The sequence below is a fragment of the Elephas maximus genome, chromosome 13 (assembly GCF_024166365.1).
Source record: "Elephas maximus indicus isolate mEleMax1 chromosome 13, mEleMax1 primary haplotype, whole genome shotgun sequence".
In the NCBI taxonomy this organism is placed as follows: domain Eukaryota; kingdom Metazoa; phylum Chordata; class Mammalia; order Proboscidea; family Elephantidae; genus Elephas; species Elephas maximus.
Window position 1 is genome coordinate 75272415 of NC_064831.1, and position 139023 is coordinate 75411437.

General features: G+C 46.4%; 7 protein-coding genes and 1 pseudogene across 31 annotated transcripts; 5 read left to right on the plus strand and 3 right to left on the minus strand.

Annotated features, from left to right (window-relative positions):
• Window positions 1-13058: 13058 nt before the first annotated feature.
• MAN2A2 (mannosidase alpha class 2A member 2) lies at window positions 13059-34395 on the plus strand. 6 transcript variants are annotated; one of them, XM_049905609.1, is made up of 23 exons: window positions 13059-13222; window positions 14865-15033; window positions 15587-15844; window positions 15915-16059; window positions 16179-16350; window positions 17352-17479; window positions 17721-17894; window positions 19053-19239; window positions 22370-22547; window positions 22842-23044; window positions 23425-23607; window positions 23804-23918; window positions 24142-24209; window positions 24312-24477; window positions 24952-25188; window positions 25462-25584; window positions 26386-26500; window positions 26822-26955; window positions 27158-27299; window positions 28946-29079; window positions 31276-31470; window positions 31627-31737; window positions 32370-34395. In XM_049905609.1, the coding sequence occupies exons 2-23, from the start codon at window positions 14902-14904 to the stop codon at window positions 32520-32522; spliced, it is 3453 nt and encodes a 1150-aa protein (XP_049761566.1). In that variant the 5' UTR covers window positions 13059-13222; window positions 14865-14901; the 3' UTR covers window positions 32523-34395. The 6 variants fall into 6 exon arrangements, with proteins under 6 accessions (XP_049761566.1, XP_049761567.1, XP_049761568.1 ...); XM_049905610.1 differs by having other exon boundaries at window positions 14884-15033; XM_049905611.1 differs by having other exon boundaries at window positions 13079-13160; window positions 14884-15033.
• On the minus strand, window positions 26909-40107 carry HDDC3 (HD domain containing 3). Of its 6 annotated transcripts, none has more exons than XM_049905637.1 (4): window positions 39945-40106; window positions 39598-39653; window positions 39248-39488; window positions 26909-27046 (listed from the first exon to the last, which is right to left on the minus strand). In XM_049905637.1, exons 1-4 carry the CDS (start codon window positions 40054-40056, stop codon window positions 27030-27032), a joined length of 426 nt encoding a protein of 141 aa, XP_049761594.1. In that variant the 5' UTR covers window positions 40057-40106; the 3' UTR covers window positions 26909-27029. The 6 variants fall into 6 exon arrangements, with proteins under 6 accessions (XP_049761594.1, XP_049761591.1, XP_049761592.1 ...); XM_049905634.1 differs by lacking the exon at window positions 26909-27046 and adding an exon at window positions 35182-36505 and having other exon boundaries at window positions 39945-40107; XM_049905635.1 differs by lacking the exon at window positions 26909-27046 and adding an exon at window positions 35184-35799.
• Window positions 40108-41918: 1811 nt separating this feature from the next.
• Window positions 41919-43662, plus strand: LOC126087947 (protein shisa-like-1a). Its single transcript, XM_049905866.1, has 3 exons — window positions 41919-42215; window positions 42432-42642; window positions 43497-43662. Exons 1-3 carry the CDS (start codon window positions 42113-42115, stop codon window positions 43660-43662), a joined length of 480 nt encoding a protein of 159 aa, XP_049761823.1. The 5' UTR covers window positions 41919-42112.
• Window positions 43663-43783: 121 nt separating this feature from the next.
• UNC45A (unc-45 myosin chaperone A) lies at window positions 43784-57669 on the plus strand. 3 transcript variants are annotated; one of them, XM_049905855.1, is made up of 20 exons: window positions 43784-43875; window positions 44081-44242; window positions 44483-44519; window positions 44816-44991; window positions 46659-46751; window positions 47215-47382; window positions 49014-49182; window positions 49459-49629; window positions 50401-50572; window positions 51982-52282; window positions 53056-53150; window positions 53411-53552; window positions 54139-54279; window positions 54488-54615; window positions 54789-54855; window positions 55289-55402; window positions 55617-55732; window positions 56572-56689; window positions 56776-56931; window positions 57027-57669. In XM_049905855.1, the coding sequence occupies exons 1-20, from the start codon at window positions 43870-43872 to the stop codon at window positions 57282-57284; spliced, it is 2790 nt and encodes a 929-aa protein (XP_049761812.1). In that variant the 5' UTR covers window positions 43784-43869; the 3' UTR covers window positions 57285-57669. The 3 variants fall into 3 exon arrangements, with proteins under 3 accessions (XP_049761812.1, XP_049761811.1, XP_049761813.1); XM_049905854.1 differs by having other exon boundaries at window positions 43786-43920; XM_049905856.1 differs by lacking the exons at window positions 56776-56931; window positions 57027-57669 and having other exon boundaries at window positions 43786-43920; window positions 55289-55404; window positions 56572-56661.
• A 99-nt stretch (window positions 57670-57768) lies between these two features.
• Window positions 57769-73998, plus strand: RCCD1 (RCC1 domain containing 1). Of its 8 annotated transcripts, none has more exons than XM_049905865.1 (9): window positions 57769-58564; window positions 58716-58836; window positions 60336-60658; window positions 60797-61187; window positions 61354-61475; window positions 63473-63571; window positions 63919-64089; window positions 70282-70311; window positions 70917-73998. In XM_049905865.1, the coding sequence occupies exons 3-9, from the start codon at window positions 60484-60486 to the stop codon at window positions 71066-71068; spliced, it is 1140 nt and encodes a 379-aa protein (XP_049761822.1). In that variant the 5' UTR covers window positions 57769-58564; window positions 58716-58836; window positions 60336-60483; the 3' UTR covers window positions 71069-73998. The 8 variants fall into 8 exon arrangements, with proteins under 8 accessions (XP_049761822.1, XP_049761817.1, XP_049761818.1 ...); XM_049905860.1 differs by having other exon boundaries at window positions 60336-61187; window positions 70917-71084; window positions 71821-73997; XM_049905861.1 differs by adding an exon at window positions 66990-67134 and having other exon boundaries at window positions 60336-61187; window positions 70917-71005.
• A 519-nt stretch (window positions 73999-74517) lies between these two features.
• Window positions 74518-111936, minus strand: PRC1 (protein regulator of cytokinesis 1). Of its 4 annotated transcripts, XM_049852550.1 has the most exons (15): window positions 111636-111936; window positions 100349-100481; window positions 99975-100097; window positions 97163-97396; window positions 96914-97084; window positions 96313-96462; window positions 95866-96013; window positions 91463-91599; window positions 88617-88712; window positions 87743-87889; window positions 87411-87521; window positions 78317-78427; window positions 77545-77721; window positions 77177-77218; window positions 74518-75656 (listed from the first exon to the last, which is right to left on the minus strand). In XM_049852550.1, exons 1-15 carry the CDS (start codon window positions 111644-111646, stop codon window positions 75585-75587), a joined length of 1863 nt encoding a protein of 620 aa, XP_049708507.1. In that variant the 5' UTR covers window positions 111647-111936; the 3' UTR covers window positions 74518-75584. The 4 variants fall into 4 exon arrangements, with proteins under 4 accessions (XP_049708507.1, XP_049708509.1, XP_049708508.1 ...); XM_049852552.1 differs by lacking the exon at window positions 77177-77218 and having other exon boundaries at window positions 77622-77721; XM_049852551.1 differs by lacking the exon at window positions 77177-77218.
• Window positions 106779-107137, plus strand: LOC126057273 (60S ribosomal protein L35-like; annotated as a pseudogene).
• Window positions 111937-118075: 6139 nt separating the features above from the next.
• On the minus strand, window positions 118076-137535 carry VPS33B (VPS33B late endosome and lysosome associated). Of its 3 annotated transcripts, XR_007519931.1 has the most exons (24): window positions 137080-137535; window positions 133731-133811; window positions 133314-133375; window positions 131691-131740; window positions 131343-131410; window positions 127367-127412; window positions 126448-126542; window positions 126043-126147; window positions 125582-125678; window positions 125283-125360; window positions 125021-125094; window positions 124613-124699; window positions 124363-124453; window positions 124040-124114; window positions 123717-123781; window positions 123532-123586; window positions 122198-122244; window positions 121474-121606; window positions 120769-120842; window positions 120171-120272; window positions 119899-119974; window positions 119675-119791; window positions 119052-119372; window positions 118076-118661 (listed from the first exon to the last, which is right to left on the minus strand). XR_007519931.1 is itself a non-coding variant. In XM_049906113.1 (23 exons), the coding sequence occupies exons 1-23, from the start codon at window positions 137173-137175 to the stop codon at window positions 119293-119295; spliced, it is 1854 nt and encodes a 617-aa protein (XP_049762070.1). In that variant the 5' UTR covers window positions 137176-137535; the 3' UTR covers window positions 118742-119292. The 3 variants fall into 3 exon arrangements, 2 of the variants coding, with proteins under 2 accessions (XP_049762070.1, XP_049762071.1); XM_049906113.1 differs by lacking the exon at window positions 118076-118661 and having other exon boundaries at window positions 118742-119372; XM_049906114.1 differs by lacking the exons at window positions 118076-118661; window positions 119052-119372 and having other exon boundaries at window positions 119729-119817.
• Window positions 137536-139023: the final 1488 nt, after the last annotated feature.

Sequence of the window (139023 nt, forward strand, 5' to 3'; positions counted from 1 at the left end):
GGTGTCTTTGAGGGGCCTGTGGAGATGTAAATGTGGACGTTTAAGTGTGGAAGCCCAGGCGGAGGTAAAGGCTGGTGTTAGAGGTTTGAAGGTCATTAGCTTATAAATGTTCCACCATGTGGACATGTATGATCTCATCACATAGAATTCAGGAAGAGAGGAGAAGAGAGTCAGGGAAAGAGTTCCACTCAAAGGAGGCTAAAGTGGCTGAAGAGGAAGAAAACGCTTCTCAGGAAGTTTATCTACTGAGTCTACTGCGCAGTGGGGTGGCCTAGCAGGGAGTCCTCACCTCCTCTCGAACTCCCACTGAAATCTATAAAATCGTCTGAGACATTTCCAGTAGCAACAGCGAAGGTCAAAAAGGTAAGGAAGTGTGTACAGACTGAAGAAACAGAAACTGGAGAAAAGCTACAGACAAAAGAACAAAAGCAGTAAGAACTTTAAGGTGAAATGGTTACCCCTTGAGAAAGTTTAGGAAATAGTTGGCATCTATTTTCAGAGATAAAAGACAGCCCTATAGCTTGTTTAGGTCCTGGGTAGTGCAAATGATTTTCACTTGACTACTAACCCAAAAAGGAGCCATGGTGGTGTAGTGGTTAAGCACTCAGCTGCTAACCCAGAGGTCGATGATTCAAACCTCCCAGCGGCCCCACAGGAGAAAGATGTGTCAATCTGCTTCTGTAAAGATTTACAGCCCTAGAAACCCATTGGGGCTGTTCTGCTCTGTACTACAGGGTTGCTATGAGTTGGAATCGACTTGATGGCAACAGGTTTGGTTTTGGTTTTACTAACCTAAAGGTTGTCTGTTCAAACCCACCCAGGAGCACTGCAGAAGAAGGGCCTGGAGGTCTGCTTCAGTAAAGATTACAGCCAGGAAAACCTATGGAGCAGTTCTACTGTGTAACACATGGGGTCACCATGAGTCAGAATCAACTCTATGACAGTGGGTTTGGTTTCCTGGTTTATAACTGTTTAAACAGGAGGAAATCCAGTTAGAGTATGATTAGAAGAAAATATTACAAAGTCAAATCATATCTCCATGGAAGTGGTAAAAAGTAAAGTGAAGAACTGCTTCTGGGTGTGATGTGGTAACAACTAGGAAAAATATAAAATGAAAATAATCGTATTTTTAAAGATAATGGAGGGTGATGGAAGAAATGGCTAGATGAACTAAAACTGCAAGGAGGAAAGCCTTCCTGAGGTGAGCTGGTGGTGGATGGCTGTTTTCTTCCCTGTGGCATTTGCTAATTTGAGACATCACTGAGGATCAGGCTTGACCTAAGCAGAGAGTCTCTACTGGGGAAAAGACAAACAAACAACTTTTGGCAGTTTCAGGGACTATGCTATGGATTAAAAAGCCCCAAATGCCAATCCTGTTTTTCCCATGAAACATTTGCTGAGTTCTGAGGCAAAGTGGGGGACTGGGAAGGAGCTGGGCTGGAAAAGACGGTCCCATGGTCTTGCAATGTTTGGGGGGAAGGGGCCTAAAACAAACAAATTAGTCTCCCCCTCAAGATACTTGCCAGATTTTGAACCTATGTGAGCTGGGAGGCTAAAGAACTGGCCGCTAAATCTCTGAAGAGCAGAACTTTTATTTATTTATTTTTTATTGTGCTTTGAGTGAAAGTTTACAAATCAAGTCAGTCTCTCATACAAAAATTTATATACACCTTGCTATATTTTTTATATACTCCTAGTTGCTCTCCCCCTAATGAAACAGCACACTCCTTTTCTCCACTGTATTTTCATGTCCATTCAGGCAGCCTCTGACCTGCTCTGCCCTCTCATCTCCTCTACAGGCAGGGGCTGCCCACATAGTCTCATGTGCCTACTTGATCCAAGAAGCTCACTCCTTACCAGTATCATTTTCTATCCCATAGTCCAGTCTTATCCCTGTCTGAAGAGTTGGCTTTGGGAATGGTTCCTGTCTTGGGCTAACAGAAGGTTTAGGGACCGTGACCTGCGGGGTCCTTCTGGTCTCAGTTAGACCATTAAGTCTGGTCTTTTTATGAGAATTTGAGGTCTGCAACCCACTACTCTCCTGCTCCCTCAGGGATTCTCTGTTGTTTTTCCTGTCAGGGCAGTCATCGGTTGTAGCCTGGCACCATCTAGTTCTTCTGGTCTCAGGCTGATGTAGTCTCTGGTTTATGTGGCCCTTTCTGTCTCTCGTGTCTTTGGTGTTCTTCGTTCTCCTTTGGTTCGGGTAGGTTGAGACCAATTGATGCATCTTAGATGGCCTCTTGCTAGCATTTAAGACCCCAGACACCACTCTCCAAAGCCGGATGCAGAATGTTTTCTTAATAGATTTTATTATGCCAGTTGACCTAGATGTCCCCTGAAGCCATGGTCCCCATACCCCACCCCTACTATGCTGGCCTTCAAAGTGCTCAGTTTATTCAGGAAACCTCTTTGCTTTTGGTTTAGTCCAGTTGTGCTGATCTCTCCTGTATTGTGTGTTGTCTTTCCCTTCACCTAAAATAGCTCTTGTCTACTATCTTATTAGTGAATATCCCTCTCCCTCCCTCCCTCCCTTCCACCCCACTCTCGTAACCATTGAAGAATATTTTCTTCTCTGTTTAAACTATTTCCTGAGTTCTTACAATTGTGGTCTCATACGATATTTGTCCTTTTGCAACTGACTAATTTCACTCAGCATAATGCCTTCCAGATTCCTCCATGTTATGAAATGTTTCATGGATTCATCACTGTTTGAAAGCAGAACTTTAAGGGCTGAGGGAGGCTGACTGGCCAGGCTTTCATTCTAAAACCTAAGAGAAGCACTTCTGAGTGACAGGGCAATCCAGAGGAGGACAGAATTTCACCAGAACTATAACTCTGCCCCAACCAACCTTGCTCAATACTTGATTACACTGAAGTGACCCGTGCCTCAGGGAACCCTCTTTGAGGGGAGGGGATAGGAATAACATAATCCAAACTTTCTGCCCTTCTTTTATACCTCATATGTGACATACAATAAAAAATTACAAAACATACACGCATACATAAAAAGAGATAAATGGGACCAATACACGAGAAAAACTGATAGAAGCAGACCCACAGATGATCCAGATATTGGAGTAGGCAGGAAAGGATTTAAAAATAACCAATTGGATACGCACACCCATGTTTATTGCAGCTCTGTTTACAATAACAAAAAGCTGGAAGCAACCAAGGTGTCCATCAACAGATGAATGGTTAAATAAATTATGGTATATTCACACAATGGAATACTACGCATTGATAAAGAACAGTGACGAATCTGTGAAACATTTCATAACATGGAGGAACCTGGAAGGCATTATGCTGAGCGAAATTAGAGGCAAAAGGACAAATATTGTGTAAGACCACTATTATAAGATCTCGAGAAATAGTATAAACTGAGAAGAACACATACTTTTGTGGTTACGAGGGGGGGAGGGAGGGAGGGTGGGAGAGGGTTATTTACTGATTAGTTAGTAGATAAGAACTGCTTTAGGTGAAGGGAAGGACAATACTCAATACAGGGAAGGTCAGCTCAACTGGACTGGACCAAAAGCAAAGAAGTCTCTGGGATAAACTGAATGCTCAAAGGTCAGCGGAGCAAGGGCGGGGGTTTGGGGACCATGGCTTAAGGGGACTTCTAAGTCAATTGGCAAAATAATACTATTATGAAAACATTCTGCATCCCACTTTGAAATGTGGCGTCTGGGGTCTTAAATGCTAACAAGCGGCCATCTAAGATGCATCATCAATTGGTCTCAACCCGCCTGAATCAAAGGAGAATGAAGAACACCAAGGTCACACGATAACTGTGAGCCCGAGTGACAGAAAGGGCCACATAAACCAGCGACTTACATCATCCTGAGACCAGAAGAACTAGATGGTGCCCGGCCACAACTGATGACTGCCCTGACAGGGAGCACAACGGAGAACCCCTGAGGGAGCAGGAGATCAGTGGGATGCAGACCCCAAATTCTCATAAAAAGACCATACTTAATGGTCTGACTGAGACTAGAGGAATCCCGGCGGCCATGCTCCCCAGACCTTCTGTTGGCCCAGGACAGGAACCATTCCCGAAGACAACTCATCAGACATGGAAGGGACTGGACAATGGGTAGGAGAGAGATGCTGATGAAGAGTGAGCTACTTTTATCAGGTGGACACTTGAGACTGTGTTGGCATCTCCTGTCTGGAGGGGAGATGGGAGGGTAGAGGGGGTTAGAAACTGGCAAAATTGTCACGAAAGGAGAGACTGGAAGGGCTGACTCATTAGGGGGAGAGCAAGTGGGAGCATGGAGTAAGGTGTATATAAGCTTATATGTGACAGACTGACTTGATTTGTAAATGTTCACTTAAAGCTCAATAAAAATTATTAAAAATAAAAATAACCAATTGGTATGTTAAATAGAAAAAAGATGGGCAAAAATAGATGCAAATACAGAGAATTTCAACAAAGTTGGAATCTATTAAAAAAGAATTAGAGTGTATAGAATTGAAAAATAACGTCTGAAATTAAAAACTCATTGGATGGGTTTATTAAAAATTGATGAAACTAAAGGATACATCCAGAATCATAGACACAACAGAAGATAGGATTAGTGAACTTGAGGAACTTTAATGAGTGTCTGACTGAAGCACAGAGAGAAAAAAAAATGGAAAGAACAGAGCAAAAGAAACATACAGGACTCCAATATATGAGTAATCGAACTTCCAAAAGAGGAGAAATTGGGAACAGAATAAACTGGACATGACCCAAATGTCTGTTAACAGGAGAATGGATAAAGTGTAGTATATTCACACGGTGGAATACTATACAGCAGGAAAAAACAAACCACTGATACAGGCACCAACATTGATGAACCTCAAAGACATATGGAATAAAGCAGCCAGACATGGCAGAGCACATACTGTATGGTTCCATTTACATGAAGTTCAAGAACTGATGAAACTAAGCTTTAGAGAGAGAAGTCAAAATAGTGGTTATGTCTGGGAAGTACTGAGAACAGGTACTGAGGGTGTAAAGGAAGAGCTCAGACCCTTAAAACCTTGGAAGTCTGCACATAGGCCGTGTAGGCAGGGCTTGGCAGCTGGCTTGAGTCTTAGCAGAAGGCCCTGCAATTCCTCCTTGAGCAAGCGAAGATAAGCCACCTAGAGAGGAGCCACCAAGAGGCGGTTTCTCATTTGCCTCCCTATCTTGTGGGAGACTGCCAGAAAGCCGTTTCTCATTCATCTTCCTAGTTTCAGTTGAACACAGGGCTTTCCAACTCACCTCACCCCTGCCTTAGTGTGAAGGGGCAGGTCATAAAACTGCTTGATTGTATTTTAGATTTGGATGCTCAGCTGCAGAGTGGCCCACTGCCATACCTTCTGTCATTTGACCCCTCCGGTTCAATGTCATCCTGTGAGACTAGGCATGTGGGGAGCTGACACCATGCTGATCTTGCTTTTTTTTTTAATAATATTGTGTTTTTGGTGAGAATTTACACAGCAAGTTAGGTTCCTCTTTGACCATTTCCACACAAATTGGTCAATGACATTCATTATATTTTTTACGTCATGCCAGCATTCTCATTAATTGTGTTCCTGTTGCTTCTGCCCCCTTATCGTCTCATCTTTGCTTTGGATTCAATGTCGACCTTTTGGACTCATACAGATGGTTTTTTAGGACAGCACTGATGTAACAGCTAGTATCTGTTATTTTGTGTGACACTTTCCTTTTCTGCAAAGATGATCAATCTCAGGGAGTAGTTTTGGTTTAAGATTTGAAGAGCATCTTAGGGTGATAATCTCAAGGAGTCCTCTGATCTCAGTGGTCCAGTTAACCTGGCCATTTTTATGAGTTTTCTGTATTTTTCTCCCATTCTAACCAGGATCATCTATTGTGGCCCCAGTCAGACCGGTCAGTGGTAGCCAGGCACCATCTAGTTCTTCTGGTCTCAGGGTAGTTGAGGTTGTGGCTGGTGTCAGCTATCAGCCTTGTAGACTTGTTTCTTCTCTATGATTTTGGTTACTTTTTACTCTTTTGCTACTGACAAGTAGAGACCAGTAGTTGTATCTTAGATAGCCACTTGTAAGCCTTTAAGACCCCAAATGCTACTCACTTCACTTCACCAGGATGTGGAACATGAACTCTGTGAACTATATTATGCTAATTGACTGAGTTGTCCCATGAGAATAAGTGCCTAAGCCTTCAACCCAGAAAACCAATTTTGCGAGGTATTTGGGTATATCTGAGAAGTATCTGTAATTTTGTTTTCTATCAGTATATGGAGTCCTGGTGGCTCAATGGTTAAGCTGAGCTGCTAGTCAAAAGGCCAGCAGTTCAAATCCACCAACTGCTTCTAGGAAACCCTATGGAGCAATTCTATTCTGTCCTATAGGGTCACTGAGTTGGAGTTGACTGGACGACAAAAGGTTTTTTTTTTTTTTGGTATGAATATATGTGCCTGCACACACAATTCTGTACTTATGTGTACATGTGATACTTCTTTCTGTGCACACTTATGTATACACATGTACCTACCAGTATATCTATATGCCTGTACACATACAGGAGTCCTGGTGGCCCAGTGGTTAAGCATTTGCCTGTTAACCAAAAGGTTGGCAGTTTGAATTCACCAGCTGCTCCTTGGAAACCCTATGGGGCAGCTCTACTCTGTCCTGTAGGGTCATTATAAGTCAGAATCAACTCCACGGCAATAGTTTTTGTTGTTCTTTTTATTCACATACATATGTGACCATACACTCATTTCTTGGTAATTGTTGATGTTGTTGCCAAATTATGTCTGTTTATTTAGTACAAACCTCCTTTTCTCTTGACCACTTCTTAATGACATCATTACTTTGGTCAAACTGTGCTCACTACACCCATGTTCTGCGGTAATTTCCCCATCACCAAAAATAACAAACATTTACCATCTAGAGCACACTTCCCCATCTCACCTCCCCTCCTCCTGGTAACCACCACTGAACATTTGTACCTTATATGTCTATTCTTGTCTTCTTCTAAAAGAGAGATCATACAGTATTTGTCCTTATGTGCTTGACTTATTTCACTTAGCATTATGCCCTCCAGGTCCACCCATGTTATAATATGTTTTGTGGACTCATTATTCTTTATGGTTGTATAGTATTCCATTGTATGTATGCACCACATTTTGCTTCTCCATTCATCTGCTGATAGGCACTCGATTTTTTTCTTTTGCTATTGTTTCCATTTTTTTGCTATTGTGTTTCCATTTGTTTGCTACTGTAGATAAAGCTGCAATCTGATCTTGGTTTTGCTGTCTAAGTACATAATAAGCTGTCTGGATCCATGTGGCTCATTGTCCCCTTACTGTCTGAATCTGTGGTTGTGTGGCAAGCCCATCTAACAGTGGCAGTAGTACCCTTGTGGTCCCATGAGTCGCCACACTGCACTTATGGACATCGTGACCAACTTGGCACCTAATGTGGAGCTGATACGGTCACAGTCCCTTTCTGGTGTGGGATAGAACTCCGGCAGACAGTGGATTTAGTTTCTGAGGTGTTTGGTGACAGTGGAGACAAGTGGCCTTTGACCATTGTCCCTGAGCTCCACAACAAGCTCCACAGGTGTTAGAAATCAAAGGAAGAAGGTCTTACAGAGCTAAAGAAAGCATACTGTGGCTATTACTCACCCTCCTAGGTCACTTAAAAAATGAGACTGCTTTCCTACAGCTGGTGGCTGTGACTACAGATAGACCACAACCTCGTGATCCAGGGCAGTCAGTCTCTCAGAAATTTACTGACATCCACTCTCACAATGATCAAGAAAGGAGGGAAGTTAGAGATGTTGTTATGTACCATTGAGTCAATTCTGGCTCACAGTGACCAATGTGACAGTAGAATTGCCCCATAGGATTTCCTAGGCTGTAATCTTTACAGGAAGGAGCCCTGATGGCACAATGGTTAAGCACTTGGTCAATGCTTTGAACCCACCCAGTGGCTCCTTGGGAGATAAGACCTGACGATCTGCTCTAGTAAAGATTTTAGCCTAGGAAATCCTATGGGGCAGTTCTGCTCTGTCATATAGGGTTGCTATGAGTCAGAATCATCGTGATAACACACAACAATCTTTACAGGAGCATATTGCCAGGTCTTTTCACCTATAGAGTAGCTGGTGGTTTCGAATCACCTACCTTTCAATTAGCAGCCAAATGCTTAACCACTGTGCCACCAGGGCTCCTTAAGTTAGAGATAGATTTGGGCAAAAGTCCAATGAAACCATGGAAGCATGGCTCATTCCAACCAGCAGATGAAGGTGTTATGCAAGTTTTGATGGATGAGATGGAATGGAGTTTGTTCAGTTACTTAACCATTGACCCCCATGCCTCAAGCCATTTTGGCCCTGACCACTCTGGCCAATGACATGGATATGAAAGAGGGAAATATAAAGATAAATCAGGGCTTGTTGCAGTGGGTCTTTACAACTGAGACAGTGACCTATCCAAGATGAATTCCTGTCATCTGATAAGCATCCTTGAAAGGTGTTGAGGGAGACTATAACTTCCTTTTAGTCCACTCTGACCTCAGGCTGAGTTCATAATGGAGATCATAAGCACCCAGATGATGAAACAGTCACCCAAGGTCAGAATGACTGATTCATTTGATCTACACCACAAGACTATGGAGAAAAACGGAATCTTTTCCTGCACTCTGGGGATAATCTCTGGGAAACTATTCAGCTACTGGGCAAAAATCTTCCCAGAATGGAAGCATTGGCAAAGGCCAAGATAATGCACTACAGGCCAAGGTAGGGGTGGAGAAGCCAGGCATAAGGCCATGTGAACATAACTATTATACCAAGAGGTCCTAAAAGAAGAAACTGATCGTCTGCCCACAGAGAAAATTCTCTCTTGTTACTGGGTTATGGAGGCCCATGGGACTTCAAAGATTTGGGCTGTAACTAGGCCAGCTTTGGTGTGTCCTGTGTGCAAAAAAAAAGAAATTTTTTTTTTTTTTTTTTGTGCAGACGGGGGGAAATCAAGAAAGCCTTAACCACCCAGTTGAGGATTGTGCTATTTGGACTGGCATTGACAAACCACTGTCAGCATTATCCCTGTACTCAGACTTTACCCTCTCCATAAACAGGACTAGGTTGGAGGCTCAGGTCTCTCCGTTCTTATAGGCCCAGCGGCCCTATTCAGTGGTCAAGGTGTGTTGAGGAACTGACAGAAACCAAGGCTGCCTACCTTCTTGGCCCTCTTGGACACGGTGGCATTGGGCAGTGTCACTGGAATGGCTGAAACTGACTGAATTTGGAAATAACTCTCAAATTGGACTGATGTAACTTTGTGGGTGGGCCCCTTTAAGTCAATACACACCAAAGTGGTGTATAGCTAATACTGTCAAATGTGCTGTGAAAATAAAAGTTTTTAAGTATGTGTAACACTTCTCTTGATTGTCATGAATGAACTGTCATGATTAGGATAGTGGTAGGGGGATAAGTGCACAACTGGGAGCCCACTTAGCTCTTCTAACTTAGCCAAGTGGTTACCGTGAAACAGTGTAGGATACGGGAGGCCAGGGAGGGAGAAGGTAGGGGTGCTCAAGGAAACAATATATCCTTACAATAAAAAACCCAAACCCATTGATTCCAACTCATAGCTACCATATAGGACGGGGTAGAACTACCCCACAGGGTTTCCAAGGAGCACCTGGCAGATTCGAACTGCCAACCTTTTGGTTTGCAGCTGAGCTCTTAATTGCTTCACCACCAGGGCTCCATCTTTATAATAGCCCAGGAAAAACAGTCAATGGCCCATGGTACCTCATGGATTATTGCAAGTGACAGAGCTCATTGCTCAGACTGGAGGCACCTAGTATATGGTGGGCATTGCTAATACCTTATTTTTAGCATTCCACTAGACCAAAAGGATGGAAATCAGTTTGCCTTCATTTGGCTTGGGTTACAATACACCCTTACAGTGCTGCCATGGGGCTACCTAATCCCTCTGTGATTTGCCACTAGTAGATAGACCAAGACCTAAAGAAGCTTAGGGTCCTGTCATAAGTGTCTTGGTATCGTGATACTGATGACGTAATTCTAACTGGAAAAACTAACTAGTGCAAAGCATCTTAGATGGGATGGCCCATCACCTGACCAAGGCTGGTAAATTAACAGAGGCCAGCCACCCAAGCAAAGTTCTAAGGGACCATGTGGGCCAATGCCCAGAAGACAGTCCCTGAGCCTATGAAAAGAAACTTCTGGCCTTAAAATCTCTAGCAAACCAAGAGGAGGTAAAACATCTGATAGGCCTGTTGGGTATGGAGATAGTTCATATCTCAGGTTTTCTGCTCAGCCCATTGCATAAGATTACTTGAAAGGCTGACACGTTTGAGTGGGGCCCTGAACAACAACAGGGCTTAGAAATTGCCCACTTCTCAGTCAGGCCAGTTAGTCCTACAGAGCCTTCTGAATTAAAAGTGTCAGTGACTGACCATCATACAGCCTGGAGCCTACAGAAGAAGGATATTGCCCTGAGACAAAGGCTCCCCCTGGATATTTGAACATAGCACTTGCCTGACGCCTCCGCCCAGTAGACCCCATCTGAGTGGCAACTGCTGGATTGTTATTGGGTGCTGATGGTCACTGAGATACTAAGGGGAACCAGGTGTTTTTAATCATCCCACCTACCTCCTTATTTTGGGGTGTAGCTGAAGTGAAACCACCAATAAAATAGGTATTGGCCCCGGATGGGAAGCCTGGCTGCAGTCTGTCTTCTAAGTGGGCCTGACCATCCTGCTGGATGTCATCATTGTGGTCACTCTCATTTGATGTTATTTAAAACAAATAGAATTTAGTCCAAGCCCTATCAGTAGAGTTTTTTGAGACATCTGATGGGGTGGAGTCTTAGTTATCTAGTACAGCTTTAACAGAAATACCACACGTGGATGGCTTTAATAAACAGACCTTTATTGTCTCACAATCTTGTAGGCTAGAAGTCCAAATTCAAGGCATCCGCTCCAGGGGAAGACTTTCTCTGTCGGCTCTGGAGGAAGGTCCTTGCCATCAATCTTCCCCTGGTCTAGGAGCTTCTCAGAGCAGGAAACCCAGGTCCAAAGGACAGGCTCTGCTCCCGGTGCTTCCTTTCTTGGTGGTATGAGGTACCCCACTCTCTGCTTGTGTCCCTTTCCTTTTACCTCTTGTAAGATAAAAGGCAGTGCAGGCCACACCCCAGGGAAAACTCCCTTTACGTTGTATCAGGGATGTGACCTTAGTAAGGGTGTTACAATCCCACCCTAATCCTCTTTAACACAAAATTACAATCACAAATAGAGGACAACCACACAATACTGGGAATCATGGCCTAACCAAGTTGACACATATTTTTGGTGGGCAAAATTCAATCCATGACAGGTGGCTTATGCTCCTGAATATAATTCTTAGCTGAATACACGAAAGGTCAGGGTGGGAGGGGCGTGGAGTTGTAGGGGAATGGTTCAGTCCTGACACAGCACTGTGATGACCTTGCGCGGCTCCCTAGAGGCCACCTAGGCAAGGTGAGGAGCTGCCACGAGGCAGTTTCTCATCTGCCTCCCCATCTTGTGGAAGACTGCTAAAAAGCCATTTATTTCTCATCTATCTTCCTGGTTTCAGGTGAACACCCAGCTTTCCATCTTCCCCTCGCCTTTACCCAGGGCACAGCTGCAGGTCATAAAATTGTTTGATTGCAGTTTAGATTTGGCTTTTCAGCCTCAGCCCTACCTACTGCCATGGCTCCTGTCTAGTGTCGTCCTGTGAGACTAGGGATGTGGGGAGTTGACACCATGCTGATTTTGCTGCCTAAGGTATAAGCTGTCGGGATCCTTTTGGGCTCATTGTTTCCTTACCTGCTGAATCTACCAAGTGTGACAAGCCCACCTGGTGACTGCAGTAGTGATCCTTGTGACCTTGTTAGTGACCGCACTGCTGCTCAGGGGTTGTTTGACCACTTGTCAGAGGGAACCTTTTGGGGTGATGGGAATACTCTGTTTTTATCTGGGTGGTGTGATATTTGTGTATCCATTTATCAAAACTCATCAAGCTGTACACTTAAGATTTGTGTCACACACTGTTAAGTCATACCTCAATTTTTTTAAAAAAGGAACCACCAGAGAACAAACTGGGAAATTAAGATTATGATTGCCAAAATGAAAAAATTCAATAGAAGGGTCAAAAGGTAAACTGGAGGAAATCTCTCGGAACACAGGGCAAAACACAAAGAGGGCAACGAATCCAGTAGGTCTAACATCTTAGTAACAGGCAATCTACTTAGTAAGCAAACCTGGAACGATGTTCTTGATAGTGGTCAAAGAAATGGGAGTTAAACAATATGGCATTTTATATCTGATTAATCAACTAAAACATTGTTTAAGCACTATTCAACAGTTTGCTAGTGACAAAGGAAACTGGCAAAATCCTTTCGAGGGACAAGAGAATACCAAGTATCATCGGCCATATCAGTCCTTACCTTTAGCCCAGGTGACCTCGCTGTTGAAATTTATCCTAAGGTAATAATTTACAAAGAAATTCGTGGAGATATTCATTACAGTATGGTTTATTCTGCAAATTTATAAACAATCTAGATGTCCAGTAAAAGAAGAACCAAGAAAATTAGGTATGATCTTATTCACTGGATATCAGGGGTCTGATGAGTGCAGCGTACCAACAGGAGGCAGCACGCTTTTGCCTTAGAAGCGAGAACTACCTAAAACTCGGGCTACCTAGACCAGAACAGGGCGGGACCGCGGAGAACGTACTCCGCCGCTTCCACCATTCCACTACTCTTTGACGATGTGGTTTATCCCAACCTCGGACAGAAAAAATAAAGTTGCGCGCCCCTCCGCACGGTTCCGCAGCGCGCCGAGGCCCGGGCTGCGGCTGCGCACTGCGGCCGCGGGGGTCGACGCCGGGTCCACGCCGCGGGGAGCGCGGGCGGCGGGTCGGAGCGGCCAGGGAGGCGGCCCGCGGCCCCAGCGAGGCGCACAGCGGCCGGTGGCGGGGCCGGGGCGGGCAGGCGGGGCTGGGCGCGCGGCTGTCCCCGCCCCGCACGCTGCTGGGCCCGGCGGCCGCAAGAGGCGGGGCGCAGCGGAGCGCGCTGCTGCGGAGCCGGGGCGACGGGTGGGCTGGCGCCCGCCTCGGCCTGCATCGCTGCCTGCGCGCAGGCGGCCGCCCCCGGGTATGTGAGGGCGGCGGAGCGGCCAACGGGGCCCGGAGCGGCGCGGAGGCCGGCCGCACACGGTAACGCGCCAGGCTGGCGCGGGGAGGGCTCCGGCGGGCGCGGCCGGGCCGGGGCGGCAGGAGCGCGAGCGGCGCCGCGGGGTCGGAGGCTCCGGGGTTCCGGGCCTCCGGGCCGGGCAGCTGTCGTTGCGGTCCGAGGGGCTGGCAGAGTGGGGGAGGGCCGCGGCCCAGGGGAGCCAGAGGAAGCCGGGTGGGCGGCAGGTGCCCGCTCTCGTGTGCTCAACCCTCTTTGGCCTGGACCCAGCCTCCAAGGGCTAAAAATACTGCCCGGAGGCTTCTAAGCGGAATCAGATCGCGCTAAGTAGGGCACAAGGCAGAGGCGACAGAGCTCCTCGGCCCCAGGGCCCACAGAGCAGACTCCGAAGCGGCGGCGTCGCCTACGCTCGGCCCAGCAGCTAGCGTCCTCCCCTGAGCAGGCAAGTGGGGGCCGTGGGCCATGCGGTCCTCTGAAGTTGCCCATAACCAAGCAGCTGTGCCCAGCCATTCATTGTCCAGGGGACCTTAAGCTTCAGTGCTGGCTGCCACGGACCTTCCCAGGGGTCCCCTAAGTGCTCTCTAAGCCTCGGCAAGTTACCAAGCGCAAGAATCAGAACTAACTGGGAGAAGACAGGACTTGCCTTATGTTAGAAACAAACATCTTTCTTGTTTTTATTCAGTCTGTATCCTTAATGAGGGAGGAGCTGTTTCTGATGAGTGTCTGTCGAGAGGGCAGGTAGGAAGGCTTACCTGCCAGTCTCTTACCCTTTCTGCTACACAAAGTAGATACCAGCTTGTTTCTCTAGAACTGGAAGCACATGGCCAAAGAGAATGGACACACTTTCTTTGGCTGGCCTCTGCTATTCTTGTAGACAAACAAGCTCAACTGGGAAGCTGGTTATATCAGGAGATGGTGTGGTGAACTCCTGGAGTCAGAGAGTGGGAAGTTTGTTATCCGAAAAATTTTTATTTATTTTTTATTGTGCTTTAAGTGAAAGTTTACAATTAAAGTCAGTTTCTCATACAAAATCTTATACACACATTGTTATGTGACAGCACACTCCTCCTCTCCACCGTGTATCTCCCGTGTCCATTCAGCCAGCTCCTGTCCCCCTCTGCCTTCTCATCTCACCTCCAGACAGGAGCTGCCCACATAGTCTCATGTGTCCACTTGAGCTAAGAAGCACACTCCTCACCAATACCATTTCATGTTTTATAGTCCAGTCTAATCTTTGTCTGAAGAGTTGGCTTCGGGAATGGTTTTAGGTTTGGGCTAACAGAGAGTCTGGGGGGCCATGACTTCTGGGGTCCTTCCAGTCTCAGACCATTAAGTCTGGTCTCTCCTAGAATATGAGGTCTGCATCCTTCCCCCGTTTTTCTAAAGAATTTTTTTTTAATGGCATCAGCCTGAGAGAGGAAGGGAGAGCACCATCTCCACTCTATGGCAGAACTGCTACCAGGACCAGGCAGGACCAGCCCCAGATGTGCTACAATGGCTGATTTTTGGTCAAGAGAATAAAATCAAGTTCATAGCCAGTGTTGGGATTTGGGGCTGAGAAGCTTGCTGTCTTTGGAGTTAGGCAACTAGGTGTTCCTGGGGAACGGCTCTTAGGATGTCATTGGGGCATTTGGTGAAAGATGGAGATTTTGTGTGCTCCTGCCACAGGTGGTGTTCATTCCGCCAGGTGTGTGTGGAGGCCAGAATGAAGCTGAAAAAGCAGGTGACAGTGTGTGGGGCTGCGATCTTCTGCGTGGCGGTCTTCTCACTCTACCTCATGCTGGATCGAGTGCAGCACGATCCCACCCGGCACCAGAACGGTGGCAACTTCCCCCGGGTGAGTCACGCCTGGTTGCTGACCTCTTCAAATTTAAGTCACCTGGACTCAGGGTATCCCACGAGCAGGAGGGTCACATCAGCCCAGGACAGGAGCATTCCTTCCCAATAGGCAGGTTTTCTAGAAACCCAAGTGAAAAATAGCAATGACAGAAAGAAGGGAAATGGCAGTATGTATCACTACTCTGTCCTGAATTCTTGGCAGGCGTTGTTAATTGATTGCAGCATTCTTTCCCACTGAGCCCCAGTGCAATCCTTCTCAGCATAGTACTCCAGACAGCCGACACCGATGGTTCAGAATAGGCACGTGAGAGGAGATCTCTGCCATCCCTTAGCTAGAGGCTAATGGTAACTCCCAACCCGTGTGGATGGTGGTCCTCAGTACTGATTTACACATCTTCCTTATCTGACCAGACCCATCAGTCCTTGTAGGCTCCTGGTCCTGCCTTCTTTCGAGAAGGGAAGGATTGTAGTCGGGCCTCAGGTGGTGCACCCTGAGCAGAGATCCCGTCTGGCCTAAGGGGCTGTGGGTGATTGCTCTGGTTTTTTGGCAGAGCCAAATTTCTGTGCTGCAGAACCGCATCGAGCAGCTGGAACAGCTGTTGGAAGAGAACCATGAGATCATCAGCCACATCAAGGACTCCGTACTGGAGCTGACGGCCAACGCAGAGGGCCCGCCGGCCCTGCTGCCCTACTACACGGCCAACGGCTCCTGGGTGGTGCCACCAGAGCCCCGGCCCAGCTTCTTCTCCATCTCCCCTCAGGACTGCCAGTTTGCCTTGGGGGGCCAGGGGCAGAAGCCAGACCTCCAGGTAAGAGTCACAGTGGCAGGGACCCATGGTAGCCACGGATGGGGCCCTGAGCTCCTCTCCTGCCTGGCAGGTGCTGACTGTATCAGAGGAGTTGCCATTTGACAACGTGGATGGTGGCGTGTGGAAGCAAGGCTTCGACATCTCCTACAGCCCCCACGACTGGGATGCTGAAGACCTGCAGGTCTTTGTGGTGCCCCACTCTCATAATGACCCAGGTGAGGGCCCACAGGCCCCTGGGGGCTGGGGTGCATAGCAGGCTTTCTGACAGCTAGGGTGTGGGAGGGACAGTTGAAGAAGCTGGTGGAGTCCTCAGGGGACTGTGTCGGCCCTCCAGGCTGGATCAAGACCTTTGACAAGTATTACACAGAGCAGACCCAGCACATCCTCAACAGCATGGTGGCCAAGCTGCAAGAGGACCCTCGGCGGCGCTTCCTCTGGGCAGAGGTCTCCTTCTTTGCCAAGTGGTGGGACAACATCAATGCCCAAAAGAGAGCAGCAGTCCGAAGGCCAGTGCCAGTCGGGGAGTCATAGGAGGGCTGTTTAGGAGCTAAAAGAATGGAGGAAGGTCATCTGGGCCCCACATCTGGCTGTGTAGGTCTCGCCTTAAGCTGTGGGTGCCAAGGTGGCAGGGCGAGGCAAGGGGAACTGTGGTGGGGTGATGGTAGACAGGATGGGAATGAGAAGGCAAGGACTGGTTTGAGAGTCGCTAGCATTAGGAGAGAGGGTAGTGGTGGTTCAGTGGTAGAATTTTTGCCTTCCATGTAGGAGACCTGGGTTCAATTCCCAGCCAGTGCACCTCATGAGCAGCTACCACCCATCTGTCAGTGGAGGCTTGCGTGTTGCTGTGATGCTGAACAGGTTTCAGTAGAGCTTCCAGACTAAGACTAGGAAGGATGGCCTGGGGATTTACTTCTGAAAATCAGCCAGTGAAAACTGTATAGATCATAATAGCCTGATCCTGTTGTGCATGGCATTACCATAAGTTGGGGGCTGACTTGACGGCACCTAACAACAACAACATTGGTATAGAGAGTCCCTGGGTGGTACAAACAGCACACTCAGCTGCCAGCTGAAAGGATGGAGGTTTGAGTCTGCTCAGGTGCCTCGGGAGAGAGGCCTCGTAATCTACTTCTGAAAAATCAGCCATTGAAAACCCTACGGAGCACAGTTCTATTCTGACACACATGGAGTTCCCATTAGTCAATTGACTCAACAACAACTGGTGGTTTAGTAGGAGAGATCCAAGTCTGTATGAGCATAAGTGAAGAGAGAGCTTGGGGCCTTGGCACTGGAAGCGTGGATAGAGGTTCAGAGATAAACAGGACCTAGGGCAACATGGAGGGTGGCTGGAGGGAAAGGGGGGGCCTGTGTGTGTTCTCTTGGTCCTGGGTTTGGTGCATTGGCTTCCCAAGGCTGCACACAGCCCCACCATCTTCTGGTTGGTAGTTCTAGAGCAGGCCTGGGAAAGAGTCTCCACCCCATGCTGAGCGTGAGTCCCTAACTATAGGCTGGTGGGAAACGGGCAGCTGGAGATTGCAACAGGAGGCTGGGTCATGCCTGATGAAGCCAACTCCCACTACTTTGCATTGATTGACCAGCTCATCGAGGGCCACCAGTGGCTGGAAAAAAACCTCGGTAAGTCCAGACTTAGGGAAAGAAGCCTGTGCCCGTAGATGGGGTCCAGAGGACGTCAGAGTGCTATAAGGCACAGGGACGTCGGGGTGGTTCCTTTCTAGGCGAATTCCACTGGTGTGGGCCTGGTGAGATGGCATTTGACCACTGCTTGTCAAGGCAGGAACTGAGGTCCCAGCATCTGGGAGGCCGAGAGGCCAGGCCTAACGTGTTCAGGGCCTTTGACTTCCGTGCCCTTGCCCAGGTGCAACCCCACGCTCTGGCTGGGCAGTGGACCCCTTTGGACACAGCTCCACCATGCCTTACCTGCTGCGTCGTGCCAACCTGACTAGCATGCTGATTCAGAGGGTACACTATGCCATCAAGAAGCACTTTGCTGCCACCCACAGCCTGGAGTTCATGTGGAGGCAGACATGGGGTAAGGCCAGGTGGGGTGGAGGGGCCACCAGGACATATTTCTCCCTGGGAAGAGCAGGGGTATCAGAATTATGGCCCTGTTGCTCTTCAGACCAAAGGTCTCTGGGTGGCACAGATGGTTTATGCTCAACTCTTAGTCTAAAGGTTGGTGGTTCAAACCCACCTAGCGGCACTGTGGAAGAAAGGCCTGGTGATCTGTTTCCATAAAGATTCCCATTGCTGTTGAGTCGATTCTGACTCAGTGACCCTATAGGACAGGGTAGAACTGCCTCATAGGGTTTCCTAGGCCGTAATCTTTATGGAAGTAGACTGCCCAGTCTCTCTCCCTCAGCAGCAGTTAAGCTAACTGCAGGGTTGGCGGTTTGAACCCACCAGCCACTTTGGAGAAAGATGTGGCAGTCTGTTTTTATAAAGATGATAGCCTCAGAAACCCCATAGGGCAGTTCTTCTCTGTCCTTCAGCGTTGTTGTGAGTCAGAATTGATCACATCAGCAGGTCAGCCGTAACGATTACAGCCGTGAAAACCGGATGGAACAGTTCTACTCTGTCACACCTGGGGTCCACACGAGTTGTAATCACCTCAGCAGCAGCAGGCTCTCCGGACCGGACCACAAGCACCGGACAGGCTGCCAGGAGCGGTCACTCCCTCACATTGGGCAGGGTCCCGTTGACCTACAGGGCCTGATGTCTGTCCCTGGGGGCCTGAGCCAGGAGCGGTCACTCCCTCACGTTGGGCAGGGTCCCGCTGACCTACAGGGCCTGATGTCTGTCCCTGGGGGCCTGAGCCAGGAGCGGTCACTCCCTCACGTTAGGCAGGGTCCCGTTGACCTACAGGGCCTGATGTCTGTTCCTGGGGGCCTGAGCCAGGAGCGGTCACTCCTTCACTTTGGGCAGGGTCCCATTGACCTACAGGGCCTGATGTCTGTTCCTGGGGGCCTGAGCCTACCGTGGGTCACCTCCCTGGAGGATCCACAGGGCTCTGGGCCCTCCCTGTGTCCTGACCCCTGACTTGCATGTCTTCCGTATCCTTAAGCCCAGTTGGAGCCTCACCTTTGTCAGGGCTGCCTTTAACCAGCTCAGACCCTCACCTTTTGGTGTCCCTGTGCCCAGCTCCAGAGGCTTTCTGCTGGTGGCTGACGACATGGTGTGTCTTCTACAGACTCAGACTCCAGCACAGACATCTTCTGCCACATGATGCCCTTCTACAGCTATGACGTCCCCCACACCTGTGGCCCAGATCCCAAGATCTGCTGCCAGTTTGATTTCAAACGCTTGCCTGGAGGCCGCATCAATTGCCCTTGGAAGGTGCCACCCCGGGCTATCACGGAGGCCAACGTGGCTGAGAGGTATTTGCTTCCAGCTCTGGGCTGCATGTGGGTTGCTGTCTACAGCCCACAGAGGAGTCAGGAGACCTGGCTTCTGGGCTGGGCTCTCTCAGTAGGGGGCTGCCTGCCTCAGCCTGGCCATGGCTGAGCTTCCATAAAATGGGGGAGTTGGGCTTGGGCGATGGGTTTGGGCCCATGGCAGTCATAGTGGTGGCCCCATACTTCGTCTCCTTGGAAAGTTGGGAGGGCTCTGAGGAATCACCTTCCCTGGAATGTTTTGATTTTCCTCAGATGAGTATGCTTACAAGTGTCCTAGCAAACTGTTAGAGTCAGTTGACTGACTCAGAGGTGAATGAGTCTCAAATTAAGTACATTGCCTGCAGACTGCCCTAAGTTAGCCTGGGCATTCTGACTTGGCCCTAATCCAGCCAGGAGCCTCAGGGGTCAGTTGACTGGGAATCCCATTCTCCCAGAGATCTTCAGATTCACCTGAATCCCACAAAACAGCTTCAGCTTCCAAGGAAAGGCCCGTTCTCTTTGAGAGGACCTTTAGGGACCCGTTATAGATTTCACAGAAACCCTGGTGGTGTAGTGATTAAGTGCTACGGCTGCTAACCAAAAGGTCGGCAGTTCGAATCCATGAGGTGCTCCTTGGAAACTATGGGGCAGTTTTACTCTGTCCTGTAGGGTCGCTGTGAGTTGGAATGGACTTGATGGCAATGGGTTTTTTGTACTAGATTTCGCTTTTGTTAAAGTCAGCCCCCCTGGAGAAATGCTGATGAAGAATGATTGAGACAGAGGTTCAGCCAGAACCAACTGGCCTTAAGAATATAACAACTGAACTGGTTTTCATGTTGCAATGCTTGGATTTCCACAATGTCCAGGAGGTGAAATATGTGACCAAAGGAGAAAGAAAGGGGCCTTTTGTTTCCAGAATCCAGAAACCTGAATGCTGCTTCCAGACAAGAATCTAGAGCTATTCAAGCCTGGATTTTCTTAAAGCAGCAACTGGGATCTAAAGTTGCCAACCTAGTTTTACAGAGAGCAAGCCCTGAGAGAGAACTGCATTTTCTCCTTCGAACAGATTACTAGACTGATCACTTAGGGAACGGTAGTATTTGAAGCATCCTCTCTTGATATCCTTGAGAACAAAATAGGAAAGCACAAGTTAGGCCAGTACGGTTCAGTAGATTGGTGGCTCGTTGGACTGGGACACCCATCACATGCCAATTAATAGGTTGGTCTAAAAAGAGGAAGGGAATTCTAATGATTTGTTAGAGGGCTTTATTTTCCCATTTGTTTTACCAACATTTTGAGTGAAATACAGAAAATAACAAATGCTTATGTAGTTCTTAAGAGTCTTTGAAAGTAGCCCTGTTGGCACAGTGGTTAAGAGCTTGGCTGTTAACTGAGAGAGAGGGTGTTCGAACTTACCAGCCACTCCATGGGAGAAAGATGTGGCAGTCTGCTTCCATAAAGATTTACAGTCTTAGAAACTCTGTGGGGCAGTTCTCAGTTCTATGGGGTCACTATGAGTCAGAATCGACTACAGCAATGGGTAGGAATCTCTGGGTGGTTAATGTGCTCAGCTGCTAACTGAAAATTTGGAGGCTCGAGTCTCCCTAGAGGTGCCTTGGAAGAAAGACCTGGCAATCCATTTCCAAATCAGCCATTGAAAACCCTACGGAGCACAGTTCTACTCTGACACACATGGAGTTACTGCGAGTCGGGATCGTCTCAACAGCAATTGTGTTTTTTTTTTTTTTTTTAATATGTAGTTGGGGCCCTGGTGGTACAGTGATTAAGAGCTTGGCTGCTAACCAAGAGGTCAGCAGTCCGAATCCACCAGCCACTCCTTGGAAACCCTATGGGGCAGTCCTGCTCTGTTCTATAGGGTCACTATGAGTTGGAATCAACTCGACAGCACTGGGTTTGGTTTCAGTTTGGTTTACTGTGTGCCAGGCAGTATTCTAAGTGCTTTACAAATATCAGCTCATTCAATCTATTTTACTCCTCTTAACATTATGAGAGAGCCCTGGTGGCACAGTGGTTAAGAGCTTGGCTGCTAACCAAAAGGTCAGCAGTTTGAATCCACGAGACACTACCTGTGGGGCACTTCTTCTCTGTCTTACAAGCTATATGGTTTCTATGAGTCGGAGTTGATTGAACAGCTGTGGGTTTGGTTCGGTGATGTTATGAGGGTATCTGGCTACTGATGTTATCCTCATTTTACAGAAAGTGAGGCACAGAGAGGTTAAATAACTTGCTCGAAGTTGCTCAGCCAGTAATTGCAGAGCCGGCATTGGCGTGGTCTGGCCTCAGAGTCCAGGCGCTTCACTCCCTGCCTGTGCTGCATCATGCACTGGTGGGCACGATGAGGCTGGAGCGTCAGAGTCCAGACCCCAAAAGATCTCAACAGGCTAGGATGTGGGTCACATCCAACCAGATAAGATTTATGTGATACGAATGGGGCTTAGCTTCAGAAAGCAGAGTGTGAAAGTTCAGGATGAGGAGAAAAGGCCTCTTTCAGCCACATATACAGAGAACACCATAAATGACATTAAGTACAGTGAGGGGTGGTGTGGTGGCTGCCAAACACGCCCGTGGGAACACACTGCTCTGAGGGAAGTTCCGGGCCAGACTGAGGGGGTGGTTTGTCCTTCCTTTGCTGATTGCCACCCCAGGCTCCTGTACTTAGCGCTGGGCCCTTCACTCTGAGGGATGCTGGCACACTGGTGCTGTCAGGGAGCTGGAGGTGAGCAGATTCCAGACAATGCTGTGTGGGGACCATGTAGATGGGGGAGCTGGGATTGTAGAGCCTGAAGAGAAAGCAAGGAATGTGAGCACGTCTTTGATCTGAAGGATGATCATGGGAAGAGGATTGATTTGTTCTGTGTAGTGTCAGAGGGCAGAACTAGGGTCAGGGAATTAAAGCCATAAATTCCAGCCTCACAAAGGGAGACCTCTTGGATTGTCAGAACCGTCTGGAGAACGCTGGGTCCCTTTGGCGCTGGCCTCTCAGGAGTATTCACATGCAGGCGGAAGTGCTTCTTGATGGGGATGTTTCAGGGGACCAGCTCAGGGATGGCCCTGCAGGGGGACACTCTGATGCTGAGGCCTCATGGTGGGCCCTGTCCTTTCCTGCCCACAGGGCAGCCCTGCTTCTGGACCAGTACCGGAAGAAGTCCCGGCTGTTCCGAAGCAATGTCGTCCTGGTGCCACTCGGTGATGACTTCCGATATGACAAGCCCCAGGAGTGGGATGCCCAGTTCTTCAACTACCAGCGGCTCTTTGACTTCCTCAACAGCAAAGCCGACTTCCATGTGCAGGTGCTCAGCCAGGGAGGGGCCTCAGCAGTGCCGCAGCCCCTCCTTCCTGTGAGGATCTGTGCTCCCCATCACTGGCTCCAAAGCAGGCGCTCATTCCATCTGTAGCAGGGTTTTCCTTGTCTGTCAGAATTCTCTCCCTGGCTCCCAGCTTCTCTGTGAAGCCCAGAGGGAGTGACATGTAGTGACTCCTCTGCTTAGTCACAGCCCCCGCCCTCACCCCATGCTGCAGCACTGTGGCCACAACTCCCAGGAGGCTCCGGAACTGAGAGGAGTGGGTTTTTGGGGTCCCTACAGGCCCAGTTTGGCACCCTCTCTGACTATTTCGACGCTCTGTACAAGAGGACAGGGGTGGAGCCAGGGGCTCGGCCTCCCGGGTTTCCTGTGCTGAGCGGGGATTTCTTCTCCTACGCGGACCGGGAGGATCATTACTGGACAGGTTACTACACTTCTCGGCCTTTCTACAAGAGCTTGGATCGAGTCCTGGAAGCCCACCTGCGGTGAGACCCCTCTTTCCCAGGCTGGAGCTAGTGGGAGGAGCATTTGGGGTTTGGGGAGGGGCTGGATCCAGCAGGGACTAGAAGGGTATAGAGAACAAAACCCAAACCCACTGCTGTCGAGTCGATTTCAACTCATAGCGACCCTATAGGACAGAGTAGAACTGCCGCACAGGGTTTCCAAGGAGCGCCTGGCAGATTCGAACTGCCAGCCTCTTGGTTAGCAGCCATAGCACTTAACCACTACACCACCAGGGTTTCCGTAGAGAATAAGGCAGGTAGAAAAGTGGTGGGGAAGAAGGGGATCAAGCTATTGCTTGGAGAGCAAGGGTGGGGCCCTGGGGACCTGTGCCAGCCGGTGGGTAACTCCTCTCTCTGGGCAGGGGGGCAGAGATTCTGTACAGTCTGGCTGTGGCCCATGCCCGCCACTCCGGAAGGGTTAGCCAGTACCCGCTGTCCAACTTCATCCTTCTAACGGAAGCTCGGCGCACGCTGGGCCTCTTCCAGCACCACGATGCCATCACTGGCACCGCCAAGGAAGCAGTCGTGGTGGACTACGGGGTCAGGTGGGACCCTTTCTCTTCCCTATCAGCCCCACAACCCCTGCGCACCTTCCCAGGAAAGGATGGATGTGGTCGTCAGTAGGCGGGCCAGCTGGCAGGCTGAGGGCTTGTCCTGCTGGCAGGGTGGACAGCCTCACTGGAGCAGTGTTTTGGAGACCCTGCGTCACTCATCTTCTTCACTGCCCTCCGCCACCCACAGGCTTCTGCGATCCCTGGTCAGTCTGAAGCAGGTCATCATCAATGCAGCTCATTATCTGGTGCTGGGAGACAAGGAGACCTATCACTTTGACCCTGAGGCGCCCTTCCTCCAGATGGTGAGCCCTGCCCCAGAGGTGTGTGTGCGGGGTAGGTGGTGGTCCTGAGAGTTGTCATGTGAGGGTGGCACTCCCCTGTTTCTTCCCTGCCCTGGGGGAGAGTTCTGAGTCCAGTGCAGCTGGTGATCCGCAGCCAGGACAGGCTGAGGGAGCGGGCACACAGGGAGGAGGCAGGACTCGGGGTCAGGCCGAACCCCAGCATGGATCTTCCCTTCACACCCAGGATGATACCCGCCTCAATCACGATGCCCTGCCAGAGCGCACCGTCCTCCAGCTGGATTCCTCACCCAGGTGGGCCATACCAGGCCTTGTGCTGAGAGACAGACCCACCCCAGGCTTTTAGCACCTCCCCCTAGCCCATGCCCAGTGGGCCAGCCTACCTTATGTTGGCAGGTATGTGGTGCTATTCAACGCCCTAGAACAGGAGCGGCTCAGCGTGGTGTCCCTGCTGGTCAGCTCACCCTGGGTGCGTGTGCTCTCAGAGGAGGGCCAGCCCCTGGCCGTGCAGATCAGTGCGCACTGGAGCTCTGCCACGGAAATGGTGCCCGACGTCTACCAGGTGAGGCGGGGCCTCCCTCTGCCCACCGACACCAGCTGCCCGCCCTCCTGCTGCGGCACTGCTTACTCCCCAGCTTGGGGGTGGGAATCTTGGGGAGAGGGTTGCCCAGAGGACAGTCACCCTTAGAAATGGAGTCTGTCTTTGGAAAGAAGATGACAGTTTCTGTGGTAACCATAATAGCAAAAATGACATTTGTGATGTCCTTGGCGTTCATTTACTTAACAGATACTTACTGGAAGCTCTAACATGCGGTTACTACTTCATAGTTTTTCAAATATCATTTGAGACTCGTAAGAGTCTGATGAGGAAGGGGCAAACGATGTCATTTCTACTGTCGGGGTGGGGACAGAGGCCCAGGAAGGGTAGGTGCTGGGCCTTTCAGTAAGCCAGCCTGCCTAGACTGCAATCCCAGGGCTGTGTCTAGAACTGTTGCCGCTGCGTGGCCCGTGCTTCCTCTCCCTCCTGTGCCAGCAGGTGTCTGTGCTCGTGCGCCTGCCGGCCCTGGGCCTCACCGTGCTGCAGCTGCAACAGGGCCTGGATGGGCACCGGAGCCTGCCCTCCTCTGTGCGCATCTACCTACACGGCCGACAGCTGTCCATCAGCAAACACGAAGCATTCCCTGTGCGCGTCATTGACTCTGGCACCACGGACTTTGCCCTCAGCAACCGCTACATGCAGGTCTGGTTCTCAGGCCTTACCGGGCTGCTCAAGGTAAAGGGCCAGGGGTGGTGGGGAAGGGCCCGGGCTGGAGGAGGGGCGTGTGTTGGGGGCACTGGCGGAGTGGGGCCTGGAGCAGTGCCAAGCTGTCTGCAGGGCCCGTGGCTGTGGTGCCACCTGACGGAAGGTGGACACAGGCATGGGCATCTCAGCAGCCAGCACGGGGAAGCTGGGCTCAGCCCCTTGGGGAACTTCATTCGTGCCTTCCTGGGGGCAGGCCTGATGTGCTGGCATGGGGCCAGGGGTCAGGGCTGTGTTTTTTGGCAGAGCATCCGAAGGGTGGATGAAGAGCAGGAGCAGCGGGTGGACATGGAGTTCTTCACCTATGGCACCCGCACGTCCAAAGACAAGAGCGGAGCCTACCTTTTCCTGCCTGATGGCGAGGCCAAGGTACCCTGAAGACACCTCGCAAAACCAGTGGGGCCTGGGCGGGCTCCCTTGCAGGGAAGGCATGCGGAGACAGATGAACTGAGGCAGTGAGGAAGGGCATGGGCCTACCAAGAGGAGGGTACCCAAGGCCCTGCCTTCCTCCAGGGTGGTCCCTGCCTTCCTCCAGGGTGGTCCCTGCCTTTGCTGCCTCTGGGAGGTAGAGTGGCTGGGGGACTGTCAATGGGGACTTAGGTCCAATTCTGTCTTAGTTTCTTAGTGCTGTTGTAACTGAAATACCACAAATGGGTGGCTTTAACAAACAAATTTATTTTCTCCTCTTCAGGCTAGAAGTCTGAATTCAGGGCACCAGCTCTAGGGGAAGGCTTTCTTGCTGTCTGCTCTGGCAGAAAGTCCTTGTCTCAGTTTCTCTAGTGTACTTCTCCAAGTTCCTTGGAGATCTTTTCCCCGTTTGTGCTTCCTTGCTTCTGTGCCCAATCTGCTTTTTTTAATATCTCAGAAGTGGTTAGGTTTAAGATAACACCCTGCACTGATAGGGCCTTATTAACAGAACAAAGAAAACCGTATTCCCAAATGGAATTACATCCACAGGTATAGGGGTTAGAATTTACAACACGTATTTTGGGGGGACACAGTTCAGTCCATAACACTGGGAAATTCTCACTGGGGGCTTGCGTCCAGCTCAGCCCAGGGGTGCCAAGCCAGAGCCTGCTGGGAACAAGTACTTCCCTTGCCCAAGCCTAGGCTGACACTTCCCAGCTTTTCTCTCTGTGCTGTGGTCTCAGCCACTGCCTCTTTCCCCAGCCCTATGTCCCCAAGGACCCCCCTGTGCTGCGTGTCACTGAAGGCCCTTTCTTCTCAGAGGTGGTTGCCTACTATGAGCACATTCACCAGGTGGTCCGGCTTTACAATCTGCCAGGTGAGCTGTGCGGGTGAGGGAGGGCCTCTGGGGAGAGGTGTGGGCTCCATGGCTTGCTGTGTTCTTCCTTCTGCCCCATGCTCTTCCTTCTGCCCCTTCTTCATTCAGACTGGTAGGTAAATTTCTTGTTCCCAACAAATATAACTTTCCAGATGAGGATGTTTAAATCTCTTGGAGAAAAGGTCACCAAAAATGCCCTGGGACTTGCCAGGGGAGTGGGGCCAGACTTCTCCTGGCTCAGTCTTGATTTTTGACGGCTGAGTCCCTTGGGCTGTGGCTGGTCCTACCTTTCTTCTGCTCTCCCCTTGTCCCTGTGCCCAGGGGTGGAGGGGCTGTCTCTAGATGTGTCATCCCTGGTGGATATCCGGGACTACGTCAACAAGGAGCTGGCTCTGCGCCTGCGCACGGACATTGACAGCCAGGGCACCTTCTTCACCGACCTCAATGGCTTTCAGGTGATTGCTTGGGCCAAGGGCCCTGGAGACCCCACGGAGCTGAATGTGGACTGATTTTTGCCTCCATCGTAGGCTTAGGGGGTGGTCTGTCCTGAGACAGAGGGAGGAATCGGAAGAGAGAGTGATCAAGGGCAACTTTAGATGGGGCCCCAGGGAGCAAAGGGTGCCCAGCTGCCCTGCTCTGCTAGTCTTGTCCCCACAGGTACAGCCACGGCGGTATCTGAAGAAGCTGCCTCTCCAGGCCAACTTCTACCCCATGCCCGTCATGGCCTACATCCAGGACACAAGGAACCGCCTCACTCTGCACACTGCACAAGCCCTGGGTGTCTCCAGCCTTGGTGATGGTGAGTAGGGAAAAGAAAAGAAAACCCCACCCACCCCCCAGACCTTCTGCCATGCAGGCCTCCCTCTCCTCCTTGCAGTCTGCATCGCCTCCATGCTTGGGCAGGGGCGAGCTATTAACAGCTTCTGTTGGTCACACGGGGGTGTAGGAGAAAGGCAGACAACTGCTGTCACCTGCACCCCTAGTGGAGACAGCTGGGGTCCCTAAGAAGCATCACATATCGAATAGTGATTCTCAGCTGAGGTGTGCAACCTTCTTCTCTTAGTCAGAGGTGTAAGTAGGGATCATCTGAAAAGTGAATTCAGTGTTATAATGAAATGTTTAGGAAAGGAGAAAAATACACTTTCTTTTCCTATTAACAGTCATTAAAAAAGAGTGACTTTCTTAAGAAATCAGAACAAAGTTATGAGGGGCACTGCCCACTGGGTAACTCTGGGCATGCCCCAGTGCCTCCCATATCCTCAGCATAAAATGAACATCTTGGGCTTGGTGACCCCGGAGGCCCTGGGGTCTCCCTGTCTGTGGGACTGAGCCTTTGTGAAGGGCTGAGCCAAGAGTGCCAGGGCCGGGCTCTGCCTGTAGGCTGGTGGGTGAGAGCTGTGAGGACCTGACTCCTGAAGGGGGATTATGGCTTCCCCATACCTTTCCCTAGGAGCAGCCAGTTGCAAAAGTTTCCTGTGGGTCCATCCACTTCATTGACTCCTAACTATAGGCCAGTATCCCCAGCTGATTCGTTCTCTTTGTCCCCTCTGGTTGTTTTATATACAAAGGACCCATTTTAGAGTTTTCAGATCTGTCTCAGTGATGTTGTTGGTTGTTAGTTGTTGTCCAGTCACTTCTGGCTCCAGGCAACCCCATGTGATAGCTCAGGAACTACAAAAGTCAGAATAAGGGCTGGGGAGATGAAAGAGAAAAGAGGGCCACCTGTGCAGGAGAAGCTGGTGTGGGCCCCCTCAAGGGATCCTTAAGAAAAACAGGTTCTGGGGAAAACCCTTATTCCAGCATATTGCAGTGAGCCCTTTCCCAGGTGATCGCCTGCCATCTCTTTCCCTCCCATGTACTCCCCCCTACCCAGCCCTGTAACCTCAGATGACACCTAATTTGAGCTCAGCCACCTGGCTATGCCTCCCCACAACTAAGGCCGTTGGCTCTGGTCTGGCCTGCTGGGGCTCTCTGACTGGCCCATGTGGAGCAAGAATAGGAGAACCTGGGTTTTATTCACAGCAAAATCAGCCCCAACCTGGAAAAGCCTGCCCAGATTGGGGGTTTTCGGCCACACCACGGGTGGCTGTTGATTCAAGTCTTGTTTGTGTGTTTGTTCTGATTTGTGTAGCTGGTCTCGGTGTGGCTCCCTGTTTGGTTGCCTCTGCCTGGCTGCACTCCAGAGTCACAGAGCAGGGCAGTAACCGCCAGGGTTAGCCTGCCCCCTTCTGGGGCTCTTGTTTCATCTGTAAAATTAGGGCGTGGGAGCAGCTCTTCCCTAAGCTCCCTCGCAAGCTTTGTGACTTCTTTCTCTCCTGAGGGACTCAGCTTCTTTTTCACCTCAGGGACTTGTCCCTCAGGGCCTGTGGTTGGGCTCTTCTTCCAAGGGTCAGTATCTGCCTGGGAATGGGGGGTGGGCCAGGGGCTCACAGTTACCTTCCCCAGGCCAGCTGGAGGTGATCTTGGACCGGCGGTTAATGCAGGATGACAACCGGGGCCTAGGCCAAGGGCTCAAGGACAACAAGAGAACCTGCAACCATTTCCGCCTCCTGTTAGAACGGCGAACTGTGGGCAGTGAGGTAAAATCGGGGCCTAACTCCTAGGAAGTCAGTTCAAGCCAGTCCCTGTGGGTGGTTCTGGGGGTTCCAGCCTAGGGCTTAAGGAACATAGGTAGACTTGGACCAAGGGTAGAGAGAGTAGAGCTGAATGAGGGCTCAGGGTGAGAAGTTGGCAGGGCTGTGGTGAGAGGCAGTCTGACGTTCTGCTAATCCACTTCATGCAGCCTGGCACCTCCCTCCCAGCGTCACCGTCACCCTGTCGCCTGTGTCCCTCCTGTTCATTTCCCCTTCCTGTGTGCTCCCCTCCTCGTCCCTCTCATCCCGGCATCTTCTAACTCTCCCTGCTATACCCTGCTCATCTCATGGCTTCCTTTGCCCCCACCAGCCTGGTTTTTTTCTCCAAACTGGCAGTCATGTTTAGGGGCTTGATCCCTGCCCCGGCAGCAGCAGTGACCGAGAGGTAAGGGGCAGTGGTGGGAGCACACAGCTAGTCTTAGCAAGCTGTAACCGCTGTGGGAGCTGGTGGGAGTTAGAGCCTGCCGTGTGCCATTTCCAGTATCTAGTGGTGCAATGGTCAGGTACTTGGCTGCTAACCAGAAGGCTGGCGTTCAAACCCACCAGCTGCTCTGCAGGAGAAAGATGTGGCAGTCTGCTGCCATATAGATTGCAGCCTTGGAAACCCAGTGGGGCAGTTCTACTCCATCTGTAGGGTCGCTATGAGTCGGAATCAAATCAACTCAGCAACGGGTTTGGTTTTTGGTATTTTTTGTGGCTTTGTCACTCTCTCATCAAATGAACACTGAGCACCTGCTGTGTTTGAAGAACTGAGAGGGACACAGAAATGGATAAGATACAGACTCCACTCCCTAGGAGTTTACTCGTGAGTGGGGTCGGGGATAAGATAGGTGTGTGAAAATACAAGGTAGAAAATGAGTATGTCCCAGTGGTACTGAGGAGAAGATTGTAGGCTGAGGGGACCTAGAACAGCATCTTAGAGGAGGTGTCACTCAAGCTGAGCTTTGATGAATGGGGCTAATGATTGAAATACATGAACCAAGGCCCAGGCGGGTGGCAGGAGGGACAATCTGACAGGGAGTAACAATGAGGTCATTCAGTTAGACTAGAACTGTGCTGTCTAATATGGTAGCCACTAGCCACATATACTGCTATTGAAATGAATTAAAACTAAATAAAATGAGAACTTTATCTCTTCATTTGTATTAGCCACATTTCAAGTGCTTGATGACCACAAGTGGCTAATGACGATCGTATCGTGCAGCTATGGAATATTTCCATCATTTCAGAAATCCTTTTGTCGGTGCTGGGCTGAAGCGTGGTGGGGGGAGGAGCCGAGGGCAGACTGTGGAGGGCCCAAGTACCAGCTAAGGAGTCTAGACTTAGCCTGGAGGCAGGGAGCTCTTCGCTTAAGGGCAGGGAATTGGGTGGGTGTGCAGAAAGGACACCGGAGGCAGGGGTAACAGTTTACAGGGCATTTAGACGGGACCTGGAGGTGGCTTGAACTCAGGCCATGGGACGGAGGCATCAGGGTGGGTGTGTGGGACACTGCAAGGGTGGAGTAGAAGAGGTTTAGCACTACCTGGCATGGAGAGGAAGGGAGAGGAATTGGGATCCAGGGCAGTCAGGAGGGTGGTGCTGGGATAGAAATCCAGGAGGAGGAAAAGCAGCCGCTCAGGAGGAAAGTTTGGCTCAGGCCTGCTGAGTGTGAAGCCCAGGTGAGCCATCAAGGGAGTAGTCCCTAGTGGGCAGAGCCATAGGGCCAGTGGGCTGTGGATATGGTGTCATGCCTGAGGCCAGAGTGTTGCAGAGCACATGTCCTCAACCAGAGGCCCGTACTTCACAGTGAAACATGCATCTTCCTTTTTTCCATCCTCCTTCCTGCACTGAGAATCTCGCTTTGTGATGGGAGTGACTCATGGGAGTGTGTTATTCATGTTAGTGATATGGAAGCCAAAAAAAAAAAAAAAAGGTGGAGAATAAATGGCCTAGAGAAATAGTCCTTGCTGAGTTGTGTAGGCTGGAAAGTGGCCACGGTTGAACAGTTGGCGCAACAGTGCCTGGAGCCAGGTACTAGGGCCCCTTCGACAGACACATCAGGAAAGCTCCTCCCAAAGGCCCTGACCTGTATGTGCTTTTATCTCCCCCCACCCCCCAACTTGGCTTCCCTCCCTCATCCACTTTTGGGGACCAATATTTCAGGTCCAAGATGGCCGTTCTACCAGCTACCCATCCCTTCTCAGCCACCTGACCTCCATGTACTTGAACACCCCAGCACTCGCCCTGCCTGTAGCCAAGAGGCAGATCCCAGGCCCTGGTTTGCGCTCATTTCGTCCTCTGGCTTCCCCACTGCCCTGTGACTTCCACCTGCTCAACCTGAGGACACTTCAGGCTGAGGTGAGTGTCCCACTCAGCCCTGTACCTCTGTGGCCATGGCCATATTCTTGCCTTGCCTCGCCTCACCCGAACCAGTTCCTGTCTCTGTCCTGCCTTCGGGGCAGAGATGCTGCGACTCCCTGAAGTCCCATCACTGCCTTTTGTCCCGTCCCCCAGGACGATGCCTTGCCTTCAGCAGAGACTGCACTTCTCTTACACCGCAAGGGTTTTGACTGCGGTCTTGAGGCCAAGAACTTGGGCTTCAACTGCACCACAAGCCAAGGCAAGGTGAGCAGGGCACAGGTGTGAATGAAAGGAGGGCAGGGAAATGGAGCTCCTGTGAATGGCAGAGCAGGAGCTTGGTGAGGCTGCACTGAGGTGGGGCCACCGGGTGGAGAGGAAACTGTCCTTGTAGGGCTTCCTGGGGAGAAAAAGGAAGCTGCTGATATGTTTTCAAAGCTACCCAAGCTTGGCAAGGGCAAGTTCCAGATAAGGCACATGGCCTGAGAACTTGTGTTTCATGAGTAGGGACCTTTATTAAGCAAAGTGGAAAATATCAGAAATAAAACACCAAATACCATCATGCTGTTGATTGCTAAGCTCTTAGAGGTTTTGTGATAAATGTGTACATGTGCTGGGTTCCCGTGATTCAGGAGTGAACCAAGACATGGTCCCTGTCTTCAGTGAGCTCATAGTTCAGTGTAACAAAGGTTCCTACCTTGGGATCCACAGACAGACTTTCAGGTATATTAAACCCCTGAGATAGTAGGCAAACTCTTGTGTGTATGTAGGCATGTTGCTCATGAGGAGGGCCAGTGCTTCTGCCAGATTCTTAAAGAGGTGACACCCGGGATAGATGAAGAGCTGGTTACCTAGTGTATCAGCACCCAGCTCAGCTGCACTTTCTCTCCTCTCCACAGGTGGCCCTTGGGAGCCTTTTCCATGGCCTGGATGTGGGTTTCCTGCAGCCAACCTCCTTGACCTTACTGTATCCTCTAGCCCCGCCCTCCAACAGCACCGACATCTACTTGGAGCCCATGGAAATTGCCACCTTTCGTCTCCGTTTAGGCTAGGGCTTCTTGTGGCCTGAAGAAAAGTTCACCCACAGGGACTGCCTTAACATGAGATCAGGTTGGACAAGCCACATTGAATACCCTGTCCTGATCTGCTTCTCAGAACTGTGACAGACTGGGCCCTGCCCTCATTTTGTTTATTGTTGCTTCTGTGTTTGGGGGCAACCTGCAAGCCCAGTGCTGTGTAGATAGGGCAGATGCTGGTGAGAACAAGGAAAGGCGGCCATTGGTCAGAGTGGGTGGTGCCATACTCAGCTTTGGGGTGTGAGTGGCTGGCCAGCTGGGCACAAGCCTCAAGCCACCATCCTCTTCCCAAAATGGGATGTAGAGGAAGCAGGGACAGGAGAGGTCAGGGGAGGCTAAGTGTGTAACAGCCCAGCACCAGGGTCACTGTAGGTGAGAGCTGGCTCTAAGGGGAGTGCTGTGGGTGTGTAGACTACTTGTCCTGGTGTGACAGGCAGCAGCAGTGTGACTCTGGAAGTTGGGGGTAGGGACCCAGAGTTAGCAGTTGGGGTGGAGGAGAAGGAATCCCATTTCTCCTAAGAGAAGGCCCAGCTGCTTTCCGTGAGGCTCCACTCAGTGCTCCCCAGCCTGCACGCCATGCCTGGGGGTGCAGTGCAGCAGGAAGGACTCTGTAAGGACTGGACACTATGTTGTGGCCAGAGGACACTTCAGGTACCAAAATCCCATCTCATACTGGGCACTTGGTCTGTGTGATTTGTATGGTGACAGCAGGTGTGGGGTGTCCTCTGCCCTACCTGACTCTTGCCTTGGTTCCCGTGCTCTGTACATCACTGTCTCCAAGAGCCCTTTCCTGTCATACGGGGTTTCGCTAGTAAACTTCCTTCCCTGGAAAGAAAGTGAAGCCTCTAAGACCCCATGTGCATGGGCACCTGGAGAAGGCTTTCAGCAGAGTCCCTATAGTCAGGCCTCGAAGCTTCACCTCCAGCCATCCTTCCCAGAAGCATTCAGTTCCTGGCACAGGGCCTAGGGCTCTGTAGAGTCAGTTAGGAGGCAGTATGGCTGCTTGCCAGCCTTTATTTCAGCTTCAATTAATAGAGAAAAATTTTTGATAGTCTCTATAGATGCTGAAAAGATACTTGGTAAAAATTAAAAACCATCCCTTGTTAAAACTCTTAGTAAGTTAAGACTAAAAAGAAACATCCTAATCTAAATAAAGGTCTCTGTCAGAAACCAACAGCGAATGGCATCCTAGAGGCAGACACCACAGACATGCCCAGTGAAGTCAGAAACCAACCAGGGCACTGCTCGCCCTGAGGGTGATGAGGGGTTACCATTGTCATTATTTGCAGATGATAGAAGTGCCTACCTATAAAATCTAAGCAAATCAGCTGAAGACTAATATAAGCATTGTGTAAGTCGACCCAAATGAAATGCATATCATGCTCTTGTAAAGATTTTGTTTCTCCCCAAATCAACCCATAAATTCAGTGTAATTCCAGTGAGAATGGATACTTTTTGGAATTTGAAAGGTTCTGAAGTTCATTTGGAAGAGGAAGTGTGTGAGAATACTAAGACAGTTCTGAAAGATGCTGGTGAGTTGGGGAGGTGGGATAAGATACTTCTTTGCCAGTTTTCCAGAAGGACTATGCAGCTAAAAAAGAAAAACCATGGGTTAAATCAGTATGGTACTGGAGTGGGCTCAGATAGACCACCTGATGGAACAAAACAGGATCCAGAAACAGACCCAGGTGTACAAGAATTTAGTTTATGATAAAAGTGGTAGTTCCAATGGGGCAAAAATGGATTATTTAATAAATAGTACTCTGAGACAACTGGCTGTCTATTAAAGTAATAGAGCTCTACCTCATAGCTTAGACAAAAATTCTAGGTGGAAAAAAATAAAACTACAAAATTACTGAAGAAAACATAGGCTATCTTTATACCTTTGGTGTGGGGAAGTCTTTTCTAAAAAGTAACAAGAAGCCTAAAAGACATAGGGGAAAAGATAAAACAGATTTTACCATCAAAAAAATATTGAAAGTTCCTGTATGATGGAAAACATCAAGGTTAAGACACAACAGATTTGGAGAAAACATCTGCAGCATATAAATCAGTGGTTACAATCGCTTCAGGGGAAAAGCTTGCTTTGGGGCCTTTAGAGGAAGTCCCTGGAGCCAGCTAGCTGCCTAAAGATTCAAGGGTGACACAGCTGAGTTCTTCCAGGCCATCCAGGCCTGTTGCGGGGCTCAGATTCTAGTTTCTCCACTTGTTGTATGACCTTAGGCATGATACTAAACCTGTAAAGTCTGCGTTCTCAACTGTGTCTAATATGAAGTGCTTAGCATAGTGCCTGGTACATATACCAAACAAAACCCATTGCTGCGAAGTCAATTCCAACTCGTAGTGACCGTATAGGACAGAGTAGAACTGCCCCATAGGGTTTCCAAGGCTGTAAATCTTTACGGAAACAGATTGCCACACCTTTTTCCCACAGAGTAGGAATTCATTCAAACCACTGACCTTTCATTTAGCAGCCAAGCACTTTAACCACTGTGCCACCAGGGCTCCTTTTTGGTACATATAAGATCTCAACAAATGTGAGCTCTAATCATATTAGTAAAGGATGCTAATCAATTACATCACATAAAACAAAAAACCAACCCATTGCTGTAGAGTCGATTCTGACTCATGGCAACCCAGTACAACTGCCCTATAGGGTTTCCAAGGAGCGCCTGGTGGATTCAAACTGCCAATCTTTTTGGTCAGCAGCTGAGCTCTAAACCGCTACACTACCAGGGCTACAATTACATCATGTTGTTTTTGTTCGGTGCCAACGCGTAGTGACCCTGTGCACAACAGAACAGCCCCATCCTGTGTCATCCTCATGACTGTTGTTATGCGTGAGTCTGTTGTCGTAGCCATCGTGTCAGTCCGTCTCTTTGAGGGTCTTCTTTTTCGCTGACCCTCTACTTTACCAAGGGTGATGTCCACCTTTATCATAGCAGGTGTTATCTGCCGGTATAACTTGGAATTAAACGATAGGGGAGAATCTCTGAGCCCCTAGGAAATTAGCAGAACAAAGGATATTATCTTTGGAGGTCTTAGATGTACAGTGAAATCATTCATCTGCCAGAAAGCACAGTGCTGTTTCATCCTGCATATGAGCCTTTGAGAACTACTTAAGGCAGCATTGCTCAATGTGTTCAAGATGGCGAGAATTGCTTGTTGAAACTACAGATCTCTGTCCTATCCCGAAGAGGACTGCTCCTTCAGCCTGGATGCTGGAGATATATGGACCACAGCTGCCCTGAGGCTGGCGTGTAACATGAGCAAGAAACAAAACCTTGTTTTACTACTTAGGGTGAAAAAAAAAAAAAAGATTCCGAGGCACAATCCATTGAACCAATTCCTGGGAGTAGGAGCCAAGGAATGTGCATTTTTAACAAGCTCCCCAGGTGATTGTTTTGCACACACAGTTTGGAAGTGGACCTACTATCTAAGACAAGTAGCAACCCTTACCGTCAAAACCTCAGTTCTAGGGCTATAATCAGAGCCAGGACATAATGCAGATGCAGATTCAACCACTGGAAATAGAATTCTGTCTCTCCCTGCAGCCTTTCATCCACTTAACTATCAAGTTTCTATGGAGAAGGAGAAGTTGTATGGCCAGTTGTTGTTAGGTGCCGTGGAGTCGGTTTCGACTCATAGTGACCCTACGCACAACAGAAAGAAACACTGCCCAGTCCTGTGCCACCCTTAAAATCATTGTTATGCTTGAGTGCACTGTTGCAGCCACAGTGTTAATCCACCTCATTGAGGGTCTTCTTTTTTTCTGCTGACCCTGTACATTGCCATGCGTGATGTCCTTCTCTAGGGACTGATCCTCCTTGACAACACGTCCAAAGTATGTAAGATGCAGTCTTCCCATCCTTGCTTCTAAGGAGCGTTCTCGTTGTACTTCTTCCAAGACAGATTGTTCGGCAAGTTGGAACCAGGATATGTGTAGGTTGTGAAGTGCCCTATTATCACAGATTTAGTAACGTATAGTTAATCTGATGGTGGTGGCTGTAGTTTGGTTATACAGTGAAACCTGGGAGAGCTGGAACTTGACAGGACTGCCTTGTTTTTCTGGGTCTCAGAAGTTTCCTGCCTTTGACAAGGTGCAGTCTTAACCACTTTTCTATCATTCTGTTACAGGAAAACGCTTGCATTTTCCTTCTCTGACAGGTTTCTGCCTTAAGCAGGTACCAGCTTTTGCAGGTTTTACTGTATAGGAGAGTGTCTTTGTAGGAAAAACACACTATTTAGAAGTGATAAAGCATCAGATCAGTAACTTAATCTCAAATGCTTCATGGGAAAAAGTCATTTGTACTGTTACCTCTAACTTTTCTGTAAGTTTATGATTGTTCAGAAAATTACTGAATTAAAAAATAATATCCTGGCTCAGGTCAAGAGCAGATTAACTAACGAAGTCTCAGACTCATAACCCAGATGCACAAGCCAAATCAGACCTGATCTTTATTTACAATGTCCAGTGCTTGGAGCTGACTTCAAGTCTGGTCACTCTTCTCTGATCAAAAAGGACCAACAGTGTGTAGAGAGGGAGTCAAGAGGCGTGGATTCTGGTCCTGGTTCTGCCACTCTTGATCTATTCGGCCATGTGCAAGTCTTCTCACTTTTCTGACCTTTGTATTTCTTCTCTGTAAAATGAGAATAATTCTACCCTGCCTATCTCACCAGGTTATTCAAGAGAAGAGATAACAGGTGAAAAGGTTTTGTAAAAACATCCAGCACCTTATGAAAATCTTTTTATCTTTACATTCTAAAGGCAGACGGGGCGGGGGAGTCAATGTTAATGTTCTGAAACTTTAAACTTAAAAACTATTCAAAAACTTAGGTAAATAAAAAGTGTAAGGATGAAAGTAAAGATTGCTGTAATCCGACATCTGCAAAACTAAAGAATTTTTTTTTTTCTCCAAAATGTACCACATCCTGGTCTGGCTGAAGAGAATTACACAAAGCTTCATTTATTCGTTTATCTGGGACCATGTTGAAACTCGTTTTTTATAGTCAACTTTTGTGTTGCTTTTCACCTTCACAAAGACCCTGTAGTGGGACCTCTTTTGGGCAAAAACTCATTGCAGCCCCAGAAAAAGTGGCCTTTGACCTAACAAATTCCTCGTCCCCCAGATGTTCTCTTTTCATGGCGCTTCAAGAAGCCTCCACAGCTCAACAGCGATCAAAAACCATCGCCCGGAGATTACTCCAGCCCGGCGCCAGGGGAACTCTACTGCTTCCGCCTCCAGCCGCTGTCCCAGGGACACTTCCAGGGACGCCCGGAAGCTCCTGTCGCTTAGCAACCGAAGGATTCCCACAGTCTAATAACGCTTTGGAATCGAGTCGACTGCAACGGGGTACTAAGGTCTTGAGTGGGCTGCGAACTGCCTGAAGTTTCCGTTCTGGTCTAGGGTATGGTACCCGCAGCCCCCTCCTGGTCCTTTCATATTGCTACTGAGTCCCTCCAGTGCCAGCAAGGTTTGCCAGTTAGCGAGAGGCACTCTTTTTTCAATACATTTGTGATCCCTTCCATTTCTTGAGCATCTATATGTCAAAACCAAAAAAAAAAAAAAACTAAACCCATTGCCATCGAGTCAATTCTGACTCAAAGCGACCCTGTAGGACAGGGCAGAACTTCCCCATAGGATTTACCAAGGAGCACCTGGTGGATTCAAACTGCTGACCTGTTGGTTAGCAGCCGTAGCTCTTAACCACTATACCACTAGGGTTTCTATATGTCAGACGCCACATAATCTAACCCAGATAATTACACAACCCATCTCACTGATAAGGAACCCAGGTTCGAAGGGGCCGAGGCCCTCAGCCTGAAGGACCTGTACAGAGGGCACACAACTGGACCCTCCCTTGCTGAAGCCCGCAGTCTTGGCCAGCATTCTACCTACTGCTCTCCCACTCAGGAGGCCCGAGAAGGAGCAGCAGCAATTCGAACCTTTACCTAAAATGCTTTATTTTCTATTACGACTTATAAGCCCAAGTCCCCAGGGGGCCAGAGATCCCACCATACATAATAGCAGACAGAGCCAGGGCCTGGTGAAAGGGAGTGAGAAATGGATGGGGTGCATTCAATTCCCATAATCCTGGCTCTGGGGGGAGACCTTCAGAGTGAGAAAAAGCAAGTGTTTTTAGTCTGTCTGATACCTGGACTAAACTAATCAGGTGCTCAGGTGGAAGTAAAACACTGGGGTATGAATCCTCCCTGGCCTGGGCAAGGCTGGAGTCTGTGCTACCCGAAGGCTCCAAGCACCGCTCAGAGTGTCAGCCCCCGGTCCTCAAACAGCTGCTTTAGAGCTTCTTCTAGTTGCCGGTTTGTTCCCTGAAGCCCCCTCACCACCTGCACTGCCCACTGGAAGTATTCTTGAACTCGATGTTCTGACCATCCTGTGTAAGAGTAGACAGAAACCTGCTCGTGTAATGTCAAAGACATAACCATGGCTTTTGCGCACCTTCTTGAGGGCTTGATGCAGGGCCGTGAGTTCCTGGTGGGATAATTTATTCTGAAAACTTTCCTTCGGCCCACCTATTGTATTTATAACCTTATGAAAAAAGATCAAAGAATGGTCTATAGGATTACTTCGGGGGATTAACAAGTTAAATCCAGGCTTTTTGGAGGGGATCTGACCAGGCTGTGCTTCCAGAAGGTGGTCATCCCTCCCCTTTCCCTGACAGCAGGTGAGGGACCATACCCTTTGGGGTGCAGCGATTCAGGTCCCTCAGATTGTACAGCTTGTCTGCCAGCTTCACCAGTTTAGCCCCGGGGCTGCTGTGGGGAGCCTGCTCCACCTGCAGCCGCTTTCTCTCCAGCTTGGGCAGAGTCTTGTCATCTGTCACCTCCTCCACCAGGCGCCGCACTTGTGCCCCAAAGTGCAGCTCCACTTCATCCAGGGTAGTGTCTGTGTCCTCCACCGTGTCATGGAGCAGGGCTGCCTGAAGACAGGGCTCCCACTCAATCCTGTGACACCAGCCAAGGGGCGCCCAGAGCTGAATGGGGCCCCTGAACCCCAACCCAGTCTCCTAGCAGAGTAGGGGGAGTTACCTGTAACACCACAATATCAGTGATTCCCGCCTCATGGGTCAGGATCCGAGCCACACCTGACGGGGAAAAGCAAGAAGTCAGATCGGAGGCAGCCGCAAGGAGGCGTGTTGCGGGTTTTGCAATCAACCAGGTGCGGCTCCTTACTAGGTGGGTGACAAATGAAAAAGGGAAGAATCACGCCTGCCGCACTGGATTGGTGTGAAGCTTAAACGCCATATCGCACGAACAGTGCCTGACACCAAGTTCGGTACAGAGCAGGTGCTCTATGAGGGGCACGTCCTCGTGTCCCCTTCCCTGTCCCTGATCCCCAGGCGCCGAGGCGGTTGCTCCCCAGCCTGCGTGCCTACCGATGGGGTGATTGATGTACGGCGTCTCTTCGGGGTCCTTCCGCCGCTGCTGTCGGTGCTTGCGAGCCGCGAAGTCGGCAGCCTCCATTAGCTGTGCCACTTCGGAGTCCATCGAACGGGTCGTGCGGGTGGCTGTGGCCGAGGCAGCTGGTGAGCCCAGCAGGAGCGTCCACAGCGCCCCCTGGTGCCGCGGAGGCCCGAGGGACTGCGGAATCCCTTACTCCAGCTAGCTGCAACCGGGCCTGACCTAGAGGGCTTCCTGCTCCAGGCCCTTCCCAAGGGATAACTTTGAGGCAGGCAGCCTCAGAGCCCAACCTTTCTGAGAGACACCTGCTCTGGCTTACCCTCCTACACCGAGGAGAATAAGCTGCACATTCTTCTAAAATTGTCCTTCACAAGATAACCACAGAATGGGCCACCACAGATGGCCTCAGCCGGCCTCTGGGTGGAGACTTAACCTCCTAATGGAAAGAAAACCAACCTCTTCCTCCATCCTGGGAGATCGAACCCTTGTCTAAAGAAAATGCATAGTCATCCCCAGACTCTGAGTGCCTACCTGAAGGTCAATCCCAAATATTACAATGAATTTGCATTTCCTTGCCTGCTCTCTGTAAAAGCCCAGCTCCCCTAAGCTGCCTAAGATCAGTCTTGGAGGCAGCAGCCTGGATTGCTTCTTTCCTTGTACAATGAAATGAAGGCGTCTTTCTGATCTCCCACCTCGGCCTCTTGTTTATTGGCTGTAACAAGTCACACCGAGCAAAACCTGGGGGTTTGCACCTGGCAACAACATCAAGGGCACAATAAGCAACTGGTATGGGGAGCTGCCCTCTGTATTGCAGGCCCTGATTCAGTGCATTTTGCTGGGTGCTGGGGGTACAAGACAGACATGGCCTGGCTCTCAGGGAGTCCACAGTCTGCCCACAGACAGTAACACACACAGTGAAGCTGAGTTTAGGGCAGGAAGTTGCAGGGGCCTCTGGTGCCCCAGTGAAAGGGCATTTCACCTAGCCTGGGGTCAGAGACAGCTTCTCCCAGGAGGGGCCTCTCCCCCCATGAAAAGACAATCTTTAACCTGTCGGTGCTCAGAAAATTCTCAATTCAGCTGATCATAGTTCTCCCTACAAGACATGGGCCTGGTTGCTATGGGCACAGAACCTCATCTTTGGGCCCATGAGACCCTAGGGAAGTTAGAAACTACACTGGGAGCCCTGCCTAATTGCTTCAGATTTAGGCTCTCAGTGAGCAGTGCTATTTCTGCAGGAACTGTTTTCTTTGCTCTCAGTTGCTAGAATGAAATTTACATTGCTTTCTTGTGCCATAGGACGCCTATTTCAATCCCCAGGCACCTGCTGTGGGCCCCTGGGGTGGTGAGTGTTGTCACTGCTGTTCTGGGAGCATGTGTTGTCAGGCTGGGGTAGACACCGGAACAACACTTAAAGTTGCTGGCTGTGGCCTCAGGCTTTCTGAAGAAATTCTCTGCATCAGTGGATGGCAACTATGCAGTATGAAGGGTAAGAGAGCCCTAGAGGACCCTTTCCTCCCTCCCCCCACCACCAAACACACACACAAGCTTCAAGCTTCCCTGTGAGATGGATTGGCTAACTGCTAAGTGTACTACAACCAGACAGGTAGCTTTTGCGCTTTGGCCGTAGCTGGGGCAGGTGATGGCTCAGAGGAAAAGTTACCAAAAAGGACTCATCCATGGATTTCACTTAGTCTTGGTTGTGGAGTTTAGAAAGGGAAGTTCCAAATGCCGGTCTCTGGGGCTTGAAATGGAATGGTCAGAATCCCCAGGACTTCCACAGTAGCCTTTAAGTTGGAAAGTGAGTGGAAAGAAACAGCTGTAAATCCATGTCTGTTCTTCAGACTAATGGCTCAACTTTTCTCTAGTCCTTCATTCTGTCCTCTAGTCTTCTCAGCCTTTTCTCTTTCAGCTCAGAAAGCTGTAAGCAGCTTGGAGCCACAGTCCCCACATTTTCCAAAGAGGGATAGAAACTCAGTCCCTTTCTTCTCTCTTTTGAGGCCTGTGACAGAGAAGCTTCAGGTTTGCGTTAATGGTGCCTCAGGACCTCGGGTTTAATTTTTATTTCCTTACTGTCTGCAGTCATGACTTAGAAAGAGAGATGTTGAGGTTTCTAGGACCAGGGCTGAGGTGGAAGTGACTTCACATGGGCTTCCAGAGAAAGCTGGGCCCCCTGCTGACAGGCCTGTCTGTGGGGCTACCACTGCTCTTCAGCTGGGTGACCCTTGCCCAGCCGACCTCTCTCTCAGGTACAGTACTTTCCACCTCACCGCCCACCCCACCCCACCCTAAACGTCCTCTACTCTCAGCAGATGCATGGGTTACTCTGGGGAGCCGTTAGGGAGGTGAGGAAGGGAGCCTGCCCCTCTGGGACTGGCTGATCCCTTTCATTCTCAGGAACAGGTGGGGTGGGATGTGGGCAGATCTCTCCTGCCTGTCTCCAGCCCCTTCGCCCCTCATTTCAGCATTGGCCCACCACCCCCACTTGTGCCAGACCACCTGGGACGCCGATGGCCGCCACTACCCGGGTTTCTTCTGTCCTCGGCTTTCTGATACTCCAGAGGAAGCCTACTGCTGCCATCTGCAGGCTGCAGGGGCCTCCTGCTGCACCCAGGCTGAGTTTGAGGCCCTGTACCAGGTCAATGTGTCCACCCTTCGGCCCCCTCCCATTCTCAGGTGAGAGCTCCAGCGGTGAAACAGCCGAAGAGCCACTGGGACACTAACAGCGTGTTCCAGGATCTGGGGTTCTGTTCCTAAATTCCAGATGAAGGACTGTAGCTTACAGACTAGTGGAGGAATGGACATTAAACAGAAATTATATGAAGAAAATGTTCAGGGGCTGTGAAGTGGATAACTGGAAGCCATGGTGTGTTTTGGGTGAAGGGTTAAGCCTGAGAGGATCTTGTAGCCCATGGATTACACACTTTATAGTAGGAAGGGCCGGATTACCCATATAAGCAAGGTACAGCATGGGCCCAATTGTGTTTTCCCACCAATCTGTGGTGCACAATTTCACCTGTCCCCCACCACGTCAAGATGTGGTGAAACACATATGAAATTGCTCACTACTGCTTAGCAAATAAATACAATTAAACTTGTGTGTACCTTGCTCTATGCAAGCCGGTGCATACCCTGCTTACTGGTTAATCCGCCCGATAACCAACCAACCAGCAAACCTGTTGCCATCGAGTAGATTCGACTTATAGTGACCCTACAGGTCAGAGTAGAACTGCCCATAGAGTTTCCAAGGAGCTCCTGGTGGATTCCAGCTGGTGACCTTTTGGTCAACAGTCCTAGCTCTTAGCCACTATGCCGCCAGGTTTTCCATCCCCTCGATAGGGGTTTTAAATCCTGAAGCTACCTGTAGATGTGTTCAGGGTACCGGTAAGCCCCTGAATTTGTATGGGAATATTTGTGTGCATGCATGTCTTCATTTATACAGGAAGGGGGTCCGAATTTTCATAGGGTCTGTAACCTACAGTCTGGAGCATCAAGTCTACAGGCCCCTGATACGCTCCCCTTTTCCACAGGGGCACAGGCCGGCTCCTAGCGCTGAGCCTCTACAGCCTGTTACTCCTGGTCCTGATGACCGTGGACCTCGTGCACTTCTGCCTTGGTCGTAGCCCTGGTCGCCGCGGACCACGCGCTTTCTCCTCCGCCGCGCGCCCCCTGCAGGTCCCTGCAGGAACAGACTAGAAGCTCCCGTAGCATCTCTGCGCCTGTTGACCCGGGCGACAGCCCCGCCCCTTCCTCTGGGCGCGCTCTCTCCTTAGCCCCGCCTCTGCCCTGCGGCGGCCGCTGGCGCAAGGCTGGGGCGGGGCCAGCAACAACACATTCCAGAGCCTAGACACACCCTCCGCCCCAGAGACTGCGCCTGCGCCGTTCCGGGACGTTTGTTCCGCGATGACTGTGAGTGGTCCAGGGACCCCTGAGCCCCAGCCCGCCGCCCCGGGGGTGCGTATTCATCCCCCGGCGCCATCCGTCTTCGCATCTGCCCCGACCATTGCCCGCCTCCTTCTCCCCCAATCATCACCCAATCCTCAGCCTCCTCTCCCCAGCTGCCTGGCTCTGCCCTGTGCCCAGTCCCGACGTCTGCACCCCTTTCTCTCCACAGGCAAGCTCAGGGGAGCAGCTGCGGAAGGAGGGCAACGAGCTGTTCAAACGCGGAGACTACGAGGGTGCCCTGACCGCCTACACTCAGGCCCTGAGTCTGGAAGCGGCGCCCCAGGACCAGGCCATTCTGCACCGGAATCGGGCCGCCTGCCACCTCAAGCTGGTGAGGAAGCTGGGCTAACACCCCTGGCCTGCGAGGTTTCCGATTTGCTCATCTTGTCTGCTGCTTGGGCCGTGGCTGGGCATTCACCTTCTTATAGGCCACCCACGCTTGTCACATGTCTTTTGGGCCTCGGAGTGGTGGGGGATCAGGTGACCCTGGACGCCAAGCATCCCTCTGGTGCCTGATAGTGCCAGAAAGGGAGATGACCAGCTTCTCAGGCTTCTGTTCTTTCTCCTACAGGAAGATTATGGCCAAGCGGAAATCGAGGCCTCCAAAGGTAGGGGAATGTGGGCTCGTGTGGACCCGTGGGACTTCTGTGGTGGCAAGGACTCTGGAACCACTGTACCTTCACACTCTTTTCCTCCTTTGGCCCCTGAAATGCACCTGCCTTCTTACTTTCCCATTTCCTGGGGCATTTCCTTTTCTACAGCTACCCTCACCTTTTCTGAGGCTGAAGTACTGAGCCCTGCATCCATCCCCCCTCCTTCCTCTGGCCCTCGAGACCTTTCCCTTCTGCTCTTGCCTGAAGACGGTGGCCTCACGGGTGCTGACAGAGCTCATGTTTGTGCTCAGCCATTGAAAAAGACGGCGGGGATGTCAAAGCACTTTACCGGCGGAGCCAAGCCCTAGAGAAGCTGGGCCGCCTCGACCAGGCTGTCCTTGACCTGAAGAGATGTGTGAGCCTGGAGCCCAAGAACAAAGTTTTCCAGGAGGCCCTGCGGAACATTGGGGGCCAGATTCAGGAGAAGGTGTGTGAGTGACCGAGAGATGGAGGTGTTGATCGATGGTAGAGGAACATTGATAAAGGAACCTGGGCCAAGGGTATAAACACGCAGCTCACGGGAGAGGAGACACTGATGACAAAGAAGCATATACAGAGATGGTTACACTTGTCGGTGATTAGAAAAAAACAAATTTAAATAACAGCAAGGTACTCTTACTTGGTGGTCCATTTGGCAAACATTTAAAAGTTTGTACATGTGGCTAGAAGGAGGGAGGCAGACTGTTGGCAAGTTATAGGGATGTAGATTCTTTCATGACTGCCGGGGAGGTGTGAATTGGTCCAGCTCCTCTGGAGGGTGCTTTAAACCAAAAAACCCAAACCCGTTGCCATCGAGTAGATTCCAACTCATAGCGGCCCTATAGGACAGAGTAGAACTGCCTCATAGGGTTTCCAAGGAGTGCCTGGTGGATTCAAACCTTTTTTGGTTAGCAGCCATAGCTCTTAACCCCTATACCACCATGTGCCTGTTTATTCCAGCCTTGTCTGTAGTAACAAAAAATTGGGACTTGTCTAAATGTCCTGTGTTAGCAAGAGTAGGTGAATCCACGTTTATTGAGGTGGAAAGCTCTCTGACACCTGTTGAGCAAAAAGAGCAAATGATAACAATGAAACATGAAATGTGATACCGTTTATGTTAAAATGCTGTCCCGTATACACACCTGAAACGGTGCTATGTTTGTTTCTATGGGTATACTTGGATATCTAAATACAAAGAAAAAAATCCTAAAGATACACCTCAAAGTGATAACAGTGTGATCCTTGGGGAAAGGAGTGGTGGGCTTTTCAAAGGAAACTTGGCCTCATCTGTTTTTTTTTTTTTTTTTTTTTTAATGAAGACATAGATTTGTATATGTAATTAAAAATGTATTTAGAAGAAAGGAATCTAAAGACCATTGTGAGCTGTAGGCAAGTTTGAATTAACCAGATAATTTAGTGTTAAAATGCTAACATAGTGGAGGCAAGTGATATGATGGCAGACATTGAAAGGTTGAGACCTAGGAAAGCCAATAATTTTCCTCTCAGCGCCAGCTCTGTTTGATTGGCAGTGGCTGCCTAAAGCCTTGTCTTGAGAAGGATTAGGAAAGAAGACTCGAGCAGGTCTTCTGGGCTTAGTAGGAGACATCCCATGACTGATTTAGTTACGTCTGCCATGGATGCAAGATGGGAGCATGTGACACACGTGCTAGGCCTATGCTATCCGTGCCCAGGACCTGGTGATCTTGCCTATCTAGATTATTTGAAAAACTGTCAAAGGGCAATTCTGAAGCTAAAGGGAGTTTAGTGCCACACGCTGCGTGCTCATGCTGCCACAACACAAATGGCACCACGGAAAGCGGGTTGCCTCAGCTAACTGGATGCCTCGCCTTCTGAATGGCACTGACTTCAGCATCAGCCCTGCCTCTTCTGCCCATATGGGAGGTAGCTCAGAGAGGAAAACAGCCCATGGGAAGTTTGGGAGGAGCTGTAAGGCGAGTCTCTTCCTGCCCAAGGCAGCTTGGTGCAATCCCTGAGCCCAGGCATCCTCACTGTGCCTCAAAGACAGGAGCCAGGCCCTGGGAGGAGCCAGCGAGAACCAACAGGTTGTCTTTTGGAGAAGGGTGATTTCTGCCATGCCTTGTTGGTTTGCCATAGGTACGATACATGTCCTCGACGGATGCTAAAGTGGAACAGATGTTTCAGATACTATTGGACCCAGAAGAGAAAGGCACTGAGAAAAAACAAAAGGTATGAGCCCGGGACTGAGCCAGAGGGGGCCAAACTCCCACTATAGCTGCCTGTCCAGCACACCCTCCCCGTTTGCTGATGTTGGCCCAGATGCCCCTGCTGGCCTGGTTGGGAGTTCTGAGGGCCTGGGGCCTTAGTGTGAACCAAGGAGAGGGAGTTAATATTGATGGAGCACCTTGTTGGTCAGGCCAGGAGCTAGGGGTACAGAGGTGACTGAGGTACCATACCTGCCCTTCAGGTTCTAGTGGAGACTCAGAACCCCATTTACTGTAATAGTCAATCCTGAGAGGATGCTTGTCCTTCCACTTATACATGAGGAAACTGAAGTTCAGAGAGGTTCAGTTTATGGCCACAGTCACTCAGCTGCTGAGTGGAGGCGGTGAGGTCCAGAGGTCAGGACCTCTGCTTGCCCTATCCCTGCTTTGTGCAGTGCTTATGTTATAATGTGCTTCCCTCAACACAGGCTTCTCAGAACCTGGTGGTGCTGGCCCGGGAGGATGCTGGAGCTGAGAAGATCTTCCGGAGCAATGGAGTGCAGCTCTTGCAACGGCTGCTGGACACAGGCGAGACCGACCTGATGCTGGCGGCTCTGCGCACCCTGGTTGGCATCTGCTCTGAGCACCAGTCCCGGGTAGGTGGGGGAGAGGTTACTGCTTCGGTCACTCTGTCCATCCGTTCACTCGGCCTTCATCTGCTTACGAAAGAACTTAAAGCAGTGTTTTCATTTCATAGGGCTGCCATGGCAAATACCACTAACTGGGTGGTTTCAAACAGGAATTTATTATTCATAGTTCTGGAGGCCAGAAGTCAAATTCATGCTGTCGGCAGGGCCATGCTGTCTCTGAAGGCTCTAGGGAAGGTCCTTTCTTGTCTCCCCCAGCTCTGGTAGCCAGAGGTGTTCCTTGCTTGTGGCAGCATCACACCCATCTCTGCCTCCGTCTTCACATGGCTGTCTTCTCTCTGTGTCTCCCTCCGTGTCTCTTCTCTTGTAAGGACACCAGTCACATTGGGTTAGGGCCCAGTCTACTCCTGTGTGACTTCATGTTAACTAATAACATTTTTGAAGACAGAACCTCCAAACATGGCCACACTCACAGGTACCAGGGGTTAGACCTTTGACATATCTTTGTGGGGGATGCAGTTCAACCCATAACAACAGAGTACAAGGAGATGTTTAACAAGAGAGGAAAAAGAAAAATAGCACAAAAAAGACCAAAATAGTTGGGGATAAATGGGCCAGGAAAGAGGAGACACCGCCCTCTAACACCTGAGCACGTGCTCCCAGTGGGCTGTCTGCAGCTAATCCCAAAGGGACACCTGTCATTGACTCATCGTGTCCATACAGTAAAAGCAGGCACCTGTTTTTTCTCTGACGATCAGACTGGCTATTCCCCTGGAGACTGTCCTCCCAGCAAGCAGTGTGGTCAGCAGTGTCACCCATAGCATCTTTGCCTTTGAGACAGTGACCAGATACGTAGGGCTTGACCTTGAACTGATTCCCAGCACGGAGTGAGGATTTCTCAGCATGGGACAGTTCAGTAAGAACAGCCCTGCCCCTGGGGCCAGTATGGTGAGCTGCAGATCCCCAGCCCTGGCCTGAGCTGGCTTGACCCTGGGGACAGGGACTGATCTCTTGGTCACTCCTAAAGGAGCTCACAGTGCCTAGATCAGGGTGAATCTGTGAAATAGTCCACAAAAGCTCTTTAGACTAAGCTCAGGCTCCATTTCTAGGTCTCCCTGGGCTAAGAATGGCAAAACTCACATGAATCCATCTACCTCTTGCAGCCTTCTTATTCATCCAGTGTGAACTAGAATAGACCTAGCTTAGAAATGGGGTGAAGAAGCCTTGCAGGCCCATCCAATGCATGTCCATATCCACAAGGTGTGGACAGGACTTCAGGGTTGGGACTGGGGTGGAACCAGGTGTCCTTGGGCCCAGTAGGTAGCTTTGTCCAGGTTTTTGTGTCTCCTTCCTGGGGAGCCGAAGCAGCTGCCCTCAGAGCTACAGTTATCCTTGTCTTCTCTGATTGGAGCCAAGTTGATCAGAGGTAGTGGCGAGCTCCTCTGGAATGTTCTCTCTAGGAAGCCTTTCCAATGAGATCTGGAGGCACACTTGAGACGGGCCCACTTTGTTTTCACCTGGAGCTAGTCCTTCCACCCAGATGTGTTCTCAATCCGCAGGCCACACTCTTGGACTCCTAGTTAGGAATCTTTATGGCTGCCCTTGCTAACAGGTGGCTTCTGTCCACTCTCCCACCCCAGACAGTGGCCACCCTGAGCGTGCTGGGAACTCGGCGCATGGTCTCCATCCTTGGTGTGGAAAACCAGGCTGTGTCTCTGGCAGCCTGCCACCTGCTGCAGGTTATGTTTGATGCCCTCAAGGAAGGCGTTAAGAAAGGCTTCCGAGGGAAAGAAGGTGCCATCATTGTGGGTGAGTGGAAGCAGGTCTGTGGTCCCTGGGACATTGCCATTGTGGAGGGGTGGGGCTGACCAGCCAGGCCAGCTCTTTTGAGACCAGACTTGGCAGCTGTAAATTGTTCAGGAATGTGTCTTGGTGACAGTATTTTACTCTAGATTCTAAGCAGCAGGGCTCTGGAGCCCGGCCCAGCACCCAGGATGCCGATGTCCCCTCCCTGTGCCTTCCTGGCCTGTTGGGGAAGTTCAAGGGTCAGACCCGCGCTGGGCCACCATGTCTTTCTGTTGGCAGATCCTGCCCGGGAGCTGAAGGTCCTCATCAGTAACCTCCTGGAGCTACTGACTGAGGTGGGGGTCTCAGGCCAAGGCCGAGATAACGCGTTGACCCTCCTGATTAAAGTGGTACCCCGGAAGTCTCCTAAGGACCCCGACAACAGTCTCGCCCTCTGGGTTATTGACCAAGGTATGTGACACAGTTTAAAAAAGAGAGAGAGACTGAACATATGTTGCTCGGGTGGCCCAGGCCAGTGTATCCCCAGGAGTTAAGAAAAGTTGCGATTGTGCCCAGACGTGTCCGCGTTGAAGTGCGCTGTGTGGCCTGTGTTGTCTCTGTGGGAACTCAAGGTTAGACCCTTTAACCCTCTACGTGCACATCCGCGTACACATCAGACCTGCAGGCAGGCTAACAGAGCTCACCCCTGAGTGGGAGAGGCTAGGCTAGCTTTCTGTGTCTGAAGTTTCTTTCCATGAACATGTGTTATTTCTATGCTCAGGGAAAAAAAAAAAAAAAAATCTAACATAAAAATCCAAATTTCCCTTGTCCCCTAAAAGATAAAGAAAAAACCTTTGCTTAAGGCCCTGCATGAGCACATCTGCTGGGTGCTTTCCCACACCTCATCTTTTTTTTTTACCCATAATTCCATGTGGTGTGGGCGTGATTTTCCTCTTCAGTTTTACAGATGGGGAACTTCAAACCCCAGAGCATTGGGCCCCACGTGTAGGACCCAGATGTAGCCCTCACTTTGAGGTCCTTGCCTGATACCACAACTGCCCCCCGTAGGTAGCAAGTCACCACCAGACTCTGCACCCGCTCTCATGTGGTTGTCTGGCCTCTGTACCTTCTCATCTCAGAGGGAGGTGCTCCTATCCTTCTGTGCCTCTCCTGGGAAACCTTTTCCCTTTATCTGTAGGGACTGGAACTACTGCTCTCTAGGATAAATAGGTGTCTTTTCAGGTCTGAAAAAGATTCTGGAGGTGGGGGGCTCTGTGCCAGACCCTCCTGGGGAGCTCACGGTGACCGCGAACAGCCGCATGAGTGCCTCCATCCTCCTCAGCAAGCTCTATGATGACCTCAAGTGCGATGCCGAGAGGGAGAATTTCTACCGGCTCTGTGAAAACTACATCAAGTAAGGGAGTCTCCCCATCTTGCATTGCCAGGGGGCCCAACAGAAAGTTCATTTTTTAAATTGTGCTTTAGATGAAGGTTTACAGAAGAGACTAGCTTCTCATTAAACAGTTAGTACACATATTGTTTTATGACCTGGTTAACAACCCCACAACATGTCAACGCTCTCCTATCTCGACCTTGGGTTTCCTATTACCAGCTTTCCTGTCCCCTCCTGCCTTCTAGTCTGGGCCCCTGGGCTGGTGTGCCCCTTTAGTCTCATTTTGTTTTATGGGCCTGTCTAATCTTTGGCTGAAGGGTAAACCTCAGGAGTGACTTCATTACTGAGCTAAAAGAGTGTCCGGGTCCACACTCTCAGGGTTTCTCCAGTCTCTGTCAGGCCTGTAAGTCTTTTTTTTGTGAGTTAGAATTTTATTCTACATTTTTCTCCAGCTCTCTCCAGGACCCTCTGTTGTGATCCTTGTCAAAGCAGTCAGTGGTGGTAGCCGAGTACCATCTAGTTGTACTGGACTCAGTCTGGTGGAGGCTGTGGTAGATGTGGTCCATTAGTCTTTTGGACTAATTTTTCCCTTGTATCTTTAGTTTTCTTCATTCTTCCTTGCCCCTGAAGGGGTGAGACCAGTGGAGTATCTTAGATTGCCACTCGCAGGCTTTTAAGACCCCAGATGCTGCTCACCAAAGTAGAATATAAACATTTTCTTTATAAACTACGTTACGCCAATTGAGCTAGATGTTCACCGAGACCATGGTCCCCACAGCCCTCAGCCCAGCAATTTGGTCCTTCTGGGAGTTTGGGTGTGTCTATGGAGCTTCCATGACCTTACCTTGGACAAGCCAACAAAAAGTTCTGATTCTTTGAGGAGGGACAACAGGGAAAGTAACCTTGGGGAGGACAGGCAGGGGATAGATAAAGTGGTCCTGAGCCTCTTCTTATTCCAAGTGACTTCAGCCAGGGAAGTTTTTTCTCAAATCAATTTTCTGATAACAAATGTTCTCAAGCACATACCATGTATGTTGAGCGCTTACAATGTATCTGTGCCGACACACCGGTGAACCGCGATGGTCCTTACCTTCAAGGAGCTTACAGTTTGGGGGAGGACCGATGATAAACACATTATGAAAGAAACAGAATGGTTTCAGAGCATGATAAGTTCAGGAAAGGAAATGAGCAGGGTCGCATGAGTAAGAGTAAGTGTGACACCCTGTTAGATGGTGTGTTATCAGGGATGGTGCAAATGAAAGCCCAGATAAAGAAAATCAGCAACTGCTGCCTGGGTAGAAATGTCCTAGTCCTTTCCTGTTGCAGCTTTTCTTAACATTTCTGCTAAAGTAGTGTAGTGGAGTGGGGAGGAGAAGGGTTGTCCTTTTAAGCTGGTCTAGGCATGACAGCTGTCACCCTGTGCCCCTCAGGAGCTGGTTTGAGGGCCAAGGGCTGGCCGGGAAGCTGCGGGCCATCCAGACGGTGTCCTGCCTCCTGCAGGGCCCAAGTGAGGCTGGCAACCGGGCCCTGGAGCTGAGTGGCGTCATGGAGAGCGTGATCACCCTGTGTGCCTCTGAGCAGGAGGAAGAGCAGCTGGTGGCTGTGGAGGCCCTGATCCACGCGGCCGGGAAGGCCAAGCGGGCCTCGTTCATCACTGCCAATGGCGTCTCGCTGCTCAAGGACCTATACAAGCGCAGCGAGAAGGACAGCATCCGCATCCGGGCGCTGGTGGTAGGACAGGGCCTGGGCTGGGGCGGGCAACCAGGCAGCCATGTCAGGTGCCAGCCTTACTGGTGTCTCAGGGTTTGGCACCAGCAGACACTAGAGGAATATTCAGGATACTCAGGGCCTTGTTGGGGCCGGAGGCCTGGGGCCTGGTTCTGTCTACCACAGGGCTTACGGTCAACTCGGGATGAGCCACGTTGAGGGGCCACTTGGAGGTATTGGGAGGAGCTCCTATGGGAGATGATGGTGGAGTTTGGAGGATGCAGCTGGGCTGTGTACAAAAGGCAGGGCCTGAGGGGGATGCAGGCGTCTCCAGGAGCTGGTGTTCGGGGACTGCCTGGGTGGCTCTCCATGAGTGCACTGCACCCATGCACCTTGAGGAAGCTGGTTCTCCTGCTGGGGGCATTCAGTCCTAGAGAAATCCATCCCATAAGAATTCTGGCCTTGGCTGAAGCACCTGTCTTCTTCCCGCACAAGCCTTAGCTCCACTTGCAAAGAGCTCTTTTGTACTGACACAGAAAGGAATGGAGCAAATCCCAGGTCAAGACCAATACAAGCTGGGCAGAGCTGGGGCCCAGGACAGTCCAGTGGTCAATGTTTCGGTCTGTATCAGTGTTATGTCACATAGCTACCCAACAGCTGATTTTCCTGCCAAATGCTCTGTATGGTAGCCTGGTGGAGCAGGGGGCAGAGTGCCAGGGAGGGAAGCCATGCCAGGTGCGGAGAAGCCCTGCCTTTGTCCCTGGGCCAGGCAGCTAGTTCTTGCCCTCTTCCTCCAGGGCCTCTGTAAGCTCGGCTCCGCCGGTGGGACAGACTTTAGCATGAAGCAGTTTGCTGAAGGCTCCACTCTCAAACTGGCCAAGCAGTGTCGGAAGTGAGTTGTGTGGCACTGCTGTGGCTTCCCACCTGTCCAGTAGATCCCAAGAAAGGGGCCCTGGGTGGAGGGCAGTTCCTGTGACTCTTCTCTGGCTCAGGCAGGGGCCGCTCTCCCCCAGGCAGACCCTCCTGGATCCTAACATGTGAACTGCTTCTGTATGTTGGGATGGCCAAACCCCTGGCTTTGCCCTCTTGATCCTCGTGTGCCTCTTCTTGCCCCCAGCTCTGACAGTCGTCCCCTACCCCCCACGCCCCCAGGTGGCTATGCAATGACCAGATCGACGCAAGCACTAGGCGCTGGGCAGTGGAGGGCCTGGCTTACCTCACCTTCGACGCTGACGTGAAGGAGGAGTTTGTGGAGGATGAGGCTGCTCTGAAGGCCCTGTTCCAGCTCAGCAGGGTAGCTCCCGAGCTCCTGCAGTCAGTCATCCTGGGGCACTGTCTGGGATTAGAGTTTACTAATCCCAGTGGAGGGGGAGTAGCCCTGGTAGCACAGTGATTAAAGTGCTTGACTGCTAACCAAAAGGTCAGTGGTTCAAAACCACCAGCCTTTCTGTGGGAAAAGATGTGGGAGTCTGCTTCTGTAAAGATTTACAGCCTTGGAGACCCTAGGGGGCAGCTATACTCTGTCCTTTTGGGTAACTCTGAGTCGGAATCGACTCCACAGCAGTAGGAGAAGGTTTTTTTGGTGGGTCTTAACCAATGGCTCTTGTGACTTTTTCTGAGAGATCCCAGGGAGGGTAGGTGGGTGGGTAGCTCTGGTGGCCACTTGGTGTGGCATGGGACCAACAGTGTCAGAAACCACCATCTCTTGGGAGGAGTTGGGAAGGTCAAGTTTGTGAGCTCCCAATGTCCAGAGCCAGGCTGGGGCCTCGGGAGGTACTCAGATTCAGCCTGCTGCCCGACTGGTCCAGCCAGGGATAGAATTGGGTGCCTGGGCCTTGACCTCTGGGATGACCAACTGAATGCCTTTCTGCTACTGGCAGTCCGAGGAGAGGTCTGTGCTGTTTGCGGTGGCCTCAGCACTAGTGAACTGTACCAACAGCTATGACTATGAGGAGCCTGACCCCAAGATGGTGGAGCTGGCCAAGTATGCTAAGCAGCACGTGCCTGAGCAGCACCCTAAGGTAAGGGGCCGCTAGAGGGGCTAGAGGTCTCCCTGACATTGGGACCAGTTGACCCAGGGCATTCACAGCAAAAGAGCCTCCTGTTTAAGTGGGTTTCTTTCCCTTCGCTTTGGTTGTTGCCACAGTCATCAATTTGTGCTATGAGGAGGGTCCCTCTTTCCCTGTCTAGTCAGCTGAGGTCCCTCTGCTAAGCTGTCTCCTTTCCCAGGATAAACCGAGCTTTGTGCGAGCTCGGGTGAAGAAGCTCCTGGCAGCAGGGGTGGTGTCGGCCATGACATGTATGGTGAAGACGGAGAGTCCAGTGCTGACGAATTCCTGCAGGGAACTGCTCTCCAGGTGAGCCTCCTGGGGCAGGGCAGGCCCTTCCCAGCTCCTAGGCCTTGGGCTGCCAATGTGACTGCAAGTCCTGGTGCCGGGGGCCTCTTGAAGGAAGGAGGGCCACCTGCATGGCCACCCCCACTGAGCAGAAGCCTGGGCCCTGTCCACCCACCACCGCCTTCTCCTCACAGGGTCTTTCTGGCTTTGGTGGAAGAGGTGGCAGACCGGGGCACTGTGGTTGCTCAGGGAGGAGGCAAGGTAAGCTGGTTGCGGACCCTTTCCTGAAGGCGGAGCCATTAGCCTATAAAACATGACTCCAGGGCTACTACGCCAGCCACTGGCATTGGCTATAGGACTGAAATACATTATTAACTACCAGCAAGAGCGTCTTGCTGCTGAGTGAGGGATGCTGAATTGGGCTGGCTCCGTACTTTGTGCCTCTAAAGGCCCTAGCTCTCCTCCTTTTCCTTTGTCACATTTCCCCCATGGCCCGGCACCCAGCACCATCCATGTCCAGCCCTTGCTGGGTGTTTGAGGAAGTATTTGGGATGCTCCAGGAGAGCTCAGGGAGGTGAAAAGGGTCTCAGTAGGGAATATGGTCAAGCCTGGGGAGGGAGAGGGCACAGTCAGGGCCTCAGGGCCTGAGGGGATTGGCCTTGCACTCCTGGGCCCTGACCAGTTGCTCCTACAGGCTTTGCTTCCTCTGGCCCTGGAAGGCACTGACGTGGGGCAGACAAAGGCAGCTCAGGCTCTCGCCAAGCTCACCATCACCTCCAACCCAGAGATGACCTTTCCTGGCGAGCGGGTGTGTGTGTTCTGCCCCAGCCCTGGCCTCGCCTCACCCCGCCTTGGGCCCTGATGCTTCCAGCCAGGGCTGTAGCTCCTCCTTGGGTTGGGCAGGAAGTGGCAGCTTTGCTGAGCCCCAGGATGGGGAGGGTAGCACTCTCGGGGTGGGCTCCTCCCTGCAGGGACTGTGGGGCTGGCGGTGAGCAGCCCTGATGGGCAGGTGCATGTCACAGATCTATGAGGTGGTGCGGCCCCTTGTCTCCCTGTTGCACCTCAACTGCTCAGGCCTGCAGAACTTCGAGGCGCTCATGGCCCTAACGAACCTGGCGGGGATCAGCGAGAGGCTCCGGTGAGGACCCTCAGGATGTGGGACCTGGGCAGGATGTCGACATTTGTATTATCCCTAGTAGAGCCCTTTACAGTTTGGAAAGCACTCCTCAGCCATTGGCTCGTTTGAGCCTCACAGTGAGTCGTCCCCTGCATCGTACAGATGAGGAGACAGGTTAAGAGAGCTTGCCTCGTGCAGCACCCCTGAGAGGCAGCACAGCCCTGGGGGACAAAGTGTGGTTCTGGAGTCAGACAGTCTTAGTTCACATCCTGACTTCACTGGTCACTAGTTGTGTTACCTCAAGATACTTAACTTCTCCTTGCCTCAGCTTTCACTTCTGTGAAATGGGGATGATTGTAGTACTTACCAGTGAGAGGTTACATAGAAAAGTACTTTGCACTTAGGTGCCTAGTACCTAGCAATGTGCCAGTACGTATCAGCTATTAGTCCTGATCGTGACCGTGGACACACTCCCCAGCCTTATTTTCCTCTTCCGCAAGATAGTAGTAATAATCACACCTGCATCTTCGCTGTAGGGCCATGGTGAGGATTAAGTAAAGCAAGTGTGTGGGTCAGCGTAAGTGCTCAAGTGTTAAGTGTCAGCATCACCATCACCACCACCCAAGTCTCCTAACTCCTAGTCGAGAGCATTTTCCGTGGCTCCATGTGGTCTCCTAGGCCAGGTTAGAAGGCTGGAAACCACTGCAGTCCATACCTAGTGTGGGAGGACCCTGGCCCCTTGGACATTGCCAAGGGAAATCCCTGGCCCAGGGCTCAATAACCTGTGGGGTGGGGTGGTGGTGGATGCAGAGGCTGTGATGATGCTGGCCCTCTCCCTCCCCCTTGCCCTGGCCCTGCAGACAGAAGATCCTGAAGGAGAAGGCCGTGCCCATGATCGAGGGCTACATGTTTGAGGAACACGAGATGATCCGCAGGGCAGCCACAGAGTGCATGTGTAACATGGCCATGTGCAAGGAGGTGAGGGCTGTCCCAGGGTGGTCACTGCGGGCCGGATGCAGAGGTGCCTCTGCCTGACTTAGCCAACCCTCCTCATCTGGCCACAGGTGCAGGACCTGTTTGTCGCCGAGGGCAATGACCGGCTAAAGCTGCTGGTGCTGTACTGCGGAGAGGATGATGAGCTGCTGCAGCGGGCGGCCGCTGGGGGCCTGGCCATGCTCACTTCCCTGCAGCCCTCGGTCTGCAGCCGCATCCCACAAGTGGTCAGTGCCTGTTCTGATGGTGGGCGAGGGCTGGGCCAGGAGCTCCCAGCATGGTGGCGCTGCTCAGTAGCCACACACTGCCCTGTGTCTTACAGACCACACACTGGCTGGAGATCCTGCAGGCCCTGCTTCTGAGCCCCAACCTGGAGCTGCAGCATCGGGGCGTCGTGGTGGTGCTGAACATGGTGGAGGCTTCAAAGGAGACCGCCAGCACCCTGATGGAGAGTGAGGTGCTGGAGATCCTGTCAGTGCTGGCTAAGGGCGAGGAGGGCCCTGTCACAAGGGTGGCTGCAGCATGCCTGAAGAAAGCAGTGGAATATGGGCTTATCAAACCCAACCAGGATGGAGAGTGAAGGGCTGCCCCTGGGTCCAAGGCTCAGGCACACCATACCTGCACACCTCACCTATCACAGCACCAAGAGTGAAGACAGAAGTAGCTTTAGCTGGTGAGAGCTGGGATGCCAGACATTCTTGCCTCTGCTTCTCAGCTGTTGCTGTTAGGAGCCACATGCAGCCACACAGTCCTGCTCTGCAGCACTGCCTCCAGCCTCACCCAGCAGAGCCCTTTCCTGTACTACTGTAGATGGCTGGGAATGGGGCAGGCGCATCCCAACTCGGCCTGTGGATTCCTGGGCAACAGGAAAGGTACATCAAGGAGCCGCATCTGCTGTGAGCATCCCCTGAGCCTGCTAGCAGGCCTGCCCTGACCCTCTAATAAAAGTGTGTGGAACTCAAATGTGTGCCCTGTCCCTGGGCAGGGAGGGCTGGCTGTGCGCTGACAAGTCATGGGTGAGGGCACCGTGGAAGAGCTTCATAGCAGCAGCAGAGCCACCACTATGGAAAGAATCCAATGGATTCCCCACCCCAGGGTGCTCTGAGTCACCTCTTAATCCTGTTGGGGGGCAAAGGGGTAAGCCTAGGAAGCTAATCAATAAAACAGTATCCAGTGGAGTGGAAATGAAGGCTTTGAAGACTCTTCCCGTATGCTGTGAGTTCTCAGTGACCTTCGCTCAGGCCGCGCTCGGGATTTCGAGCCCATGTGGTGCCGGGCATTCTCTTCCCTCACGGGAAAGCAGCGGGCCCTCCCGGAGCTGGGCGGGTTGGAAGAAGGCGCGCTCTGCCAGGCGGCCACACCTGCCCCGGACGGATCATTCCAGAGCGCATTTCCGCTACCAGCGCCAAGTCTAACTGGAGGCTCATTGGCTTGCCAGAGAAGAGTGACAGGTCCTGAGCCAATGGGAGATAAAGCTAGCCGAGCCCTAGGACCCCTGCTTCCTGTTTGGGCATCAGCCCCGCTCGCCTCTTGCAGGGAGCTGCTGCTGTGCGGAACTGGGGGGATGGCGGGGTCTACCGTCTCAGGGGTCGCTCCTCGCCATCCCTTTAGCTCGGGTCTGTAGGAGTGTTCCCCACGGGGTTCTAATCCGAACTGTAATGTCAGTTGAACCGAGCTCCGTGGTCCCACGGGTGCCTGCGAGGGCGAGAACCATCCGGTGCAGCTTCTGCCTTGGGCCGGCGCCCACCGGAGGTTTCACCCCATTTTATAGTCGAGGCAGCCGCGGCCCAGCGTAGCCCCCGGGCCCTTAACCGATTGAGCTGAGACTGGAAAGCCCGCTGCGGGACCTGAAGCACGGAGGTGAGCGGGGTCCTGAGGCCGCCACGCCCCTCGAGTAATGACGTCACCGGCCCCGCCGGCGATTGGTCCGGGGGAGGCTATTGCAGCCAATGGGACGCCTCGCCCAGGGCGCGCCCCCTCAAGGTTTTTTCTCTCTCCCTTGTGTCAGCAGAGTGCCGGGGCGGGAGACGTATTCTTGAGGCGGCCATCAGCTCTGTACCCCGGTGTTTCCTCGAGGCTCCCCACCAAAAGGACCCACCTGAGAAGATGAAGGGCACAGGGTCAGGATCAAGGTTAGAGGCTCCCTTGGGTTGGGAGTGGACCCGAAAGGGATTAGGAGCCCAGGCCGGGGTCAAAGAGCCTTGGCCGCAGGATCTGGCTTCAGAGGCTTGAAAATAAGTATAAAATTCCCATCAAGCCGAACACGGTGTTCGGAGAAAGTGGCGCTGCTGTTACAACCACCAGATTGTATCTGTCACTCCATTTAAGAGTGAGCCTCATGAAGACAGACATCTGGCCTTACCTCCAGAGTAAGGGCTTGTTGAAAGAAGAAATGACTGGATAAGATCCTATTGAAGTTTATGTCTATATAAACCAGGTACCGTCCAGTCGATTCCAACTCATAATGATCCCATGTGTGTCAGAGAAGACCTGTGCTCCACAGGGATTTTACTGGATGATTTTTCAGAAGTAGACCACCAGGCCTTTCTTCCGAGGTGCTTCTGGGCAGACTCGAACCTCCAACCTATTGATTACCAGCCAACCCCATTAACTGTTTGTTCCACCCAGGGTCTCCTATGTCTATATAAGATCCCTGAAAACTAGTAAATACCAGTGGCCATCATGTCAACTGTAAGTTCTACTGAGTTTAATATACTAACACTTAGTGCCTGTTTGTCATGGTTTGTGCCAGCGCTGAGCACATTGTATGCAGTTAGTCCAAACAATTCTATGAGGTAGGTACAATCAACACTCCTCTTTTAAAATTAAAGAAGCAGAGTGGGATTCAGAGAGATTAAATGACGAAGACCCAAAGCCACCGCTAGCTGCAGAGGCAAAGTGAACTCAGAAGCTGGTTGGTAAGCTGTACAGGTACTGCGTCCCAAACTCTACTGCTTTCCACTGGCTGGTGGGAAGAGCACTGCAGTGGAGTCAGATGGACTTGAGTTAAACCCTCTACCTCTCTCCGTCTGAGTTGTGTGATTGTGTAGTGTTACTTGTTCTGGGAGTCTCAATTTCTTCCTTTATAAAATGAGGACAGTTCTATGTTAGTTCCCAAGATTACACAGGACGTGACAGACATAGGGAAGTTGGAGCCGGACAGGGGCCTCAGATCCTAGTGCAACTTAGGGAACAGGCTACTTAAATATCTCATGCCCCTTTGTGGCACACTGAACTTGAGCCAAAAGGCATTACAGGGAAAACCATCCAGCCAGTGCCAGCCTCCAGACAGTTCAGAATCTTCTTGCTAAATCCCATAGGCCCTTAGGGAAGGCTAGAGCTCAGCAAACACTTGTGGAGTGCATATTGTCTGTGGTTAGGAGAGGTCTCTGGATGCTACTAACAGTTTGCCCTTGACCACAAACTGAAGGGTTGGCACTTCAAACTCACCTGGTGGTGCTGTGGAAGAAAGGCCTGGTGAGCTGCTTCAGTAAAGATTACAGCAAAGACAGTCCAATGACGCTTAGTTCTACTCTATAACACATGGGGTCGCCATGAGTCAGAATCCACGGGAGGGCAAAAGGTTTTTTGGTTTGGTGGTTAGGAAGGTGGTATTTTCCCCAACTTACAGATAAGGCAGCTGCAGCCCCTGGAAGGCCGGAGGCTTGACAGTGCGGTACAAGGTGTTTATCTGCAAGAACCTCCTCAATTCCAGCCCGAACCCTCGGTTCCGTGGCCCACCCCGCCAGGAGGCGGCTAACAGAGGGCCCTGCCCCGGCATGGCGGAGGAGCGGCCCGGGGCCTGGTTCGGCTTTGGCTTCTGCGGCTTCGGGCAGGCTTTGGGCTCCGGGCCAGGGCACCAGGTGCACAGCCCCGAGCCGCTGGCGGTGCCAGGCGTGGGCATCGACATCTGCCGCGTGAGCGCGAGCTGGAGCTACACCGCCTTCTTGACCCGTAAGCGTCCCCACCTCTGTCCCCATTCCGGCCGGCAGACAGGGCCTCCGGGCCCCTGTCTAGACCCCTTCCCGTTCTGGTTCGCGGCCCTGGCTGCATACCCACCCCCTTCCCAGCCTGTTCTCACCTCCGTCGCAGGTGGAGGCTGCACCGCGCTGTCGGGCTCTGGGAGCGGCGCGGTTGGCGGCTGCAGGGACTTGTGGGCCTCGGAGGCGCTCCTCGCGGTGCTGCGCTCGGGGCCCGGACCCGGGGCAGAGCTGCAGATCTGGTCGCCCGGCGCCGCACTGCGCGGCGAGCCCCTCTGGGTCCAGACTGTGGTGCTGGAGGCCGCGGGGGAACTCGGACCTGGCGGTGAGGCCCAGGCCGGGGCGCTGCCCCTGTTGCCTGGTGCTTGCGCCTACGTGAGCCCTCGGCCGCCCTTCTACCGGCCTCTGGCCCCGGAGCTGCGGGCACGCCGGCTGGAACTGGGTACCGAGCATGCATTATTGTTGGATGCCTCAGGCCAGGTGTTTTCCTGGGGCAGCGGCAGGTGAGTGGGGGGGATGGGGGGACGGGGGAGTGGCTAGGTGTAAGTCCCTTGGGCATATGGGGGGCTGGTAAACGTGGGTGGAGTTAGCAGGTGAGTGTGACTGGGAGAAGGAAGGGGAGAGGGGCCCCTTGAAGTGATTGTAGCTGACTAGGGTCTCCCTGCTCAGGCATGGACAGCTTGGCCATGGGACCCTGGAGGCAGAGCTGGAGCCAAGGCTGCTGGAGGCGCTACAGGGCCTGCCCATGGCTGAGGTGGCAGCAGGCGGATGGCACTCTGTGTGTGTGAGTGGTGAGTGTCCCAGCACTTCTCCAAGCAAGCTCATGATCATGTAGGCCCCAGACCTTACACCTTCTCCTCCCTTCCAGTGTTGGCGGGTGGCCTAGCCAGATCTCCTTCCAAGCTCATTCCATATGGATCCATCAGCTCAGTCATTTCTGACTCCTAAATGCCTCTCAGAGCCTTGGTGGCAGAGTGTTAAGTGCTCAGCTGCTAACTGACGGATGGTTCATACCCACCAGCTGTTCCAAGGAAGAAAGGTGTGGCAGCCTGCTTCCGTAAAGATTACAGCCTTGGAAACCCCATGAGACAGCTCTAGTCTGCCCTATAGGGTTGCTGTGAATCAGAATGGACTCAACAGCATCAGGTTTAAAATTCTCTCAGGAGTCCCTGGGTGACACAAACAATTAAGTGTTTGGCTACTACCTGAAAGGGTGGTGAATCAAATCCACCTAGAGGTGCCTCAGAAGAAAAGCGTGGCAATATTTCCAAAAGGTCACAGACATTGAAAATTCTATGGAGTGTAGTTCTGCTCTGACACACATGGGATTTCCACGAGTCGGGATCGGCTCAATCAGAGCTGGTTAAGTGCCTCTCAGATTCATCCCCTCTGCCACTGCCATCACCTACCTCCACCTGGTCTATTGGAGTTGTCTGTCCTCTCTGCTACCAGTCTCACTATCCTTCCCATCTATCTGCCAACCAGGGCTCTTTCTAAAATACTCCCCAAGGGTGTGTGAAGGGGAAAGAGGGGCAGCGGAACTCAGGGGCATGGAGAAGAAAGATTGCAGTTGCCCATGTGGCCATGACGAGTGCACAGAGTAGATGCTTAAATGCTCACAGGGAGGATTATGGTGGCAGGTGGGAGCCCCTGGAAGTGCCACGACTGGGACGTAGGACCTCAATGAGGGTTTCATTTTGGATGTGTTGAGTTCACCGCCTCGGCAGGCGATCCACGTGCAGCTCTTTTCTAGGTGGCTGGAGGAACCCTGGCTGGAGGGTAGAGCTGGGAGCAGGAGAGCTTTGCAAGGAGCTGTGTCTAGACTGCAGGTGGCCTAAAGCAGTCAGCCTGGTTGCTACTTTGAATCACCAGGGGGCTTTAAAAACGCCCTTTGCCTACTCTCTCCCCACCATACTCTCATGTAATAGGCTTGGGTTGAAAACCACTGGGCTGGAGGGAGACAACAGAGAGGGCTAGAGAGAGCCCAATGGGGAAACTGACATTTAAGGCCCAGGGGGAGGTTAAGGCCTTAAGATTGGTGTAAAAGCTGGAGCACAGGCTCCTCAAACCAGTCTTCTTAGGTTCCAGACATCGCTCTGCCTCTTGTGACCTTGGGCAAGGTACTTAATCTCTGTGCGCCTCAGTTTTCTCGTGACTAAAATGGGAGTGTTGTGTAAAACAGGGTTATTGTAGGGCTGCTGTGAAAATAAATTATTACATTTGAAAAGTGCTTACGGCACTGACACAGATTAAGCACTTTATAAAAATTAGCAACTATCCGTAGAAAATTCTGAGCAATAGGGCCGTTACTCTAACCAAAAAACTGTATAGTGTTGTGGGGGGCCGGGGAAGTGAGAGCTTCAAGGAGAGGCCTACAGCAGGACCAGTGGTGGGGTGGGCTGAAGAAAGGAGGGAGGCTCCATGGATTTGAAAGAAAGACCGATGGGGAGCTTCCAGGGATACATTCTAGAAATGCACGTGTGTGCGCGCACGCACACGTGCACGCACGGTTTAGTAACGAAAGTCAAGAATGAAGACAGGAGGGCCCTGCAAGAGACTCAAAGAAAAGGGCGGTCCTTGAAGGGAAAGGGCAAGAGCCTGTTAAGGAAGCTGCTGGGGCCTGAGGGGCACCTTTGCCTGCAGTGCCAACTTGGACAGGGCAGGCATTAGTTGTCCCCAGGGAGCCTGTGGAGCCTGGAGCAGCAGAGGAGCATGGATGGATGCAGGGGGCTTAGGAGGTGAAGAGGGGTTCAGTCTGTTTAATAGTTTCCCTTTGTCTCTCCTTCAGAGACTGGGGATCTTTATACCTGGGGCTGGAATGAGTCAGGGCAGCTGGCCCTGCCCTCCAGGGGCCTGGCTGAGGACGGAAGGACAGTCACAAAGGAAGGTAAGGACGCTTGACTCCCACAGCTGCCTCCCCAGGAAGTTTCTGTCACTCTTGAGGCCTGGCCACATGCTGGGCCTAGAACTACAGTGCACAGAAAGAACATGTAACATCCTTGTGACCCCAGGACTGAGCCCCTAATGGGGAGCTGCTACTAGCCCCACCCTACACTCCCTGCAAACCTATTAACTCCAGCACTTCCTGTGGAGTACAGAGATCAGAGCTAGATAATAGTGCGCCTCATGGGGCCGTTGTGAGGATTAGATGAGCTAATGTATGAATAAGATTTGGGAAAAGGCTCAGTTAAGTGTTCCTCATCATCTTTATTCACTTTTGTTGTTTCTCTGAAGCCACTAGGCTGACCGTGGATGGTTCTGAAGTGAAGGGAGCAGCCGAGGGTGAGGATGGAGCCCCTGCCCCCTTCATCGCTGTGCAGCCTTTCCCGGCTTTACTGGATCTCCCTCTGGGCTCAGATGCAGTCAAGGCCAGCTGTGGGTCCCGGCACACAGCTGTGGTGACACGTGAGTAGAGCTGGGCAAGTTCGTTCAGGTTGGAGCAGGCTGTCATACCACCCTGCTATCTATCTGGTAGCTCCAGAAAGGGTTGTGGTCAACTTAAAAACTGCGATCTGAAGCATCTTTGACACATACTGAGTAGCTGCCTCACTCAGCAAATAAAACCTCAATTCCTATGGGCTTTGGCAATTACCCCTCAGCCTGTCAGGGCCAGGTTCATCCTCCTGGAAGGAGGCTGTTCTCCAGCTTCCACACACAGGCAGGCCCACTCCCCACCATAGCACCAGCTCTTCATCTCACAGCAGAGCCAACCCAGTGCAGCTTCTAAGACTCCTGAACTCAGAGGCCGTGAGATGTGGGCTCACCAGTTGACAGACCTATGGGCTATGGGAAGGTCAACTTCTTTTTCCATCTGGACTCTTGACCACACCAAGTGTAATTAGACAGTTGTTAAAAAGAGAGGGAATATATTGTTCTCTGCCAAGCAGTCTCATGAGGATCGTAATGGTAACCGAACGCCACTCGGGTTCTTGTCCTGTCTTATTAGCCGATTAAAATAAGACGGACACTGATTGCAGCAGAAACAGAAAGTGGCAAGTTTATTGTCTGTGCATACAAGGAGCGTGTGGGGTCTAGTGACCTTAAGGCCACATGCTCACTGACTAAGGGGGCTGGGGAGCTTTTTGTTTCCAATGGTGTCAGGGGGTTGGGTTTGGTACCCGGAATTTTCTGCCCTTAGCCCTCCCATGCCTATATTTGGGGGTCGGAGGGAGGGTCAGTTAAAGGATGTGATTTCAATCTGTGCATGCTTCAAGGCATAACTAGGGCTAGTCAGTGGATGGAGCCACTACCTGCTGCGACCTCCTGCTCAAAACAAGCTTGTGGTTAACAAGACACAGAGAGAGGGGAGAAGGGGTGTTGACTGGGGTTTTCAATATGGCTGAGCACCCTGTTTCAGTAGTGCTACTGGTTGTGGGTTGTGCTAGGCCAGGCTAAACAAATGCCTTGCCAAAGAGCAGCGTAACAGCCATTCACTGGCCTTTTTTTAAAAATTTGTTCTAATTGTTGAGAATATACACAGCAGTACACAGATTCAACAATTTCTCCATGAACAATTCAGTGATACTGATTACATTGAGTTGTACAACTATTCTACCTTCCGTTTCCCAAGTTGTTCCTCCCCCATTAATATAAATTCACTGCCCCCTAAGGTTCTCAAGCTGCTGTTGCCAATTTCATTTCATATAGATAGACCTTGAAAGAGCACAATGCTCAAGGCAGACATTCTTTACTAGTTAGGCTAAACTACTGTTTGGTTTTCAGAAGACCTCAGGGGATATTTTTAAGGTTTAAAGAGTATCTCAGAGCAATTATTTCAGGGGTTCATCCAGCCTCCATGGCTCCAGAAATTCTGTTCTGCATGTTCCCCCTTTTGAGCAGGATTTTTCTATGGAATCTTTGATCAAAATGTTCAGTAATGGTAGCTGGGCACCATCCAGTTCTTCTGGTCTCATGGCAAAGGAGGCAGTTGTTGATGGAGGTAATTAGCCACACATCCATTTCCTTCTCCTATTCCTGACTCTGCTTCCTCTGTTGCTCCAGATGAATACAGACCAACTGTAGTGCCTTGGATGGCCGCTTGCAAGCTTTTAAGACCCCAGGCACTATGCAACAAACTAGGAGGCAGAACAGAAGCACCAAACATGTTATTAGTCTAAATGGAATGTCCTATAAAACCATGACCCTAAACCTCCAAACCAAGGAACCAAATCTCAAGAAGTGTTTGGTTGTATATAAGCAGCCTCAGCAGCTTTTTTTTGTTTGTTTTTGTCCTTGTTGTAAATATATCTACCACACAACTTTGGCCAATTCAGCTCTTTACAGTTGTACAACTAATTGCCAGCAATAACAATAATTGTCTGTGCAACCCTACCCTTAATCAATGTGATATTTCTATCACCGTTAATATCCCCTTTCCCCCTCCCTCTCGCCCCTGGTGACCACTAATAAACTTTGTTCCCCATACATTTGCCTTTTCTTCTCTTTTTGTATAAGAGAGGTCATACAATATTTGGTCTTTTGTGATTAACTTACTTCACTCAGCATAATGTCTTCCAGCTCTATCCATATTGTAGCACATATCAAGACTTCATCTCTCCTACTGGCTGAGTAGTATTCCACTGTATGTATGTATCACATTTTGTTCATCCATTCAAATGTTCATGAGCATTTATGTTGTTTCTACCTTTCGGCTATTGTGAATAGTGCTACAGTGAACACTGGTGTGCAAGTATCTGTTTTAGTCTGGTTTCACGTGTTTTGGGTATATACCTAGGAGTGGAATTGCTGGGTATATTGTAGTTCTACTTTGTTTTTTGAGTAACTGCCACACCGATTTCTACATTGACTGTACCATTTTGCATTCCCACCAGCAGTGGATAAAGGTTCCAATTTCCCCACATCCTTGCCAACATTTGCTATTTTCTTTTTTTAAATCTTAGCCACCCTAGTAAGAGTGAAATGGTATCTCATTGTGGTTTTGATTTGCATCTCTGATGGCTAAAAACATTGAGCATCTTTTCATGTGTTTGGTGGCCATGTGAATGTCCTCTTTGGTAAAATGTCTATTAAAGTCCTTTGCCCATTTTATGATTGGGTTGTCTTTTTGTTGTTGAAGTTTTGTGTATATTTTGGTTATTAGATTCTTTTTTTTATATAATTTTTATTATGCTTTAAGTGAAAGTTTACAAATGAAGTCAGTCTCTCACACAAAAACCCATATACACCTTGCTACACACTCCCAATTACTCACCCCCTAATGAGACAGCCCTCTCTCCCTCCACTCTCTTTTTTCGTGTCCATTTTGCCAGCTTCTAACCCCGTCCACCCTCTCATCTCTCCTCCAGGCAGGAGATGCCAACATAGTCTCAAGTGTCCACCTGATCCAAGAAGCTCACTCCTCACCAGCATGTCTCTCCAACCCGTTGTCCGGTCCAATCCATGTCTGAAGAGTTGGCTTCGGGAATGGTTCCTGTCCTGGGCCAACAGAAGGTCTGGGGGCGATGACCACCAGGGTCCTTCTAGTCTCAGTCAGACCATTAAGTCTGGCCTTATGAGAATTTGGGGTCTGTATCCCACTGTTCTCCTGCTCCCTCAGAGGTTCTCTGTTGTGTTCCCTATCAGGGCAGTGATCGGTTGTAGCTGGGCACGATCTAGTTCTTCTGGGCTCAGGATGATGTAGTCTCTGGTTCGTGTGGCCCTCTGTCTCTTGGGCTCATAATCGCCTTGTGTCCTTAGTGTTCTTCATTCTCCTTTGATCCAGGTGGGTTGAGACCAATTGATGCATCTTAGATGGCTGCTTACTAGCGTTTAAGACCCCAGACACCACTTCAAAGTGGGATGCAGAATGTTTTCTTAATTGATTTTTTTATGCCAATTGACTTAGATGTCCCCTGAAACCATGGTCCCCAGACCCCTGCCCCTGCTACGCTGGCCTTTGAAGCATTCAGTTTATTCAGGAAACTTCTTTGCTTTTTGTTTAGTCCAGTTGTGCTGACCTCCCCTGTATTGTGTGCTGTCTTTCCCTTCACCTAAAGTAGTTCTTATCTCCTATCTAATTAGTGAATGCCCCCTCCCACCCTCCTCCCTCCCCCGGCTCGTAACCACAGAAGAATGTTTTCTTCTTAGTTTAAACTATTTATCAAGTTCTTATAATAGTCGTCTTACACAATATTTGTCCTTTTGCAACTGATTGATTTCACTCAGCATAATGCCTTCCAGGTTCCTCCATGTTATGAAATGTTTCACAGATTTCCTCACTGTTCTTCATCGATGCATAGTATTCCATTGTGTGAATATACCATAATTTATCCATTCATCTGTTGATGGGCACCTTGGTTGCTTCCATCTTTTTGCTATTGTAAACAGTGCTGCAATGAACATGGGTGTGCATACATCCGTTCATGTAAAGGCTCTTATTTCTCTAGGATATATTCCAAGGAGTGGGATTGCTGGATCATATGGTAGTTCTATCTCTAGCTTTTTAAGGAAACGCCAAATTGATTTCCAAAGCAGTTGTACCATTTGACGTTCCCACCAGCAGTGTAGAAGTGTTCCAATCCCTCCACAGCCTCTCCAACATTATTTTGTGTTTTTTTGATTAAGGCCAGCCTTGTTGGTGTGAGATGAAATCTCATTGTAGTTTTGATCTGCATTTCTGTAGTGGCTAATGATCGTGAACATTTCCTCACATATCCGTTAGCTACCTGAATGTCTTCTTTAGTGAAGTGTCTATTCATATCTTTTGCCCATTTTTTTTTTACTATTTGTCCCCTGACTTTTTTTTAAATAGTTTTTATTGTGCTTTAAGTGAAAGTTTACAAATCAGGTCAGTCTGTCACATGTAAGCTTATACACACCTTACTACATACTCCCATTTACTCTCCCCCTAATGAGTCAGCCCGCTCCCTTCTTCCAGTCTCTCCTTTCGTAATTGTTTTGCCAGTTTCTAACCCTCTCTACCCTCTCATCTCCCCTCCATACCAGAGATGCCAATACAGTCTCAAGTGTCCACCTGATACAAGTAGCTCACTCTTCCTTCATCAGCATTTCTCTCCAGCCCATTGTCCAGTCCCTTCCATGTCTAAGGAGTAGTCTTCGGGAATGGTTCCTGTCCTGGGCCAACAGAAGGTTTGGGGACCATGACCGCGGGGATTCTTCTAGTCTCAGTCAGACCATTAAGTTTGGTCTTTTTATGAGAATTTGGGGTCTGCATCCCACTGTTCTCCTGCTCCCTCAGGAATTCTCTGTTGTGTTCCCTGTCAGGGCAGTCATCGGTTGTGGCCGGGCACCATCTAGTTCTTCTGGTCTCAGGATGATGTAAGTCTCTGGTTCATGTGGCCCTTTCTGTCTCAGGCTCATAGTTATCGTGTGACCTTGGTGTTCTTCATTCTCCTTTGATTCAGATGGGTTGAGACCAATTGATGCATCTTAGATGGCTGCTTGTTAGCATTTAAGACCCCAGATGCCACACTTCAAAGTGTGATGCAGAATGTTTTCATAACAGAGTTTATTATGCCAATTGACTTAGAAGTCCCCGTAATCTTTTGCCCATTTTTTAATTGGGTTCTTTTTGTAGTTGAGTGTTTGCAGTATCACATAGATTTTAGAGATCAGGCGCTGATCAGAAACGTCATAGCTAAAAACTTTTTCCCAGTCTATAGGTAGTCTTTTTACTCTTTTGGTGAAGTCTTTGGATGAGCATAGGTGTTTGATTTTCAGGAGTTCCCAGTTATCTAGTTTTTCTTCTTTATTCTTGATGTTTTGTATACTGTTTATGCCACGTATTAGGGCTGCTAACATTGTCCCTATTTTTTCTTCCATCATCTTTATCGTTTTAGATTTAATATTTAGGTCTTTGATCCATTTTGAACTCGTTTTTGTGCATGGAATGAGGTATGGGTCTTGTTTCGTTTTTTTTGCAGATGGATATCCAGTTATGCCAGCACCATTTGTTAAAAAGACTGTCTTTTCCCCATGTAACTGTTTTGCGGCCTTTGTCAAATATCAACTGCTCATATGTGGATGGATTTATGTCTGGATTCTCAATTCTGTTCCATTGGTCTATGTATCTGTTGTTATACCAGTGCCAGGCTGTTTTGACTACTGTGGAGGTATAACAGGTTCTAAAATCAGGTAAAGTAAGACCTCCCACTTTGTTCTTTTTCAGTAATGCCTTATTTATCTGGGGCCTCTTTCCCTTTCATATGAAGTTGGTGATTTGTTTCTCCATCTCATTAAAAGAATGTCGTTGGGATTTGGAGTTTATTAGATTCTTACTGGATAAATGGTTTCCAAAGATATTCTCTCAGTTGGTAGCTTGTGTTTTCATTTTTTTGGTAAAGACTTTTGATGAACAAGTTTTTAATTTTTACGAAGTCCCAGTTTTTTGTCTTTTGCTGTTTGTGCTTTTGTTATTGTATTAGATAATCCTATTGTGAAAAGCTAGGCCTGACAGCATTGTCCCTATGTTTTCTTCTAAGAATTTTATGGTTTTAATTTTCATATTTAAGTCCTTAATCCATTTTGAATTTTTGTGTATGGTGTGAGGCATGGATCCTGTTACATCTTCTGCACGTGGAAATCTAATTTTCCCAGCACCATTTATTGAATAGACTCTTCCTGTCCTTTCATTCATAGGAGCCGGGGAGCTCTACACCTGGGGCTGGGGTAAGTGATGCTTAAACCAAAAGGAGGGAAGACTGAGAACAGGGGGCAGGTAACAACAGCCATGCAGACTGGTGGCAGCAGGAGTCTCAGAGGGTTACTGGGAGGACTGGGACTAGGAGGCTGTACACTCCCTTCCTGGGTTCAGAACAGATCTAGGCACGCTTCGAAGGTCAGAAACCAGACAAGAGAGAAATAGATGCTACCAGTATTTCCCATCTACCTTTCTGAAAGACTCTGCCTTAAGGGAACATTCATTTAGCCAGCAGTTATGAAACATCTTTTTTTTTTTTTTTTGGTGTAGTACTGGATAAAGATAAAATAGGGATTCCTGCTCTGAGCATCTCAGCTTAGGTGTAGGGAGACCTGGAGGAGCACCTTGCCTGAAGTGGCCAGCTGCTGCTGGCCTCATGGGGGTCCAGGCTTGCCTGACCCTGGAAGCCTCATGCCTTGGGGTGTCCTGACTTCACCCAGCAGACCTCAGCAGGGTGGTGAGGCATAACAGCAGCACTTCAGTAGGCAGGCTGTTTTCCCTTCTTGGAGGGAAAAAAACAGCAAGGCCCATGGAGCCACGGAGCAGGTGGCAAAGAGAGCTCCTTTCACTTTAGGTAAATATGGACAGCTTGGCCATAAGGACACGAACAGCTTGGATCGCCCCTGCCGCGTGGAATACTTTGTAGATAAGCAACTCCAAGTAAAGACTGTGACCTGCGGCCCCTGGAACACCTATGTGTATGCTGTGGAACAAGGGAAGAGCTAATGAAGCCTGTATCCAGGTAGCTGAACAAAAAAAGCTAACCCTGTTTTAATCCAAAAACAAGTTTGAGTGAATTATGTGTGTGTGTGTGTATATATAGTTATATATAGAAAAGTACATAAAATTCATGTACAGTTTATTAAATATAAGGTCAGTACCTCTGAAACTCCCACACAGGTCAAGGTAACGACATTCCAGCATCCCAAAGGTCTCCCATATGCCCCCCCATCACATTTTCTCTCCTCATCTTAGAGCACTGTCCTCAACTTTGCACATCAGAAACACCCTGGACAGCTTTGAAAAATGTGATGCTCAAGGTTAGCATCCCAGACATGAAATCAGAAACTCTGGGTGTGGAACCAGGACATTGGTAGGTTTTAAAGCTCCCTTCCCACCTCAGATGATTTTGAGGTACAGCCAAGATTGGGAACCACTAGAGGTCATCTGGAAACCCTGGTGGCATAGTGGTTAAGCGTTACAGCTGCTAACCAAAGGGTCAGCAGTTCAAATCCTCCAGGGGCTCCTTGGAAACTCTATGGGGCAGTTCTACTCTGTCCTATAGGGTCGCTATGAGTCGGAATTGACTTGATGGCACTGGGTTTGGGGTTTAGAGGTCATCTTCATCATTTACTTCCCTAATTTATAACTTTATCACCTTTTTATGGATCCTTACACAACATGACTTAGTGTCTCTGCTTCCGAACTTTAGATAAATGGAATCATTCCATTTATCTTTTGCTTCTTATTTCTTTCAGTCAACATGGTAAACCCATCCACATTGTGTGCTGCTTTGATTATTGTAGATTTACAGGAGGTGGGATGACATTTAAAGTGCTGAAAGAAAAAAAACCTATCAACCAAGAGTTCTATATCTGTCAAATCTGTCCTTCAACAATGCAGGAAATTAGGACATTCCTAGATAAACAAAAACAGAGGGAGTTCATCACTAGGAGACTTGCCCTACAAGAAATGCTAAAGGCAGTCCTCTAGGCTAACTTGAAAGGACAGTAGACTTCAAGCCATACAAAGAAATAAAGAATAATGGTAAATAAACAACACACCCTTAAACACCAATGGGTCAAAGAAGAAATCAAAACTCTTAGAAGAAAACATAGGAGTAAATCTTCATAACCTTGGATTTGGGAATGGATACTTGGATATGACAAAAGTGAAAAATTAGATAAACTGGATGTCATCCAAAATAGCTTTTAAAAGTACAAAGTTGGAAGGCTAACACTACTCAATTTTAAGAATTATTATAAATCTGCAGTAACCAATATAGTATGGTAATGGCATAAGGATAGACACACAGACAAATGAAACAGGAGAGTCCAGCAATAAACCCACACATACATGGACAAGTGATTTGTGACAAAGGTGCAAAGGCAATGCTTTTCAATTAATGGTGTTGGATACTAGGTATGCAAAAAGAATGAACTTAAAGCTATACTGTGTGTGCCACATACATACACACAATGGACAGACATAAATATGATACCTAAATGTATAAAACTTCTAACTTCTGCTCTTCAAGACACTATAAAGAGAACGAAAACACAAGCCACAGACTGGAAGAGAATCTTTGCAAAGCACGTATCTGATACAGGACTTGTATCCAGAATATATAAAGTACACAGGTGGTGTAAACGGTTAACGCGCTAGGCTGCTAACCGAAAGGCAGGAGGTTCAAGTCCACGCAGAAGGCCTGGTGATCTGCTTCAGCCATTAAAACCCTACGGAGTGCAACTCTGCTGACACACGTCGGGTCGCCGTGAGTCGGGACTGACTCCACAGCAGCTGGTCTTACCCGGAACATACGGAGAACTCTCAGTGAGAATACAGGCCAACCTTAAAACGGCAAGAGTTGAATGGACACTTCATCAAAGAAGATAGGAGGGTTACAAACATAGGAAAACATGCTCAATGCCAACAGCCATTCCAAATGCCCCACAGGGCTTCCAAGGCTGTAATCTTTATGGAAGCAGCCAGCCACATCTTTCTCCCGTGGAGTGGCTGATGAGTTCCAACTGCTGACCTTTTGGTTAGGCAAGCAATTAACCACTGCAGCACCAGGTCTCCTTCATTAACCATTAAACCAAAAAAAAAAAAACCAAACCTGTTGCTGTCAAGTCAGTTCGACTCATAGCGACCCTATAGGACAATAGAACTGCCCCACAGTTTCCAAGGAGCACTTGGTGGATTCAAACTGCCGACCTACACTTAGCAGCCGTAGCACTTAACCACTATACCACCAGGGTTTCCTCATTAGCCATTAGGGAAATGCAAAGTAAAACCACTATGAGATAGAACTATACACCCATTCCAAAAAATAAAAAAGCAACCCACTGCTGACAAGTCCAACTCATAGTGACCCTACAGGACAGAGAACTGCCCCATAGGGTTTCCAAGGTGCGGCTGGTGAATTTGAACTGCTGACCTTTTTGGTTAGCAGCCAAGCTCTTAACCACTGTGCCATCAGGGCTCCACACGCCCACTACTATGGCTAAAATTAAAAAGACTGATCACGCCAAGTGTTGGACAGGATGTGGAGAACCTTGAAATCTTATACATTACTGGTGGGAATGCAAGTGGTACAACTACTTTGGAGAACAGTTTGGTAGTTTCTTAAGAAGTTTAACATGCACCTGCCATACGTGTGATCTAGCCATTCCACTCTTACTTACCCAAAAGAAAAAGAAAACACATATTCATAGAAAGACTTGTATATAAATGTTCACAGCAGTACTTAGGAATATAAAGGAATGAACTATGGATACAAACAATATGAGTGAATCTCAAAATAACGAACAAAGCCAGAACAACAAAGAGTATACACTGTATGATTCTACTTCTATGTAAGTCTAGAAAATGCAACCTAATCCACTTGACTGAAAGCAGTTCAGTGGTTGCTTGGGGGGTGGGGGGGCGGTGAAGAAGGCATTTATAAAGGGGCAAAAAAAACTTTTGGGGGTAATATGTTCCCTAACTTGATCATAGTGATGGTTTCACGGGTATATACGGTGTCAAAATTTATCAAAATACACTTTAAATATGTATTTCTTTTATGTCAATTATACCTCAATAAAGTTAAAAAAAAAAAAAAAAAAGGCAGCCTAGCCCTGTAAATGCCATCCCTGTTAATATGACAAACAGCAATGAAACAAGAAGTTTCCTAATGTTACCTGAGCTTCGTCATACATCGGGAATTAGGCTTTTTTTCCCCCTGAGAATAAGAGGTAGTTTGCACTTAAAAATGCACGGAAGTATATAAAAATCATACTTCCTACAATCATTTCTTGTACATTTTTTAGTCTTTTCTGTTTTCAGTAGACCAAACCAACCAAAAAGTGATTTGGGAAAAAAATAAAAACAAACACCACATTACATCTTTTTGGAATGTAAATATACACATCTTAATTTATTTTTAAGCATATATTTATATTTTAAAAACAGGACATGGATACGGACGACTAGCTAGCATGGCTAACAGAGCCAAGTTTACACCGCTAAGTTTTGAGAACCATTTAATGTGCTGACAGTAGTACTGCTGCAGGCAGACAGGAAGAATAAATAACAGTGCTTTGGGGTGGGCAGTAGTGATTGACGGCATAGGTAACAGGGCCTCATCGTGGCCACTACGGCAGGAATAACTCCCAAGTACTGACGTGTGCAAAGTTGCAGGTCTCCACAACAGACATGGCCCAACCCGTCCAAACAGCCTCCCAATCTGGCTGACAACTGCAGGGGTAGAAGAACTCGGGCAAAGTGGGCACAGGGATGAGGGGACTGGACCCAAGAAAACTGTGAAGAAATAGGGTTCAGACAAGCACATGTGTTCATATACACAAACCCCACCCCCCCCGAAAGGGCATTGCACTTATTAACACAACTGTACACAATTTAACAAAGGTGCTCCCAGCCTCCCTGTCATTTCTTTGGCAGTAGGTCAGGCCACCTCAACTTCTGACACACAAAACATCCTCATCAGGAGAAACGCTGTCCTGCGTAGCAGGGACAGGCCTTCAGGTGAGAGCAAAGCTAACATAGCTACAGCCTTAACTGAACATCCCTACACAAAAAAGATGTTAATTGCTAATTACAAGTATACAAGACAGAATCACTTCATGTCCCATACCCCAAGGATGGGCATAGCAATCATTTTCCTACACAATGGTAAAATAAAACAAGCTCTTGATCATGCTTCAACAAGTGAAATTATGGGGTATAGAAAGAAACTAGGTTTCATGCTAAAATTTGCACTCACTGCTATAAACTAAGTTTTAATGTATTTCTTGAGTCAAAAAAAAAAAAAAACCCCTAAGTCTCTAAGGACCTGCTGAGTCTACGATGGGACTTGCTTCTATAATACCTGTCATGTCTTTATAAGTTAGGCCCATGGTAATGGACTCCATCCAGGGTTTCAAGCAAACCTAAACTGAAGAGTAATTAAAGCCACCCCTGTGTAATGAGGTCCAGTCTAGGCACAGGAAGCCACAGCTGGCTGACTGATCAGGGCTTCTCAGGACTGGATGTTAGTCGAATTGAGGATTCTAGAAGTAGCATCAGATTTGGAAGCCTTTGAAAGTTCTCGCTGTTGAAAAATAAATAACACATCAGTGGTAGTACTGCTTCTATTATACAGCACCCTCCCTTCTAGTGTGGTTAGATGTCAGCAGAAGATCCCCTGAGGGCTGTTTCTCTGAGACAGAGGTCCCCAGCCCAGCACAAGCTGTTAGGAACAAAAGGTGAGGTACTCTGGGGACTATTCTATTAGACACAGACCAAGCATGTGTGCACACATATACCCCTGACCTCTTCCCTCAGCCAGTCCATTCTGTTAAAATCTCTCAAAAGAGAAATCCCTTATACTTCACAAAGCTACACTCTGAGTTGTCAAGCTGGGTAAGCAACAAGCTTCGGTCTCTTGAGCCCTTTATAAAACGACAGGCCAGACCACATATCTACCAATCCTTGGGGCTGAGGGCCTTGTAACCTGCTGGTGATTTGATCTCATGCTGGAGCACATGGTATAGAAACAGATTAAGCATGACTGAACCAGTGAGAAAGACAGATGTTAGCAGGGGTCAGTGTACTGGCTTTGGTGCCTGGTGGAGTCTACCAGCCATAGCAACCAAAACAAGATGAGGATCCCTGGGACTAGCCACAGAGACAAGCAAGCACATTTAAGTGGATAAATTAGGGCTTGACCAAGCAAACAAAAAAAGAGAAAGCCTTGACCCACTGTCAGCAATCAGCTAGCCAGAGTGACATGCACCCACTTCTACAGGTAGAACCACCAGCCATGCAATTTGGAAAAAGTGCCAGAATATGAGGCTAGTAGCTTCAATGCTCAGAAGTAGGCAAAGGTCTCAGGCAACTGTCCCATTCTCCCTTGTCACTGCAGCAACAAGAGAGATGGCACACTAGACTTTAATGCATCATTCCACTGATGGCAGTCTCGCTCAATAGGTAGATAGGGAAGAGAGAACACAGATTGTTAAGTAAAGAAAGATACTGGGAGCTGAAGAGCATTCTGGAAAAATGACTTTCTTCCAGTGCCTTGTATATGCTTTGGCAGCTCAGTGTGGTAGAAATAGGGAAGGCAAGGAAATGAGCATTAGGTTAGTTTAGATGAGACAGAAAGTTTAGCAATTCAGCCCTGAGCAGTTAGTAAGGAATATACTCCAGGAAATAATCAGCACACAGGCCAAGAACCTCATGATAGGCAGCACACAGCTGGGGCTCCCCTCCCCACATCATCATTTCCAGCACATTACAGGCCTTTGATGTCACAGTTGGGGAGCGTGGAGGTTTTCTGTTGTGAAACATGATAAAAAAAACTTTGCCTGACTTTAGCGTGGCTGAGAATCCAATTCAAGTCTGAACACATTTTCTTGTTAATCAGCAGGTCGATTGGTTTGCTGGGAACTTAGGCCAGTGTTATTTTTGAAGTCTGTAAAGGAATTCCTGCTACCTTTGTAAAAAAGGTTGTATGATAGTACAGTTGAGATTATTGGTTAGTGTAGCCCTTTGTCCAGATGGGAATGAAGCCAGCAGGTGACAGATCAGTTTGGAAAAGGGACATGGGACATGCAGGGTTGCCATACAGACCTGAAGCCCAACAGTGGAGCTGTCAGAGAGGGATGGATCCTTCTAAGAACAAAGAATTAAGACGATTACCAAGAACTCCACCAAGAGAGCACCAGGGTAGTGATTAGAGGAGTCACCTCCTGCAGCCAGGGAATGGTATATCTTAAGCAGAAGGATCCAGGTTAAATGTCTAGTTGTTGCTGCAACTTCCTTCCTACTCAGACCCCTTAGCCCACCCCCACCCCCGCCATGGTCAAGGCAGGAAAGGGATTCTCAGCCTCCAAGGTGATTGTCCTAACTCATTGCCTAGGTGCCCTTGGGAAGATATCCACCCTGCCCCAACTGTGTGCTCCCCAGAGACTGGTAGATATTTAGAAAAGGTGAATTACCGCAAACTCAGAATAGGTGCTGGCAACAGAATTAATGCTGAAGTTGCGCTGGAGGGGGGTCGAGTCGGGGTACCCACCGCTCAGGAAGCTGCCATTGAGCTCCACGTTCTCCTTGTTGGCTCCATACCTTCCGGCACGGGGTGTTTTCTTCCCCGAACAGGTGGCAGTGACAACTGGCTGCAGAGAAAGAAAAGACATCAATGTATTATCCTTATAATGACTACATTAAAAAATACCCTCAAATGGTCAAAGGCTAATGCCATCTTATTATTCATGTCTCTGTAATCCTGTATTTTTGGCTTAAAAAAAATATGAATTTTTAATGATTTTTAGAACACCTATCTTAAACTTAGTCTGCCAAATATTTGAAACAACACATTTTAGCACAAACTCCCCCACCTCCCATCTTATGAGTACCTGACTGCATCTAGTGATCCAGTGTCACTGGGCTGGAGCCCATGTGCAGGGAACCAGCTCAACACCAACTGAAGACTGGGCTTTGACTTAAGCATATGGACCACCACCCAATATTCATTTTCCAGTCACAGGACAGCCCTTTCCCATGTGCCAGTGGGGCCCATGCTGACCATTCTCTTTCTCTTTCTTTTACTTAGTTTTTGAACCATTATCTAATGATTAGCTTACATCTGTCAATTCTTACCATCTCAATAACTGAATCCATGCATCTCAGAAATTGAAATAAGTATGTAGGCCTTCTGGTAAATTTAGGACAAGCAATGTTTGGGGATGTTTATACACAAAGCATACTAACCTTGCTGCCAGAAGGTGGAAGTCGAGACACAGGGGAGCGGTAGACTGTTCCCCCTAAGACAGGTCGAATGCTGCTATTGGCTGTAGCGTTGGATATGGTGGTAGTGTTCAGCTAGGAAGAACAGATTACTGATGAGACAACATCCTCAGCATTTCTAGCTGCCTGTCTACAGAGAAACGAGTATGGAAAGCAGTCCGGGAAAAACGGGTTTCATAGTGAAGAGCCTGCTGTGTCTAATACTGCATAGCTCTAAGGAAACCTGTGAAAACTTTCAAAGCCAATTTATACCCACCCAGTTGATGGAACTGTAAAATAGTACAACCACTTTATATCTCAAAAGTTCAACACACACCACTCATATGACCCAGTTATTCCATTCTCAAGTTTTTAACCAAGAGCAGTGAAAGCATATGTCTATACAAAGACTTGCACACAAACGTTTATAACAGCTTTATCTGCAATAGTCAAAAAATGGAGACAGCCAAATGGTCACCAACAGGCGAATACATAAACAAATTGTGTGGTACGTCTATATGACGGAACACTGCTCAACAATAAAAAAGAGTGACCCATTAATACACTCAACATAGACGAATCTCAAAAAAAAAAACTCTGTTGAACGAAAACCAGCCAAAATAGAATACATACTGCATGATTCCATTTCTATAAAATTTTAGAAAATCCAAACTAATCTATAGTGACAGAGAACCAATCCATGGTTCCAAGGGGCTGGGGTGCGGGTGGAGAAGGGAATACAAAGTGGTATGATGGAACTCTGAAGTGATGGGTATGTCCATTATCTTGATTGTGGTGATGGTTTAATGGTATACACATACATCAAAACTTATCAAAGTGGAGTAGTGGAGACAACATGGCACTATAGACAGAACACCACCCCATCCCTCCACAGCAAAGACTTGAAAAACTAAGTAAAACAGAGATAAACCTCAATCCTGAAACCCTAAGAATCAAATGAAGAGATAAAGAACTCAACCAGGCACTGAATGGAATAAGAAACTGAGAGAACAGAGAACAAGGAGAGATACGAAGTAGAGGTCTCCTACCAGCTAATACGCCATGAATTTGCCATCTTGGACTCCTGTCAGAGATCAGTGGACAAGGAGTGCAGGAAAGCAGCTTCATGGAGCTCCCAGCAGGAGACAGAGCACCCACTGGACCTGCCCCGCTGCACCATAGCTGAGTGACTGGTCCTGCCCATTGGACAAGGTGGTGAGAAGTATCATGCCCACAGACAAGCAAACAACAAAGAACACACAGCCCACCTCCTCAGATATAACCAAATAAAACAAAAAAGCGGGATGAAAACAAACAAATCTACAATCAATAAATGAAGAAAATAACTACTGAATGTCCCAAAGACAGCAGACAATATCAAAACATATAAAAAACATGACAGGGTGGTTCCAGTAGGCATTCAAAATAAAACACCAGATGACTTTCCAGTAGAAAAAAAGGCACTGAAACTACCTGATAGGGAATTCAAATATCTAATATTCAGAGCTATCCAAGAGTTGAAGGAAAAAGCAGAAGAAAATAAGGAAAAGATAAACAAAACCATGGAAAAGACAGACAAAACAACGGAATAATTCAGGAAAATTATATACAGGAACAACATGTCAAAATAAATTCACACCTAGAAATCATACAAAAACAGCAATTAGAAATCCAAAAGATAAACAATGAGATTTAGGAAATAGTGTCATAGAAGGTCTGAGAAGCAGGTCTGAAACAATGGAAGACAGGATCACAGAAATTGAAGACTAAAACTTGGATACCACTTTGAGGAAAAATCAGAAAAGAATGAAGAAAAATAATCCCTGAGAATGATGTGGGTGGGATACAATCAAAAGCCAAACTCTGTGAATGATCGCAGTTCCAGAGCAGGCAGAGAAAATAGAAAACAAAATGGAAGAATTGCTGACAAAAAATTTCCCTAATATCATGAAAGATGAAAAGCTGACCATCCAAGAAGTTCAATGAATCCCAAAAGGATAGACCCCTAAAGAAAATCACCAAGGCACATCATAATCACACTTGCTAATACCAAAGACAAAGAATCCTGAAAGCAACTCGAGAAAAACAAAAAGTCACATACAGATGGGAAACTATAAGACTAAACTCTGATTACTTGGGAGAAACCATGCAGGCAAGAGGGAAATGGGATGACATATATATATATAAAACCTTGAAAGAAAAAAATTGCCAACTGTCATGGATTGAATTGTGTTCCCCTAAAAATATGTGTAAGCTTGCTTAGGCCATGATTCCCAGTATTGTGTGGTTGTCCTCCATTTTGTGATTGTAATTTTATGTTGAGAGGATTAGGGTGAGATTATAATACCACCTTACTCAGGTCACCTCCCTGATCCAAGGTAAAGGGAGTTTCCCTGGGGTGTGGCCTGCACCACCTTTTATCTCTCAAGAGATAAAAGGAAAGGGAAGCAAGCAGAGACTTGGGGACCTCATACCACCAAGAAAGCAGCACCAGGAGCAGAGCGTGTCCTTTGGACCTGGGGTCCCTGCACCTGAGAAGCTCCTCGACCATGGGAAGATTGAGGACAAGGCCCTTCTTCCAGAGCCAACAGAGAGAGAAAGCCTCCCCTGGAGCTGATGCCTTGAATTTGGACTTTTAGCCTACTTTACTGTGACGAAATAAATTTCTCTTTGTTAAAGCCATCTACTTGTGGTATCACTATTATGGGCAGCACTAGATGACTAAGACACCAATCAAGAAAAATATATCCCGCAAAACTCTTGTTCAAATATGATGCTGAAATGAGGACATTTCCAGATAAACAGAAGTTAAGGGAATATGTAAAAACCAAACCAAACTTGCAAGAATTATTAAAGGGAGTCCTTCGATTTGAGAACAAACAACACAGAAATGACAGCCTGAATTTAGGACGCAAGACTGCACCAGCCAGACACCAACCTAGGAAATGAACTCTCAAGGATTACAGACACCAACCTAGGAAATAAACTCTCAAGGATTAATCAAAACTAAAACATTTACAAAACATCAGAACAATAAAAAAGGGAATAAACGGTATAGGTACAGAACTTTTTAATGGAGAGGAAGGCAAGGTGATACCAAGTAATAAACGACTGGTTCAAATTTAAGAAGATAAGGGTAAATTTCAAGGTAACCACAAATAAAGTTAATAAACCTATTCATCAAAATAAAGGAGAAAAACAGTCTCAGTAAACACAAAATCTATTTTAAAAAAAGAAATCACAAACAAAATGTTCAGCACAGGAGCAACAGAGAAAACGTCAGCACCACAAAAAAAGCACTAAGAAATGACAGCAATAAGCTCACACCTATCAATTTCAGTGGGTTTTATCAATAATTACACCAAATGTAAATGGCCTAAATGCACCCATAAAGACAGAGAGTGACAGACTGCATAAAACAGGATCCATCAATATGTTGTCTACAAGAGACACAATTTAGAAACAAAGATGTAAATCTATTAAAAATCAAAGGATGGAAAAAAAATCTATTAAGCAAACAGCTACCAGAAGAGTAGGAGTGGCAATACTAATCTCAGAAAAAATAGACTTTAAAATAAAATTCACCATCAAAGACAAAGAAAGTGTCTTAGTCATCTAGTGTTGGTGTAACAGAAATACTACAAGTGGATGGCTTTAACAAAAAGAAGTTTATTTTCTCACGGTAAAGTAGGCTAAAAGTCCAAATTCAAGGCATCAGCTCCAGGGGAGGCTTTCTCTCTCTGTTGGCTCTGGAAGAAGGTCCTTGTCCTCAATCTTCCCATGGTCGAGGAGCTTCTCAGGTGCAGGGACCCCAGGTCCAAAGGACACGCTCTGCTCCTGGTGCTGCTTTCTTGGTGGTATGAGGTCCCCAAGTCTCTGCTTGCTTCCCTTTCCTTTTATCTCTTGAGAGATAAAAGGTGGTGCAGGCCACACCCCAGGGAAACTCCCTTTACCTTGGATCAGGGAGGTGACCTGAGTAAGGGTGGTATTATAATCTCACCCTAATCCTCTCAACATAAAATTACAATCACAAAATGGAGGACAACCACACAATACTGGGAATCATGGCCTAACTAAGTTGATACACACATTTTTTGGGGGACATAATTCAATCCATGACAGAGGGCATTATATAATGATTAAAGGGATGATCTATCATGAAAACATAACCATAATAAATACCTACGCAACCAATGACAGGCCTCCAAAATAAATAAACTCTAACAGCAGTGAAAAGAGAAATTGGCTGTTCCACAATAATAGTAGGAGACTTCAACACACCACTCTTTGTAAAGGACAGCACATCTAGAAAGAATCTCAACAAAGATACATAAGATCTAAAGGCCACAATCAGTCAATGTGACCTTATATACAGAACACTCCACCCAACAGCTGCGAAGTACACATCCTTTTCAATGCACATGGAATGTTCTCCAGTGTAGGCCACAAAGCAACCCTCAACAAAATCCAAAACACTGAGATAATACAAACTATCTTCTCTGATCACAATGGCCATCAAAGTAGAAATTAACAAGAGGAAAAGCATGGAAAAAAATCAATTACATGGAAACTGAATAAACCCTGCTGAAAAACCACTGGGTAGTAGAAGAAAATAAAGATGTAATCAAAAAATTCCTAGAATCAAATGAGAATGAAAACACATCATACAAAAAACTTTGGGACACAGCAAAGGCAGTGTGCAGAGGTCAATTTATAGCAATAGATACATCAAAAAAGATGGGACATAATCAAAACATCAGCTATACAACCTGAATGAATAGAACAGCAAAAGCAGCCCACGGCCACTAGAAGAAAGGAAATAATAAAGATCAGAGCAGAAAGAAATGAAATAGAGATTAGAAAAACTATAGAAAGAATCAACAAAACCAAAAGTTGGTTCTTTGAAAGGATCAACGAAATCAACAAACCACTGGCCAAAATGACAAAAGAAAAACAGGAGAGGATGCAAATAACCTAAATGAGAAATGAAATGGTGGACAATGCAACAGATCCAACTGAAATAAAACAGATGATAACCTAGAGGAAATAGACAAATTTCTAGAAACACATTACCTACCCAAACTAACACAAAATGATGTTGAAAATCTAAACAGACCCATAACAAGAGAAGAGACTGAAAAGGTAATGAAAAAAACTCCCAACAAAAAAAAACAACCCTGGCCCAGATGGCTTCATTGGAGAATTCTACCAAACACTCAGAGAAAAGCTTACACCAGTACTACTGAAACTATTTCAGAACACAGAAAAGGAAGGTATACTTCCGAATTCATTCTGTGAATCTAGTTGTAACCCTGATACTAAAACTAGGCAAAGACCTTACAACAAAAGAAAATTACAGACCAGTATCTCATGGAGATGCACCAATTCTCAACAAAATTCTAGCCCATAGAATTCAGCATCACATCAAAAAAATAATACACTATAGCCAAGTAGGATTCATACCAGGTATGCAAGGATGGTTCAACATTAGAAAAATCAATCAACGTAATCCACCACATAAAAGAATCACATGATCATCTCAATCGACGCAGAAAAGGGATTTGACAAGTCCAACACCTATTCCTGATGAGAAACTCTCAATAAAATAGGTATAGGAGGGAAATTCCTCAACATAATAAAGGACATCTATACAAAACCAAGAGCGAACATCATTCTTAATGAAGAGAGGCTGAAAACATTCCCCTTGAGAACAGGACCAAGGCAAGGATGCCCTTTATCACCACTCCTGTTTAACACTGTGCTAGAAGTCCTAGCTAGAGCAATGAGGCCAGAAAAAGAAATAAAGGGCATCCAAATTGGTAAGGAAGAAGTAAACTGTCCCTCTCTGTGGGTGATATGATACTATATATAGAAAACCCAAAAAACTCCATGAGAAAACTACTGTAACTAATAGAAAGATTCAGCAGAGTAGCACAATACAAGATAAACATACAAAAATCAGTTGATTCCTATACACCAATAAAGAAAATCACAAAAAGGAAATCAGGAAAACAATACCATTTACAATAGCCCTAAAAAAAATAATACACTTGGGAATAAATCTAACCAGGGATGTAAAAGATCTATACAAAGAAAACTATAAAACACAACTGCAAGAAACCAAAAGACACCTAGATAAATGGAAAAACACACCATCTCATGGATACGTATACTCAACATTGTGAAAATGACCGTTCTACCCAAAGCAATCCACAAATACAATGCAATCCCTATTCAAATACCAATGAGGCTCTTTAAAAGAGATGGAAAAACTAAACATTAACTTTATACTGAAAGGGAAGAGGTCCCAGATAAGTAAAGCACTATTGAAGAAGAAGAATAAAGCAGGAGGACCCACACTACCTGATCTCAGAACCTACTACACAGCTACAGCAGTCAAAACAGCCTGGTACTGGTACAACAACAGATACATTGACCAGTGGAACAGGATTGAGAACCCAGATGTAAATCCATTCACCTATGGTCACCTGATCTACGACAAGGGCCCAAAGTCCATCAAAACGGGGAAAGTCAGCCTTTTTAACAAATGGTGCTGCCAAAACTGGATGTCTATCTGCAAAAAAATGAAACAGAACCCATGCCTCACATCATACACAAAAACTAATTCAAAATAAATCAAAGACCTAAATATAAAACCAAAAATTATAAAGATCATTGAAGAAAAAATAGGATCAATGCTAGAGGCCCTAACACACGGCATTAACAGGATACAAACTATAACTAACAACACACAAACTCTAGAAGATAAGCTAGATAACTGGGATCTAAAAATTTTAAACACTTAAACGCTCCTCAAAAGACTTTGCCAAAAGAGTAAAAAGAGAACCTACAGACTGGAAAAAATTTTTGACTATGACAATTCAGACAAAGGTCTAATCTCTAAAATCTACAGGAAAATCCAACACCTGTACAACAAAAAGTCAAATAATCCAATTAAAAAACGGGCAAAGGAAATGAACAGACACTTCACCAAAGACATTCAAGTGGCTAACAGACGCATGAGGAAATGTTCATGATCACTAGCCATTAGAGGAATGCAAATGGAAACCACGATGAGATATCATCTCACCCCAACATTACCGGCACAAATCAAAAAAACAGAAAATAAATGTTGGAGAGGCTGTGGGGGATTGGAACTCTTATGCACTACTGGTGAGAGTGCAACCATTTTAGAAAATGGTATGGAGCTTACTTAGAAAGCTAGAAATAGAAATACCAGCAATCCCACTCTTAGGAGTATATCCTAGAGAAATAAGAGCCGTCACACGAATAGACATATGCAAACCCATGTTCATTGCAGCATTGTTCACAATAGCAAAAAAAACAAACAACCTAGGTACCCATCAACAGATGAATGGATAAACAAACTATGGTACGTACACACAATGGAATACTATGCGACGATAAAGAACAATGATTAATCTGCTAAGCATTTCACAACATGGATGAATCTGGAAGGCATTATGGTGAGTGAAATAAGTCAATCTCAAAAGGACAAATATTGCATGAGACCACTACCATAAAAACTCATGAAAAGGTTTACACACAAAAAGAATCAATCTTTGATGGTTTCAAGGGAGCAGATGGGTGGGGATGGAAAAACACTAAACAGACAATAGACAAGTGGTAGCTTTGGTGAAGGGTAAGATAGCACACAATACTGGGGAAGCTAGCAAAACTTATACAAGGCAAGGTCATATAAGCTCTATTTATACATCCAAACTCCCTGAGGGACCGAATTACTCGGCTGAGGGCTGTGGGGACCATGATCTCAAGGAACATCTAGCTCAATTCCCGTAACAGTTTATAAAGAATATGTTCTACATTCTCTTTGGTGAGTAGTGTCTGGGGTCTTCAAAGCTTGTGAGTAGCCATCTAAACTATTCCACTGATGTCACCCCCTTGTGAGGAAGGGAGAATGAAGAGAACTAAAGATACAAGGGAAAGATTAGTCCAAAGGACTAATAGACCACAACTACCACAGCCTCCACCAGACTGAGTCCAGTACAACTAGATGGTGCCCGGCTACCACCACCAACTGCTCTGACAGGGATCACAATAGGGGGTCCTGGACAGAGCCTGGAGAAAAATGCATAACAAAATCCTAACTCACAAAAAAAGACCAGACTTACTGGCCTGACAGAGACTGGAGAAACCCCTGAGAGTATGGCCCCCGGACACTCTTTTAGCTCAGTAATGAAGTCACTCCTCAAGTTTACCCTTCAGCCAAAGATTAGACAGTCCCATAAAACAAAACAAGACTAAATGGGCAGGCCATAGGCAAGGACTAGAAGGCAGGAGGGGACAAGAAAGCTGGTAATAGGGAACCCAAGGTTGGGAAGGGAGAGTATTGACATGTGAAGGTATTGGTAATCAAAGTCACAAAACAATATCTGTACTAAGTGTTTAATGAGAAGCTAGTTTGTTCAGTAAGCCTTCATCTAAAGCACAATTTAAAAAAAAAACTTACCAAAGTGTACACTTTAAATATCTGAAGTTTTTCATATATCAGTTTTACTCATGACAGCTGCAAAAATATTTCTCAAATAATAATAAAGAAAGAAAACCCCAAATAATTCTAGATGCAGTAGAAACCACGGGAAAAGCATAACTATTCAATACAGGAGACAAAATAGGAAATATAGGAAAATATCTGTGTGACTTCAAGTCATGGATGGATTTCTTCCAAGGGACAAGAAGTCCAAGCCATTTACTAAGCATGAAAGTCTTCTTTCACATGTGAGCACACGGTCACTTGTTGGAATTACAAAATGATAGGCCACTGAGAGTTTTCATCCTCGCACACTGTTGGCAACTATTGACTCCACTGAGTTTAAGACAGGGATTTAACAACTAGTACACATCAAAGGTGGCCACTCCTCAGCTGTTGCTATCAAACCATTCCGTCGAATCAGCTCCAGTCTTCCATCAAATGGACTCAACCTGAAAGGTCAGAAAAACCCTTTCCCATCTCTTCTGTCCTAGAAGGCAGAGATGACCGAGAACCCTAGCCTCAACATTCCCTCGTAAATGGTGGTTCACAAAGCCGCGTATTTACCTTCCGAACTTTGCCTGGTGTGCTGGGAGCCAGTCCTCGACGCTTACTGGGCGTCCGGGGAGCGCTGCCATAGAGCATCTCTGTCTCTGTCTGCTTCTTGTTCTTTAGTTGCTGTGTGAAAGTCAGATGCACAGTGATAAATTCCAGAAAGAGAGCAGGTCTGGGGTGGGATAAGAAGCCATGGCCAGAAATCTAGTACCAAGTCTTTCTACTCAGCGCTAAAAGGAGCTGCCATGGGTTACTTGCTTTTTAATAAACCCTCATCCCTGTTAGAGGCTCTAGGCTGCTCAAATTACTGTCCTCCCCTTTTCCCAGTTTGTGTTCATACTTACTCTTTCCTGCTTGGCTTTCTCCTTCTCCAACCGATGCATCTCCCATTGTTCCATCACATACTCCATGAATTTCTGCCCATTCACCACAAACGCCTTTGAATGCTCCTGTTCCCACGTTTCAATCCGTGCCTTCAACTCCTCTTCCAGCTGAGACCAGAAAGAAGGACATGTTAATTACGTCAGATCTTTGGTGTGAACCCTGAATGAAATAATTCTCCTAGAGAATTACTCCTCCCCAGAGCATCAGTAGCCTAGCTTCAGCTAGTTGGACCTGCATGCATATAAGGTAGAGTGGCCAGAAATTAAAGCCTGAGGATGGTTCATTCACAACACACATGAAGGTGGAAAAGGGCAAGAACTCAGTCTGGCCACTAAGGTTCGGGTGCCTAAAGTTTGAGGCAGCACCAGTGAAGATCAGTAACGTTAAAACAGGCAGTGTACATTAAGAACACGGACTACTGGATCTGACTATCAGGGTACCTACTTCCTACTGGCTGTGAAAAGTTGCACAAAGTTACTTAATTTCTTGGTGCCTCAGTTTCCTCATCTACAAAAATGGAAATAACTTCATAGGAATGTTGTGAGAATGAATTACTAACAAATGGAAAGTGCTCTAAAACAGCAGCACTTAGCTCAGTAAACACTGTTATTATTATTAAAATACAGAATAGTAAGGAAGTCCACAGCCCTTTCTCTGAAGGTTGCCTTTGCATTCAGTTTTGCCTACACTAGGAAGGTCCAGTACATAGTTATAATCCCTGTCTAATCTTTGGCAGAGAAGACAGTTTTACAGCAACACAATCAAAAGTAAAGGGTATACAAAAAGCGAGATACCTTGTAGCCAAATAACAAAACCTCTTAGCAACAATAGTACCTTAGGGAGTGTTTTCTGGAGTTTGGCACGTTGCTTTTCCTCTTTTAGAAGATTTCCTCCACGATTTGTAAATCGGCTTGGATCTGAAGCCTTTCTCTGTGCAAAACACATTTTATTAGACTAAAACCTAAGATTAGGCAGATCAATTACTTCTGTTAAGATTCCTTGCTCTTATAAAATGATACAGGTGATTAAGGAGACCTGAAGAAAGCTTGACATTCCCTCCCGCTCTCGGTAATGAAAAATTCATATTCTAAGGCAGGAGAATGGGTGTGTACGCTCCAGGGAAGAAAAATAATGCTTTACTTCATTTATCAAAAAGACTCATCACTGGGGGCCAGGAAAACTACCGTTTCCTTTTGAACCTAAAAACGTAAGGCAGGCTTTAATATTTAACTGACATCATCAGCTCCCTTCCTTGGAGTGGGTGTCTGAAGATTACACATCACCTATCGGATTCAAGGTATCCAGAGGAATAAGTGGGTGGTCTATACACCGACGGACAGGGCTAGTGGCACCTCTATTTGTCTATTCACCTCTGGCAGACTGGGACTGAATGCGGCTTACAGTCTAGAAAACCCTATGGAGCAGTTCTATTCTGTTACATGGAATCGCTACGAGTTGAAATTGACCCAACACCACCACCTAACAACAACAACAAGGAATTTATAGGTATCTGTCTTTTACTACATTAACCCTCACAAAATGGACAAGTAGCTTTTTCAAAACGTAAAGTATTAAGTGTCTCATTCTTTTTAACTTTTGTTTTTTTTTGTTGTTGTTCTTTTATAATGTACACAGTATTCAGAACACTAACACAAGGAAGCATATAATTAGTGCATAAATTAGGTATATACACTCAAAAATGAGGTAGACAATCAGAAAAATCTAGAATAAATCTTAATAATTTGGAGGACAAACCTGTAAAGAAATTTTATTTCTGTTAAAGACTGCTTGCTTGGTGACTGCCTATAAGACCCTAACTAGAGGAAACAGGAATTCATTTCTTATTTTTTCTTAAATCCTGGCAGAAGTTGCTTCTTTGGCTCTTTATTGATATACCTCCTATTTGTTCTCAACCGGAAGTAAAGAATAACTGTTCTTAAATGGCTGTAGGATTTCACATAGTCTCATCCACTTTTGAGTCCTAGTTTCCCCACCTGCAAACTTGAAGGGGTTGAACTAAAGATTCTTTAAAGGCCTCCTCTTCAAGCTCTAACAGGGTCGGCTGAACCTGAGAATGAAGGAGTCCTCATTTTGAGCCCTAGGTGCCTCGCTTGCCTCACCCTGGCCCCAGGCCAGAACTCTAAAATGCTTTTTGAGAACCTGTTCACATTAAGTCTCCATCAGAAGAAAAGGAATTCAGAGTATATAAATATGCTCCAATACTCGGACAACTTTTTAAGAAAATAACAAAAGTTGACTGCCTTCACATCCAACTCTTCTCTCCATCCTTCGTAATAGAACCCAGAATCCAGGGCAGCAATTCACCCTGATTCCCCAGCAACTGGTGGGGCATGTAAACAGAGTTGCTGTGAAGAGGTCCGGGGAAGAGTCTGAAGTAGTGAAAATGCATTTCCTTTAGTGTTTTATTATTAGAGAGAATATATTTTCTCATTTGTTTTAGTATAGCTGTATAAGCTGTGATTAATCTCTAGTCCTTGGAAAACGGTGCAGGCTCTGCTCAAAATAGAGCTGAGCAGCCTGTTCCACTCTTAAACATAACAAACACCCTAATACCTTACAACAGGTTTTCCCCTATTCAAAATAGGCGATTGAGAGCTTGACGTAACTAACGCCATAATGATGGTCTAAGTAATCTCTAAACATTTTCCTACTGCACCAGCTGCACCGGTCTCTTCCAAAGGGGTGCGGAGCTATCTCAGCTCCTGTGGCCTTGGTCTCTCTTCTTTTTTGGTTCTCTTGAGAAATGGCCTTCAGCCTGCAAATGGACAGGAAGGCTGTCTGGCATTTTTAATCTGCAACTTTCTTTCTTTCTCCCTATCTCAGCCACAGTGGACTTAGCAAAACAGTTCCACTAGCCGAGAGATTCTTATGTGAGTTTTTCAGCCTGTTACAAATATACTGATTACAGTCCAGACGCCTGACATGCATTTGTTTAGTTTAATAAAGAGTTTTTTGTAGCTGTTTTGTGACGTGTAAAACCATCTGTAGACCACGTGCTCAAAACATTAGGTAACCCTGATCTTCCCCATATAAAACCCTCCCATCAACCCTTTAGGGTAGACAGAATTTGGGAGAAATTTAACCTCCTCTGTCTCTTGAATACCGGTATTCAATAAAGCCCTCTTACTGCTTACCTCCTCCTGTCTCAGTATTAGCTTTCCAGCAAGCAGCTCGAACCTGCAATTTGCGGTAACAAGTCTTTAAACGGAAGGGGCAGTGCCATCACACTGCCTGAAGTGAGGGAGCTCTAGCGGCCATCTTGGACCTGAAGATGAGGTCCAATGCTGGCGGTGCTGGAGAAGCCTAAGACCCTGCTGATCGCGTGGAACTGCAATACCTACCTACCATGGCTATTGTTCTATGGCAGTGGAGTAGGATGTGGGCACTCCAGAGACTGCCTACCTCTGGACTCCTTTTATGCAAGAAACTTCTAGCTTATTTATGCAAGCCATTAAATTTTTCCCCCCCGCATATAAAAAAATAATCTTAACAAATACGTATGGGTTAGTGTATTTCATAAAGACTTAGTGATAAAGTCAGGTTTAGAGACCTCATAAAGAGCAAAGGAAACTGGACTCTGATTCCACACAGGGCAAGCTTTCTTGACACTTCATTTTACTCCATAGAAAAATAAATAAAAATAAAAACTGGGCCAGTACCTCAAACTCTAGGAAAAGCTTCCAGCTTTCTTCCCACTTCTGAACACCTTCAAAGAGTTCCTTGTGAACTTGGTAGTAGTTTCTTAACCGTACAATCTCAGCATCGTGGAGCTGGAGCAGATTTTCTGTGTAGTCCTCTGTAAGACATAGGCCCAGTAGGTTTGAAAAATCCCTCTAGTGTTTTGTATCCCAATTTACAAATGCCCCCCGCAATGATTTTTCTTCCTGATAAGAAAAATGATACATGAATAAGTATATATATTGTAGATAACAGGAGCCAGGTTTCTCACCATCAGAAAAGTTACAAATCAGTGAAGGAGAAAGGCTAGAATGAACTCTGTGGTGATGGATGGAATTGGAATAGGAGGTATGAAGAATTATGCAAAGACAGACAGGTACAGAAATAAATACAGACTGGTATGTACAGGTGTTAGTATATCTACATCTATTTCCTAGCTCTGTCAGCTGAGAGCCTAGAAGCAGTGACACCAGAGGCAATGAGGACACCTTGCACCCAGATCTTGATTTTTAAATATCATTGTTCAAGAAAAGGAACGAAGACTCCTTGGAAAAATAGTTGATTCTAGGGCTGGGGCAGGGAAAATACAAATTGAGCTTGGAACATCTTATCGCTCCAGAAAGTATGGATGTGCCTGAGAAATGATGAGGACATGCAGAAAGGGCACAGGAGTGAACATGAAGGAGTTCCCAAGGGCAAAGCTGGAAGAATAATTTCAATAACAATTTAATAAGTGATATTATTGGATTGTAACCCACAGAATAAAATATCCATAGATCCATACTGATGTGAATAAATAAGGGAGAGAAGAGACAGCTCTTCCTTACAGCTCTTCCCCTTATGTGGGGAAGATATGAGGGAAATAGAAATCACCATTGGGCAAACGCTAAAAATCACTTTTGCAGGCATGAACCACGGATGGATAAGAAAAGTAGTGTGCGAAGTATGATGAAAATCAGCACACTTAATTATCTCAAAGTAGCTTCCCACAAGATAACTTATTAATTACAAGGGGAAAAATAGTTAGCTACAGTGGAGAAATCTAGATGACACCACCTCAAAGTTATCATCACTAGAAATAGGACAGGTCAACAGCATGTACCCCTTCCTATGAAGCACTGGAAGGGCACCACATCACAGAGACGGTAATCTTGTGGCGATCTATGGTAATCTTTCAAAAATTGCAAAACCTCAACTGATCATGAGAAAATATCAAACAAACCCAAACTGAGGGACACTCTAAGAAACAACTGATCGGTACCCTTCAAAAGTGTCAAGGTCATGAAAGAAAAACAAAGGCTGAGGAAAATATCACAGATTGAAAGAGACTATGGAAACATGACAACTAAATGCAATGTGCAATGCCGGGTTGAATCCTGGACCAGAAAAAGGACATTAGGAACAAAGCTACCAAATTTGAGTAAGGTCTGTAGATTAGTTAAGAATATTTTAATCAATATTCATTTTCTGGTTTTAGTCATTTTACTATGGTAATACAAGACGTTAACCATAGAGGAAGCTAGGTGAAGAGTATACACCAGCTCTATTATTTTTTCAACTTTTTTATAAGTCTGAAAGTGGCTCTCCACCTCTTCTAGTACGTGATGCCTCTTTGGGAATTCACTGGTAGTTACAAATCTGGTATTACAGAAAAATGCACACAAGTGCCCTTGCATACAAATACACAATTTTTCATAATTTCAGGGGGTCTCAACTCTAAACATGGGCTTCCAGAACATGTGCCCTATAGGATAAAAATTCAAGTCCCCCAGCCATCACATCTTATTTGTTTCTACCATTACACATCTCACACCGTTTGCTTTATTTATCATGTTATGGTCCCAATACTGAAGCTACTTCAAAAAGTCATAGAGTATAATATATGTTGGGTTTAACTCCTGGTTCTGCCATTTACTAGCAGTGGAATTTTGGGCAAATTACTTAACCTCTCTATACCTTAATTTCCTCATCTGTTAAACGGGGATAAATAGTTAATAGTAGTACTTGCCTTATAAGATTATTGTGTAGATTAAATGATTAACATACACCACACAGAATTATGTATGGTACATATCCAAACCAAACCCACTGCCATGGAGTCGATTCTGACTCAGCAACCCTAAAGGACAGAGCAGAGCTGCCCCATAGGGTTTCCAAGGCTGTAAATTTCTATGGAAGCAGACTGCCACATCTTTCTTCCTTAGAGCAGCTGGTGAGTTTGAACCACTGCACCACCAGGGCTTCTCTGGTACATAACAAGTGCTTGATAAACACTAGCTAAGATTCTTATAAGGACAAATCATGAGTCGTCCTCTTCCTGCCTTCTCATAGCATAAATAATATACCCTAGGCCCTCGAGACTTGCAAGGGCTATATGTGGATTACTTCACAAATCCATAGACCAGCAAATACCCTAATATCATAAAATTTCTCTATTAAATACACATGCTACAATGGGACAGAACAATGAACAGAACCTGTGGAAGTGCCAACACAGGGTCAGCGTGACTGAGGGCACCCCCAATTCCTCAGCCTTCTAGTATACTGACAGCAAAATGACATATTACTGCATGCTTTTGATGACTGAAATCATGGAAAAAAGAAAACTGAACACACTAAGCCTGGAGGGACTAGGGACCAAGGGACTAGGGTATAGAGGAAAATGATTAATATTCTCAAAAACGTGTGTCATCCCCTGCCCTGAGTTATGGCCTATGAGGGCTGAGGGGGGCAATTGCCACTTAGATGGACTAGAATAATGGGGCCACCTAACGCCAAAGGAATGCAGTTGCCAAGGCGAGGCTAGAGCCCAGGGCCAAGAGGCTTCTACCCAGAATTCAGAGAGCAGGGCCAACACCCAGAGTCAGGAGGGCAAGGCCATTGCCCAGATGGTTCCAAAGAACAGAGGAGTATTTTCAAGCCTAGAAAGCTAATGTAAATTGTTCTGCTGAGTTTTGGACTTGCTTCGTGCCTGTTATCCTTTCTTTCCCTCCAATTTGTAATGGAAATACCTATCTTGTGCCTGTTCCACCATCGTTGTACTTTGGAAACAGATAACTTGTGGTCTAGATTTCACAAGTTCTCAGATGAAGAGGATTTTGCCCCAGGATGGAATATGCCTAAATTTCACCTTACCCATATTAGATTTAGATGATTCAGAAGATCAGATCTTGGGCTTGGAGTTGATTTAAGACTTTTGGGATGATGTGATGCGGTCAACGTGTTTTTCACGTAGCAAGGACATGAATTTGGGCAGGCTTTTATAGGGTGGAATATTATGGATTGAATCATGTCCCCCAAAATGTGTTCTAAATCCTATTCTCTATGCTTATGGTTATAATCTCATTTGGGAATGGGTTGTCTTTTTTATGTTAATGAGGCAGGATTGGGTGTGTCTGGAGTCAATCTCTTTTGAGATATAAAATAGATTAAACAAGGGAGCAGAATAGAGATGGGGGAAAAGAGATGGCAAGCCACGTGAAGACTGCCCGGGAGCAGAAGCTCAGAAGAGATAAGGACCTTCCTCCAGAGCCAACAGAAAGAGAAAGACTTCCCCTAGAGCCAGTACCTTGAATTCAGACTTCCAATCCCCCCTAAACTGGAGCCCTGGTGGCCCAATAGTTAAGAATTCCGCTGCTAACCAAGAGGTTGGCAGTTTGAATCCACCAGCTGGTCCCTAGAAACCCTATGGGGCAGTTTTACTCTGTTCAGTAGGGTCACTATGAGTCAAAATCAATTTGATGGCAATGGGTTTGGTTTTTTGGTTTGAACTGTGAGAAAATAAATTTGTTTGTTAAAGTCACCTACTTGTGGTATTTCTGTTGCGGCAGCACTAGAAAATCAAGACACCTTGTCTTAGATTTCCTTCATATTCTTCCTTTCTACCCTGTCCAGCCAATAGAGGGTTGGGTCACAAAAAATGTCTAAAAACATTTGTTGAATTTAGCTAAGACGCCCTCCTCTACATATTCAATTTAGGTCAGACTAGAACTCTGTTGACCTCTAGGGGTCAGACTTCCTGGGTTCACATGTGGGCCTTGCTAGTTATCTGCTGTGTGCTTCTGGGTTGAGTTGCTCAACCTTTATGTGCCTTAGTGGAGGTAATATTGGCAAAGGTTTGACAATGCACCTGGCATAGGGTAAGCACCTGATAAACTTGAGCTTTACAGCTACAGACTACAGTGATATATTGCTTCAGAAAGCAAGACAGCCCATATTTCCCAACAGCATTTGTATATGCTTATTTCTACAGGATTGGCAGTTTACACTGAATGTCTTAAACGGAGAGCTGTATCTGTTCAGGAGAAATGATACTTCCTGGTGAATGTCTGAGCTTGCAAAAAAAGTGAACAGGCTACATGAAGACCACCAATTCTGTACCAACCAGCATAATAAGGGGCAAAAGCTTGTCTCTGCTCCTGGCTGTAAAAACACAGGTCCCAGTACTGAGCCAGTTCCACTCGAATTGCCTCAATCACTTTCTTCATGTTTTGTATCTTCAATTCTTCCAACCGATCCACTTCCAATTGCAACTAAAAGGAAGAGGCCTGTTAAAGGTGCTTGTTACACTTTCACATTCCCCTTAGCTCTCTCCCCATAAAATTACAATCCGAAGCCACAGAGGTAATCGACACTCTCTATGATAACAATATAAGAGCCAGAAAACTAAGGAACGTATACAAAAGATAGAAGATGAGCAGGCTACTGCCATCCTTTTCTGATGCTTGTCTTAAAAGTAGATTTGCCCAAGGCAGAAGCTGGTAAATACCCCAGACTTGATACAGAAACACTCTTGGAAGACTACTGCCCCAGCGCCTACTGAGTTTCTCACCGCTTTCTTGACCTTGGCTTTTGACCCAGTCATAATCGTGGCCACTGCTTCTCTTTCTTCTGCAGGTATTTGCAACCTGTCCCACAGCTCTCGGATCTGAGCCCGCAGCCCCTCACACACAGCTTCATTTTGTGATTTTCGCATTTCCAGCTGCAACAGAGAAAGCCAGTGGTTACTCACAGCAGGGACTCCACCACAAAGCAGGCTTCCCACAAAAAAAAAGTCTGGCACCTAGTTGAAAGGAAATACTTTTACAAGTGTGAAACACTGTGTTTTCATGAGTTCTGAATATAAATTGTAAAGATGTCATTATGGTAGTGTCTCAGGCCCTAAGAGTAGGATTCAAGTTTTGAATTAATTCTTTTTCTCAGTTCAGCACTAGGTTAATTCAAATGCCTAATATTTTTCATCCAAATTTAAATTTCGTACTCTTAGAGCTACATGTAAATTTGTAGAAATCACGTGTATTACTATCTTTATCCTCCCTTGTTTTCTAAACCTATATTGACTTTTCTTTAAAATACGAAAGAAACAATTGTCAGTTTTTCAAATTGCTGTGTTCTGTGGAGATCTCAGACCACAATTTAAGAAGGCATTTTACCTGCCGTAGTAACTTTTGTAGTGTTGCAATATTCTCCAAAGATAAACAAAAGGCATCTTCATCTTCACACACCACATCTCTTTCAAAGCTTGTGTCGGGGGTGTGATCCAGTTCTTCCATACACAATATGATCTGTCGCTTTATGTTGACAAACTCCTCACGTCTAGATGCCTACAAGACAAGATAATTCTAAGATTCCTAGAGAAAAGCCAAACTGCCTTTTAGGAAGTATGAATGCAGGCAATATACCTTTGTTTCCCTTAGAGTCGCCACGTGTTGTCTGAACTGGTTCAGCTCTTCTAAGCTGGGAACTGAGGTGCTGTCGATGGTATAGGAGGGCATGCAAAGAATTTCACACAGTTCTTGATCTTGTTCCTGAAGTAGTTTCAGTTCCTGTTTTCTCTCCTTTTTCTGTTTTCGCATCAATTCCACCTGAGTGCGTAAATCCTTTTCTAGCTGCAAGATAGTTGTCTCTCCTTCTTCCTGTAGAAGACAACGCACCATTGCTATAATGCTCCAAGTGAACCTCTTCAAAAGAAGAGAAGGACAATGGAAGAGGGCCAAAATGAAGACTTTTAGTTAAACGTATAGTCAGTCAATGGCCAATAGAGCATGGCACAAAGAGGGTTCCCTAACGAAAGTCTCTGACAAGGGAAGGTACTAGGTACCAGCATACTTCTGCAAGAGGTGAAAACTGGTTGCAAAGCTTGCTTTGAGTTAGCTGTAGGATGGTATATCTAGTTCATAGCTAAATGCTCATCCTACTAATCCTACTAATTAATTTAGGTACCACCATGGTAAACAGAAAAAAAAAAACAGTGCCAGTTGTACAGAAGTTTACACTTTTTTATTCAACCTTGGTAAACTAGAACTTTCATGTAATTTAAGGGAGATGTACCATTATACAGCTAACTTCTCATCCAATTGCACAATGAAAGTTAAAAACAAAAACAAAGACTAGAGAAAGAGAAACCTGGGATCCAAAATCAATTATATTTATGTCATTTCTGGTAAGGTCCAGATCACTCCACTGATGTCACCATCTCCCTGACCGCTCTTGCCTGCCAGGTATGAATTATCTTTTTCATGGTGGTCTTCCTAATAGGCTGTCTCCATCTAGATACCCAGGCAGTTCTTCCTACGTCAGAGAGAGTGACCTGAGAACCTTACTGAACAACCCCAGCCACCGTGTGCTGTCCCCGCATGCACATCTACTGTAATTACCTTTCCAAGCTCTGCATTTGTCTGATACTATATTATGATCCTGATAACTACTTATACTGGCTCTAACCAGAGCTGTTTTGGGATCCCTGGACCACAATATAGCAAACTCTCAGCTACATACACAAATAATCACGGCATGCTCTGAACTCGACTACGCTCTCCTGAAATTCCAGCTTTTGAGACATTTCTCCTGAAGTAGTCACTGTGGCTGGTTTAGCGGTATGCCACTATCTGGCTGCAGCTTCTGGGTAATAAAAAGGCCTGCAAAGGCAGGCTTTTTGGGTAACCTTCCCTCTTATCACTGGTCACTTTAGCTTCCTGGGTAGCTCTTTTCATTTGCTTTCAGAGAAAAAAAAACAAAGCAGTACCATCCGTTCCTAGCTTTTCCTCAGAGTTTAAAAAAATTAATATGCCCTACAAAGCAAAACAAATTGATAGCAAGATGAAGCTTATTTTTTTTTTATTAACTTTTATTAAGCTTCAAGTGAACGTTTACAAATCCAATCAGTCTGTCACATGTAAGTTTACATACATCTTACTCCGTACTCCCACCTGCTCTTCCCCTATTGAGTCAGCCCTTTCGGTCTCTCCTTTCGTGACAATTTTGCCAGCTTCCCACTCTCTCTATCCTCCCATCCCCCCTCCAGTCAAGAGTTGCCAACACACTCTCAAGTGTCCACCTGATTTAATTAGCTCACTCTTCATCAGCATCTCTCTCCCACCTGCTGACCAGTCCCTTTCATGTCTGATGAGTTGTCTTCGGGGATGGTTCCTGTTCTGTGCCGACAGAAGGTCTGGGGAGCATGGCCGCCGGGATTCCTCTAGTCTCAGTCAGACCATTAAGTATGGTCTTTTTATGAGAATTTGGGGTCTGCATCCCACTGATCTCCTGTTCCCTCAGGAGTTCTCTGTTGTGCTCCCTGTCAGGGCAGTCATCGGTTGTGGCCGGGCACCAACTAGTTCTTCTGGTCTCAGGATGATGTAGGTCTCTGGTTCATGTGGCCCTTTCTGTCTCTTGGGCTCCTAGTTGTCGTGTGACCTTGGTGTTCTTCATTTTCGTTTGCTCCAGGTGGGTTGAGACCAATTGATGCATCTTAGATGGCCGCTTGTTAGCCTTTAAGACCCCAGACGCCACATTTCAAAGTGGGATGCAGAATGTTTTCATAATAGAATTATTTTGCCCGTTGACTTAGAAGTCCCCTCAAACCATTTTCCCCAGACCCCCGCCCCTGCTCCGCTGACCTTTGAAGCATTCATTTTATCCCGGAAACTTCTTTGCTTTTGGTCCAGTCCAATTGAGCTGACCTTCCATGTATTGAGTGTTGTCTTTCCCTTCACCCAAAGCAGTTCTTATCTACTGATTGATCAATAAAAAACCCTCTCCCTCCCTCCCTCCCCGCTTCATAACCACAAAAGTATGTGTTCTTCTCAGTTTTTACTATTTCTCAAGATCTTATAATAGTGGTCTTATACAATATTTGTCCTTTTGCCTCTGACTAATTTCGCTCAGCATAATGCCTTCCAGGTTCCTCCATGTTATGAAATGTTTCAGAGATTCGTCACTGTTCTTTATCGATGCATAGTATTTGAAGCTTATTTTTGATCAAAGCATTACACCACCTATTAGCTGCTTTACCTCTCAACAGTGGCAAATCTTTACATATGTGAAAATTACTTTGCCTGAACTACTGAACTAGGTGGCAAGTCTTCCCCACTCCTCCTGTCCAGCACCACTCCCAGAAGGAGACCATCCACCTCTGCCTGGATCTTAGCTCCAAGTCAAGCCCCTTCCTAACCCACACAAGCTCCCCTGAGATTTATAAGCTGCCAGATGTACCTGAATTGGCTCAACATGTAACTCGGTGCACAGGGTATTCAGCTCTTTTTGACAGATCGCGATGCTTTTGATGAGCCTTTCCTTCAGGCTTTCCTCTTCAGCAATCATCATATCCAGGAGATCCTACAACAAGTGAGAGAACAGTCCCATAAAAGCCTGGGGTCAAGGAAAAAACCAAAGCCCAACCAACAACCCCAAAGCCCCCATAATTTCAAGAATGGACTTAAAAAAAAAAACACAAACAACTGGCTGTGTTCTAGTCCTAGCAATCAAAAGGTCACTTCAAAATGTTCCCTCAGATGAGTCACCAGCATCCTTACCCCTATCCCACTGCAAAGATACCAGAACTGCTAGATCTCACTTAGATAACTCACTTTGATATGCTTCTTTACAACCTCCGTTCTTTGTAATCGCTGGTCCTCTGGAATTCCAATTAATTCCCATATTTCCCGAAGGTGATTCAGGGCTTTCTGGAGGCATAATATGGATTCCTCAGCCAGCACCTCACTGAAAGGCAAAAAAGAGGCTGTTACATCAGCCACTGCCTCGGAACTGAAGGCAATATTTACAGGAATTATATAAATCAGGTAGTATTTCTCAGTGGCCTCAGGCTAAACCAAATTGAAAGCAAGCATTCAGCTTACTTCACCTTTAACCACTCACTTTCTTGCCCCAAATGTCACAACACTGGCAAAACAAAATTGAAGACCACATTACATCATAGAAATGCAGTCTTCTGAATACTACTCAGAATCTGGACTTTGATCAATGATTCTACTTATGACAGTCTAATATAGAATTATAAGCGCCTTCATTAAAGAAAAATCAGACATGAGGAGAGTCTGGGTCTTAAAAGCTTGAGAGAGGCCATCTAAGATATAATTATTGGTCTCTACTCGAATGGAACAAAAGAGAATGAAAGATACCAAAGGCTCAAAGAAGAATCTAGTCCACAAGACTAAAAGCCCACACAAACCATGGCCTCTTCTAACCTGAAACCAGAAGAACTAGATGGTGCCCAGCTACCACTACTGACTGTTCTGACCAGAGATACAATAGAAGGTCCCAGATAAAACAGAAGAAAAATGTGGAACAAAATTCAAATTCTTAAAAAAGGACAGACTTACTGGACCAATAGAGACTAAAGGAACCGTCAAAGACTATTGCCCTAAGAGACCCTTTGAACTTGGAACTGAAGCTATTTCTGGTTTTTCAGCCAAGCCATAGATTGGCTTATAAAGTAAACAATAGCACCCATGAGTAATGTTGTCCCTTAGGCAATCAAGTATATGAGACCAAACAGTCAACATTTACCCAAAAGCAAAGATGGGAAAGGAAGGGAAGGGAAGCTAGATCAATGGAAACAGAACAAAAACAATAGAAATAATGAGAAAGTTAACATACTAAGAATAATATACACCAACTAGACTGGCATTAATCCAAAAAACACAAAATAATAAATGTTGGAGAGGCTGCGGAGAAACTGGAACACTCATACACTGCTGGTGGGATTGTAAAATGGTACAATCACTTTGGAAATCTATCTGGCGTTATCTTAAACAGTTAGAAATACAACTACCATACAAACCGGAAATCCCACTCCTCGGAATATACCCTAGAGATACAAGAGCCTTCACACAAACAGATATATGCACACCCATGTTTATTGCAGCTCTGTTTACAATAGCAAAAAGCTGGAAGCAACCAAGATGTCCGTCAACGGATGAATGGGTAAATAAATTGTGGTATATTCACACAATGGAATACTACGCATCGATAAAGAACAGTGACGAATCTCTGAAACATTTCATAACATGGAGGAATCTGGAAGACATTATGCTGAGCGAAATAAGTCAGTTGCAAAAGGACAAATATTGTATAAGACCACTATTATAAGATCTTGAGAAATAGAAAAAACAGAGAAGAACACATACTTTTGTGGTTACAAAGCGGGGAGGGAGGGAGGGAGGGAGGGAGAGGGCTTTTTATTGATCAATCTGTAGATAAGAACTGCTTTGGGTGAAGGGAAAGACAACACTCAATACAAGGAAGGTCAGCCTAATTGGACTGGACTAAAAGCAAAGAGGTTTCCGGGATAAAATGAAAGCTTCAAAGGTCAGCGGAGCAGGGGCTGGGGTCTGGGGAACATGGTTTGAGGGGACTTCTAAGTCAATGGGCAAAATAATTCTATTATGAAAACATTCTGCATCCCACTTTGAAATGTGGCGCCTGGGGTCCTAAATGCCAACAAGCGGCCATCTAAGACACATCAATTGGTCTCAACCCACCTGGAGCAAAGGCAAAGGAAGAACACCAAGGTCACACGACAACTAAGAACCCAAGAGACAGAAAGGGCCACATGATCCAGAGACCTACATTATCCTGAGACCAGAAGAACTAGTTGGTGCCCGGCCACAATCTATGTCTGCCCTGTCAGGGAGCACAACAGACAACTCCTGAGGGAGCAGGAGACCAATGGGATACAGACCCCAAATTCTCATGAAAAGACCATACCTAATGGTATGATTGCGACTAGAGGAATCCCAGAGACAATGCTCCCCACAACTTCTGATGGCACAGTACAGGAACCATCCCCGAAGACAAATCATCAGGCATGAAAAGGACTGGTCAGTGGGGGCGGGGAGAGATGCTGATGAAGAGTGAGCTAATTAAATCAGGTGGACACTGGAGAGTGTGTTGGCAACTCTTGACTGGAGGGGGGATGGGAAGATAGAGAGAGAGGGAAGATGGCAAAATTGGCACGAAACGAGAGACTGTAAGGGCTGACTCAATAGGGGGAGAGCAAGTGGGAGAAGGGAGTAAGATGTATGTAAATCTACATGTGACAGACTGATTGGAATTGTAAATGTTCACTTGAAGCTTAATAAAAATTAATTATATAAAAAAAAGAATAATATAGCCAGTATCACAGAACAATTTGTATAAAAATTATTAAATGGGAACCTACTTTGGTGTGTAAACTTTCACCTAAAACATAATTATTAAAAAAAAAAAGAAAAATGAGATAGAAATGCCTGCAAACATAAGTTTGTTGGTGAAGCTCCTACAAAGTATCTGGCAATTTATCACTATATCTTTTTGTTCTTAAAGTGTGACTATTAACCCACCGAATAGCTAAAATTAAAAAGATAAACAATATTAAGTATGGTGAGGATGTAGAAAGGCCACAACTTTCACACCTGCTGATGGGAGTGTAAACTGGTACAATCTCTTTAAAAACTCTTGGCAGAATCTACTAACACTGAGCCAGCAGTTTCACTTCTATGCATGTTGCTGTTGTTAGGTGCCTGTATAACAAAATCACATGTTGCCTGGTCCTGTGCCATCCTCACAAGGGTAGGTGTATTTGAGCCCATTGTTCCAGCCACCGTGTCAATCCATATCCCAGCAGAAATGCCTATATTCCCAAAAGGCATGTATAAGAATGGTCTAGGCAACATTAAGCATAATAACAGAAAAATAGAAACAACTTAGATGATCATCAACAGAATGGATAAATAACAGTGCATTCCTACAACGGAATAATAAAACAATGAAAATAAACCACAAACGACATGGATAAATCTCAAAAACATTATGCTGAATTATGAATTATGCTAACTAAAAGTGGTTCAAACACAAAAGACTACACACTAAATTATTTTATTTTATGCAATTCTAGAAAATGCAAAGCTATAGTGAAAGAAAACAAATCAGTTGCCTGAGATCAGGGGAGAGGATCAATTGCAAAAAGGCACAAGGAAACTCTTCAGGGTGATGGAATGGATCATACCTTGACGGCAATAGAGATTACATAACTGTATAAAACCAAAACCAAACCAGTTGCCGTCGAGTTGATTCAGACTCAGAGCAATTCTATAGGACAGAGTGGAACTGCCCCATGGGGTTTCCAAGGAGTAGCTGGTAGATTCAAACCGCTGATCTTTTGGTTAGCAGCTGAGCTCTTAACCACTGTGCCACCAGGGCTCCAACGTCATGATAAACTATACTTGTAAAATGAGTCAATTTTTCTATATATAACTTATACTTCAAATCAGGAGAACTAAAAAAAAAAAAGTAAAAGTAAAAGAAACAACTACTGTAAAAAATAGTTATACGGAAAAAATAGTTGTGGGGGAAGGGAAAGAAACAATATACAAGTAGACATATTCTAGTTATGACAGAGAGCACTTAGGACAGTCTTTCTTTTGTACATCTTATCATTAGTAATATGTACTATATAATGTTGCAGAATGTAATTTGCTGATGTTGTTATTCTCAGATGTAATGTTTCCAACCCCAAAGGCAAATGAAGATCAGATTTATAAACATATTAATAATAAAAAGTTATAATAATGAGAACTAAAAAAAAGAAAATGAGGTATCTGACTTGCACCAGAACCGACTTATGATGATGGAGTGAGTAGATGTCAGAACCAAAACCTCGGGTTCCATTCCAATGACTTCACCATAAGTCAATTCTGACACAAGGTGAATACTTCATTTTTTTTTAAGTTTTCATTATTATTGCCATAGCCTGTTACATGGCAGTGTTCTGAATAGTAAATCCTAACATTGCACATCTATGAGTGAACATCTGAGAATGATAACTTCAGCAAATTGCACACTGCAACACTGTATGTAGCATATATTACTAACAATAAGATGTACACATTAAAGAAAAAAAAAGACGGTCATCGGTGTGGTTCATTATAAATATGTCACGACTTGGAGATTACCCGTCATTAGGCTGAGCAAAAGCAGCCAGACAAAGAGTATATACTACATGATTCCATTGATATAAAGTTCAAAAACAGGTAAAACCAATCAATGGTTTCCAAAGTCAGGATGCTGTTGTCAGTTGCCATCCAGTTAATTCTGACTTATGGCAGAGGAGAACTGCTCCACAGGGTTTTCAAGGCCGTGACCCTTCAGAGGCAGATCCCCAGGCCTGTCTTCCGAGGCATCTCTGGATGGGTTCCTACCACCAGCCTTTCAGCTAGCAGCCTGGCGCTTAACCATTTGCTCCACTCAGGAGGCTCAGAAGTCAGGACAGTGGTCCCCTTTGTCCTGGGGAGGTGGTGACTGGTAGAGGGCACCAGAAGGGCTTCTCAGGTATTGGATATGCAGGTGTGCTGACTGTGAAAATTCAGTGATTTTGTACTTGATCTGGGCACATTTCTACGTGTATGTTACTCTTCAATTAAAAAAAAAGTTTATTTTAAAAATTACAACCATTAGTCTGCTTCTCATTACATTTAAAGAACAGAAATTCCCTCCCCTTCTTTAGGAACATCAGGAAAACAAAAAGAAACTGGTCTGACACAGAGAAACCAGAATCTGGATGTGCTCTGCCACTAGCAGGCTGCACACAGCCTGGCTGGTCTCTTAAGCTCTTTGTGTGCTCGGTACAGACAGGGCTAGAAGCTCTCATTGACTCCTCTCCGTCTCAGAGACCTCAGTGGTTCTGAGTCACCAGCCTAGGTAGATCTCCAAAACATTAGTTTTTCCAGAGGTTTTAAAATATTCACATCTGAGGCATTTTTCTAGCCATGAAATCCCAATTTAAAGGTTCCTTGCTCTTGTTGAAGAGAAGTTCTTGCACAAATACCAGATGCCTATACCAGACTGGAAACCCTGGTGGCGAAGTGGTTAAGTGCTACAGCTGCTAACCAAAGGGTCGGCAGTTCAAATCCGCCAGGCGCTCCTTGGAAACTCTATGGGGCAGTTCTACTCTGTCCTATAGGGTTGCTATGAGTCGGAATCGACTAGACGGCACTGGGTTTTTTGGTATACCAGATTTAAAAAAAAAAAAAAACTTGCTCTAGCGTTGAATCCAGCAAATGGCAACCCCACGTATATCAGAGTGGAATTGTGCTCTATAGGGTTTTTAATGGGTGCTTTTTCTAAAGTAGATTGCCAGGCCTTCCAAGGCACCTCAGGGTAGACTTGAACAGCCAATCTTTTAGTTAGCAGTGAGCACTTAACTGTTTGCACCACCCAGACACAACCTATACCAGACGTTGTTAGCTACTATCAAGTCGGTCCACAACTCATGGTGGCCCCATGTGTTTGTTACTGAGTAAAACTGCTCCACAGGGTTTTCTTCGCTGTAATCTTTATGGAGGCAGATCGTCAGGCCTTTTTCTTTCAGGGAGCCATCAGGTAGGTTTGAACCACCAACTTTTCAGTTAGCAGCTGATTGCAAATCAGTTGTACCACGCAGGCTCCTACCTATACCAGATAGTCACTATCAATACCCAGATATTGAACAATATTTAAAAAGAATAATTTACATTTTAGAAATGTTAACAGGTAATTAAAGCCTTGGTTCAATATAGATTCAATTAACTGCAGCCCAATTAAAGAGCCTCCCCAGGCATACTTCGTGTATTTCACTTTTAAGACAAAAGAATGCACAAATCAACATCCTAATATTAGCATTTTATTAGAAATAACTTTTAAGATCTGGATAGACATTTCCCCAAAGAAGATATAGAAATGGCCAATCAGCTCAACATCATTATCCATCTGGGAAATGCAAGTCAAAACCACAATGAGATGCCAGTTGAAGGGCTATAATGGAAAAGACAGATAACAGCAAGAATTGGCAAGGATGTAGAAAACTGCGGCCCTCTTGCACGGCTGGCAGGACTGTAAACTGATATAGCCACTTTAGAAATCAGTTTGGCAGCTTCTCAAAAAGTTAAACAGAATCATCATCTGACCCAACAGTTCCACTCCTGGGTATATGCCCAAGAAAAATGAAAACGTGCCCACACAATAACTTGTACAAGAACGCTCATGTCAGCATCATTCATAATAGTTAGAAAATGGAGTGTAGCCATAGCCAAGATCATGGCTCCGGACTTTCGTGATGAAAACAAGAGCGAGCTGCTGAAATAGCTGGACAGCCTGAAGGTAGAGCGGTTCAAAGCTGTGGTGGTGTCCAAGCTCACCAAGATCTGAGCTGTCCACAAATCCATTACCCATGTTCTTACCATCATTAACCAAACTCAGAAAGAGAACCTCTGGAAAGGTAAGAAGTACCAGCCCCTGGGCCGTGGCCCAAGAAAACATGTGCCATGTGCTGCAGGCTCAACAAAGACTAGAACACGAAGACCAAGAAACAGCAGCTGAAGGAGCAACTGTACCCACTGTGAGGTACACTGTCTAGAATTGAGCATCTCAGAATCAATGAAACACAGACTGGGGAAAAAAGGTGGAAACACCAACGTCTATCAGCTGATTAATGCATAAAATAAGTGTGGTGTATCTGGAATGTTATTTAGCAATTAGTCTTTATTATACTAAGTTAAAGAAGCCAGTCACAAAAGACAAAATATCATATGACTCCATTTCTATGAAATATCAAGAATGATGGCAGTGGGTTTGAGTTTGCTGGTGGGCACATAATACGAAAATTTTTTTTTTTTTTTAATTTGTGACTTAATGGAAAAAAAATGTTTACTACTTAATTTAGTCAAATTACTTTTACTAAAAATAATAAAATGACACGATATTTAGACAAAGTTGTAGATCTCAATCCAATTAAAACCAAGACAAATACGTCTACAGCAAAAAAAAAAAAGCACTACTAAACTCCAGTAGATGGGCCACTAACTAAACGTAATATTCTATAATGAAATTTGCTGTTATGAAAATATGAACAGTTCCTTGGAATTTATTACATATAAAAAATCTTATTTGGCCTGTTGGAAAATGCAGTCTTTGGGGTCTCTGTAGTTCCTATGAGAGTCTATGACAGTACAATTTTCAAAAAATAAAAAACTAACATTTTCCACTCTTCAGAATACTCAAACTATACTGAACTTAATTCTTATATCATCCTTGACACCTCTTTCTCACATTCCCCCTAATTAGCCTCACCTTCAAAAGATAGCCAGACTCAACAATATCGAAAATAAATTAAAAAAAAAATCTTAAAAGCTTCCAAGTGACCATCTAAGGCACATAATTGGTCTCTATTCACCTGGAGTAACACAGGAAGGACAGTCAGGAATAGGAGGATATGGAATGTGTGGCTAATTGCCTCCATGAACAACTGCCTCCTTTGCCATGAGACCAGAAGAACTGGATGGTGCCCGGCTACCATTACTGAACATTTTGATCAAAGATTCCATAGATGAATCCTGATCAAAAGGGGGAAAATGCAGAACAGAATTTTAAATTCTCATGGACTCCAGGCTTCCTGGAGCCATGGTGCCTGGATAAATCCCTTAAACTATTGCTGAGATAATCTTTAAACTTTAACCAAAAATATCCCCTGAAGTCTTCTTAAAACCCAGCAATAGTTCAGCTTAACTAGTAAAAGAATGTCTACCTTGAGCATTATGCTTTTTTAAGAACTGTCTATATGGGATCAAAATGAGAATGGCAACTGGAAAGATTAGATAGGAACCTTAGAGCAGTGAGTTTATGTTAACAAGGGAAGAACAATTCAGAAAAGGAAGGTGAGAATGGCTGCACAACTTGAAGAATATAATCAATGTCACTAAACTGTACATGTAGAAGCTGTTGAATTGGTTTATGTTTTGCTGTGTATATTCTCAACAACAAAATAAAATGTAGGGAAAAAAAGATTACAGTGATGCTATGAGTCAGAATCGAGTTAACGGCACAAAACAACAAGCAGGATAAAGAGGTACATAAAATTAAAATGTCCAAATGCCTTGCTTTCTTTTTTTCCCCACTTATGGAAGGCAGGTCATTATCTGAGGAAATTAGGAGGCAATATGGCTTCCATTTCCTTGCGGCAGGATTTTAACAGTCAGTTATCTTACAAGATTAGTTTGATGACCATAGCTGTATGACTTTCCTTTGTATTAAAGCATAATATAAAGAAAAATACACCTACTATAAAAGAAAAAAAAGAAAGAGGAAAAAAGAGGATCAAAGGACAGAACGTTGAGCAGGTAAGGCACATCTAAAGGGAACAAGAGGAGTCAGGAAAGGCACTTGGAAAGGAGTAGCCAGGAATGTGGGAGAGAACTATCCCATAACCACCAAGGGAAAAAAGAATTTTAAGAAGGAGCATATGTAAAGAGTTGTTGAAGCATACAAAAAGTAAAGAGTTGTTGAATGGGAAGAAGTCTAGTAAGAGTCCCTTAGATGTGGTTAGATGTGGAAATTAAGAGACTTTGACAGCCCAGTTCTAGAGACATGCTGGAGGAGGGAAGCCCTATTAAAAGGATTTAGATATGGTAGTCTTGGGAATAACTGTATGTTAGTGTCTGCCACAATGGTTAGTAATAAAGATCGCTTATTGGAGACTTACTACAGTGCAGTGAATTACTTAATATAACCCTTCTAGCCATAGTCTTTCTGACTACCATACAATGACTGGGTGGGACTATGCAAATAAGATGCTGGTAGCCCACCAAGGGAACTGGACAGCTTGCTGCTAACGCAAATAAGGTGTATGGAACCTGTGATGGTTAAGGTTATATGTCAACTTGTGGGGGCCATGATTTTCAGTGGTTTGGCAGTTAGTGAATGATGTAATTTGGCAGTCTTATAACTCTCACCAAATGATTGGGTGGGGTTATGTAAACGAGGTGCTTGTGGTCCACCAAGGAGATTGGACAGCTTGCCAATAAATGCAAATAAGGTACATGACAGTGCAGTGGGGCCATGCAAACAAGGTGCACGGAACCCTAATGAGGTGACTGGTCAGTTTTGACATCCCATTAGGTTTAAAATGAGCCATCTCCCAGAGATGGAAAAGGGGGACCTCACTACCACCAAGAAAGAAGAGCTAGGAGTAGAGGGTGTCCTTTGGACCTAGGATCCCTGTTCTGGGAACCTCCTGAGTCACAGGAGACAGAGAGAGCTATAACACCAGAGACAGTGAGAAACGGTGGCAGAGAAAATGGCAGCAGCAGAGACAGCAGCAGAGACAGCAGCACCAGGAGACTGGCAGGAGACACCACTGTGGGCTTTCCAGTTCACAGACCAAGAAAGCCGAGCACCTTCAGGGCAATGCTTGCTAGCAGAATGGGGTGCACCCGGGCACTTACTGGCAAAGCTGAAGAGCTTTGTAACACTTGCTCAAACAGGGCAGACTGCCAGAGAGAGGCCTGCCGGCAAGCACAGCCGAAAAGCTACCCTGATCAAAGAACTGTATCCTGACTCATCCCTGATCCTGAATTGTAACCTGTAACTTCCCTAATAAGCCCCATAACCTTGAGAATGGTCTGTGAGTTCTTTGTGGCCACTGCAAGTAATTATAGAACCCAACAAAGAAACAGTGCAGCTGGTTTGAGAATTTGTTAAAAGTTGGAGGGTGGAGGTATGTCTGACCTGCGCATCAAAGGAATCAGCTTTGGGCTACTGATCTTGATTCTCCTTCCCTCTGGTGAAGTTAGAGGACGAGGACAAATGGGTGTTGCTACCACACCATTTTTATAGCATCATTAGCTTAAACCCACAGCAACTTTAATATGCTGTCCTTTAGATATAAAAAAGTTTATAATTCACAATCTTACACTGAGAGTTGTTTTCCCAATGAAGCCAATGATTTGTACTCAATTCCCAATCTCCCGAGAGCAAGCATTGCATTTGAAAAACAGTGGAGGGAATTAGTAATTACAGGACAAAGAATCTTACAAAGTCTCAGAGCAATCATTTTGACCAATAACTACCAATTATTTCAAAGTGAATCATCACACTACTTTAAGAAAATAAAGTTAACATTCGTATAGCTCTTAACAAAAAAGTCCTATGAGCTGATATTACTATTATTTTAGAGATGAGAAAACTCATACTCAACATCTTGCCCAGAGTCAGGCTGCTAACTGCCTGTGCCGATTTCAAGTCGGCCACTCCTTCCCTAGCACTGCCTGGGAAGTTCAAATGACGGGAAAGGAATTCCTTAAAGGGAGTTTCTTAAATTGCAAAGAAACCCAGCCACCTTTCCAGTTCAAGTAAAACGGTAACACTGCAACTCGGATACACAGAAAAGCAACTAAAAATAAAAAATACTCCAGGCTTTATGGAAATAGGAATAGGAAGCCACAACCATAAAAGACTCAGGACTTGGAGCAAGCGGTACACGGCAAGGAGCAGCACCTGAGACGCTGCCAATAGGGAGGGTGGGGCTCCCCGGCGCCAGCACGGACCGCCGGGTCGGGGCACGCCGGGTCGGGGCACGCCGGGTCGGGGCACGCCGGGTCGGGGCACGCCGGGTCGGCGCACGCCGGGTCGGGGCACGCCGGGTCGGGGCACGCCGGGTCGGGGCACGCCGGGTCGGGGCACGCCGGGTCGGGGCACGCCGGGTCGGGGCACGCCGGGTCGGCGCACCCCGGGCCTCACAGGCGGAGCCCACTCAGCCCTCTCCCGAGCGTCTGCGCTCGGCCCTGCCCGGGCGTCGGGGCGGGCAGGGACCACGCCCGTCGGGGAATGTCCGTGCCAGGTCTCCCCTCCGTCCCGCCGGGGCCCGCGGCTCGTCCACCGGCTCACAGCTGTCCGGCCCTGCTCAGGAGCGCTGAGACCCCGGGCGGAGGCCGGCCCCATTCGGGCGCGGGCTGACAGGACACCTAGGCCCAGGCCGAAGGGGGCCTCTCAGACCCCGCACCGGCCCCGCACGCCGAACAGGCGTCCGTCCCTCCCGCACCCCCCCAACCCCTCCGCAACCAGCACCTTCTCCTCATGGCGGACTCTCCAAGCAGCCGGGCGTCGCGGCCCTCCGACCTACTCCACACGGGCCCGAGCGCAGCAACCACCCGCAAACACCGGCGACCCTGCTCCGCGTCGCAGGTCCGCGAGCCGTTGGGCCCGGCGGAATTTCAAACCGAGCCCGGAGGCGGTGCAGCCCCGTGATTGGCGCAGCTATCCGTCGTTCCTGGAAAAGCCCCGCCTCCACCCCGCCCCTCCGAAGGCGGGACTCGAGCGCCCAGTGAGATCCCGGCGTGCCTGGCTCCAGGCCGCTGTTCCAGGGCTGAGTGTGGGAAGCGTTTGAGAGCCACCGGGGCGGGGCGGCGCTGTCTGCGCGTGCGCCCGATCCCGCCGGTCCGCATCCTCTTCCCTTCGCCCCACCCTAGGCGGGGAGCCAACGACCTCATCGGAGCTCCACCCCGCCACGCGTAGTTTTGATTCGAAGTGCACGCGGCTTCCCGGAGGCCGCCGGGAATGCGCGGAGGGCGTTAAAGCAGTGCGGTGCCCAGGGCGGTCTAGGGGTGGCGAAACGGGAATAATGAAGTAAAAAGCCTAGGGCTGTAACTGTTTCCTTTATCCGGCTAGCGAGCTCATCTCTGGCGGGGCTCTTTTCCGGATGTGGGAAACTAAAGGGAAAGGAAAGAAACTGAACCCTGCTCACCTGATGCTTTTCTAAACACATTATTCCATTTAATCTCCACAACAATCCTGTTAGCTAAGTATTATCTCCATTTTACAGACAAGGAAATGGTCTCAAAAAAGGTTTAAGTGATTGTCCAAGTCACATGATAGGTAAATAAATGAAGGAGGTAACCTGGGCGTGAGTTTCTTTTAAATTAAAAAAAAAAAAAACCCAAACCCACTGCCGTCGAGTCAATTTCGACTCAGCGAGCATACATGGGTGTATATAATTATATAGATACTTATAACCCCAAATAGGCATCAGAGTGGTTTGTGTTTTCCTTTTCTCACTGAACATATGCTACATTCCTAAATGCTTATACATCACCTATTTCAATGACTCACTGTTGCATATTATCTTGTGTTTAAAAACCCGCTGCCGTCAAGTCGATTCCGACTCATAGCGACCCTGCAGGACAGAGTAGAACTGCCTCATAGAGTTTCCAAGGAGCGCCTGGTGGATTTAAACTGCTAGACCTTTCGGTTAGCAGCAGTAGCTCTTAACCATTACGCCACCAGAGGTTTCCTTGTGTTTAGATATCCCATAATTCAACTATTTTGCTATAAATATGAATACTTAGATTGCAGTTTTTCTGATAATGTTGGGATAAGTATCTTCATACATAAATCTTTGCATCTTGTATTTTTTTTTTTTACGGTTGGTTTCCTAGAAGTGCAATTACTGATTCATAGAGTTTGTGATTTTCACGTTCCTTTTCCAGAGAGATCGTATATATTAATTTGCCCTCGGCACCAAGCCTGCCGTGAAGTGTTCTTCTCATCCTTCTCTCAGGAGTGCTGACTGCTACTGTACCTCTTAGCTAGTTTCATAGGCAAAAGTGGTATTTCCTTTGTTGATTTGTACTTGTTTGATTGCACTTGAAATTGCACACTTTTCATCTGCTTATTGGCCAACTGTAACTTCCATGAATTCTCGTCATTTGCCTTTTCCATAAAGGTAAAGAATACTTGCTTCACCTTCAGGACCATGTTTTTGTCACTCAGAAAGACTTAATTGGTGCTTTCAGTGTCTTTTAACTTGTCGGCATTATGACAAACATTCACACCACTAGTATTACGAACTACAGGCACCTCTTTTTAAATTTGCTTGCAAACTTTGCTGATGACCTTCAAAGGAGAGTTCATCAGAAGCCTTTAAGAATTTGTGATCTTCAGACATGTACTCAGGGCCAGTGTTGTAAGTATCCAGATATAAAACAATTTTGCTATTGTGTCCTTTACAGTGTAGTATTGAAGCTTAAAAAAGTCACAGACCCTTTGGAAGATATCCATTCAAAGCATATACTCAGCATGTAAAACACTGTGTCATGTCTGTATAAGACCCTTTTACATGCTTCGTAGTAAAATTCCCCAGTAACCACAGCTTTCCTGTCATGGGAGCTCAACTACCCGTCCTTTCATTCTAAATTCTCCATTCACTTAACAAATATTTATTACAGATTCCAGTCACCACAGTTTTCCTGTCATGGGGGCTCAGCTACCTCTTCTATCATTTTAAATTCATCCATTTTCTTAACAAAGGTTTATTATAGAGAATTGTGGTGAGGGATGGAGCCACTATCCCTGCTCTGAAGAAGCTCATACACTAGTGGGGATAACAGACACATAGACATCATAAAACAGACCTATCTTGTCATTTGGTGGCATCCTTGCAAACAAGAAATTGGACAATAAAGAGAACTGGTAAAACAAGCCTCTGTTGTTGTTGTTAGTTGCCCTGGAGTCAGTTCCGACTCATAGTGACCCTACCTACAACAGAAGGAAACACTGTCCAGTCCTGCGCCATCCTCACAGTCGTTGCTATGTTTGAGCCCATTGTTGCGGCCACTGTGTCAATCCATCTCGCTGAGGATCTTTCTCTTTTTCGCTGACCCTCTGCTTTACCAAGCATGATGTCCTTCTCCAGTGACTGGTCCCTCCTGAAGGACAAGCCTCTAGCTGCTTCCTTTTTATGAGTGAACTAATGTGCATAGTGATGGAAGAAATAAAGGTTTTGATACCTTAAAACTCGACTGACTTCACATTTACCCACTGAATGCTCTTTGTGATGCCTGCTGAATTAAATATTTGTGTGATTCCTGTCCAGTTTTTTTTTTCCATCAACACTGAAATATTTAACTTAAAAAAAAAAACCATTTGAATTGATTAGTTTGGAATTCTGCTGAGAGGCTGTGTTACTGGATCTGAGTGCATCTTTTCACTTTATTAAAGTTATTTAACTTCGTTACATCACTCCCATTTTTAAGCAAACTTTGGCCTATCTTATTGAATATATACCAAGTACAAGCTACAATACTCTAGTGTTGTGTGCCACAACAGTGTAGCACTCCTAGCTCCAATTTACAGGTTTTGCCAAGAGGCAGGTGTATTGTGAACCGATAATTATTTTATGAATTAATTGAAAGGACTGCTTTTCTTCTCAATTATACTACACAACTTTTAATACAGGGTAAGGATATCTAAAAGAGCCCTGGTGGCACAGTGCTTAAGTGCTTGGCTGCTAACCAAAAGATCAGGTAGTTCAAACTCACCAGCCACTCCACAGGAGAAAAGACCTGGCAATTTGCTCCCTTAAAGATGCTCCCTTAAAGATTATAGCCTTGGCAACACTGTGGGACAGTTCTACTCTGTCCTATAAGGTAGCTATAAGTCAGAGTTGACTCCATGGCAACCGGTTAAAGATGTCTAAGGAAGATTTTTAGAGAATGGGTTTTATTTAATTATAAGAAGAAAGGCTGTTATGGATTGAATTGTGTCCACCAAAAAATGTGTATCAACTTGGCTAGGCCATGGTTCCCAGTATTACATGGTTGTCTACCATGTTGTGATCCGATGTGGTTATCCTATGTGTTATAAATCCTAAGCTCTATGATGTTAATGAGGTAGGACTCAATCTACAGGATTAGGTTATACCTTGAGTCAATCTCTTTTGAGATATAAAATAATTCAGCAGACATGGAACAAAACAAGACTAAAGGGGCGCACCAGCCCTGGGGCAGGGACTGGAAGGCAGGAGGGAACAGGAAAGCTGGTAATAGGGAACCCAGGTTTGAGAAGGGAGAGTGTTGACATGTCGTGGGTGTTGTTAACCAATGTCACAAAACAATGTGTGTACTGTTTGAAAGCTTGTTCTGTAAACCTTCATCTAAAGAACAATCCAAAAAGAAAAAACAATTGGGCAGAGAGGAGAGGAACCTCATACCACTGAGTCAGAAGAAGAGCGTGTCCTTTGGACCCAGTGTTCCTACACTGAGAAACTCCTAGACCCAGGGGAAGGCTGATCACAAGGGTCTTCTGCCAGAGTCAACACAGAAGGCTTCTCTGGACCTGGTGCCCTGAAATCGGACTTCTACCCTCCTAGACTGTGAGAGAATAAATTTCTCTTTGTTAAGGCCAGTCACTCATGGTATTTCTGTGATAACAGCACTAACTAACTAAGACAAAGACTAAGTTGCATTGTAGGCAGAAGCATATTTCATTTTTAGGCCTATTTCTGTTTACAAGATTTTTTTTTTAAATAATTTTTATTGTGCTTTAAGTGAAAGTTTACAAATCAAGTCAGTCTGTCACATATAAGCTTATATACACCTTACTACATACTCCCATTTATTCTCCCCCTAATGAGTCAGCCCACTCCCTCCTTCCAGTCTCTCCTTTCGTGACCATTTTGCCAGTTTCTAACCCTCTCTACCCTCCCGTCTCCCCTCCAGACAGGAGATGCCAACACAGTCTCAAGTGTCCACTTGTTACAAGTAGCTCACTCTTTGTCAGCCTCTCTGTTTACAAGATTTTTAATTTCATGTCAGCCTTTCGTGTTTTACAATGAGTAAAATGGACATTTATGGAACTACTGATGATGAAAAGTTATGTTTACATCACATATAAAAGAAAAATCTCATACTTTTCATTGTTACATTACTTTTATCTGTAAATTTACTTAAAATAACTTTTTAAATATAGTTTAATAAATCATAAATGTTTAATGTACCTGGAAAGTGGTTGCTATGCCTTACAGTTTTATTGTTTGTTTGGTAAGGGCTTGTAATTTTCGAGTGATTTTGTTAGATTGGGAATTAATTCACACAGTATCAATCTTTAACGGTTAGTACCATAGTAGTTTTTTTCCTCTAAGATTTTAACAGAAGTAACTTTAAAATATTTAAGTCAAATTCAACTGGTTTGATTTTTTCATTGTGTCAGAACTGCTCTTTCCTTATCAGGGCATTGCAAAACAGCCAGACCTGGCTGCATAGCATCTTCAGGCACAAAACTGATGGGAAAAAAAAGTCCCAGTAACCAAGCACGATCAAATTGTAATGACTGTTTGCATGTCTTGGTTATCAGCAGGAGCCAGTTATGAAAATGTTCAAGTCGACCTGGCAGTATTTTGTTCAAGACTTGTTTTGGTATGTTTATCCAGTATACATGCATAAAAATATTCTTCCTCTTAGATAAAACTAATTACTTGTAACTGCTACACTTTGCTGTTTATTAAGTTTATTCCTAAAGAAAACAGTAACAGATGTTGGATTTGTTCAGCTTTTTTATCAATGAAGCCGAAATCCACAGCTTTTGTTGTTACCCCAATGTTTCATTTTTAGTTGTGAGATAAGAAGCCAGACCAAATGTATCCATATGGCCATACTCCTTGCAGTATTTTAATGCTGAACACACACAAAACTGATGTAGAAGTTAGTATACTAAATCGGATGGCTGTTACTCCTGAGAATTTTGTGCCTCTAATCTACTCCATCTTTGTGGAGAGAGTACAACCTCTGGTTCTTCCTCATTTTCTGTTCTTCTAGACCTGTGCTGTCCAACACGCTGGCCACATGTGGCTACTGGCACTTGGGATATGCTGTAAATGTAAAATACACGCCAGACTTCCACTAAAGACTTAGTATGAAAATTAGAATGTAAACTAGCTCCTTCATAATTTTTATATTGATCATATGCTCACATGATATTTCAGCTATGAGTTAAGTAAAATATCTTATTAAAATCAAATTCACCAATTTTTTTTTTAACATGGCTATCTGAATATTTAAAATTACGTATGCAGCTTGCATTATATTTCTATTGGACAGCACTGGTTCAGAATGTAAGCGCAATGTACCGCCACTGTTTATCGCTTGGTCATAGGATCTTTTTCTGACTGTTGCATATTCTTTCTGCAAACTAACAGCCCTGTCAACAGTGTCTGATCTTGCACACTAGCTTGCTAGGTGCCATTGAGTCAGTTCTGACCCATAGTGACCCCATGTACAACAGAACAAAGCTGCTTGGTCCTGCACCATCCTCACAATTGTTGCTTTGTTTGAGCCCATTGTTACAGCCACTATGTCAATCTATCTTGTTAAGGGTTTTCCTTTTTTTCCATTGTCTCTCTACTTTACGTAGCACTGCAAAATTATAGCTGGATATTTGAGGTATGCCTTTTCCTTGGAATGTGCACTGATACAGCATTATCATTCTTCTATGGAAAGAATACTTGAGATGCCCAACAGCACAGACTCTGATTTTCTTTCTTTTAGTGAGTGGCAGTGCTGTGGAGTGAGGAGCAGATGGGAGGCAGAGCAACTAACTGGAAGAGACAGTCTTGCAAAACACCAGGCAGGAGACAACGAGGTCCTCTGCTGTGGGGTGGTGAGGAAAGGATCAACTAGAAGCATTTGGAAATAAGAACCATTAGGACAGGGTAACCAACTGAACATGGGGGATAAAAAGAAAAAAAACCTGAGGTCAAGGATACGATTTATTGCATGAACAAAACTTGGGTAGATGGTGATAGTGTCAATTAAGATAGAGAATACAGGAAGAGGAGCAGGTTTAGGGATGGCAACAGGAACAGGAGGCTCAGTTTAAGAGTTTATTTTAGACACTTTGAGTTTGAAGTGGCATAACTAGCTAGGTTAGAAATACTAACGAGAAACTCAGGAGTGAGGTGGAAGCTGGAAATCTGGAAGTGGATGACAACAAGTGAGAGAGAAAGAAGAGGGCAAAGGCAGAACCTTGGGAGATTTCAACATGCAGGGATGGGGAGAGGAGTCATCAATGGAGACGGAAGTACAACTTAGGAGGCTGTAGGCTGAGAAGGATTATCATGGAAGCTGAAGAAGACATGTTCAAGAAGGAAAAGTTGGTTATCTCTGAGATCAAGTTAGAAGAGGACTGAAAAGAGACCAATACATGTGGTTATATTTTCAGTTTGTAAAAGGTAAAGAGAGAGAAGGGCCACTGGAGTCGGCACTAGGAAGACGCTGGTTTGCTGACGCCTGAAATTGCTGGCAAGGGACACAATCTTTCATCCTGCAATAATAAACACAACACTTAAAACTAAAAAAAAAAAAAAAATTTTTTTTTTTTTTTTTTTTTACTAAAGTGCCTCCTTATTAAGACATCTCCACACTTATTTTCTCTCAAGCGAAATCAGTTACAGAATTTTAGAACTGGAAGTGTGCCTGCTGGTCATCTAGTTCATCCCCCTCATTTTATGCCAAGGAAACTCCAGAATAAGGCAGTTTAGTGACTTTTACAAGGAAGATCAAACCCAGAGCATACGAAGCCCCTGTGTAAAGCCCCACTGTGGCTTCCCTAATTAAATGAAAGTACATGTCCAGAACTACAAACATATTACATCAGAGAGTAGAGATAGGCTTTATTTACAATGATATTCAAAAAGGAATTAGCAAAGGATACCTCTTTTCCCTTTCATATCTTATCAGCAGGAGTTGTATTTCACAAACAAAAAGGAGCAATCTCCTGCGTGCAGGAAGTGAATTTGCTCCTCAGATACGCTCTCTAAATCCCAAATAAGTTGTAGGCTTCCCAGCTCTTAGCAGGGTAGTTGGTAGATACTTTGTTAGCAGCTGGGTGCCGAACTCCTGCAGCCCACTGGGGGATGTGTCCAGAGACGACTCCAACGTTAGCCGGGAAAACTTCAGGCCTTCACTTCACTCATGGCCTCCATAAGGCGAGCACTGTTTGTCACTGCTGTTGTCAGAAAAATGAACCTATACCCTAAGGAGTCAAAGCAGCAGCATGAGTGACAGAGAGCACATCGTAAGCCCCCACCAATAACTATGGAGCCCCTGCAGTTCCACAGTCCTCTGCTGGATCAGAGAGCAAATTTACACACACAGAGCCATCAGTTCCATCCTCTTGGGTACAACTTGCCAGGCCAGTAGAACTGGGCTCCCTGCTCTAGCAGCCCATTAGCAAGGCTATGACAAGTGGTACTGAAAGGCCAGGAGAAAAGCCTGCCTGTGCCCCTTCTCCCCTAATTCCCATGCAGGCCTGTTCTCACCTTTCCGTTCCCTTACCTTTCTCCCTGCCCAGGAACCGGAGGGCTGAGAGCTCAGAGAATGTGCAGCCACCCAAGAACACCACCAAGATTAGGCGCAGGGACTCATTGGAAGCCTTGTCTTCCTTGGTCATGTCTGTGAGGATCAGACCACATTCAAGTCTTCACTGACACTCTAGTACTGGGTGATGCGTCCAGCCCATTTCTCGTTACCACCTGCCCCTACTTGTCAATGCCACATACCTGTGAATGCAAAGTCACTGCAGTTTAGCAGCCGTACCACTTCATCAAGGCCCTGCCAGCTTCGCCGCTCCAGTACCTGGGAAGGTGCAAACACTAGTTTCAAGGCTATGGACAGTATGAGACTTCGGAAAGAAAAGGTGCAGCAGCCAGACCGTCATGTTTCTTGCTAGTTACTAGGGTTGTAAAAAGTTGGAGTATGCCAGCTTCACAGGGATGAAATGAATGGCAGGGGGAGCGAGATATGGATGGGAGCTAGAGCCACTTGTTCTCACCTGCTCCATGATTCGGCAGCTAAGGGGCACATAAGCACCACTGAAGACATATGCCATGTCCCGTGGCACTTTTAGGTCATACTCGCCATCCACACGTGGGATCTAGAGAGAAAAGGGTACTACGGTAGGGAAGTGACAACTCGGCCTTACAGTCCTTTAAAAGGTCCTATAAAGGTTACACATCCAAAAGAAGAGTTCTTATTCCAACTAAAGGGGGAACCAGCAATAGCCCTGAAAAAAAATCCATAGCCAAAGATTAGAGCTTCTGTTTTAGACCCAATGATTCTCTTGAATGAGTCCTCACATACCCCATGAAGGAGCTGGAGGGAAGGGATCTTCCTTCTTAACCCTTCAGCGACATGAGACAGTTACTGAAGCAGCACTTAGCATATCCTCTGGCACTGGTAGGTGCCTCTTATATATTAGATGAATGAATCTTTGGGCCTCGTCTCATTATTAAATTAAGCTCATGCCATAATGCTACCAAACAAAAGTATCTTTATAAAGCCACAAAATGACAAGAAGGTTTTTGTGGGTTCAGAGTACTCCACAAATGACTGAACCCACTGCCTCCCCTATCCATCCCCGTTCCACATACCAAATTCAGCTTTTTGCTGATGGCACGAAAATTGCTCCTCTTGGCCAGAGAACTGAAGGCATCAGTAATCCTTCCTGGGGAAAAAATCTGTGCTAAGTTTCATCTAAGGTCTACACATTCATGACACTGCCGTAGGCAGCACCGTTCAGGAAACGAAGGGCCACCTCTTCTCAAAAGCAGGACCCATCACATCTGAAGAACCTCAAAGCCTTTCACCTACAGTTCCCCAGAAATGATCAAGACATTGACTGCCCTTCTCCTTACGCACAGTCTTCCTTCTCCTACAGGATACTAGCTGCCTATGAAATGCAAGCTACAGGATGACCTTAGTTTATTGGTTAAGTGTCTGGGCTTCAGAGTCAAACTGACTTGGTTTCAAATCTGACTTACTGAGGGACCTTGGACAACTCACTTAAGCCTCAGTTTCCTCATTTGTAAAATAGGGATAAGAAAACTAACTTATAGAGTCTTTGTGAGGGTTGGATGAAAAACTGTATCTAAAGGACTTAGCGCATGGCATAGCACTTGCTAAGTGTTCAATAAATGGAAATTGCTCTTACTAGCAGAAATACTATAGAAGTAGTAATGACAGTAAGGAATCACATTCTCCTTCCCCAGTTCATTCTCTCAACCTTCTAGGGTACTCAGCCTGTTGAGAAAAGAGGGAACAACAGTGGAGGAAGGACACCTGTGCTCCCTGCTCACCTGCAGCTTTGTCCGTCACCAGCTTGCTCACTTTGCTCTCCACTGCTGTCAGGGTGTCCCCTGGGGCCTGCTCTGTGAGGAGCCCAGCTCGCCGCAGATTGGAGAAGGTTAGCAGGTGCTCAGGGCCATAGCTCTGAAGAAAATGCAATCCAGCTATTTACTGAGCTTCCACCAAGGCTCTAGCACTGCCGAGTGATATGGAGGCGAGGGAGAGAAGGATTATGTAATCTAGGTCCTAATGGAGCTCACACTTTTTTTCTTGTGAAAGATTTTCATGGCAGAAATAACCAAACACCAAACAAAGAAAAATAAAGAACAGTTTGAAACTATTAGAGAATACAGAAAGCTATGGATGTAAGGATGGCGAGGAAGATGTCATGGATGAGGAAAGACTTGAGAAAAACCTTGAAGAAAAGCTGTATTAATGCCTCCCAAGGTGATAGGATAAGAGGGAGAGACCTTGAGTGAGGAATTCCTCACTGGGTTCAACAGGGCAGAAGCATTTAAATTCTCTCAGCATTGGCTACCCACCATGAGAGTAGACTGGAGTGAAACAAGGGCAGCAGGCAGAGTCTGGTGTCCTGAAAAGTGACTGTCTCTAGACCCTCTAAAAAGGAGGCTTGAATGAGAACAAGATGGTGATGGGAACAAGAAAGGGGCCATTTCTTCTTTTGCCTCTTTCAAAAATGTCCAATGACTTCCCTCAAGGATACATTCTCCTTACCTGCAGATACTGGGTTTTCAGAGATCGGTAATCCTTGGGGATCAAACCTGAGGGTGAGGAGTATGACAGGTTAATGAGAGACAGGCTTGAATGTATAGCCAAACCAACCAGCCATCAAACAACCCTACTCATCAAAAAAAAAAAAAAAAAAGCCTTAATTAGGAGAAAGGATTCCGAAATGATGTTAACCTTGTATCATATACTATTCTAAACTGATTCACAAATTTAAACTTTCTTACTGAAAAACAAAGCCTTAATCTGAGAGTTCCAGGAAGAACCCTGAATCGTAAGGTGCTGAGGAAGGGACACTGAAATTAATGGCAATCATAGGAGGGGTATGGCAGGAGAAAGAAGTGACTACTTCTTGCATTTCTTCCCAGCTAAGGGGCAGATATAGTTTGATAAGGAGCCCTGGTGGTGCAGTGCTAAATGCTGGGCTGCTAACCAAAAGGTCAGCGGTTTGAACCCACCAGCTGCTCATCGGCAGAAAGATGTAGCAGCCTCCTTCCGTAAAGACCACAGTCTTTGAAACCCTATGGGGCAGTTCTACTCTGTCCTATATGGCCACTATGAGTTGAAATCGACTTGATGGCAACGAGTTTTGGTTTTTTGGAAGGGGGAGTTCTATTTGGAACTGCTTTACAGCTACTTAGGGGTAGGAAAAGTGTTCAGATGAGTTTCAAAAGTGCGATCTCTTATGTTTTTATCCATAGAGTTTCCAAGGAGTGCCTGGTGGATTTGAACTGCTGACTTTCTGGTCAGCAGCTGTAGCTTTTAACCACTACACCACCAGGGTTTCCAACTGAGGTAAGAAATGGACTTCCAACTCCAATAGGAAATTTCAAATAAGCAAAATACTTTTCTGGGTAGCTAGCAACCTTAAAAACTATCCGCCAAATGGAAGACTAACAGTAAAAACAAGCTGCCATAGAAGGCTGCAGATCTAGGCTTTTGGAAATGCTTATGAAATCAGTTGGCCGTCCCTTTTTCCTGGAATACATCTTTATTACGGAGCCTTGTTGAAGATGGGCGGCCAGGTGGAATGACGAAAGAAACGCTACTCAGTTCTACGCCTTTGGAGTCCTACGATATGATAGGCATCGTTCTGGGGTGACCTGGATGTGTTCCAGCTTAGGGCTGGGACAGTGAATTACCCTATGACCAGGTATGTTTCACCTGAAACAAAAATTGCTTTATTTTACAAGGAAGGGAATCCATGAAGTTTCACAAAAACGTTCTGTTTGCTAAGGTATTTGTTCCTGTCTTTCAAACGTATTTCTTCTATCCCTAAGGTAGAGCTTCTTGATCTCTCATCTTCAGTCCCTGGGGCTCACCATTCTCAGTGATGGACAAAAGGCACAGGAGACGAAGGCTTTCTATCGGTGACACCTGCACAGAAGGAAAGAGTCAAAGAGAATCCAAGTTTCCTGATGCATGTTCTTCTCTCTTCTTCCTTCTACTTGAGGCAGACCCCACCCTAAACACCATCCCAGCTCCCCCACCCCTCCTGTGGGCTCACCTGCCGATCTATGTGCTCCTCAATGTAGCTGGTACTCTCTCGGATGTTGAACCCCTCTAGCAGTGCTGTGAGTAATCAGAGGAGAGCCTGTTACTGGGGAATCAGCTCAGCTCTTGCCACCTACGCTAACAAGTGTCTGTCTCCCCATCTCCTTCTCCATCCTCAGGGTGGATTAAAGGACCCCAGGACTTCTGGCAGGAACCAGCATTCCACACAGCCAGTGTCAGCTGGCAAGAGCCAGGGAGCATCTTTTAAGGGCAGGCCAGGGGTGGGAAGCCAGGGAAGAAGCACGAGAAGTCACATGGCAAGGCTGCCTCAGTTACCGTGCTCGGTCTTGATTAGCTCCTGGAAATCCTGCTTGGTTTTCTTCTTCATGATGGATTCGCAGGCGCCAATATCTGCCAATAGGACAAAGAGGGAGCTGACAGACTCCTGATTATAGAAGGATGCCCCTTTTTGTCCAGAAAAATAAAAACCTCTTAAGGCAAAATGCAAAGAACTTCTTCCCACTTTAGACCAAATAAGGCCGTTTCTGTATTTCTAGATGAGCAGGGGTCTCCTCTTGGGAGGCAGTGTTCCTCTGTCACATTCCCCTCGGGGGATACAGATTCAGTTCCCCTCCCCTTCTCCTCCAGCTGAAACCTACGGAGACTCAGCAGGCGGTGCTCCTGTTTCAGACCCTTGAGCTCCTGGGACACGAAGTTCTTCATCTGCCTGATGTCCATGCCTCTTCGGCGCTGCAGGCAAGTCCCCATGAAGTCAACTCCTCCCTGACCTCACCACAAGAACCACCACCCTCCCTGAATTTCCACCCGTCTTAAGAGAAAAGTGAGAAGGGGAGTAGTCTTGAGAAGCCACTGAAGAAGCAAAGGAGGACCCAGGGCTTGGAGCCTCACATCATACTGGATCTGCAAGTTCCGGGCCTTCTGGCTCAAGAGGCCAAAGACGTTGGAGAAGTGTTCGTTACGAATCTCATTAAACACCTGTGAGGGGAACACGATCAGGAAAACTTTCTATTCCAGAACCATAACTTTTCTACTTCGGCAATGTTCTTTCCTAACTTATTAACATACATGACAGTACAAGGATGTACAGCTGTTCTAGCAGAGGTACAAAGAAAGCTCGGCTGGTATCAAGTAATAGTAAGTATACATGAAGAACCTCCTACACGCTTTGGGGTATGCTCTTAACTGGTAAGGGAAACCTATTTCCCATTGACTCAGCCTCCCCTCCCAGGGCTGAAGCCCAGAGCCTCCTGTAATCAGGCCCCTGGGTAAATTCACTGCTAGCACCCACACCCTCACCTTATCCTCAGCATTGAGTAGCACCTTCAGACTCCTGTCAGAGAATGTAACTTCTGGGCCAAAGTCGACACTCCCTTTGAAAGCAGAAGGGATGGCTATTAGCAGCTCTAATGAGGCCTATCATCTACCCTTTCCTGAACTCCCATTAAAGGTCCCCAGTTCAGAGTCTGGATGTCCCCCACAATCCTTGCCCCACTGTGAGAGGCACCAGGAGCTGACGACACTTTCATCTTGCCTAGATGCAGAAGACAAGGGCACTTACCACACTTGATGCGGAAGGTGTCATCCACCAGGCCTTCGTAAACCACTTGGGAGCAAAGCGCTGTCACAAAGTCCACATCTGAAACCAAAATCCCTGACCGTGAAGGTTCTCCCTGACCCAGCCTTCTCCCCAGCTCGTTCAATATCAGCTCAAGTGCCTTCTACAGGGCCAAGTGCTCACGCTCCTACTCAGTGTTGGGAATCACAGCCTCAACTTCAGGTCCTAATTTTGCCACTGTCTTTTATATTTCTGTGTCTTTTAGGATCCAAAGACTAGAGTAGTGTTGGGCATAATTTTACCTCTGTCCAGGAGAAAAACATGTCCAATTTCTGGCCTTCGGCCTTTGGTTTCACCATCCTCCTCCTCTTCCAGTTTCCTCCACAATTCATGTGACATCTGCCAGGGCCCAAAACATTCTCAATCTTGTGTCCAGGTCCCAACTGAAGCCCTATACATAGAGAAACCAACCCCAAGAGCAGAGCTAACTATTAACACTATTCTACTCCTACCTGCTCCTAACCTTCCCCTCACATACCATGAAGAAGGAGCATGACTCTTCCCCAAAGATAAAAAGAGATTTAGGAAGGCTATCCAGGAGGCCTTGGCTCTTGCCTTTCTATTAGCCACACAAGTGTCCTCTCTGAGTAACTACTTCAGAACAATAAAAGCAAGATTTTCCAGATGCCCATGAAGAGGCCTTGGTGGGCGCAGGACAGGTGAAATAGGGCTACCGGGACAGCAGTACTGCCAGCGCTCTTACCTTGGCACATCTACCAATTCCATAGCAGTTAGGAAAGGACCCGTAGAGAGTGCTGAGAAGGTGCAAGGCCTGTGCCACAGTGTTGATCCAACGCTGATCTCCTTCCTGCAGGGTCCACACAGGCCACAAAGACACTGATCAACCCACCAGGCCCATCTGGATAGTAGTTGGCCCTAGAAACCCTGGAGTGGGAAGGCAGGGTCGGGGAATACTTGAGAGTTCATTTTGATTGGCCCCAGAGGAAGTCCCATGGCCATCACCAATCAGTAGCACTCACTCACCAAATCACTGTCATTCATGATCAATTATATGCATTGGACTAAAGTTAGATCAGTATTTCTACCTCACTGGACCCCATGTTTCCCCCCATCCTATTGTGCTAAGATCCAAGGGCCCTGCATTCACCAGGAAGTAGTCCCTGAAAAACTCTGGTAGCTCCATGCTCAGCAGATCCACATCAAGAGGCAGCAAGGAGAAGGCCCATTCGTCACAGCTCACATCTGTGGGTACAGACAGCATCAGCCTCCCTGCAGAAGGCACTCAGCTCCACATTTAGAAGGAAGGTCCACTACCATCATGCAACAAATGTATGAGTGGCTGCCACACCCAGAGACTGTACTAATCACTGATCGTTCAAAGAGGAATAAGACACAGTCTTATTACACAAACTTTTTTTTATTACCACTTGCACCAAAGAAGTAAAACAACAAGCTATGAACACAACTATTACAGGGATCTAACCTCAGCCAGGGGTATAGGAAAGACTTCCCTAAAGAAGTGGCATTTATGCTTAGAATTTGAGTAAAGATTTGGGTTGGCAAAAAGTTGTAGGGTGGGGAACATTCCAGACAGCAGGAACAGCACGTACAAAGTGCTGTGGCTAGCAAGTCAGAGGAAAGGAGCAACATGATGTGTCTAAAAGGACAGATTGTACAAGGTGTAGGGGGCTTAATACTAGGCTTAATTCTGGGCTTAATACTGAGCCACTACAGCATTTTCAGCAGGGAGTACTGTGATCAGATTTGTGTTGCATGAGAGAATGGAGTGAGGAATACACGGAAGAGGGAAGGGACAATTCTTCTGTCGGAGTCTTAGAAAGTAAGAATAGAGTAGTTGGTCATTTCCAACTATAAACCTAGGTATCCCTTTTACATCCTCCCACTAATGTTCTAATTTGGGGTCCTACTTCCCTCCCCATTCTCAGGAGTCTCTTTCCTCCTGCTAGGTCAATAAGACAAGGAAAAGAAGAAGATGGCAGGACACAATTATTTCCTTCTTCCCAAATGTTGTCTCTCCCTTTCCACTCACATTCATCTCTTCTCACCTCCATAGATTCCCTCTTCCTCAAGCACCATCTCACACGCATAAAACTAAAAGAGAAAAGGAAGCTGATTAGTAACCACCTCTTTCTCTGTTTTTTCTACTTCTCTGGAGTTCATCTACGGTCACTGGTGAGAACACAATGATTACTGAACCCGGTGAAAAGGACACAAGAATCCAGACTCTTAGAGCTGGAAAGGACTGCCAGAATCATCTAGCCCAACACTTCATTTACCTTTTGACCCATTTTATTTATTTATTTATTTATTGCTTCCTTCTCCCTGAGAGACTGGAAAAGCTTTACCAAGAAGGTATTCCAGCTATGTCTGAAGGGTGAGTCTTGCCACCAGAGATGGGAGGAAGGTCATGAAGGTGCTATAGAAAATGGAGAAGGAACAAGTAGGAGGTAAAGAGTGGTGTTGGGGACATAGTTCTGTTTAGGACATGTCCACAGGACCCTGAGAAACACAGTCCCAGGAAAGATGTCTGGAGAAACAGCACTGGCAGTCAATGGCATATATGTTGTAGTTAAATGGATGGTTTGTTCAAGAGAAAAGAATACAGAGCGAGAAGAGAGCTAAGGTTGGGACCCTAGGGAATAGCAAAATTAAAGGGGTACACAGTGCAAGAGCTGCCAGAGAAGACTGAGAAAGACACCTAGAAAGGCAAGGGCAGGAGAAAACAGCACCACTATCATCAGGGGAGGAGCCCTGGTGGTACAGTGGTTAAATGCTCAGCTGCTAACCAAAAGGTCAGTAGTTTGAACCCACTAGCTGCTCCTCAGGAGAAAGATGTGGCAGTCTGCTTCCATAAAGACTATAGCCTTGGAAATCTACTCTGTTCTATAGGGTCGCTTTGAGTCAGAATTGACCCAATGGCATGGGTTGTGTAGTCAGGGGAGGCTAGAGTTTCCAGGAGGAACAGGAAATTGTGTCAAATGCCAGAGAGGTTCGGTACGATGAGCATTATACAGACATCACTGAATTTGACAACAGATCTCAGAGAGATTAGATTAAAAGATGAAGGTGGAGGTGAGACAGAGGCAATGACTGCAGACAATTCTTCACAGAAATCTAGCCGTGACAGAAAGGAGATCCCTTCACAGGGAGAAGAGATGAAAAGGGAAAAACTGTTTAGAGGGGACCAGATATGGTTGAAGACAGAAGAGAAACAGTCTGCCTGATGAAGCACGATAGTGGAGAAGGAGGCCGGCATAGGGCTTAGAGCATGAGTGAAACCGTTGATCTTGGAAAGAAGGCCAGTCTATCCTCCTCCTTTTAAGACAAGGGAGAAATGAACTATTTAGAGGTACTGAGGAGGAAAGTTGAGGGCACTTATATCCAGTAATGATGATGGCAATAATAACAGCTAATGTTTATTAATCACTTACTATGTGCTAGAGATTGCTCTTAGTGTTTTATAAGGACAACTTATTTTAATCCTCATGATTCTATGAGGTGTGAAAGATTAATGCTATGTGTGCCTTACTTCACTGTTACACAGCAGAATCTTACTGATCCCTCACTCATTTCTGCCAGTAAAACTGAAATCTACAGGCCTGCTTTTAACTGTTTTTTTTTTTTAAACAATTTCAACAATCTTCACATGTACAGTTCAGTAACATTAAATATGTTCATCATGTGTTCAAATATCACCATTCCCGAATTTTTCCATCACCCTTAACAGAATGCTTTTAACTTTTGATGTTAACTAATGAAATTCCAGAGCCTTGTCTGAAAACTTCCAATCCTCATGATTAACCAAGGGAATCTTTGGAAGAGATAAACGAGATGTCTCCTCTTCCCTAACGCTACCAAAGGAGGGTCTTTCTGTGGCGTAAAATTAGGCCAAAGAATTTGATTAGATTGGGTGTTAAATGGAGAACACTTAGAAGAAAGCCAATTTTGTTTTTCTGTGTAATATGGAGGCTTGTAGGATTCTTCAAAACGATTACCAACTTGTTCTATCCCTTGTTAATAAAAATCTGCCCTTGGAAATATAATTAAAAAAAAAAAAAAAGTTTTGCATCTGGGGTCATTAAAGCTCAAGAGTGGCCATCTAAGATACTCCACTGGTCCCACCCTATCTGGAGCAAGGGAGAATGAAGAAATCCAAAGACACAAGGGAAAGATTAGTTCAAAGGACTAATGGACCTCAACGTCCACAGTCTCCATCAGACTGAGGCCAGCACAACTAGATGATGCCCAATTACCACTGCCGACTGCTCTGACAGGGATCACAACAGAGGATCTCAGGCCAAGCTGGAGAAGAATATAGAACAAAATTCTAACTCACAAAAAAGACCAGACTTACTGGTCTGACAGAGACTGGAGAAACCCCAAGTGTATGGCCCCTAGACATCCTCTTAACTCAGTACTGAAGTCACTCCTGAGGTTCACGGTGACCTTCAGCCAAAGATTAGACAGGCCCATAAGACAAAATGAGACTAAATGGGCACACTAGCCCAGGGCAAGGATGAGAAGGCAGGAGAGGACAGGAAAGCTGGTAACAGGGAACCGAAGATTAACAAGGGGAGAGTGTTGACATGTTGTGGGGTTGGCAACCAAAGTCACAAAACAATACATGTGTTAATTGCTTATGAGAAAATAATTTGCTCTGTAAACCTTCATCTAAAGTACAAAAAAAAAAAGGTTTTGTGAGACTTCAAAAACACTTTAGAAATTATTGCCATGGCTCATTTAATAACATTCAAAAGTGACCTGTAGTTCTAATTGGTTATCTTACTTGATAATTTCTTGGCCAGGTAATAATGTTATTAATACTTGATATTTTTGTATTCCTAAACAGGATAAATATTTGCAAATGATCTTCAAAGGAAACATTGGATCTTTCCTCTCATTCCTTCTCCATGATGAGAAAACAGTATAATCCTATAATTCTACTAGTTTTTTATTTTAACAGAGACTGAAAGTCTTATTTAAATTAAAAGAGATAAACAGTATTATCAACTCCAGCTTATAGATGAAAAAACCAAGACCCAGAGCAGTTAAGTAACTTATCCAAGATCACACAGGTAATGAGAGCTAAAGCAAGGATTCACACCCAGACAGTCTGGCTTTAAAGTCTTCAGTCTTAGCTGCTGTTTCTACTTTCTCAAAAATGTTCCTAGAAAAATTGCAAAGAAATAAATTCTTTCTCTTTCAACTTTAATTTCTACCTGCTCTAAGAGTGGCATGAACTACTTGGTATAGCTTGATAGGTCTATGGCTGGCAATGTAAAGGCCTGGTATGTCATTCCTTCCAATCAATGAGATTGAGGACACAACTATGATGTACATAGTGTATGTGGAAGCAAGAAGGGAGGTCACTGGAATCAAGAAAACTGAGATACTATGATGGATCACTGAGGTTAAGAAGGAAGACACCTAGCCCTGCTAATTCACTGTGTGACTGTGGGTTTCAATTCCCTCATCTGCTCAAAGTTGGGATAGAGTAAAATAGTCACTAAGGTTCCTTTCTCATGTAAGAAAAGGCTTTTCCAAAATATGTTTATATGTTTCTAGTAACTCAGGGGCAGCCCAGCCACATCCCTTAGATGAACATGTGTAGGGGTGTGAGTGTGAATGTGTATGCTGATTATTTTTACACTTATTATTAAAGAATTCCTGATACAGGGAGAAAGTCATTGAAAAGTCGTAACACCGTACACGTTTGCTATACAGGAATTTGTGTTAGAAGGGATATATGGCAGGTTCTACTTCGAAAGTGAGAATCTTTTCATTTAAAGAAATCTATGTAGAGGCTACCCCTTATAATTCCACCGTACTTCATTCGGGGTCAGTACGATGAAAGACCCTTTGCTAAACAATCAGGGATACATTAACGAAAAGACAGTGCCATGTATTTTTTCCAGTCATATACGATTTGTTTTGAGGGAGTTAGTGCTGTTGGCTCCATATTTCTTCTTAGTCCTCAATTCTGTTCTACCTTATCCCACTCTCACCAGGATCCAAACTCACCTTCTGAGGGCTGAAGATCACTTTGTATTTTCGAGTCCGGCCAGCCAATTTGTCAGTATTGACAAGATCTAGAGAGAGAAAGAATGCAACTCAGATAAGACAAGGGCCATTTGTTAGAGTAGAAGCAAGGAAGCAGACATCCTCTACAAACGGTATGGCCAACTTAAACTATTTTTTAATTAAAGAGTCTTTACCTTCTACAAATGGTACAGCCAATTCTAATGATTCTTTTCTTATTAAAGGGTCCTTATAGCCAAGGTTCTTTTTTTTTTTTTATAGCCAAGGTTCTTAGATCTTGCCCATGCTTTCCCATGTCTTAGCTACAACCTAGTACCACAGCATACTCACTGGCAATGTATCGCATATTCTTGATGCGGGGTCTGACCAAGAAGCACAATCTATGGGAGAGAAACAAAAACAAACAAACAAACAAACAAAAATCTCAGTGAAGAAAAATCATGAAGTTGGTGAGAGCAGCTTAGGAGAAACTGAAACAATACCAATTCTTTCACCACTTGCCCTTCTTAAGAGGGCGTACAGTTCTCATCCTAGCCAAAGCTATGCCAGCCCTCTTCGCCTACCATAGATCAACCATAGAAGATACGAATTCAACAAATATACTGTGTGTGGTGAGCTAGGGGCATTTTTTGCCCCTGTAGTGGAGCCAGAAGTTCCTGCTCTGAAATTATTTACAATCCAATGGAAAATAAAATGCAATTATGTGTGGAGTACATTAACAATCAACTGCTAAGGAAATAATACAAGAAAGTAATACAAAATATGTATTTTCAAAGCAGGCTCCACAGATGTTTTCTCTGTGCATCCAGGAGAACTTTCCTTTTCCCTCTAAGATAGGGTGTACATTACTTAAGTTTGAGAAATATTAAAAAACAACAACAAATAAAACCAGGTAACATAAGCAATATATGACTGTGTGCCAGGTGAGTACAACAAATACTGAACACCAAGGAAATCTAGAGGAGAAACTCATTCTGGATTGGAAAGGCAACAGAGTGCTTCATGGAGGACGTAAGGCTGGGCTCTGTGGAAGAGGTATTCTTTACAGGAGCAGCGAGGACAGGGGAGAATTTCAGGTAAGTGAATGGAGTACCCAAAAGGGCAAAGGCACATGCACATGTGGAAGCCTGATGGGGAGCACATGAGAGACAAGGCTGGGAAGGTGGTATGAGGTCACACTGAGAGGGTCTTGGACTCTCTGATAAGCAATTTGGACTTTACTTGGTAAGTCATGGGAAGTTTACAAGGTTCTTGAGAAGAGTAGGATGAAAGTATTTTTGAAAGGTTAATCTGGTTGTAAATGGTAGATTGGATTAGAGAGGGAAGAGGACAAAGGTGGGAAGAAACTGCAGAGAAATCAATTAAGAGATATGGTGAATTGAATTGTGTCCGTCAAAAATATGTGCTGAATCCTAACCCCTATACCTGTGGTTATAATCTCACTGGGAATGGATTTTCTTTGTTATGTTAATGTGACGGTATTAGTATCCGGTGTATCTTAAGTCAATCTCTTTTGAGATATAAAAGAGCTGATTAAGCAAGCAGCAAGAAAGCATAGATGGGGAAATATAGATGCCATGCCACGTGAGATCTCTGAGGAACCAAGAAACAGAAGGTGAAAAGAAACAGGGACCTTCCCCTAGAGCCGAGAGAGAGAAAGCCTTTCCCTAGAGCTGGCACCCTTAATTCAGACTTCTAGCCTCCTGAAATGTGAGAAAATAAATTCCCGTTTGTTAAAGGTACTCGCTTGTAGTATTTCTGTTATAGCAGCACTAGATAACTGAGACAAGAGGCTAACGCGATAATCTCAGCATGAAATTGTAAAAGTTCAGGGATGTAAGCTATATCAGAAACACCATGGGGCCACATCTTAGCCATGGGGTACAGATCCAAGGCAAAAGGTCAGGGACCTCCTCCAGCTTGGGGCTAAGACAGACTCTCCCAGACACTCACTGTTCACTGGAGCTGAGGACTGGCTTGTTCTCCACCTTGTACAGCTTGTCCACTTCGTGTTGCTACAGAAAGAATCCAACAAAACAACGGACATAAGAGTGCTTGAAAAGCCCAAAGCTTGATACAAAGCTAGGGAACTTCTTCAATGGCCTCCTAGTTATGGCAAATCTAGGAATCAAACTGCCTCCTGACAACCATCCCACTGAACCTACCTCAAACTGCCACTAAGGAAACCGAAAATAAAACAATACAAACTAATTCCAACAGCATCAATCCCCCTTTGTCCACCCAATTCAGCTATCCTGTATTTACCATAAGGGTTGTCACTCTTCAGTAATTTCAATTGTTCATCAAAAGAAAAACTGCTAATTAAAGAGGACAGAGTGCATGAGTCCATTTGGGAAAAGGAGCAGGTACCTTCAGGATGGAGACATTGGCAATTCGATCCAAAGGGCTCATCAGATCTGCCTCAATGAATAAGTCCTTTTTTCCAGGCAGCTGAAGGAGACACAGGACACTGGGTCACTCATAGGTCACACAAGTTTCCTCAACTGAGAATGCATCCATCCATCCATTTAAAATAATCACAGCTAGAATGGCACTAGACATCATCTAGCCCAGCACATTATTTATTGTAGCCACAGTTGACATTTCTCTGTATATTCACCTATTTTGCCTTCTTTTCACTTTCTGTACCAGTGGGAAGACATTCCTCCTCCTTTCTAAGGTTAACTCCTTCAGCTGTGCTTGTCACCCAACCCTCCTGCTCACCTGTGACCTTGTTCTTCATCATCCCTCCTCTTCTCCACTGCCTCCCAACAATCCCTGGTTTCCCCTTGTTGAACAAAGCCAAACAAAACCAGATCTCTCCTTGCATGCTACGACTCCCTCAATGAATTGCTAAATATCCTCTTACATAGGACTGTTCTTCTAATTACAAAAGTAACCATGCTCAATGTAAATAATTTAGAAAGCCCAGGACAGTCCTCACTCTATCACCCACCTACTCGCCCTGTCATCTGAATCCTGTGTCATCACTCCTGACCCTGCTCTCTTCTGTTCAGAGGAAGGAAAGGTCACATCCAATAACAGGGAGGAAAAACTCATCGGAAGTTTCCTTTCAACTAAGCCTTGACAAATGGGTATAGCGTGGACAGGGATATATTAAGAGAGTCATCCAGGAAGAGGTAACAACAAAGACCAGGGAAAGAGACTAGACAGAATGGTAAAGGCAAAACAAGCAATTTAGTTTGGCTGATGCATAAAGTACATCCCAAAAACCCACTGCTGTCGAGTCGACTCCGACTCATAGCGACCCTATAGGACAGAGTAGAACTGCCCCCTAGAGTTTCCAAGGAGTGCCTGGCGGATTCAAACTGCTGACCTCTTAGTTAAGAGCTGTAGCACTTAACCACTACGCCACCAGGGTTTCCCATAAAGTACATAGAGGGCCTTCATTCTCAACCAGACACAATTTGGCCCTCCAGAAGACATTTGGCAATGTCTGGAGACATTCTTGGTTGTCTGATTTTGGGGTGGGGGATGTTGTTGGCATCTAGTGGGTAGAAGCTAGAGACTCTGCTAAACATCCTACAGTACACGGGAAAGCCTACCACAACAAAGAATTATCCAGCCCCAAATTTCAATAGCGCTGAGGCTGAGAAATCTTGATTATAGAGGAATGGTGGAGAATAAGGCTGAGACAGTAGACTAGGACTAGAGAATGGAGGGCCCCAAATGCCAGACTAGGGAGTTTGGACTTGATCCTCTATGGAGCAGGGGAAAACAGAAAGCTTTTGTGCACCGAATCATTCCAATCAGCTGTGCATTTTAGTTACCTGAATCATACAACTGTGGGTCAAGTGGACCAGAGGCATGAGAAACTGGAGACAGGGAGTCCACTTATGTGGTTAATGCATTAGTCCAAGCAGTCCAAGACGTGGCAATGAGGACTTGATTTAGGTTGGAGACAGCGTGAAGAAAATAGAATACTGAAGAGATATATGGAATATGTAATGTATTTTTTAAATACCTGAATGAAAAGTGGTTGCATCTGATGGTAGGGTTTAAGTGATTTTTTTTTTCTTTATACTTTCCCTTATCTTCTAAATTTCCTATAATGTGCAAGTATTATTTTATAATCATTATGAGCCACATAAAAGAAGAATCTGTAGGACTCAGCAACTGGTTCGGTTAAGTAGGTGGGGGCAAGAAGAATCAAACACGATTCTAAGGTCTCAAGACTGAATAGCAACACCCATAACATGAATTAAGTCAGAAGTTTGTTTGGGGAGGATATTACTACATTCAGATCCATTTTGGCCAAGTTGAGTCACCCTTGCTGGCTCCTCTTCATCACCTACACCTGCACCGTCCTTGGTCTCATCAACTCTCTTCACGTTGAACTCCCCTGAGCTGGTGTCTTTAACTAGCACCTCTATTCAATTCCTCAGACATTTGAGTGTCTTGTATGTCAAATCACTGTGCTAGCACTACACGACATTTCGAAGAGAAATAAAATATGATCCCTAATCCCCTGAGGTTCCTTGAAGGAACTCCTAAATCTCCATCTTCACCCCAGCCTCATGATAGGGCTGCAGCTCTACATTTCTATCTGCTGGGTGTTATGAACTACACTTCCCAATAACATCTTAACTTCACCTATCTAAACCCAAACTAGTCAAACTTCCCTCACCAAACCTGTTTCTCTAATTCTTTTCTTTTTCGTTTCCATTCAATGTTCATGCAACAAATATTTATTAAGCACATGCTTGTGCCTGACTCTAAGGTAGGCACTTGCTGGCCATATAGTGTGGAGCAAAACAGGTATGTTCCCTGTCCTTGTGTAGCTTCCAAACTAGTGGAATATGGACATTAAACAAATAACTATACAATTAATCCATTATAATTATAGTAGCAGCATTATTTTCCTAATACCCAGGTTCAAAATCTCAAGACTCTGCTTTGCTTCTTCCTCAACCTGTAAACCAATCAATAAGTCTTTAAGTCTTCTTTCACCATGTCTTAAAAATCCATCACTTCTTTTCCATTCCTACTGCCACCAATTTTATGTGGGCCTTTGTTACTTCAGTCAAAACTCTGATCTTCTAACCAGCCTTCTTGTTGCCCATTTACCCCACATTGCTAATAGAACCATCTTCAAGTATTACTCCATGCCAGAAAGGGGTCAAAAGTCTTCAGTGGATGCCTAATGCCTACTATGTAACTTCTGATGGCTTTCTTCCCCCTGCAAATGCCCTGTTCTTGTCTGGTTCCTTAACTTTGCTCCTACCAATCCGTCTGCCTGGAACATGCTTCCCCATCTCCAAGGAAAATATGCTTATTCTTCACACTCCCGCTCCTTAAAACCCCTGATCACCCCCAACTAGAAATGACTGCTTATTCTGAACTCTTCAGGCATCCTGGCCATCACCCATTTATCACATGACACCTGTGTGTGGTAATTTGTGTTTCATATGGTTCCTGCTGGATTGTAAGATCCCTAATGGCAAAGAAAATGTCTTCACTAGATGTCTGGCCTGTATGAAAAAGGTGATTTCCATTAATTCTTTGGCCTGGTCCCAGGCACCTCTTACTGCTCTCTGATTTTCACGCTGAGTGCTCCATTTTGGACCTGCAGCAGCAGCTCCAAGGGCAACACCAAGAGCCAAGAACAAGATCAAGGGTGCTCAGCAAAGCGGAAACACGCATCCAGTGAGTGCTAAATGGTTGATGCAGTAAGGTCCCAGGCGTGGCGGGCACTGACCTGCTCCAGCAGATAGATGAGCTGGTCTCGTGCCAGTCTCTTGAGCATTGAGAAGTCAGGCAGCTCAGGGGCGTCCGGCCGATGGGTAAATGCCATGGCAGCTGTCACCTGGGCTGCGGGGTGGAAGAAGGGGGACGCCCTCCGCTCTAAGAAGGCCGGCAGCAGCCCAGGGTAAGCGGGGAGACGACCCTTCAGGTCCTGGCACCGGCTCCCGAGGAAACCTTGGAAAGGTCCTCGCTCCTCAGCCGCAGGCGAGAAATGAATGGTCACCTCCCCGTCCAACAGTCGCAGCCTGGGGGAACCTCGTCTCACACCTGTAGCCCAGATTTGTCCTTTCCTGGGCCACCCCGCCTGCCAGCAGGATACCGGTCTACACCTGCACAGACGTCACCGCATGAGGGTAGGAGAAGGCAGCCTTCCGTCAGAAAGAAAAGCCGCTTCCGAGAACTCCCGGAAGTTCCCTTCGCTCGATAAGCGCATCGCGTACCCGGAAGGGGGACGGCGTCCTGGAAGGGACAATTGAAAGCGGGAGGGAAACAAGTGTGCAGTCCAGTTTCTGGCCAGGGAGGAGTTTTTCTGTGATAAAATTAGTATGCCTTAAACATATTTAATGATACCCCTGATTCTCCTAGCTTACTCAAGCGGCGGTTGGACACTCGCTCAATTTTCAAGAACGTCGGAAAATGGACGAAGCCAACTCGGAGTCTGGAGGTCACTAACCGTTGGGGACTTGGTCAAATCTACTCCACAAATTTATTATATTAGCCATGAGCTATTTGGGTTAGGTGCTCCTTGACTTCGGAGGCAGGAACCGAGCAGGAGGAGGCGAGATGCGTGGAGATGAAGGGGGTGGGGCGAGGGAGCGCTCTGTGTTGCCCTTCGGATCCCGGAGTTTCAGTTCATTAACGCCCTTCGTGGGAAAATGGATAAACTGGCATATTCATACAATAAAAATAACCGAATGAATGAAATAAGCCAGACACAAGGGTACATACTGTATGATGGCATTTATGTAACGTTCCATAACAGAAAAAAGCTAATCTGTGGTGAAAAAAATCAGAAGAGTGATTGCCTTTGGGGGTAAGAATTGACTGGTTAGACAAATGAGGGAACTTTCTGGAAGTGATGGCAATGATCTGTATCTACCCTGGTTAAAAAAAAAAAAAAGAGAGAGGGAGCTTAAGAGAGGCATAATGGATAGATCAGGCTAATAATACCTGAACTCACTGATTAAGCTTGACATCATATCCTCTGGTGGGGTCCATAAAAAACACAGAGCATCACCCGTTGCCAAAAATTGAACCTTATCAAGCCTCAAAACCTATCAGTTTATAGAAATATAGAGGATAGATAATAGGAACACATTAAAAGACTTCACAGGGATGAAATTAGCCAAATCCCAAACTCAAGAAATTATGACCTGTCTCCTTGAAAAAATACATGGCAAGGAGGAAAAAAGTGGGATGGGAAGCCACTTTAGAATAAGAGACTTAGGGACATAGCAACAAAATGCAGTGTGTGAACCTTGCTGGGATCCTAATTCAAAGAAATCAACTGGAAAAGTCCTTCACAAAACAACCAGAGAACACTATCAGAATAGCTGATACTAAACTTTGAGGTATAATAATGACTTGTATGTCTGTAAAAAAAAAAGAAGCCCTTAACTCTTAAAGCTGCATATTGAATACTTACAGATAAACTACTGTGATGTCTAGGGTTTGCTTTAAAACATCCCAGGTCAGGAGTAGCAAGTACGGGGGAATAATAGATGGAAAAAAAAGGGTCATTTTTAATTGTTAAAATTTGGTGATGGGTACCCAGGGATTCATTGCTATTATCATAGTCTCTCTACTTTTGTATGTTTGAAAAGCTCTATAATACAAGGTTAAGCAAAAAAAAAAAAAAAAAGTTCTGTGCCTATACTGGGCTTCAAGAGTTCATGTA

Bases quoted from the DNA above. Each gene is read 5' to 3' on its own strand.
- MAN2A2 (XM_049905607.1), top strand. From the start codon at position 14,812: ATGTCATTGGGGCATTTGGTGAAAGATGGAGATTTTGTGTGCTCCTGC. The intron at 23,608-23,803 runs GTGGGACCCTTT...CGCCACCCACAG, and splicing joins GTGGTGGACTACGGGGTCAG to GCTTCTGCGATCCCTGGTCA. The intron at 31,738-32,369 runs GTGAGCAGGGCA...TCCTCTCCACAG, and splicing joins GCACCACAAGCCAAGGCAAG to GTGGCCCTTGGGAGCCTTTT.
- HDDC3 (XM_049905632.1), bottom strand. From the start codon at position 40,056: ATGGACTCCGAAGTGGCACAGCTAATGGAGGCTGCCGACTTCGCGGCT. The intron at 39,654-39,944 runs GTAGGCACGCAG...TTTCCCCGTCAG, and splicing joins GTACATCAATCACCCCATCG to GTGTGGCTCGGATCCTGACC. The intron at 37,187-39,247 runs GTATGGTCCCTC...CTCATTTTACAG, and splicing joins GAATCGCTGCACCCCAAAGG to AGAAGAAATACAAAGGTCAG.
- LOC126087947 (XM_049905866.1), top strand. From the start codon at position 42,113: ATGGGCTTCCAGAGAAAGCTGGGCCCCCTGCTGACAGGCCTGTCTGTG. The intron at 42,216-42,431 runs GTACAGTACTTT...CCCTCATTTCAG, and splicing joins CCAGCCGACCTCTCTCTCAG to CATTGGCCCACCACCCCCAC. The intron at 42,643-43,496 runs GTGAGAGCTCCA...CCTTTTCCACAG, and splicing joins CGGCCCCCTCCCATTCTCAG to GGGCACAGGCCGGCTCCTAG.
- UNC45A (XM_049905854.1), top strand. From the start codon at position 43,870: ATGACTGTGAGTGGTCCAGGGACCCCTGAGCCCCAGCCCGCCGCCCCG. The intron at 46,752-47,214 runs GTATGAGCCCGG...CCCTCAACACAG, and splicing joins GCACTGAGAAAAAACAAAAG to GCTTCTCAGAACCTGGTGGT. The intron at 49,183-49,458 runs GTGAGTGGAAGC...TTCTGTTGGCAG, and splicing joins AGAAGGTGCCATCATTGTGG to ATCCTGCCCGGGAGCTGAAG.
- RCCD1 (XM_049905857.1), top strand. From the start codon at position 60,484: ATGGCGGAGGAGCGGCCCGGGGCCTGGTTCGGCTTTGGCTTCTGCGGC. The intron at 61,476-63,472 runs GTGAGTGTCCCA...TCTCTCCTTCAG, and splicing joins GCACTCTGTGTGTGTGAGTG to AGACTGGGGATCTTTATACC. The intron at 69,778-70,281 runs GTAAAGTAAGAC...TTTCATTCATAG, and splicing joins ATAACAGGTTCTAAAATCAG to GAGCCGGGGAGCTCTACACC.
- PRC1 (XM_049852553.1), bottom strand. The intron at 97,397-99,974 runs GTACATCTGGCA...TGTCTTCTACAG, and splicing joins TACATGTTGAGCCAATTCAG to GAAGAAGGAGAGACAACTAT. The intron at 97,085-97,162 runs GTATATTGCCTG...CTTGTCTTGTAG, and splicing joins CGACTCTAAGGGAAACAAAG to GCATCTAGACGTGAGGAGTT.
- VPS33B (XM_049906113.1), bottom strand. From the start codon at position 137,175: ATGGCATTTACCCATCGGCCGGACGCCCCTGAGCTGCCTGACTTCTCA. The intron at 131,741-133,313 runs GTGAGTGTCTGG...TCTCTCCCATAG, and splicing joins GTCCTCAGCTCCAGTGAACA to ATTGTGCTTCTTGGTCAGAC. The intron at 126,543-127,366 runs GTGAGAAGAGAT...CTGTACCCACAG, and splicing joins GGAAGAGGGAATCTATGGAG to ATGTGAGCTGTGACGAATGG.